At 41.1% G+C, this 144,179-nt stretch overlaps 1 protein-coding gene and 1 pseudogene across 1 annotated transcript; one reads left to right on the top strand and one right to left on the bottom strand.

Annotated features, from left to right (window-relative positions):
- Nucleotides 1–18,914: 18,914 nt before the first annotated feature.
- Nucleotides 18,915–113,084, bottom strand: JAG2 (jagged canonical Notch ligand 2). Its single transcript, XM_077820565.1, has 26 exons — nt 113,004–113,084; nt 111,942–112,262; nt 70,679–70,733; nt 63,975–64,229; nt 62,581–62,641; nt 48,417–48,547; nt 47,863–47,982; nt 44,950–45,063; nt 43,456–43,569; nt 42,730–42,843; nt 42,064–42,110; nt 41,559–41,732; nt 38,167–38,317; nt 37,447–37,611; nt 36,652–36,765; nt 34,382–34,495; nt 33,795–33,908; nt 32,682–32,798; nt 31,519–31,546; nt 30,145–30,230; nt 27,462–27,575; nt 27,157–27,272; nt 24,464–24,712; nt 23,847–23,978; nt 22,603–22,759; nt 18,915–19,390 (listed from the first exon to the last, which is right to left on the bottom strand). The coding sequence occupies exons 1-26, from the start codon at nt 113,082–113,084 to the stop codon at nt 18,915–18,917; spliced, it is 3,720 nt and encodes a 1,239-aa protein (XP_077676691.1).
- On the top strand, nt 96,517–96,947 carry LOC144266972 (small ribosomal subunit protein uS8 pseudogene; annotated as a pseudogene).
- Nucleotides 113,085–144,179: the final 31,095 nt, after the last annotated feature.

Consider the following 144,179-nt stretch of genomic DNA (forward strand, 5'->3'; position numbering starts at 1 on the left):
TAAGGTTCTCATTCACAGGGCCGGATTTTCAGTCAGCGTAAACCAGCCTAACATCACTGAGCTCAACAGAGCTACACTGATTTATCAGATCTGGGCCCTCATATCTGGAATTCCAGTAGGTTAATTCATTTTCCCAGAGAGCAAGGTTTGTCTCGTCACCTCGGGGTAGCTTGGAGTTTCACGCCTTTAATTTGGTAATCTGATGGAGAAAGGATCCGGTGGAATCTGAAAATTTATCGCAAGAATCTCAGGTATATATGTGAAGAAGAAAATGAATTACAACTACTGCAACATCTAGGAGGAGATTTCTACCATGAGTCCCACTAAAAATCTAAGCAATGTTGTTTTTTACAGCTATATTTACTCCTAATTTTGATCTTCTGAAATATATACATTTAAACATCAAGTAAATAATAAACCTACAATTAACCTAGCAAAATAGAACTGGGTTTAGGTCACATTTGAAAATCAATTTTGTAAAAACATCCAAACTTGTAAAAAAATTCAAATCAAACTTTAAATCAATTGTTTCTTTCTAACAGAGCTACAATGACTATGAAAGACTGCCTAGGAAAAGGCAGGGCAATGACCTTCTTTAGAGATGTTATCCAAGGACTTTGAAGAAGTTAAAGGAATAATCCAAACTAGAACTCACAGGGCACATACTGTGCATGCATTCACTGGGAAAGCAGTGAAGGGAGAGAACTGTAGGATTTGATTCTCATCTCCACACTAAGGCACTATGTTGATTTGCTCTCCCTCCCCCCCCTTTAAGGTCCCTTTATATGGCCAGAGCAGTAAAGAGACTCAGATCTATAGAAGTTTATGGTGGACAGTACAACCTGAAATAGAGTTGAATTCCCCTTCTCTAGACATCTGCATACATATGCTGGGGACAGCCATACATTTACACTGTATTAGTTACAATTGCTACTAGCAGTGGATAATGCCTTTAGGTTACTATCTGCAGCAGGGCTTACCTAATCTGGTTTCCCTTGCCTCAGATGTCCTTTTCCCCCAGTAAATCAAACTCCATATTGCAGACGTTTTTACTATACCTCTCCCCTGGTGAGAATCTGGCTTGTTAACAGAAGAACATTTAAGTAACAGCATATTTCCTACTGGATCCCAGTCCTTGGTGCAAGGTTTTTAGTCCTCCCCCAGCTGAGGGCCTGGTGCCTAATCACATGGTTTCCTCCCAACAAGCCTGGATCCTAGTCACAGGATTCCTTCCATCACCTGACCTCTAGTCTGAGAGGTAAACTAGTTACAGGTGAGGCTGAATGCATGACTCCCTTAAAAGCTAGCTGACCTATGACACTGGCTGTTACAGGCCAGTAAGCCTAACTTTAGTACCAGGCAAACTGGCTGAAACTAACGTAAAGAACAGAATTATCAGAAACAGATGAACACGATTTGTTGGGGAAGATTCAACATGACTTTAGTAAAAGGAAATCATGCCTCACCAATCTATTAGACTTCTTTGAACAGGTCAGCAAGCATGTGAACAAGGGTGATCCAGTGGCTATAGTGTACTTAGACTTTCAGAAAGCCTGTGGCAGGGTCCCTCACCAAAGCAAAGGAAGCAGCTCTTAAGCAAAGGAAGCAGTCGTGGGATAAGAGGGAAGGTCCTCTGATTGATCAATAACTGGTTAGAAGTTAGGAAACAAAGGGTAGGAAAAAATGGTCAGTTTACACAGTAGAGTGATGTAAATAGCAAAGTCCCCCAGTTATCTGTACTGGAACCTGGGCTGTTCATAAATCATCTTGAAAAAGGGTAAACAGTGAGGTGGCAAAGTTTGCTGACGATACAGAATTATTCAAGATAGTTAAGTTCAAAAAAGGCTGCAAAAAGAGTTACAAAGGGATCTCACAAAACTGGGTGACTGGGCAACAAAATGGCAGATAAAATTCAATGTTGATAAATGCAAAGTAGTACACACTGGAAAACATAATCCCAACTGTACACACACAATGATGGGGCCTAAATTAGCTGTTAGATCTCAAGAAAGATCTTGGTATCCTCATGGATAGTTCTCTGAAAACATACGCTCAGTGTGCAGCAGCAGTCAAGAAAGCGAACAATGTTAGGAACCATTAGGAAAGGGATAGATAAAACAGAAAATTTCATAATACCACTATGTAAATCCATGGTATGCCCACAACTTGAATAATGCATGCCGTTCTGGTCGTCCCATCTCAAAAGACACATTAGAATTGGAAAAAGTTCAGAGAAGGGTACATAGGTGCCGACTTCCCCGGGGGAGCGGGGTGCTTTACCCACCCCCCACAAGGTCCCTCCCCCACTCCACATCTTCCCCCTAGCCCTCACCCCTTCCCTGCCCCCACTCCACCCCTTCTCCCAAGCCCCCACCTCTTTCCCTGAGTGCGCCATGTCCCCACTCCTCCCAGAGCTGACCTGAATGCTATGAAACAGCTCTTCACGGTGGGCAGGAGGCGCTGCGGGGAGAGGGAGGAGTGATCAGCAGGGCTGCCAGTGTGGGAGGGGCTTTGGGGGGCAGAGGGGAGAGTAGGTAGCTTGGCTGCCGGTGGGTGCTAAGCACCTGCTAATTTTTCTCCCTGGGCGCTCCAGCCCTGGAGCGCCCAGAGAGTCGGCACCTATGGTAGGGCAACAAAAATGACTTGGGGTATGGAACAGCTTCCATCTGAGGAGAGATTAAAAGGATTGGCACTGCTCAGCTTAGAAAAGAGGTGATGAAGGAAGGATATGACAGAGCTCTATAAAGTCATAAGGCATGTGGAAAAAAATGAATAAGGAAGTATTATTTACCTCTTTACATAACACAAAAACCAGGGGTCACCTGATGAAATTAATAGGCAGCAGGTTTAAAACCAACAAAGAAGTACTTCTTCACAAAACAGAGTCAACCTGTGGAACTCATTGTGAAGGCCAAAAGCATAACTGGATTAAAAAAGAATTACATAAATTTATGGAGGATAGGTCCATCAATGGTCAGATGGTCAGGGACACAACCTGTTAGCTGAGCTTAACATGCAGTTGAAGAACAAGTATTCAGAATGGAGAACAAATTGAATCTTAATCCCTTTCATGCATTTTAAAACACAGAAGAACAGGAGAGCCAAAGCTTCAATCCATACAGTTTACAGTCCAGAATATAAAAAGAATTAAGAACAGCCAAACCAGATCAGAGCTGTGATTCAGCTAATCCAGTACTCTGTCCAAATCAGACTCATGCACCATCTAGGCCAGATGTTTCTTAGAGAAATGCAAGAAATTCTACAGAAACAGTACGAAATAGCTAGTCCAAGGGGAAACTTACTTCCTAACCTATTTTCGATATAGGTTGGCTTATACCCTGAAGTATGAGAGAGTTTTGTAACCCTTCCAAAACTCATGTGTAAACATGGTGTGTTAGAATTCTTGCTATTATAGCTCTGGCTGTTCATATAAGCTCCTTTTTTGAATCCCATTCTTGGTAAAGATTCTACTTAATATCAAATGTCTATCAAGCACATGAACTAAAACATCTGAGGAGCAGACAGTCTAGGCAATTCAGTAAGTATCAGCCAGGAGATAGCAAAAACAAAAACAAGAAGCTGGAAAAAAGTCAAAGTCTGGTCAGAAAATACAGGACTATTTCAACCAAACTTTGCAGCCTTGATGCTATATTGTCTCTAAAGAGAAATCCACGATGCAAGAGCAGTAAAACTAGAGCACACCAGGAAACCTCTAAGTGGTGTCAATGTAATCAGGCTGCAAACACAGTATACCACGAAACGGAAATAACCTTGAATGTCTGCTGGTATTTTTCGCTGGAAAGCAACAACAGGATATGATAAAGGGACAGAAGTATGGAGTTGGCTGCCAGCACTTACCTAGCTCCATAAATTACGTACTGCTACACCACATACTGAAAGGAGCAGGAAGAGAGGAGAATAGTCTTTTTATGGCATTCTCCTGCATGTGGTGCTTTTAAAGGCACTATTCTAGGAGTGATGTCAGTTTTGGCCAATCAGCATCGGCTTATATTGTGAGGTCATAAGCAACGGGATATTTACTCCAGGAATAGCTACATTGGTGGACCAGATCTTTGCTTCTTTAGGCACTCAGAATGCCCATAAGGTGTTTTGCAGGTGGAAGGAACGGGCCACTAAATGGCCTCACTCGTTGGAGAGATTTGGCTAAATGCTTGACGTCAGACTCCACAAAATCCTGAACTTAAGCTAAACAAATGTTGCCAGCTGAATTCTGTTTATTTTTAGCAGGGTTATTAATTCTTGTTTGTAATGAGCAATTAAAAATGGCTGGAGATGAGCCTGAACCAGACCTCTGGAAAATCAAAACTCTCCATGTTTTGGAAGAGTTTGCACAGGGATCCTAGTTTAGCAACATATGCCCAATAGTAAGAGTAGCGCAAAAGCCAACATAATGTATATTTTCAAAACCAAATACCTACATTTAGGCAGCTACTTCGAAGCCACCTGACATTTAGAAGGGTGGACACCCCTGTATTTCATTGAAGTCAATGGGCGCATAAGGTGCTCAGCTCCTTTGGCAAACAGGCTTCTTATTTAAGTGCCTACATATAGATGTAGGTACCTAAATTTAGTCACCCAAACTTGAAAATGTTGGCCATATATTACGTCTGCTTCATTGACTGGTGTTTGTATCTGGCTGCGCCTCTTCATGCTCAGATGCCCTTAGAAGGCATTGGATCTTGGAACACACTAACTGTGTGCTGTCACTCATCAAAAGGTTTTTATCCATGGTGACATGGTGCAAAGTAGATTCTCCTCCTCACTTTTTTAAAGGATATCGCTGCACTTGAGATAACCTCCCGGGCTTATCTGTACTGAAAGTAATGTCATCAGGCTGTCAGAACACCTCCCTCAAATCAGCTGAGTTGGTGTCATCTTATGTATTGGGTGTGTAAGGAATGCCTAAATGTGTGAGGTTTGTCATTTTACAGCTGTTCAATGGGGCCCTTTCAAGGGAGAGTTTGGCTTCATATCTGCCTTCAGGAGCAATCAGCAATCCAAGCAAAACTAAAGAGGCAGACACACTGCACTTCAAAGTGTGTGGACAAGGCAGGATCTATGGCCACCAAGCCTATTCTGTCATTTGTCTCCGAGTATTTGCCCGTTCTCTAAGCGAGAAGGGATCATCCATCTCCTCTCAGCTTTTCATTTGCTCCCAATTACTTAAATGTTCAAATGCAGCACTGAAAACACCTCCATAGTATTTAGACTATAAAAAAATAAAAATTAAAAATATTAACCTGCAGAGAGCAGATCCTGTGAGGTTTCCACTTCTGTCTCCTTTCCAGAATCCGTGGCTTGAATCCTCCACGGTAATTCTAGCCTTGGTAATAAATGCGCCTGATGGACAAACAGCTCTGTGGCCGAGGCGTGCACCATTCAAACACAAACACATGCCTGCTGGACCATCTATTAGCCATCTGATCAGAGTTGAGTGCTCACAACATCCATCACCCAGTAATAGAGCAAGACCCTTCCTATAGTGGTGCCTACAGCTGGTCAAACTGTTCACAGAGTGCAATATATTCATGCATTGAAGCTTAATTTTTCCATCTGCAAATTGCCTGACTGAATTTTACAGACCATTCCCTTTCTGCAGTTGTTTGAAGAACTGTTTCTGCCTACAACTTGTTCAGAAAGTGGCCACTGGTTCAGCCTTTGCTCTTTTTATTTTTTAAGGCAAATTATATGATTGGTCAGTTATATGACATGTACTGTTTCCAATACCTGATAGGGTGAACATAATGTTAGGTTTCTGGTGTTTTTGTGCAAACTTATATGTGAAAAGTCCAACGGACAAATATCCCCACAGAAACAAGGGAGGCTATGAGAGTATGTCAGTGAGGAAACCCTCAGTGCTGTCTTGAATTGTTGGAGAACGCATAGATAGCACAGTTACAGGGGCCTCCAGAAAACCGCAGACAGATGGATGCTCAGATAGATTTCTGCAGCATTCACCCATCTCCAGGGGTCATTCGCATTGAAATCACCTCTATTTATCCATGTCAGGCCATCTTACACTCTAAAATGCTTTCCAGCTAAACTCAGGTTTAAAAGACCAAAAAGCTGCAGCGCTCACTCATTACGCTTTTAAAAGCCGTAAGAGAAGCTAGATTACATGGCATTGAGAGCCATAAACTTTTTGGCATCAATTATTTATTACTGATGACTAAGGAGCAGGAATGTTATTTGTTGACTTCAATCAGATCAGAACAGGAGAGCAACGCACGTCACTTGACTGGTAGGAGACGCGCCCAAATATTTTTCAGACAGATGTATGGGTTTTGCTATTCCTTGAGCTTATTGTTTTAAATTCACTTACAAGTAAAAACACAAACTCTTGTCAGAGTGCTCACAGTCAAAAATGTGTGACTTATGCTAAGAGTCATATTGGGCAAATATACTACTACCAACATTGTAATGAACACATTTATATTCGAAAACACTGTAGCATGACGTCTTGTTTTAAAGTTGATCTACTAGGGAAGTGTCAAATATAAAGGGAAGGGTAACCACCTTTCTGTATACAGTGCTATAAAATCCCTCCTGACCAGAGGCAAAGTCCTTTTACCTGTAAAGGGTTAAGAAGCTCAGGTAATCTGGCTGGCACCTGACCCAAAATGACCAACGAGGGGACAAGATACTTTCAAATCTTGAGGGGAAGGGGAAAGACTTTTGTCTGTCTGTGTGATACCTTTGCTGGGAACAGATCAAGGATGCAAGCCCTCCAACTCCTGTAAAGTTAGTGAGTAATCTAGCTAGAAAATGTGTTAGATTTTCTTTGTTTTGGCTTGTGAAATTTGCTGAGCTGGAGGAAATGTTATTCCTGTTTTTGTGTCTTTTTGTAACTTAAGGTTTTGCCTAGAGGGATTCTCTATGTTTTGAATCTGACTGCCTGTAAGATTATCTTCCATTCTGATCTTACAGAGTTGTTCTCTTACCTTTTTTATTTTTTTTTTGTTCTTCTAATAAAGTTCTGGTTTTTAAGAATCTGATTGGGTTTTTTGGGTCTTAAAAATCTAAGGCTGGTTCGTGCTCACCTTGTTTATTCTCACGCCTCCCCAGAAAAGGGGGTGTAAGGGCTTGGGGGGATATTTTGGGGAAAATAGGAACTCCAAGTGGTCCTTTCCATGTTCTTCGTCTAAATCACTTGGTGGTGGCAGCATACTGTTCAAAGACAAGGCGAAATTTGTGCCTTGGGAAAGTTTTAACCTAAGCTCTTAAAAATAAGCTTGGGGGGTTTTCATGCGGGTCCCCACATCTGTACCCTAGAGTTCAGAGTGGGGAGGGAACCCTGACAGGAGGAAAGAGTCAGACTGATTAGGAATGCTTTAAGCAGTAACTTAAAGTAATATGAAACTGAATTAGAAAGCAGCATATCAACTGTAATATTGAAGAAAACGGTTGAAAAAAATCAGTAGGCTGTAGAAATGGGAGGTTCAGCAATTTCTATACATCTCTTCGGTGTTCATGCGGCCGCCTCCCCATCTGATCATCATTTCTACTCACAAAGCATCTGCTAAGTGGGACAGTGCTATTATCCTCAGCGTACAGCGCTACCAATCAGCTTGCCCAGGGTCACAAAGGAAGTCCATGGTAGAGCCAGGAATTAAACCCAGGTCTCTCCAGTCTCAGACTATGACCCTAACTACTGGACAGCCTTTCTTCCAAAGTCAAAACCCATGGGGCACTTTACACGCTAGTCAATTAAACAAGAGAGGACAGTTTAAACCGGACCATTATCCTTGGATCATGAGGGGCGGATAGGCTGAAGTCTAGCAGTGTTCTGAATAAAACGAGTCTCTGATCAGAGAGTTAATCTGACCCTCAGACCACACCATCATCTCTTGACTCACACCTACATTCCTGAGGCTGGTCAAGTAACAAAACCATTGTCAAAATTAGCACGTCAAAAGAAAAGGTTGTCCCAAAAATGCAGGTGAGCGGACAGCATATATTTATGTGAGATGGTGAATGGTTCCCTCAAATTATCTAGCTCTGGACTGCAGTGAACTAGAAGAATTTAAACACTGATCCTAGACAACCTTTTGGCCAAAGGTTCTTTTGGAGTATCACCCATTTCTGCACATGGGAAGGGTTCCAAGGGCAGTTCCAATTTGGTCACTTTTCTCTCTCAAACAGGACTTAATCTGACTGTAGTGGGATGCTGAGCACTGCAGTTTTTTGGCTCCCCCTCTCCCAGGTCCTAAAGAGGTTTCAAAACACTCCTGTGTGGTATCAAAAGTGGTTGTTTTTTCCAGGCTGGCAAACAGCATGTGGTATGCAAGTTATGGAGAGCAATAAATCTGGCATGAACATGTGTCAGAGCCTGGAAATACCCTCAGCCATTCCCACGATCCAGAGAACTCCAAGGGAGGGAAGTTGGAATTATTTTCCTTTCTCCCCTGAGCCTGGAGAAGCCAGACAAGAAGCCTATACACCATCATCCCTGCATTTACCCTCCTCTGTGCCCAGCCAGTGCTTCCCCTACCACTCCCCCACCTCTAGCTGGCAGTAACCTGGTGGCTCCTTTCACTATGCCCCCAACCCTAGTCTGTACTTCTCCTAGTCTCTTACCTGCTTCTCAATACTCACTGCACCAGGACCTTTATTTGGAAAAAAGTCCAAAATGGAGGACAGGCCATGGATAGGACGATTGACCTCTACGCTCACAAAAGGCTTTGTTAACTCCCAGTTGGAGCTAGGACTTGAGGAGAAGCTTCCCCAAGGCAAAACAGTGACACACACAGCCTCCAGACAGATGATCAGGCCTCCAATAGATCTTGGGTCCCGGTGTGCTGAATTCCACTCCTGGGAGGTAGAGGAAGAAAGGGGGAAAACCCTGGCCCATGTCATCCCCCCTCCCTGCTCATTCTGTTGTAATAAATGGCCAATCATAATAGATATACCTACCCAATAAATGCAACCCTGAAGAGATCCCTGCAACCTTGCAGAGTCTTATGCAACCACGGATGGGAATGTTCAGCACCAGATGGAATGGTGGCAATGTCTCACTAAAAGACAGAGCCAGCCTAGCTCGGTTTCAAAACACTACAAAGAGCACACTCACAGGAATTCCTCGCAAGAGCTATAGCCAAACTCTCATTGTGACACTGTGGCTCAGGAATGGTTTTCAGATCCCCATAGGGCAGACTCAAGACCCGCTCAGTATTTGCATGTTTCTCACACAGCACCATCTCCACTTGAAGGACACTGCAGAGACTTGAATTTCAGATGGGCTTGAGTGCCCATGGCTCCCATTCACTTTACGGGAAGAGAGGAAATTATATTGGGCCAGTAGGGCTCAAGTATGACCAGCAGTACCTGGGAGAGCATCACCTTATGCCAGTATTTTCTTCTTCAAAAAGTCTCAAAAAAAATATCAACCAGCTGAAAAAAGCAGGATATCACAGATCCCAGTAATAAGCAATAAGGTGGGTGTTTTATACACCAAGACCTTTACCCCTTACTGAGATCTGAACATTACCATACTTCCCATCTGAATCTGAAAGTCCTGAACTTATGAACCACTATTTACAATGCAGTAGCACCTACATCAAAAATTTCAACCCCCTCCCCCTCCAAAGTGGCTCCTGAGTATATTCAAAAACCTGTCTCATCCAGCTCCAGATACCAAAAATCTGACAAGCCACAGTAGAGGGCCCTTTGAAGGCTTGGAAGGAACCATCTAACCGAAAACCTTTTGACCTCACTCCTGTGTGATATTTTAAAATTGTTTGGAGTAATTGCTGCTATAGCACCTTACAGCAGCTATCACACCATTTTGTATCAATGAGCAGGCTGGCTTTCATCCGGGTCAGTCATACCGGACAGCTTCTGAACTTGACACAACTTATCAGAGACGGATGCGAAAGGGGATTGATTATGGGAGCTGGGTTTGTTGATCTCTCAACTGCCTAACGATAGTCAACCATTGTGGACTCCCTGCCAAGATATTAATGTTAATGAAGAACCACCACTTCACAAAGCTAATACAGGCCATACTGGAGAACAAAAGATTCTTCGTGAACTTTTGTGGAAAATGGAGCAGAAGACGATGACGGAAGAATTGCATCCCATGAGGAAGTGTCTTAGCACCTACATTAAATTTAATATTTATACAAATGAGCAGCCAAGCTACCCCAGCACAAGGACCTTTATCTGCACAGATGACCTGTGGGTCACCAGCCGGTGCAAGGAGTTTGGTATACTATAGAGTACTCTGGTGAATGCACTTAACAGCCTAGACAAGTACTATTCAGCCAACTAACTGCATACTCACCCAGCAAAGATGCAAGTCAGTGCATTCCATCTCAAAAAACAAGAAGCCAAATGCTAACTCAACATCAGCTGGCTTGGGATGAAGTTTACTCACTCCATAAATCTCATGTACCTTGATGTTAGTCTCTGCCAGACACTCTTTTTGAGCTCACATAGAAAAAACTAAAGCCAAGGTTAGCATGCAAAGCATTCTCAGCAAGCTGGTTACATCAAAGTGGATAGCAGACCCATTCACTCCGATCAACAGGACTGGAACGTTGCTACTCCTCTGCTGAATATGTTTGTGCAGTGTGGGCATAATCCCCTCACACAAAGAATCTGGACCCTGTACTTTACATTGTCTGCTGCTATATTACAGGATACCTTAAGCCTAGCCATGTCAACAGCCTCTATATCCTTGCAGGCATTACTCCTCCTGATATGCGCCTGGAAGCTGAGCGCATAAGACAATGTGCAGATCCAAGACTTCTTACTCTATGTGAGTTGACAGAAGACACAACAAAGTTTTCTGGCCACTGCTAGTCCCCTCATGTTGAACCCTTGTCTGTTTGGGTGACAGTTACAGCAAACAAGAGCAGGGAATGATCCTATAGCTGTGTGATCCAGCTCCCGCCAGCCCAGCTCATACCACCCAGTGCAGATCAGCGCTGCACTATATGGTATTGCCTTAAAATCGATGCCACACTGGAGCTGGCCAGTCTACAGATGCAATGATCAAGTGGAATGGAATCACTGGCCCCACTACCTTTTTCTGTAACAAAGATCCTCAAAATAGGAAACATCTCCCACTACGACGGTTGCTTGAGCACGAATGCACTTCTAGTGGGCTGGCGGCATGCAATGATCAGGCAATCACAAGTGCACAAATGTGGCAGGAAGCAGTATGAGCACATGACAAGCAGCAGCACCTAGTGAGAGCTTGACCAAGTCGGGACTCCATTGTGCTAAGCACTCTACAAAGCTGGAGTGAGCAATGGTCCCTGTCCCAACCCGCATATGAGAATGATGGTAAGACAGAGCAGGTGGATAATGTAAACGAGCAGGCAGGGGATTGGAGGGAAGTAGGAGAGGGTAACAGAAATAACAGAGCATTTTATCATAGACCTGATGTGTGCTGTATTTGGAGTCATTCAGTAATCACAACGGTCACTTCAACTGGATTCACAAATTCTGGATTAACAAAAGTTGAGCTACAGACCCAAACATTTGGGGTCGGGCTCAACTCTCTCATATATAAACACATATCAGAGATTACATCTGTGGAGGTTATGTTCATACGATAAACTAATTTAACATGCATCTTTGAATGCTTCACCTGTTCTGTCCCCTACTGCCTTACCCCAGGATTCATTCCAGCATTCCAACTACCAAGCAGCTTCAAACAGCTGCCTATTTTAAAGCCACACACACACACACAGTACATACATACAATTTGCTCCACATTACAGCTGTCTGAGGCCTGTAAGAGGCAAAATTGAGTCCTAGCTCAGGAATGGCTTTATGTATTGCACCTGTGCTAACTCACAGCCCTGCATAGGCTGTGAAGTGGAGATTATCAACTCCTACATATATGGTATATAAAGAACACCTGATGGTGTGGTGTGATATGAAAGTAAATTTTACTGGCACTTGTAGGAGGGGATCTGCATAACTCCGTTTTGGCTTTAGAATATATGAATAATGTAACCATCCAAAATTCATGCTGACAAAAAGTACTGCATATCTAAAGCTGTGTGTCCATACTCTCAATTATATCTATTTCCAGACAAAAATTACTTTAAAATGGAGTTAAGATTGAGAGTGCATATCAATAATTTAGGATAATACACAGAACAGGAATGTTGTAATTATCCCAAAATCAACACAACATGCCTAAATTTCTTTCAGGTATGGAAATTCATAGTTCAGACACTCAAACAATCTTAATTATTTCCTATGGTGACACCAAACAACAACTATAAGATCATGATTTAGGTAGTATAGTATTGCACTTATGGTCCCATATTAGAATAAGTGGATTTTTAAAAAAAATCAAATGTTTTTTCTTCTCTCTGTAGGGCTTTCAGTTATGAAGAGTCATAGGAAAATAACTGCCGCTAATCCAAAACACAAAAGCCTTTCCAAACATAGCCTATGCAGAAACTTTCAGTGAGTTTTAACTGTAAGGGATGTTTGAAGAGGCTTTGTTATTCTGTTGCTAAGATCATTTGGGAGAAAAACTGTCCAATACCGAGTGGTAAATTTCTTAAAATGACCCAATCAACTTTTACCTCAAGCTAACTAAATTGCCGGAAAATTCTGTAAAAAAACCAAAAACAACCCAACCAACCAAAAAGTGTTCTTTATTCTAAGTACTCAAATTTTGTGGAGGATACACTATATTCTTCCTACATAAAGTACTTGAATCCCTGCTTTAGGTGTAAAACTCAACCTTAACTATGGAATGTATTATACGGTTATGGCAGGACTCTTCAGATGTCACTATTAAATAACTTGCAAAATTGTGTAAGTGTGAAAAAACTGCTGCAGTTTGTTTTGTGGGGAGGGGAGAGTTCTCTGTTTTAATCTGCCTAACTAGAGTCAACTTTTAGAGCAGAGTTGATCCTTTAGAGCCAGGCATTGGTGATTGCTTGCATGTCATTTGTGACTAGCTCTGTTCCAGGACTGGTCTATATATTGTTTTATATACAAAGCTACACAAGAAAAGATCCTGAGTCTGTAACACAGATGTCTTTTCCAACAGGAAGCTGAGGTGTAAGGCCTTGACGTTTGTTACCATTTAGGAAGACAATACACACCCAACAATTTTCATATGGTCATACATACCCCATTGTACTAAATGCCTGTTAGAGTACCCAGGGAAAGACAAAAGCAGAAGAGCAGATTTAAAAAGAAAATTGACAATGACTTATTACATTGAAAGATTTTTTTTTTTAAATTTTTTGTAGAGTTAGGCACTGTATGTGTGGGTGGGTAAGTGAGGTAGTTGTAAAAGGTTATGTCAAATTTGTTATAGCCCTTCATACTATGTCCTGGTTTACCCCCTCTTAACTATCTTACTATCTGCTTCTTTATTCTGAGCCCTACAACAGTAAATAAAAATAAAGTTTAACAAGAACTTATGGATGTTTAGAAAGGTCTCTTGTATTTATTCTTAATGCTATTAAGTGATATCCAAAAATGATAATTCAAATTACACCTCACTTCTGCCAGTTCGCCTTTGAGAAGGGAGGGAAAGTAGAGTACAAGACTCCCTTCCTCCCAAAAAAACTCGGAACAAAACCCCACAAAATAAAAAGGTACATTAGATCACAACCAGCATCTATTTTACTATGAGTTTTGACTGTCTGGGTAGTTTGAAGCAGCTTTGTTACTCTACAGCAGCCACAGGAAAGAGACACTTTCTCTCTGTGGTCACCCACTATTTATTAGGATCATTCTATGGACCCTTACTTTGGGCAATTAGCAGTCAAGGGTGTAAAGGAGAAAGCTCCCGCTGTTTGTAGAGATTCTATGCTGCCCCTCCAAGAGGTACATAAATATATAAATAATAAGTCTGCCTCGGGGCCCAATGCCATGAGCTATGCAGTCTAGTTACTCTCCCCAGGTACTGGGAAATACCCTTCCATAAATTCCAAGCAGTTCATTAATGTAATAAAGGCAACATCAAGTTATTTTTCTACAATCAACTTTTCACTCAGGCACAATTTGAACTCAAAGGGGTTAATTAACTGGCCCGTTGAAGAACAAAAACAAACAGCGGACGGCAAAGGGCCAGAAGAACCACAAGCAACACAAAACTTGGTAAGGTGTTCCAGGTCAGTAGCGCACTGGAGCATAAAAGTGAAATTACTTTCAGAAAACCCCAAAAGGGGAGGTGTACAAGGTTTCTTTGTGAATATACTTGAAAGGCTATATATTAAAAGTCATGCAGTACAAAATTCCTTCTTGCACAGATAGGTCACTGACCAGACTAAAACATGATCACTGAGCGGTTTTATCGAAAATAATGTAATGTTGGCATAATGTTCAAAAAATATCTATAGTAGCAAGCACACTGGTGGCACATTGCAGAAATTTATGGGAAAGATTAAAATGCAAGGAAACAGTACAGATGACAGACAGGGGTTTAGAAGGAGAGGGGGGAAAAGAGATGCAATTAAAAAACAAGCAAACCTTAAAAGTGACTGAGCCTTTATATTTGACATTTGTTTTAGGGTTAATAAAGATTAAAAGCTATCCCACTCTCCTCTTTAAAGGCAATTCTCAAAAATACCTCCTTTTCCTTCCTTTCTGTCCAGGTGCCTCATTCCAAGTAATTTGTCTTGTCACCACATGCAAGTATCATGGAACAATGCCATTTATGCAGTAGGGAATCCATCCAGTATAGCATGGAAACCAAGATCACGCAATCTTGTTTTGCTGCATGATTTCAGAAGTATACCCAAGTGGGAGTGCTCCTTGAACGAGATGGATAGCAACACCAATAGTCTACATTGAACATTTTACTGTGACACCCTAGATATATTGGGGTGGATGTGTATTGGCCCTTTGAAGAAAATACACAGAGTGAAGCTTTTCTAAGTATAGGAAAGGTCAGATATTTCAATTGATATTAAATTGCTATCACCCTTTACAGTCTCATTTATAAACATAACCTACAAGACACTAGGTTAATACTTGTTTTGTGGAATATGGGAAGCGATCTTGTAATTCTTTATAATCATTTGCTTATGCACATAAAATGCACTAGTTTTTTGGCACAGATATGTTTTCACTTTGGAATGTGTAAGGGTAACCCCTTCCCTTATGAAGCGATTCAAAAACACTAGCAACTTTTACCTCTGGTGAGCACAATAGCTGTTTGAAGATTTGTATTTCAAATGCAGTGTTTTATATTGCTTAGTGATCTCAAACATTGTTTAAATTACTTGGTATGTGACATCAATTATTTAAATAAGCAAAATTAGCTTTACAAATACCATTTGTTAAGACCCAACTCCAAGCTCTTTGGTGGATAGCAAAAGCCATATAAAAATACAACCTGTAATTTCTCATTCTGCTGCAGCTGTAAAAGTCTTTGCAATTGTTTGTGTTTGGACATCAGTCATCCAAAACAGCCAGTAGGAACATCCCATCAATATCAGCACTAACTTCTAATACCAAAGTCTTTCCCCTGCCCTCTGCAGCAGGTAGCCACAAACATCGGTAGGAGTTCCCAAAGGCAATAGGCTGAGTTTCTGCATCTTGATAAGATATTTTCTTCTCTGACAGTCATAAGCAGCTAGTGCTGATCCCCTACTGATGTGGAGTGGGGATATCTTCTAGCAAATAAGAAATCCTGGAGAAACCAAGATTGGCTTTAGGAAGTCATAAGGGGAGTGATGTCTCTTCACTATAGCTTTGGATGTTTTTTGTGGAACCAAATTTATTGTATGTTCATGTACTCCCCTGCAGGAATCAGGCTTATCAGCCTAAAGTAAAAGCAGATAATTCCCGAAGTATTTCAGAAACAGCTCTAGTTTAAGTCAAGCAATATTAGTTCTTCAGTGAAAATGTATGTATTAACTGGATGAAGAGTGAAAGATGAACTTTCAGGCTATATAGTGTCCAGTGCCCCGGTTCTCCCAGAAATATTAGTCTGTCAGTAGAGGAACTATTTACAGTAGAACCTCAGTTACAAATACTTCAGGAATGGAGGTTGTTTGTAACTCTGAAATGTTCATAACTGAACAAAACGTTATGGCTGTTTTCAAAAGTTTACAACTGAACATTGATTTAATACAGCTTTGAAGCTTTACTGTGCAGAAGAAGAATGCGGCTTTCCATTTATTTTTTAGTAGTTTACATTTAACAGTACTATACTTTTTTTTTTTTTTATTATTATGTCTTTGCTGCTGCCAGATAGTGTACTTCCAGGTCCAAATGAGGTGTGCAGTTGACTGGTCAGTTCATAACTCTGAGGTTCTACTGTAGTATGTTAGAGGCATCATAGGTTTGCATTAATCAAGTAAGTCCCACTATATTTAAGCCATGTAAGTTACTACAATTGGCAAGGATACAGTTGTACCTAAAGCAGACCATATACTAAAATGGTGTCGAGTACAAGGACTGGACAGCTGCAGAGAGGTGGAGGTCTGTTTAGGAGAGTAGCTTTTTTTCTTCCTTTAAAAAAGTTTTACACTCACTGCAAGTACTTAAATCACGCTGTAGAATGTTTTAGAGTCTCCCATCTTCAACTGATGAAGCAGGGGAATATAGCAGTAGAAAGGCTACTGTTTACATTAGCCAACAGTTGAGGCTGGAGCCCCACATATGGTGCTCAGTTCTAATAGGTAACATATCAGCTAAAAGCACTCTTAGTGCTCCTGAAATAGAGATGGTGAAGGAAAAAGTCTGGAATTTGATCTGGAAGCTAAAGGTGGATACAATAGTGCCACCAGGTTCAATTTCTAGAGCTAGTTGTCATGTTGAACAGTAAAGTATTCCATTTTGATGGAGCATCAAGGCAGCCAATCAGATAGCACAAGATACTGCTACCATTTTCCCTTAAGTGTGCGGATGTTCAGAGGAAGCCAGTTACACAGGGCTATAGGAACAACCTACAGCTAAAGCAGCACTTTGGTTCCTCGTTAATCTCACCTCCCAATGGACTCAAATTTGAAAGTGCTTCTGCAGAAGCAAAGTAAAATGGATTTCTTGAAATAGCAACTGAACCCACTACTCTGCCCTTCAAAGTAGGATGATGTTGTTCAGCAGAATCATAGGCGTATAGAATGCATTTTGAAAGCAAACACAGTTTAAAATGTATTACACACAATGAGGGAATCATTTTATTAGATTATGGAAGACAGCAGCATTTACAGTACAAAAAGTTACAAGGGTAGCAGAAAGTATTTTTGGTTTAAATACTTAGGATTATACTGGGGAACATGTGAAGGATAGTACCCTTTCTAAAGCTACCTCCTAAACCAGGATATCAAAATAAGTTTTGAATATTTAGCACAAAGTAAAAAAAGTTACAACAAACATTGTTATAAAATGCTTTAATAAATAGTTTTCTTCTGAAAGTTATTTAAGAACATGTCAAACAAAGTGTACTAAACAGAAGATCCTGCAAAACAATTCCTGCGTTCATGTATAAAATAATTGGTTTCAAAACATTCATGTTTACATTGTTCATTGGCCAGGGTTTATACTTTTAGATAAACATCCGCTCTTCTCACTGGTAGGATAACTAAGTGTATGCAGGGTTATGTTTTTCCAGTAATTAAAATAAACGTATAGTTTGCCCAGTTATAGCAATAATAAAGCTTTTAAAAAGTCAAAAACAAAATGCACAAGCCTTCCATTACGAACAACCATTTCTTGAGGTACTCCATCTTCTGACTTTGCCAACCGTTTTCTTAGAGCAATAGATGAATAAGCACAACAGAAACAAGAATGAGGAAAATATTGTTCCCTTCATTAGGCCTGTATTTAAATGCAAAAAATATGCAATACCACATGTAATTAACATTCACAAAAGAAAAATGCCTTGCTATGTTGTACTGTACAGTATATGCACCCTCTACTGTTCTTGAGATGGGAAGAACTAGGGTAAAACAAACGTTTCTGGACCTATTTACACGTAAAATGGTTGTGTTCCAATGTAAATACAAATGACCAACAGATTCCTAACATTGATTGTATTAACTAACATCATCTTCTTATCTGGACATAATACAAAAAAGTTTTATAAACTGCCATAAAACCTCCCTTTTGGCAACATAAATTAAAAGGAATGACGTAAAAAAAAAGACCAAAATATTTTAAGTTATTAAATCAAATATACAGAGTGATTCATTTAATATATACATATTTACAAAAAAAGCATTTTCACAATTACAAAATAAACCATGTCAGTTCTCGCAATTTAACTATATCGGTATGGCAGTCTTTGACAGTTGCTATAGAAAAAGTTTAATCTCAAGGCACTTGTCACATGCTTCAATACTGCAATTCTAAAGTAATTAAAACAAAAATAAAAAGGCCACTTTTAAACCACAGTTGAAAGATCTCTATAATTTTTGTTCCTGTTACAAAGTGTGTAAGGCAAATTTGAAAAAACTTACAGAAGCTACTAACGTAACAAGTGCAGTGAGCTGCCATTAATAGAGATTTGAAGTCAAGAAACAGTTTAAGTTCACACAATTTCCTCAACCAGGAGGTTTTAAAGCCACCATTAAATTAGAGCAAGTAATAAAAAGAAATACATTCTGTAAACAGTGTACAGTCTCTTGTAATAAACTTTACACATATATTGAAAATACAACCTCTCTCCTCTGCCATACAGCGAGTGTATTACAAGTAAACTTTACAAAAATAGCAACTATCAAAGATTACTTTTTTTTTCATCTGACAGTCATTGAATAATTTATACAAGGCTAAAGAAACAAAATAAACTTTTTTTTTAATTTTATTGTTTTTTATTTAATTTTTTTTTTTTTACGCAAAATAAAGAAACTATGAACATCTGACTCCAATATTTTAGTCCTTGATGCAAAGTGGAGATGTCAATTTCCCCCTCCCCATTAAGTGTAGGCACAGTACGCCTATGTTCTGAATACAGGTTAGCCTCTACCGCCTTCAAAGTTTGATGCATTCACATTTTTTACAGATCTGTTGTCCATTTTGTTTATATGATGGGATTTCTTTACCGGACTGCTCTCTGATGTGTCAGATGCCTTTGCTGACAAAGGCATTGAGAGTTTGTTTGTGAGGAATTTGTCCATTTCTAAGACTTCTCTTTCCTCCTCCTCCTCCTCCTCCTCCTCATATTCTACATATTCCTCCACTGCATCACAAGTTCTTTTTTGAGGAGATATAAAATTTTTGCATTCGTAACGAATGTCTTTGTTACTGTAAGGTTTGTCTATAGGATTTCTTATGGGATTTAAAGGTGCCCATTGGTTGTTGGTACTCTCCTCTCTATGTGGGCGATTTCTCTCTCGCTCTTTTCTTCTCTTTCGAGTCCACCACACACAGATGATTATACAAGTCAGCCACACAATACTAAAAACTACACAAAGTATTGGAACCAGATAATCTAGGGGACAAACCAAAACAGAAAGCCTGGTTACTGAAACTAGTTAGACAATGCTGAGCATCTGCAATAAGAAATATCCATACATATGCTGCAGGTATATCCTCTCAGAATCCTTTTGGAAAGGATGGAATTGCCACAAAATATTAAGTTAATTTTCTGCTTGAAACTCTAGTCCTTTTGACTTGAAAAAACGGTTCCTGAGAAATATGATGGCAGAAAATCAGAGGAGATTTCTATTCTACTGGACATTGCTACATGAGTATATACCAGTGGTATGAAACACCATTAGAACTACATTGATTAGTTGATATCTGGATTGACTTTCTTCCAGTTACCTTTCAGGAAGTAAAGTTACATAGGAACTATGTATTCATGGCTTCTCTCTCTTTATTGCATGTCTTTATGTGATCTTATGTACTACTGATGATACAGCTATTTTCTACTAAGTGTAGCTATCCAAATACTTCTGCATATAGATAAAGCACTCTCTGTATACCTTCACTTGAGTTAATGGAAACTATATTCCTTTCAAATGTATCATATGGTTTTTTTTAAACTTACTTCATTTAATACCCTGAACACTGATCATGTAAATTTAAAAATATTACATCTAGCACTCTTAGAAGTAAAACTAACAAGCAGAAAAAAGTACAAGTTAATTATTGACATTTGCTGTGACTGCATTCCATCAGTGCAAACGTATTACCCTTTCTGCATATCACACTACAAGGTAACAGTCAATCGAAGTAGCAGTTTTTCTTCATTCCCTTTCTCCTCTCCCTTCCCAGCAAGCCCCATTGAGTGCTTCCACAGCTACATGAATACAGAAATATGTCAGAGACAGGCTATTTTCCCTGCAAATTATGTTCTTTTAAAATCAACCTCTGGGAGATCATTTGCTTTGGAAATGTATTTTTGCTAGCTACTTTTACGTCCAGTGGAGGATAATTTTCTGTTTACTTCTCCAAAGTCAGGAAGGGAAGCAGTATTAGAAGCAAATATAGAAGAGGAAGTTTCAAGAGAATTCAAAAGATGGAATACTTTGTGCTTTTCTTTGAGACCTGGGGTATTGCTAGGGAATGATCATGAAAGATTCTAGTCATATCCTATGCCAGCCAACACTATGCAGTCAGACTGTGTAGCAGGAATACCATGCAGTTGCCTTAGATAAAACCTTAAGATCAGGAAGAATTAAGTCAACGGCCTACGGGTGAGCATACTCCAGGATAACTGTTCTATGGCCATGGTACCTAGCTACACCAAGATCTGGAGCACACCTCCTTCTCAAACAAATGCCAAAGAGATGGATTTGCATATTTGTCCTGACTTTTCCAAGAAAGAAAAAAATTGTTCAGAAGTTTTTTTGGACAAGCTATTTTCTTATATAGAAGTCTCAGTTTATTGTGAATGAGGCAGACAATGAGGAGGGTTTGCGAATCTGCTCTGCATATCAGAACATCAAATGCAGCTTAGCCATTAAGACTGGAGGGCTGAGTCAACTTGGAATGCAGAGGGCCCAAATTATATTTCATCCATTTGGAGAATGACAGACTTCTACAGAGTTTTACTTCTTTTCCCTCTGTGACAGAGGAACTCAGTCACCACTGCTGTGCTGTCAAATTCAGTTAGATGGTGGCTGAAGGCAGAATACTTTATGGAGAGGAGGGCCATTCCCACCAACTTCACTGCCAAGAGGATATTAAGCTTGCGTTCTCATGGTAACCAGACTTTCTCCCTCCGCCAGACCAATGTGGAGTCATCACTTAAGTAGGTTTGTGCCAATGGTCACCTGAAAACAAGAGGTCTTGGAAGGAGTCCCCATTCAGGTAGGTGACTCTGTCCCATCACCAACCATGGGATGGTCTGTCTGCTTAGATCTCAAAGTGTATGAGAGGTAGATGAAGTGTTTAGCTCAGAATCTCCTACCTCAAAAAGATGTTCCTTATCATCCCGTATACACCTTATGATTCAGATAGCCATGGACAGAGATATTGGCCTTCAGAGGCAGTTGAGAGTGAAGAATGGGATACTGTTGCCAAGTTAACTTTAAAGTAGGCCAGCCAAAGACCATGAACAGCAATATTTAATCTGTAGATTCCATGTGTGTTCTTAGGAAGAGATGGAGCAATCAGGAGCCAAGCACACTGCACCAACCATTTTAAGGATGGGAGAGAGTATTTGATGAGCCTCCTATAGTTAGACTGGCTTCATCCTCTGGAGAAGTGGGAGACTAAGTAATCCCATTCCCCAAGAATGACTCTCCTAGTGGCAGGAGATATGACAGCCTGGGCTCAGAGTCTGGAACCAATTCTACCTCCTCTAGAGAATTCCTGTCCAAGAAAGAGATGAAGATTTTTTTTTGCCTCAGAGGACTTGGGGAATATGTGAGGAAAAATGTGTCAAATTTCTTGAAGGATGAAACATTTCTCTACCCCAACAGTGAAAGCAAGGAGGCCATACATGTGACTGACCAAGACTGTTGGTAGGAGGACTCCTTGGATGAGATCTTGGAGAAGTTAGGAAGAGACTGGGTAAATCTCCTGTCACTGTAAGGCTCCCATTCTGGGATTCCTTGTTAGAGAAAAAAAGAGTCCACTAGGGATTTCCCACAACTGCTTCCTGTATGTCTCTTGTGCTGGGAGGGACTGCTGGTGTGTGACACCTAGCGTACAGATGTTCTGCACCTGCTCTGGCCTCACATACGCTTAGGGATGTATTGTCAAGTGAAGGATCCATTCAGCTGTGCCATATCCCTAGAGGCAGAGAACCACAATACGAACTGAATGGATATGGAGAGCAATGACTGATTATATCAGGCCAGATGTTAAGAAGTGATGAGTATCTTTAACTCCTATGGAAGTGACTAGGCATTGAGGATGCTCAGCACCCTGCAAGGTTGCTCATACCATGATCTTTTCTGATCCTGGGATAAGAGACATGGAAAGTTATACTATATGTTCCACTGGTGTCCTTTTCCCTGTTTTGTTATCTAGAACAAGCTGGGGGGTGGGTGGGAAAACGAGAGGCAATTCAGTATGCCATTAAATGACACATTTGTTATGAAGCAGGAAACTGGGACCCTACTACAAAAAAGCAGAGAGAGGGTGACAAAACAGCTTCATGATTGACTGCTACTGCCCTCCTGGCAGGACAGAGGAAGATAGCATCAGAGCACTGAGTATACTTAAAACACTAATGTATCTTCAACTTACCGGATGAAGAATGCCCAACAACTATGGTCTCTACTTTGACTTCAGTAACTGCCAGCATAACAGTGCTGTTTTGCCGTTTGGTGATTGCATTTACTATTGTATTAGCAGCGTTCTGTATTAGACTGTTATCTTGCTCATCTTGGTGTGGGATAAAAGACTAAGAGGGAAAAATGGCAAAAATAATTTTTATAATTCCAGATCTGTACTTCTCTATATCAATGATTAATCTTAATTTAAATTAGCCGTACAGATTGATAGTTACACTGAAAGCAGTTTAGAACATCCTAATTTACTATTTCCACAGGGTGGCTGGTTCATTTTGAAGTAGTATGCAAATATTAGGACAATACTATTCTCTAAATCTGTCACATGGCAGAAAGACACTGTCCCCTGCTATATATCAAGTAGAGGCAGCAGACCTCTACATTGCTTACACCACGGAGCCAAACTTAGTCGTAGTGTAAAGGGTTTCAAGATTATCTCGATATGAGCTTGCACTAGTGACTTAATCCATTATATTTAAACTGTGCAGGTCCCCCTACTTGCATCATAGCTCAGCATGCTCTTCACTGGAGCTGGTAAGCAAAGATAGCCTAGCTCAGACTATCTGTCCGATATCACACCCTCCGGCTGGATGTACTGTCCTACTACCTAAAAGCAACTTACAAAGAAGATCCTGCCCAAACTCCCTTACAAGGAGCCAAATAGTTCAGCAGGATTTGAGTCAACCATCACTTAGCTGACTCATATCCCTGACAGATCTCCCCCATCTCCCTTCACTAATGTTTTCACTGTTTCCTCTGAGCATCCTGAAGGCTGAAGTTCTCTTTGCCCATAGTAAATATACAGCAGTCATGAAAGCTTCTTTACTCGGCAGATGTGCCCACCAATAACTTTTTTCCCCTCAAGGGCTGCTCAGTGACTCTGCTGAGATTGTCAATAACTGTGCCAGATTGTTTTTGTGATTTGGGCCACTGTAGACTAGTAATTGTATTGAACTTATTTCAAATAGACAACTTCACATAAACAATAATATGATGGCAATTTTCTGCCACTGTGAGAACAAAATTTTTCAATACAGATCCATGAGGTAATAAACAATTCTACTCAAAAATATAGTCAAACTTAATACGGATACTGGTATCTGTGTTGGATGTAAGTGTGTTTCATTTATTCTTCCCAGGTTCAATCTAACTAGACAAACAATTTTCATGTTTAGTTCAGGAGAACAGTCTAGTACTTACAATAGCAACTTCCACGGCATTCTCTGTGGAGTATGATAGATCACACAATACTATCAAAGTCCTGTCCCTAGATACAGTCCGAGTGGCTGGTAAATATCGAATTTCAGAGCAAATGTTTTCAATGGTAGTGCCCTATTAGAAGTAAGATAAATCATATCTTTCAGTGCAAGTTAAAAATTGTATTTAAAAGACTACTGGTGCATACAGCTTTATCAACAATTTTACATAGTTATATGAATTCTGGCAAAAACAAGCGTGGGACAGATTCTCTGGTTGGCTCTAGCAATATTTGGACCAAACCAGAGCAGTTTGAACAGCATATACTGGTAAATACTTACCCAGTTTTGTATATATGTTAAAGGAGAAATATTAAAATAAGCCTTATGTAGCTCTCTAAATTACAGTGGGTTTCTTTATTTTTGCACTGTGGCTGAATGACAACATATTGGAGCAAAGTTCTCATAGTACAGCTACAGACATATGATAAAAAGAAGTTTTGTAAACAGAGGGCAGTAACAGACATTGATAAAAAGCACGTTTTATATGCACCTACACAGGGTATACACGAGAATCCAGTGTTTCTATGCTATTGGGCAAGTGTAAAATTTTGTTCTCACCTGGGGTACCTTGTCTCTGTTAAAAATTAAAGTAATTCTGGCACAATTATTGTCTAAATATCCAGAACTAGGCGGACACTTGATATTAACAGGTAGAGGTTCCAATGTGCTGCATTCTCCCCAGTTGGTGCAAGGAGGTTGAAAACATTTGATATACATTATTTCTTGGCATTCTTGACCAATGGGACACCAATTGTTTGCATGATCCTGATGTTTTTGTAATAAACATGGTTTACTCCCACACCACACCTAGAAATTAAAAGGAGATGAAAAAATCAGTTAATTATCATTGATTCGCTACAATTTACAGTAATTACCAGTAATCCACAGAAAATGGTAATGATCAAACTCGACTTTTATTCTTACTGAAAACAGACAGTTATTTCTACAGGTCATATGCTGTAGTTTTAACTACTGTAGCTCTCTTTAATAGTGTGCTTCAGATTTAGGTACTCATGATAAAAGCTTGGCCACGTTTTCCCTAGTGTGACAATGATGATCAGCCCATCACCACCACAGTCTTACAAGACTTTTCATACAAAGCACTTAAAGTATCATTATCCACATTTTATGGAAAATTAGGCAGGAAGGCCCAAGGTCATCCAGCACACTAGTGGCAGAGCTGCGATTATTATTTGTATTACTATAGCTCCTAGGACAAGAACCCCATTGTGCTCAGCACGTTACAAACACAGAACAAGGGAGAGAGAGTCCAGACAGTTTACAAACTAACAGACGGAAACAGAACAGAGAGGGAAGTGGAAGGAAACAGTGAGACACTTTTGGTCAGTGTGCTGAGCCTACTGCCCAGCACACCAGCAATCTTTGTGGTGTCACATCTTTTCTGTGATGGCTACAAAGAGCTCAAATGAGGAATTTGAAGGATGATAATAGTTAGTCCTGCAGATATTTTGCAGGTCTCCTCCTAAGCTTAGAATCACAGGATTATAGAATATTAGGGTTGGAAGAGACCTCAGGTGGTCATCTAGTCCAACCCCCTGCTTGAGTTTGAGGAGCGTTCTATCCACTAGGCCAGGGGTTCTCAACCTTTGTCCTTCTAAGCCTCCCCTCCTGCAACATGCTATAAAAATTCCATGGCCCACCCATGCCACAACAACTGTTTTCCAGTAGATTAAAAGCCAGGGCTGGCATTAGGGGGTTAACAAGCAAAGCAATTGCCCAGAGCCCTGCGAAGCAAAGTTGCTCAGGCTCCAGCTTCAGCCTGGGAGGAAGGGTTCAGGCTTCAGGTTTGGCCTCAAACAGCGGGGCTCAGGATTCGGCTTTCTGCCCGGGGGGGCCCCAGAGTGTCTAATGTTGGCCCTGCTCTCTGATTTATTTTGGAAGACACCCTGAAACCTGCCCACGGCCCCCCCCAGACCTCTCATTGAGAACCACAGCATTGGGGCATGTTACCTCTTCCTGATAACATCTCAGTTAGTCTTAACTTTGGGGTGGGAAGAGACACTCAGGTGAATAAGTACCATGGTACCTCACTAACACACTTTATTCCTCCTTCCTAGGAATGAGTACTATAGGCACACTCTGTTACTGGGTGGTATAGATCACCTCTAAGTACAGCTACATTTTAACCGTATACACCTGTCAATGGTGAAGCCTAATGTTATACAGATTCTTCTCCTAGGAGCACATATGGTGCCCTTGGAAGTCTAGACTGGATAGTAAGGATGTAGACAGTGTTGTAGCCATGTCAGTCCCAGGACGTTAGAGGTAATATCTTTCACTGGACCAACTTCTACTAAGAGAGACACGCTTTTGAGCTTACACAGAGCTCTTCTTCGGGTAAAAGATATTACCTCACCCACCTTGTGTCTCTAGATATTAATGGAATAAAATATATGCTTCCTTATGTATGAAAGCCACAAAAACAAGCTGTTTATTTACGGTGATAAATTCCATTTATAGTGCACCTTTGATCACCTCACTTGCACTACACCCACTAGTCTTCACTAGGACTATCAAAATGAGCCACCAAGAAGCTAGTAATCATCATGTTTTAAAAACAAATCAGATCTCAAATTTACATTGTAACTATCTGAAAATGATCTAGAAAATCGTAGAAAATTCTTTGCCCTTGAGGCATGTGTAGCTGGACAAAGAATATAAAGGCAGCTAGCTTTACTGCTGGACCAATCTGCAAAGTCGTTAGAAATCTTTTTAAAAAAAACAAAACAAAACAAAAAAACTTGGTATTTTTTCCTACAGATTTTGTAGGAGTCTATACTGTGGTGTAATATTACAGATATTATTGGCACTCATCTGAAATTATCTGTGTAACTCACAAGCAGCGAGCAACATTGGTGCTATTTTTCATAAGCTCTCCAGCTGAAAAGCCAGTGTGTGTTAGCACCATGAGTCTAACTGTGCAGTCCTGAACACAAGCACTGTATTCTAGTGATGGTTTGAAAGCAGCTCAGAAGTTTGGAATGTTCGATATAGCAAAGTAGAGACTAATTAGTGGGCAGATGCACTCAAATTGAATCATGCATCTTTACTACTATTACCTTACCCAATAGGATACATATATTATAGTATATAGTAGGGGTGATGTACATGGGGAAAGAATGCAGAAGAAAGGGGACTGAAGACTAATAACTTGCACATGAAGAAATCCAGGTAGAGACATACAGCTAAAAAGAGTATTTCAGAAGAATATTTATAGGTCTAATCATTACCTTGGTGCAGTCAATATGTCCATCCAAACAGTGGCAGTTGTTGCATTCTTCATCCCATCTGCTGCCATGAGGAAATGACATTCCTTTAAGCCGGCAAGATTTTCCAAAACCAATCACTTAAAAAAAAGTTAAAGTACAGTTAGTCTTTTAAAGTACTGAATTGAAAACTAATTCAGGCCTAAATTAATTTGATCTATCTACAAGAGCGAATAGCATACACAATAAAAACTATTAGTTATGAAATACTCAGTTGGTTCTTGAGTTAATTTTTTGATAGTTTTAAATTATAAAAAAAGGAAAGTTACCCTCTTGGCATCTAGGGCCAACTCTCCCAGGAGGACAGGTGCACCTGTATCCATTTATTTCATCTATGCAAGTGGCACCATATGCACAAGGCGAGGACTGGCATTCATCAATGTCTAAACAAAATCAACAAGTAAAATAGTCAGTGGCAAAGATTCAGCATGTTTCATTATATGTCTAATTACAAGCAATCAAAAAGGACAAGATCTGCTATCCTCACTTGTAAGGACTGTTTTGCTATGGGTCTGTGCAAGAGATAATTTGACTTTTGTGCTACATGCAACAGCTGCTTAGTCTCAGCAGTTTGAACCTTCTTAAAATGCATGCCCATTAATGTAGGCATCTGAATTCAAACACTAAGTAGTAAATTGGCTTGGCTGTGTTTAAAACAAATGGACTTTGTTAGTATAATCTGGCCCATCAAATGATGAAAAGTAACGTTTATGAGTCTAGTCTCTTCCCCATACACCCATGTAACTTCTGTTAATGTCAACAGGCGGGGAAAACAGATCGAGTTAATAGTTTAACACAAAATGAAGCTAATTATCTTACTTTAAAAAGATTTTAAGAATCTCTCTTGCAATCAGGGCAAGAATTTTTGAAAAGAAACTCATACGCTTGGCCATAAAAATCCACCCCTTTAAAAAAAAGAGCAAGGAATCAAATACATAGGTAGATGCACAGGGAAGTGCATTTTTTGTAACACTAAGGAAATTAACAGCTGTCATTTACACAACACATTCTTTAACAGCAGAGTATACACGGATACTTAAAGTTGCAAAACCAGGAATACTGAGGACAAGTCTACACTATCGGTTAAGTCAATCTAATTTACATCAGTCAGGGGTGTGAACCCCCCTCCCTCCCCAAGCGATGGAAGTTGTGTGCTGTCCACACCGGCGCTGTGTCGGCAGGAGATGCTCTCCCGCCGACAGAGCTGATGTTTCTCACCGCAGTGGAGTAATCATGCCGATAGGAGAGTGCTCTCCCGTCAGCAGAGCGTCTCTCACACTACAACAGCGCAGCTGCATCGGTGTAGCTGTGCTGTAGCGTAGACTTGCCCTGCACGTTTTCCTTTCCAATAGCCGTCTTCTCAGCATTTCTCCCTTTCCCAGATCAAACATTTTAAACTTATAAATTAAATTTCTTCCCAAGATTCACCATCATTGTATAAGTGAGTGTGGTTTTTAAAGTTGTGGTTTGTAACTGGAAGTGAAAGTGGTATGGAACAGGAACATGACAGTTATCAGCAGAGCTAATGGAAAATGACAAGTGACAGCAGAAGTACATGTAGTTCTCCTGGTCTCTGATGCCCTCCTGGAGGGTCAAGAGAGTGGTTTACCATTCTGTGCTAGATTCTTAGCAAAATCCTAGAGTTGGCTGGGGTTTTAGGAGAATACAATAGTACCTACACCAAGCAAGTAGAGCACGTTACCACGCCTTGTTCCTTTCAAAAGGATCCTCGTTAAGTCTATCATTTCACCATATATATGTTGATCAGCATTCACTGTTATCAGTACCACCACTGTCAACCTAATGATTGATTTATGGTTCAATTCTCTAGCTTACTACAGAGTAAATAAGGAAGAGTGCAAATCAGAAAACCTGTAACAGATACAGCTGTAACCATGCTAATAGCTTTATCCCCCACCCTATAATGAGGCCACAAGAGTCTGCTTCAGCCTCTGAGCTAATGGACCTGCTCATGCATTTAGGTACACATGTCCCAGGTTCAGTATCTGCAGAAAAATCCAGTTAAGGGCATCATTATAAGTGGGGTGACATAGTTGCCAAGATAACACCGGACTCATCACTTGATACCCCCTGTTGGGTCATCTAGGAGAGATTAAACCCAGGAACTCTGGGCCTAAAGGCATGAATCTCTATTGCTTGAGCTGAAGGACCAGGTGCACAGGCACAGAGGCAGTCTATATGTGGTCTTGCCACGAAGGGGGACAAAGAGCCACACTATCAGTGTGGGTTACACAGTATTAAAGATTTCGGGGTTTTATTTAAACAAAACTACAAAGTTCATGTTTCAATGTAAGGCTCATGTTCATTCGGTCTTCCATTTCCCCACCTTACAAAACGCAGCAGTTAGTTTTTACCATTCTCATGGTCGTTATTGAAAGATAGCACTAAACAGTCCTTAAGATAAGCTTGCAAATGTGGTGCTACACGTTCCACGTGTTACTCCTTTTGTGACTATACTCTGCCCTGATCTTTTTGTTTCAGTTAGCTATGAAATTTCCAACCCATTATGTCGGCAGTAAGAATCCAGAGGGAGAAACACTAAGTTATCACTGCGAAGAAGGCATTTGTTATGGTTTAAGCATAAAAATATGCAAAGTGTTCTCTCTCACTACAAACCTAATGGCAGGAAAGAAAAGGCCAAAAAACAAAACACCTACATAAAATCCAGCAACAGATCTTTTGAGTACAATTTAAGCCAAGTATTTTAGTTGCATTTATCAAATGAATAAAGGGATTCTGTCCCAGACAAAAAGAGCCCATTATTTACAAGGTGAGGATCAGTGTCTATGAATAATTCAGTTAGCTTCTGCTTCATTATTTGGGGTACAGCTGACCTAAGCTTAATGCATGAAATGTCAAAGGGTCAAGATAACAAAGATTTTGGGTCTTGATGGCATGACCTCTCAGTCCTTCAGCCATACAGGTACTTACTAATTCTGCAGTCAGGACCAGCAAACCCGGGAGCACATTCACATCGAAACCAATTCACACCATCTACACAGATGCCTCCATTGTAACTGTAAAAATAATAAACCTATCATTACAGTGAATGCTCTCAGGGTAGATTCACAAGCCTAAAGATAAACAAAAACCCTAGTTCTTTCACATAGGAGTCTGTTCAAATGCAAATTTCTATTGTCCCTATTCATGGTATTTTCTCACTGTTCAACAATATGGAATTAAAAAATCCTTGCTAATTCATAATAAGAGTCTATTTAATAAGCCATATGCATTGTTTTGTTGGTCTCTAATTAAACCTTTGTTAATTAAGCCTTCTGCTTCTGTTTAAAGGGATGATCTGTTCCCACTAAGAGAAAGGATATCTGGGATATTGTTAGATGAGTTATTAAGCAATATAATTTATCTGATAAAACAATATTATAGGAACTGTGGGAAAAAGTATAGTTAGGAACATTTATAAAGATATGAACACAGCTCAGGAAAAAAATGCAATGGCTGTGCACAAGATGTAAAACAGAAATTGAAGGTTTTCCCCCCACATTGCTTGGAAGTGTACAAAATGCAGAGGATGGATCAGAAAATGAAAACTTGCAAGATTTACTGGATGTTTGCTTAACCCAGAAGTCTGCATTTTAAAAACTTAGATTTTACATAAAAAACAGAAAATTATGGGAGTAGCATTGTTAGTAGCAAAATGTGTTAAGACAATGGACAAAGGAATCTGGATGTGCAGTTTCAGAAGAGAGTATGTGTATGAATATCCCGCTACTTATCAAATTTCACTAAGACATTTTAGAAGATTCAGAGCCAATATTTGATCTTAAATGGGATATAATTTCTTGTATTTATTATAGTAAGAGCTAAGCAAATAATGGTCAATGAATAGTATGGGTGAACTAAAATTTGTGATGGCTACATTCTTCTTTCAGGGAGTATCTTCACATTTTTCATTCAAACTGGATAGCAAATATTTTAATTTTGATCTTAGTTGTGATTCACTACATAAAATGCTATTTCTTTTTTGACTGGATAAACTTTCAAAAGTACTTCTGGCATGAATACTAACACAAGATTTAGAAATTAATTCTTATAAATATTTTCACCAGTGAACTCTAAATTGCTCCATTGTTGCAGAAAGCAAAAACAAGAGGGAGCACAAATAAAGCATATTTTGTGAAAAGTTTGAGCAAGAATGTTTAGAATGTTCTCTTTAGAAGCCCAGGTCTAATTATGTTTAGAGTACAATTTTGATTCAGTGAAGGATGAATATTTTTAAGAGTAACATAACAATATGTTCAAGTGCTATGAAAATAAAAGAATGAACAGAAGGTTTGTAGTACTTACCATGGATGGGGGTTGCAGTCATTGGTATCTATAATGGAAGAGTAAATGAACTGTATGAATTTTAGAATATGTAGCATGCCAATTATAATCTGTAAAACTAAATCTATACTAAAAAACTAAAAACCTAAAGGAACAAGAGTATAGTAAACCAAAAGAAATTTTTAAATTTTCATCTGCAATCAAGAAATTGTAATATGGTATAAATACACTAACTACAAAAAGGGTTGTTTTCAGGTGAAACTCCATAAAGGTAACAATAAAATGGTTTAAAATGAGCTTTTACATACAATATAAGTGACAAATGCTAAAGACTGTATCTGGCCATTTAATTCAGTGACCTTTGAACTCGTCTCAGTTGGATAGATCACAACTTCAGAGATTAAAGTGCTGTGGGATAGCAGCTAAACTCAGGAACAGACAGCAAGACTATATTCACAATTACAATGGTATTGGCTATTGCTAATTAAACCAGCCTCTACAGTTTCTTAAAGGAGCACTACTCCTTTGACCTTTCATATGCATGTATGCAATTTACCCAGTTATTTTTTAAACTTTATTGTATTTTACAAAACCTTGCAATTATAAACAAATTCAGAGTTTTTAGGGTTAACATCACCAATATAGTCAACTTTGAACAATCTAATAAAGGCATCATTTCAGAGTTGATTTAAGGTGAAAATGTAGTTCAGAGGCAATGGTTTCTTCATGTTATGTCTTGAGGCAGCAGAAACGCAAGCTTTGCCCCACCTAAACAAATCATCCTGTTGGTACGTCACTAAAAAAGTGAAATGTTATACTACAGGAAAATAAAAGCCAACCATTTTAGCATTCTTAACAGGATATATAGTTCAGTCTGCTTTTCCACCTGCTACTAGTTTTAGAGACAAATACTCAGAGAAAAAAAAAATCTTTGTAAAATTTTGGGAATAAACTTTCAAAGATCATTTCTCCATAGGAAATTAAACATTTATGTTGGCAAAAATTAGGTGCAAAACAAACAAGCTCTCACAGTTCATTAGACAAGCTTTGTCCCCTCTAGCTACCTCCCACCCTGAATGATTCATACATGTTGGCACCTGAACATTAAAAAGCTGCTTTGGTTTAATTAACAGCTTTGTACCAGATACTCCTAGTATCTTAGTGGAAAAAAAATGAAGTCTTACTCTGTGTGCATGTACGTCCTTCCCATCCTTCTTTACAGATGCAAGAAAAAGAATCGCCACTGCCAACACATGTTCCCCCATTCATGCAAGGGTTAGGAATACAGCTGCTGTTTTTAGCTTTGATTTAAACAAACAAAACAATTATGTAAAACAGTATCAAAATCTAGATTTCAAACTTATACCCTCATTTCGGTTGGTTCATAGTAATTGCCATACTGGATCAGACTCAAGGTCCGTCTGGCCAGTACCAGACAATACAGGGGAAGGTTTGGAAACCTAGAAATAGGTAGATATAGATTACTATATCTCCTGTGTTAGTTCTGATCCTGATCCCTATTAGTTAGAGATTGCCTTAAGCATGAGGTTTAATATACCTTTCAAATTTTTGTTATGACTATAACTCTGGGTATTCCTGTTATCCACACAAGTGTCCAATCCAAAAGTCTTGCTAGTTTCTTGGCCTCATACTCTTCCTGTGTCAACATCTCAGGACACAGTGTGGTAAATATGAATGCCAAGCTATGATTTAAAATTCTATAACCTAGTTAAACATGAGTATGATATATATAAGAAATAGAACCAGAGCCAAGTGGAATGACTAAAACTGTGCTGTCTTCATCTAAATTTTTCATCTCACATTTCTAGTGGAAGTTTAGTACTCATGAAAACAGTTCTTTAGAAATGGAGATGGATGTCTTCCATTTGTTCACATAACAGGTACCAAAAACAAACCAACAAGACAGACAAAAACCCAGGCCCAGCCCCAGCCAACACAGCAATGCAAGCTTCCCCATATTGCTCCCAATGAACTTCTACCATGCTTCTCCATGCCCACTCCATCTTTTCTTGGAAGTCTTATTAGGTAGGAGTCATGGTGCGAATTGTAATGCATATTTTTTATTATATGAACATTCTACTGGATAGACGTGACAAAATTCCTGTTCAGGGTCTACATGAAATGAAAGGTATTAAAAACTTATGGTCACTGGCCACTGGGTTGGACTTGAACTAGCCTCTCCCAATTACCAAATATTTGAGAGCTATCTAGAATCCTCTCTGCCTCAACCCATTTTGGACTCTACCACACATCGATGAGTAAAGTTAAAAGCTTACCAATGTTGCAAGTGCTCCCTTTCCATTCTGGAGGACATGAACATCTAAAAGTGTTTCCATCATCATAACATGTTCCTCCATTGCTACAAGTATTGGCATCACACTGATATTCACCTAGGAGCCACAACAAAACAAGAACTAAGCAGCACATCAAGAGTGAATGGAAGTTAAAACAAGATATTAACATTTTCTGTGACAGACATTGCAGAGTATGTTTGGATGTAGTTTGATTTCTAATTTTTAGAACAAACTTAATATTTCAATGTAATACCATTAAGAAAGTGCACTGTTCCATTTGCTCTGGTATTATAATGAAATCAAGCAAATGGCAGTTATTGTCTTTCCTCCACTGTTAATTCAACAGCCTAACATGTTGACAAGAGTTTTTGTTTGTTTGAACCTTTTAAAAACCACCACCACCACCGTTTTGGACTGGGAAGGAGATTATGAATATAGACTTTGATTCCTCCACAGGTGCGGTCTCAAATCCATTTGAGAAAACTGGTAGTTTCCCCTCCACCCTCTATGGGAGAAAGAATAGAAGTATGTGCACAAAAGATGAATATGAACAAAGTAAATACACTTACGTGAATGGCAAGTTTTGCCTTTCCAACCATTTTTACATTCACAATAGAAGTCATTCACCAAATCAATACATCGGCCTCCATTGTGACACGGATTAGGGGAACAGTCGTTAAAATCTATTAAAAAAATTCAAAGTGCTCAACAAAATGCGGTAGACTAGGATAGAGGAGTTTCTTTTAAAAAAAAATTAGGTATATTGTCTTTTGTGAAGAAATAAAATGTCTCCAGACAGAGACAAGAACTGGTCAGAAGTGCAAAGAAAGCTTCAGACCTTGGCATGAAAACAGTGGCAAAAAGATGACATGAGAATCCAGAGTTTACTACTGAAAACCATGAATTAAAAGATGCCTTAGATGTTTACATTTTCTTTTAAGAATTTTTCAGATTCAAAACTATTTTTGGGAAAGGTACTATACTGACCGATCTGGAGACCGAGCTTTTGCTACCCAAAGAACAGGTACTGCTCTGGCACCGTTAGAGCAAGCTTCCTCACACAAGGCTTGATCCAAAGCCCACTGGAATCATTGGGAAGATTCCAACAGACTTCATGGGGCTCTGGATCAGGCCCATACTGCCCCACCAATGGGCCTCAACCCAGACCTAGAGGGACCATCTCTAAGAGGTGTTCAGCATTTGTTAATTTAAATACTTGGCCCCTCTGATAAATTTTTTGCATGAGATATAAAATCATCTGACACCATCAATATTACCTCGGAGTTTTAGAACAGGAAGAGCAGAATGCTTTTTTCCTGTTGAACTGGGGAAAATTTTTGTAGGCAGAACAATTATCTAAGATGGAATTTAGCCAAGACACCATGTTAACATCTCTTGAAAAAGGACCAAAGGGTTAAAGGCCCTTGTTTCACATCTGATCTGAAAAATGGCAACTGAAATAGCCATGTAAACCCCTAAAACCAAGATTTAGAAATGCTTTTCTAATTCAGAGGGAAGAGAGATCTTCTTTGCAGTAATCCATCCAAGTACTGATCAAATATTACCCTCTTTGCATTCATCAGTCCAAGGTGATAGGAACATAGGCCCTACTCATTCAAGAGGGGAAGTTTTTCCCTCATGGAAGACGATCCAGATAGGATATAACTTAGTAACAATTGATAGTAAATTCTAAAGTCTAGGTTATATTTAAGTTAGTTCTTTCATTCCAAACTCAATTACATCAATTGTTATGGTTATGCTTTTTTAAAATATGAGAGTTCAACATTTGCTATATATTTAATCTACAGTATTAGATGACTCTCAATAGTGGGGCGGATGGCATACCTCTGAAGCAGAAGTCCTTGGGAAGAAAAACTGCTCTGGGTCAGTTACCAGGATACTCCAGTATATCAATTACACATAACTAGCCTAGACAGCCTCTGGCCGGCATATTTTTGTTTTTACTCTAATAGTACTTCTGGAGATATCAGTAGGAATATTTATAATCCTATCTTAGAGTTTAATTGAAGAAAACACGAACATCTCTGCGATGCAGACTGTTTGAGCTATTCATTCTTCCAACCTCTAGCACTTAAGATTTAGTTGTGGTCCAAGTCTGGGCATTAATCTAGATTTCCATCAACACCACCATAAAAGACTGATTCATATCACAGGTTTGTTTGGTTTTTAGTACACCTGGACTATCAGATTGCTTTTGGTATAGTGACAACTGTGTTGCAAGAACGTTCTAAGGACCAGCATATGCTTTCCTCTAACTATTCTGAAAACGTATCAGAGGGGTAGCCACGTTTGCCACTTTTAAAGGTCCAGACTAAGAGTCCTGTGGCACCTTATAGACTAACAGACATATTGGAGCATCAGCTTTCGTGGGTGAATACCCATTTCGTCAGATGCATGTAGTGGAAATTTCCAGAGGCAGAAATTTCAATTACATGCATCCGACAAAGTGGGTATTTAGCTACGAAAGCTTACGCTCCAATACGTCTGTTAGTCTGTAAGGTGCCACAGGACTCTCTGCTGTCTTATTTTGAAAATGTTAATTAGCAGGATGAAAAATGATAATTACTGAAAGCTTTTATCAAAAAGCACGCTGCAAAAATCAAAAAAGCGCTGTAAAATCAGGTTACATTCACATTTAAAGAACTGCTCCCCTTAGAAGCTGCATTCTTAAAGCCTCTTAAACAGTCATTTGGCAAGTGGAATAGGAAATGCCACAGTTCTATAGAATGGTCAGAGAAACTCAATTCCAACATTCTTAACTGCAGACTAAATGCCTCAAAAAATGTTATCAAAGCTAGAAATTTTTAGTTGTACCCACTTGTGTCACACAATTCTCCTTCCCAGCCACTTAAGCAGAAACACCTAAATGAATCTACTTCATCAATGCAAGTCCCGCCATTCTTGCAAGGTTTTCCAAGACAGTCATTGATATCTAAAGAGAAAGTCAACACAGGGTTATAATTGGGACTATTTTAATCAGTGAATTAAATGCAGAAGACAGCTTCAGATTCGTGTTAAACATTTTAAAGAGCTAGGTCCCGCAGAGGGTGTGCCAGATGGACAGCTCTGGAACTTATGCGCTCCATTTGTCCATGTAAAATGGGTGCACACACACACACACACACTTGTTTTCAAAAATGATTAATGGTTCTAATCATATTCTCACTGTTGATACTGGGAATTTCCTTCCATCTGGCAAATACTCTAAGTCACTGTACCAAAAATGCTAACAGTGCACGGCAGGCTCTCTTACACTGCCTCACCAATATGCCTCAAAACCTGCTCCAAGAAAGTTCAAACTCTACGTCTAATGAATTCATAGCTTCCTGTGGAGGGATTGCCCATGAGGGTGCCAGTTGTAATGAAGACACCCATTCCCTAAAATCTGTATTAAAACACAACTTGTTTTACAGAGAAAACTGAAATAGTATCATAATGACTAAAAGTCATTACCAAGATGACCCGGCTTTGAACAAGCAACCTAGAAGCGAAGCATTAACATTAATTGTCCATTTTTTAAAGAAAATTTCAAAGCAACGTTCCTTTAATGATTGAAAAAAAAAAATCTCTAAGCCTTCAAGCTCTTTAAAAAGATAGACAGACTTCCACTTACTTTCATGGCAGTACGTTCCAGTAAAACCCCTCTCACAGGCACAAGTAAAATTCCCTCCTGGCTGACTAATGCACCGTCCATGAGGCCCGCAAACATTAGATGAAATGAAACGGATACCTTCCTGTGTAGCATTTGTGAATACTTCTATTGTACAGCTGTCTATTACTAAGAATAAAAAGGTAAATCAGTTACTCTTAACACCATTAGCTATATATAGAAAAGATTGTGCCAACCAAGAACTGTGGCTTTTTTAATCTTAGAGTAGTAAACACATTGTTCATATCTTATTGGAAGACATTTTATGCACATTCTAAGACTATAACATTAAGTGAAAGTTATCTTGCATTACCCTGCAAGTAATACACAAGATTACAAGCATATTTCCCATTCCCCCAGCCATCATGTACTTGACATGGTCTAACTTCCGCTGGTGACAGACAAACTTTTGAGCCACACACAACTCTTCTGCAGCTCTGTGTGGCTTGAAAGCTTGTCTCTCTCACCAACAGAAGCTGGCCCAATAAAAGATTTTATCTCACCAACCTTGTTCTCTCTAATAACCTGGGACTGACACTGCTACAGCTACACTGCATACATAGTTTAACTACAGCACTTTGATAAGAGACACTACTCCCTGCCACCCTATAATCCTCTGCATTTTTCTCCCATTGTGTTCTACATGACTGCCCAAGTAATGAATTCCTGGGGGACAGCACATACCTTTGCAAGAACTGTTCTTGCAGTGGTCCTTGAGGTGAGAACAATTCTTTCCATCATAGTCATCAGAGCAGGCACAGTAATAATCTCCTCCTAGATCATAGCATTTAGCCCCATTCTGGCAAGGGTTAGGTTCACAGAAATCAACATCCATCTGTAATAAAGAGTATCAGCCATCAGGAACTATTTCCCAGCATGGTAAGCAGCATTATCAATGTTGCTATAGACACTGGTGAAGTTACTTTATCAGGAAATTAATATTAAACACAATGTTTATAAATTGTCTATATTGTATGCCATTCTACAGCTTGGATACAGGCTGCAAGTTACTTTAGTCAAGTCCATTGCAAAATAGTTCTGTTACTACTATAAAGGATCACTCTGAAGATTCAACAAGGACTTTGTGATCGTTCAGTTTTGTCAGCAAGCTGAGTGTGAAAAAAAAGGGTAAGAAATGATGCATAAATAAAATACAAAATTTAAACTCAAAAATGTCATATTGTAATCTCTACCCTTTACTATTTCTGTGTCTGCCCTCTAATACTGTAACTGAATTGGACACTGGTGCATCTGTATAGTTTTCATACAATCCACTCATGCTTGCAACTATTTGGCACAATACTTCCAGAGCATTAAAAATTCCCATACAGCTGCTTAATTCTCCTGCCACCTCCATTGATAGCAAACAGGCTTTTCATTACTAACTTCATGAATGTGCATATTTAAGAAAGATGGTTTAAAAGATCTCTTAAATCCTGTCTGTTACTACTATTAGGATGAAAATGCCAAACTTAGACAAAAAACCTCACAGCATGTAAACCTTTACACAGACACATCCTTTTAAGGAAGTGACTCATCTTAATATACAGTCTTCTTGTGTCTGCTACATTTGCTTAAAACAGTCCTTACATGCCAGTGAATGAAAAAAGTACCTCATATCACGGTACCTTTCCTACCAACTACTATTCTCAAGAGCCTGTTTTACTTTAGGAAAAGCTTTAAGTACTATCCTGTTTTAGTGTCCCCCTGAGAAAAAAGGGAGGAGATTTTATTAACTTCACTGCAGAGTTTTCATTATTTGCCTGTAATTCTGACAACTTTATAGACAGTCTGAAAAAATTGTCTGTAGCAAAAAAAAAAAAAAAAAAGTAAACCAAAGGCTCAAAAATCACAGATGTGTTTCAATTCAATGCAGCATGTGCAACTGAAATATTAGAGAGTTTTCAGCAAAATATTTTGCTCTGTTCTTTTAGAGTGTGTTCCATGCAGACTACAAAAAGCATTTAGATTCTGAGAATAAGATCTGAGAATATCTTTCTATCAGAAGTTTCCATTCGTTTCCTTCCATTAAAGTAAATTTCCCTTTCTCAATTCACGTTTAGTAGCTGCTACTTTAGCATCTGGAATCAGCAGTAGAGATTTCCTGCGACACTCATGGCAGTCAGCCAACTCCCTCTCTTATTCATCAGGTTTGATAAACTTATACATTGTACTAGAAACCACCCAAAAGGAAGAGCATTCAAATGATCAGACCCATGTAGAAATAGCATCTAAGCTGTGAGTTAATGGATCAGTTTAAGAACTGGTTCATGGCTATTACTGGCAACTCATTTTTTAAATTTTAAATAAAAAACAGGGTACTGGTACTGTGAAGTAGTTGTATTTCAAGCAGAGGAATTACTTTTGCAATATTTTATTAAACTGAAGAACAGAGATCCTCAGCAAAAAAACCTGGCACAACCCCATCCCTAAATTCTATTCTACCCTCACTGGTGGATGTTGCTGTGCTACGGTTCTATCACTGCTTGTGTGACTGCTCAGATATTCACATGACTGAAAATAAAAACTAGACACTAGATGTTAAGGGGAAAAAATTCTAGATTTTGTTTAGAAAGGGTTGAGTGCCCTCCCCACAAAAACAAATCTTCAGCCTCATGAGTGGTTTTAATTCTTACTCATGCTTTTGTATGCAAGTTCTAAACCCTGCAGCAAGCAACATCTCCACACACTTCTGGTGCGATATCAGGTGTAAGATCCAGATTCTGCACTCTACTCAGGACTGGTGAGACCTCAGCTGGAGTAGCGTGCCAGCTGGGTGCCACACCTTAGGAAAGATGTGGACAAATCAGAGTCCAGAGGAGAGCAACGAAAATGATAAAAGGCTTAGAAAACCTGACCTATTAGGAAAGATTTTTTAAAAATTTTTTTTAAGTGGGCATGTTTAGCCTTGAAAAAAGACGACTGAGGTGGGGACCTGATAACAGTCTTCAAATACGTTAAGGGCTGTTATAAAAAAGAGGATGGTGAGCAATTATTCTCCATATCCACTGAATGTAAGACAAGAAGTAAGGAACTTAATCTAAATCCCCCCTAATGCAGATTAGGTAGTAGAAAAACTTTCTAACTAGAAGTATAGTTAAACTCTGGAATAGGACTCCAAGGAATGTTGTGGAAGCCCCAGGATTGGTGCTTTTTAAAAAACATGCTGGACAAACACCAGTCAGGGACGATCAAGGTTTACTTCGTCCTGCCTCAGCGCAGGGAGCTGGACTTGACCCCCAGCTCTACATTTCTAGAATTCTATGAAACATTTTTATTTATGCTCAAATAAATTTGTTAGTCTCTAAGATACCACAAGTACTCCTGTTCTTTTTGCGACTACAGACTAACAGGGCTGCTACTCTGAAACCTATGAGAAACACACTTACCCACATGCTTATCTTTAAGCACATAAATAGCCACAGTGAAGTCAAAGGGACTACTCACAAGTAAGTTTAAGAACAGGCGTAAGTGTTTGCAGGATCAGGCCTAAATACATGTTTGAGTATATCAAAAGAGCAGAGGTCTTCAAAAAGATTCAGAGCAAAATCATTAGACTTGTTTAAGAAATTCTGAATCTTAAAACACTAAGGGTACGTCTTCATTACCCATCGGTTGGCAGGTAGCGATTGACTGATCCCCGAATTGATGCCTGTACTCCACCTTGGCAGGAGGAGTAAGTGGAGCTGACGGGGGAGCCGCCATGGTTGACTCACCGGCGTGAGGACGGCCAGGTAAGTCGAACTAAGGTACTTTGACTTCAGCTTTGCTATTAGCGTAGCTGAAGTTGTGTATCTTAGTTCGAACCCCCCAGCCCGAGCCCAGGCCTTAGAGAGATTCACCAATATATGTGCTTACAATGCTTTACAGTTACACGCATTAGGCTGTAGCTTTAAATGTTACAGCCACTATACCACTCACTGTACAACAAATTTGCTTATTCATAGAGTATCAAGTAACACTGCATTAATTTGTAATGCTCTGGCCTTGGGCTGCTCTAATTTAAACTGGAAATACGTTTCTTTCCAGAACTCAATCCATCAAAGCTATTACAGCAATTTCAACATCGCTCTCACCTCACAGAAAGCTCCTGCAAAGCCCTGCTGACATAGACAACGGAATCCATTGACCAGGTCCTCACAGTGTCCTCCATTTTGACATGGATTGCTTGCACATTCATTTATTTCTATCTCACAGTTTTTTCCTAGATAACCATGAGGGCATAAGCAATGGTAACCATTCACTTCATCCTACATAGAGGGGGAGGAAAGGGCAAGACTGGAAATAAATGTTTATTGTAAAGTACGGTGTACCTCACATTTTCAAGATTGATCTTGAATACTGTATTTACAAACAGCATCAGACAGATTTTGGCTCTATTAAAAGAAATAAATCAAACTCATGAATTAAGCAATATACAAGCAGTTTGTGTCTCCTCCCACTTCATCTTCTTATTGAACTAATCTGTAGATACACATATTGCATACAAGCACTGAATTAATATGAATTTTGATTTAAGATTTTAAAGCACTTTCCCTTACAAAAAGTTAATGTGATTAATATATTTTACAAAAAGATTACCTTACAAGTCCCTCCATGTTCACATTGTCCATGACAGTCATTAATATCTATTGAAAAAAATATACAAAGACATCAAAAATTTACAGCAGAAGTTGAACCCCTTGAAGTCTAAGGGTCCAGAATTTAAAAAAAAAAAAAAAAAAAAAAAGAAGAAGTCAGTACTAATTATTTTGAAGGAAGGATTTTGACAGGATGCTTAGGGGTAAATAGGTTTGATATCTGACTGCCTTAAAACTCACTCATGTTTAAAATCAGAATACAAGCTAAAGTATCATATCAATTACATTCATTATTTGAGACAATATTTTTCTAAGGTAGAATGGAAAGACTGTATTTTAAACTATATCATTCAGTATATCGTGTGTTTGTATGTTTACAGTTTTAGTCCAATTCCACAGTGGAAATCAAATGCTTTATATCCAATAAATAAAGCATTTCTACAGACTTCAATATGCACTCCCAGTTTACTTTGCCAAAAGTTAGAAAAGCTACAGAGGCATTTTGAAACAGCATAAAAGTTCTTTTCCCTTCAGTCATTTAGAACTATGCTACCATAATCTGTAATAGTTCTTTTTTTAAAAGAGAAAGTTACCCTGGGTCGATATATATATATAAACACACACACACACACACACACACACACACTCTAAAAGAAGAAATACTAACTGATATGACAATTTACTCCTTTCCATCCTGGAATGCAGTCACAGTAATATCCACCAATGAGATTTTTGCAAGAGTAAGCATTAAGACAGGGTTTCCCCTCACACTCATTAGCATCTGTGAAACAAGATAAAAGAAGAGAATAAAGAACAAACCCAGAAACAGACCCCCTTTGCACCAAGCAAAGCCTCCATGCAATCCAAGCATCAGTTACAAGAAACAGTAGAATTTTACTTATGTATGCCACGAAAACAGTCTCTATATTGTAGCTTTTCAATGCAAATTCATTTACATTCTTTTACATGCAAGTAAGAACATCTTCCCCTTAGACAAATCTCACAGATAGTGTTAGTTATGAAAGTGAGAGAAGGCTTTTCCCCGAGTAAATTACTGTCACACTAATTATAAATCAGCCATTGCCACCATTAAGAAGGAGCTACCATCACCACTATTGTATTTTGAAACAGAAAAGTAAACAGGCATCCTCTAAGATCAGTTACAATTGTATGTAGGTGTCAGCTTAGATGCTTATAGGTACTCGTGTTTGCTTCCAAAACTATTAAGCAGGAACCAAGATATCAAGAATAAGTGACACATATCTTACAAGTTCACTGAAATATCTATCCTGATATAATAGAGCTGAATACACACAAAAAAATTAAAAAACCCCCAATGAGTAAATGCAAAGTGTGGAACTGTCTTCAAGAGCCATAAAAAGCAATTACTTACCAAGCTGGCAGGTTGCTCCAATCCACTGCTGTGGACATATACACTCAAAGCCATTAACACGATCAACACAGGTCCCTCCACGAGCACAAGGGTTAGACTCACATTCGTCAATATCTGTAAAATGAAAAGACAGACATATAGAACATTTCTGGAAAGTATGAATTGAGATTTTTTTTTCAAAAGGGAGCAAGGGATTTAGTCACACATCTTAAGTGAACAGTGTGGATAAATCCTCTGCACTGCCTAGAAAGTCTCAACCTTTGTTCTTATTTAACTTCAACATGAAAAAAGTTTCAGGACTTTCTGTGTGTGATCTATGACACCTCAACATTGGTGACATACAGTGTTTTTTTTTTTTTTTGGTTTTGATAGTATACTGTTCTGTATTTTCCCACTATATTCCAATGAAACTAAAATCTCTTTGGGGACTGAAAGCTGCCACTTAAACACAGTTTTCACACTGTACAGTGCTGTGTACACCATTGTTTATAAATGTATGATTCCCAAAATTTTCTGGAAGATCTCTGTCCTCGTAAAGTAAGAAGATTCACTGAATCTATTAGCACAGATTAAGAGGTTTAGGTACTCCTTCACAGGTGCCTTCAGTTAAAGCAAACCAAACCAAACATTCCCTAAGGCATATGAACTAGTGTACACTACCCACAATGAACTGGTTAATAAATTCCACATATTCAAACTAAAAAGGCTTTCAGATCGCTAATATGAAGTCAGCAACATGACCGACTCTGCTCTTAAGCTAGTTTAAGCGGTGCTCCGGTGTGGTAATGGAGTTAAAACATCACTAATTTGCAATCCATATAGAATGGAGTACAAAATATTTACACATAAAATTATAAATTAAGCAGTTTGAAGAGAAACATTTTCATAACATATATTACTATGCAGGAAGATTGATTTATTTAGGTGCAAGGAAACTTGGGGCATAACATACATACACTGTGTTACATAAAGCGAGTAGTTAGACTTAGGGCTTGTCTACACACACACTACAGCAGCGCCATTGTAGCAGTTTTGTGGAGACGCTACTATGCTGCTGGGAGAGCTTCTCCTGTCGGCATAGTTAAGCCACCTCTGCAAGAGGTCACAGCCATGTTGATGGGAGAAGCTCTCCTGTTGAATAGCCCTGTCTACACTGGGGAGTTAGGCTGGTATAACTCTTTCACACCCACGAAGTGTGTATGCAAGTCTGATGCATGTTTGTAATGCAAACGGGTCCTTAGTTACACTTTTGTTAACTTTTAGTCCTATACTGCAAAACTAGCTGCTTCTTTCAATGCCTTCCTGTTTTTCTAAGTAACACAAGAACAAAACCATAGAAATACCTGATAAAACACCGTTTGAAATTCACAACTACTGAACAAAAATCAACTGGCACAGCATGTTACCTACTTTGCCACGTAGCAGATCTTATTCAGCAAAGTGTATAAAAATCCTTCAAGCCCAATATGCTAAAATCAGCTGAATTGTACCTACCAACAGCACACGTTGGTCCGCTCCACCCTGATGGACAATGGCATTTGAAGCCTGATGAAATTTCATGGCAGCTCCCACCATTAGCACAAGGATTTGATACACAAGCATGCTCAGCTAAAGAGAAAAGAAAGGTTTTCCTAAGTAGAATGATTACACAGTAACACCACAACCAGGGTCTAAGATTATTTTTATTGGACACCTTCTAGCCAGAACTCACTCACTAGCCAGAGGCAACATAAAAAAGGGAGGATGCCTGAACAGATGGGAAGCTCAGGCTCTCCCATCCTTACCTGCTATGATAGGAATGGTGCTAGATTACTATCAGGGGACTGAACCTGGACCCTGCTCAGGGGCATCATCTTTCATATGAGCCTCTCACCTCCTGTAACTGCTAGGAAACAAATGAGAGACCACCTAAATGTCTCAGAACCACCTGATACTTGGAGGTATGTCCACTAACCTATTTCTCCCTGCCACTCCCTCCACAGCCTCTGCTTTTTGACCTTTCACTTCTGAACTGCTCCAGTGCCTTTCTCTACTGATACTCCTACTACAGCTTTCCCAAGATAAACAGCAACAGTTCAAGTGAGAAAGGTTTCATTTATAGAGTAATTCACTCTGTGGCTGTTCCCTGGGAATTATTTTGGGGACTATATTATTAGTCCGATGGCCGGTAATATACAGGAGGTCAGACTAAATGATCACAGTGCTCTCTTCTGGCCTTGGAACCTATAAAGTAGAGCTGCCTGCAAACTCAGAACAGCAATGCACTGGATTATTTTTGGAAGGTTTTACACAACTAGAGAAATAGTTATTTTAAAATCAAGTTAGACTCTGGATGATTCAGGTGCTTATCATTTATCAGGGAATGTTTCCCTTTTTGACCTTAACACACAAGGAGGTTACCCAGTTCACATTTAATACAATTTGTTCTGGGCAGCAGTTAGTCGTGGGGGCAATAGAAGTGATTTAACACTACAACAGCTCAATAAACCAATCTACTTTATCAACAAGCAGTCTAGCCTTAATCTGTAGTAATTATAGCTAAAAAGCCATGGCATTAGGAGCCACACATGCATTTTGAGCCCGTCTCCCTTTTTGCCAAGAGAACTAGAAACTTCCGCCATCACACTTTAACAAAGTGAAGAATATATTCTATTATTGTCCATGTTATCCACATTGGTGCAACAAGATCGGCTAGCTACAGCTATAGTCAAGATTTACTACTTCCATAGCACCACTAGACCACATAGCTCCATATAAGAATAAATTAAGCCAGGGGTATGTTTTGATAAATTTACAGTCTATGTCTGGAGATAACACAATGAATCAAGATCAATAGGTAAGTGGGAGAGAGAGAAGGAAGGAGGAAAAGTGCTCAGAGGAAACAGAGTAGGGACACTGTTCCCCTTGCCAACAGTGATTCATGAACAGCAGATTTTGATAATTTGGAAGAGTCACATTAAGTAGTTACCATCATATTGAGATTAGATGCTGGAGTGGCAATGGGGAGCTCCAGTGGTAAACACTGGAGGTTAGCAGTGGAACAATAGCTGAAGTGAGTGAGATTTTTGAAGAGGTTTGATGGAATGAGGACGTTTGGCAACAAAGAGAGAAGAAGTAGTCTACAGAGTGGTCTGAAGAGTTCAGTGAGCAGTCATAGCCCATCAATTAAACTGAGCAGGGATAAGAGTGCAGGGAGCAATGGTGAGAACAAGAAAGGAGATGTATGCAGAAGATTCAGGGATAATCTGACCATAGTTACAATACAGTCAAACATGAACAGCCAAAAAAAAAAAAAACCAGGGAAAAGAGAATAAAAGAAATATAGCATAGCTATGAAACAGAGAGGAAGTAATTATCAGAGTGGAATCGGATAGGCTCAGAGCTGCTACACTGACATCAGAGAAGCTAGAGGGGAGGAGGCTACAACAGAATTATGCTCCAAAACTCTTCTTCTGTGCTCCCCTGGACATAGTTTTGTAACTAACATTTTAATCTCAACTGTTCTTGAGAATACTCCATAGCAGGCCTTGAGCAGAGTTTTTAATCATAGTTTAATCCTGCTGAATGGGGTCCAAACTGTGATATCCCTTTGTAGGAAATGTAGTTTCTTTTCTTCAAAGTGAGCGGAATAACTGGCTCATTGACTTTCTAAAAGTAATTTTTTTAAAAAAAAAATTAAAATATTTATGTGCCCTCCTCTCTCTTCTTTGATCACAGTTAGAATACCTGCCCAGGTAGACTTCTACTTTACTACAGGAGTCAGGGCTAGAAGCGACTTTCACAAAAGCCTGTAGCATCCTTAAGATGATCCAGGTGTATATGCACATGTGCGCACAGGAAGAAGGGAGGGAGAGAGTACAGCAGAAAAAAGGTATGCCTGCACCCTTTTCCCAAAATAATATGGTACAGTTTAATACTGGGGGGAGGAAAGGGAAGCAGCATAAGAACAAAAACAAACAAAACAAAAAAAAAAAAGGAAGAAAGGAGACACACTGGGCCTGATTCAATCTCCAGTGCAGCCAGCGGAAGACTTTCCATTGTCTTCAGTAGTTTTTTGATCAGGTCTTTAAGAAGGAAGATAGCAGGACGCTAGGTAGCAACACAATCTGTACCCCTCCCTCCAAGGACCTGAATTTGCAGGTTGGTGGAAAAATCATCTTCCTGCTTCCCAGAAAGGAAAAAAAATTTGGATTTTGGAAGGGACCTCTTTTGATGACTAGCTTTGAAAGGGAGGGCAGCTTTAAGTATAAGAAACAATTCCTCCCTCTCTCCATATGTGGCTTAGCTGCGGGATGTATCACTGCAGGGAAACCAGCAGGCTGCTTAGAGCACACAGCTTCCTTTCCCCTCTTCAACTGCTTAACATAGCTTCAAATTAAAGTAGATGCATGCAATGGTCATCAGTACCGATTTCACAATTCTTTCCAGAGTAACCATCTGGGCAAGCACAGTGATATTCATCTGGTTCCGTGTTCATACAGGTTCCGCCATTCAAGCATGGGTGGTGATTTCCACAGTAGTTTAAATCTGGACACAGAAAAGAAAAGAAAATGGCAGCTGACAGGTGTAACATAAATCCCAAAGTTACTGTTTTAGTCCACAGTCAAGAGACTACAGGCAGACATACAACGCCTTCCTGGCTTGAATAACATTATATCCTCCTCCCACTTAATCCATTTTGACTTCAAGTCATCAATCCCTAGCAAGCCTGTCGTCCATCCTTTCTTATTCCACAGAGAGCAATGAGATAAGAGAGAGAACTGTATCAGTAAGAGGGGAAAACGTATCATTCCGAGCCCTTTGCCTTAAAATGTTTTTATTTTATGATGGTTGAGCAGTCATCTGCCACAAAAAGGATTAGTCACAGATGTGCTCAGATAATTGCACACTGCAAAAACAGTTAATAAGTTCAGTTAATCAAGCAATTTTATTAATTTTTCCTGTAAATTAACATTAAGTACCTTTGTTACATAGCAGACCACCCCAGTTGGTTTCACAATTACACTGCCATGGTTCTTTACAGCTCCCATGAGCACAGCCTGGGTAGCGGACACACTCATCACAGAACTGTCCTTGCCAACCATAATGACACCTAAGAAGTAAGTGCACATGTTAAACGTGCTTAGTTATCTGCAGTACAGGTATTTAGAGTGTTATATGTTGAACAATCCACTTGTTTTAAATAATGAATGATAAATGTAACAGAATATTGAAGTGTTATTTTCTCTTTTAGAACTTGTTCTGCAACTTGCCTAGTTCAAGAGTGGTATGAATCTTTACTATAATTCACTAGGAACAAAGAAAGCAGACCCCCAAAATATCACAATAGCTTATTCTAAAACAGTACACACACGTACAAACCTGTTCTTTCACAAGAGATCCAGCCCGACACCAGTTAGAAACTGTCATGCCTCACGGTTGTGTAAAAAGATGGACTGCATAACCTATTAATTATTTGAAATGAAGACTGCAAATTCTTTTAGTGGACCAAGAGGCATACATTGTATTTTTGTTCTGTGAAGATGGCTGGTGAGAGATTAGCTAATTTGTTCTAGAGTACTACACTTATTTCAAGACCTGGGGGTGATCAAAGATGCAGCTGTCTTGTCAATTTTCTCCGAGTTATTTTAAGAACTCTTTCTGCAGATTTAATCTGTTATGTTCCCACTGTTCTTTAGCAGCTTATTCTAGTGTCCTCCTTACTTGGAGCAGACAAAATAAAGTAATGAACACTTGAGAAATACACAAAAATTAAAGCAAGTAAAAACCACTTGGTAACAAAACTTTAAACTAGGTTTCTTCAAAAAAACCTTTCCCTTCAGATTGGATTTGTTTGTAACAATGCAGACATATACTACAAGGCCAGAATTCTGTTAGCAAAAATACCTGTGTGCTCTATAGGGAAGTTTTGTCTTGCACTTTAAAAAAAACTTAAGTCTCCAACAAGAAGTTATGGCTTTTTTAAGTCAGAAGGAAACTCACTGAATAATTATAGCATTAAAGAGACTGCCCCAAGAGAGCAGGTGTACTATGTTAAATTACCACCAACAAAAACAGCAAGAATTCCTTCCTTACCTCAGATGGTCTTTTTTAAAAAGTATCTAAATTTTCCACTACAATCCTATTTGACAGTTAATTTGAACTGGTTGTCTGTTGAACTGGCTATTAAATATGCTTCACTATATCCAGAAAGTCTCTTTAGAAAAATCGATTAGACTACATTGTATGGATATAATCCCCATATGCTCTGAGAGGGAGGAGTGTCAGCAACAAAACTACATTTTTCATATCCATGTCAGTGTCTCAATATCAGTACCCCTTTGGAATGCAGTAAAAGAACAGAACTAACATTTGTAGCCACCTTGTGAGTGGAAGAGAGGAATCAAATAGGGAATCCCAATTCACTAGGGACTAATACATTAGACTGTTTAATAAGGAGTTGTGGTTCCTGAGACCATACGCTGATGATAATGATAATTGGTCCTCTGTGTTAATACCAACACAAACTACTCCTTGCTTAAAGCTATGAATTTCTGCTCTTCTATGTTTAGTTACAAAGGTAGCTTTTTTCATGTACAAACATATGTTTAGTGTCTCACTGGTAAACTTCTGGAACTATACCGTGGAAGTGACAGTGCTAGAGATTCCTACTCACATTGTAATCCCCACAATTTGTAGGTAACTAAACACAGTTATCTACATATTTCAGGAGACAAAGTTTATTCAGATAATTAAAAGATTCAGATAAACGGGGGTTGCCAGGAATCTGCTGAATATATAAGCTCTACAGGACAGCAGTTCTCTCCTCTTGTGTTAATATGTTGCATGGTGAAATGAGATAAATAATATTAGAAAGCTAGTTCATACTAAAAATTCATCCTCTAGGCAGTACCAATTACATACCCACAGAGTACAGCTGTTTCCATGCTAGGATACCTACTTATGGTAAAGCATGCATGATTTCTTTAATGTTTTAAATTTTGGCAATACAATTCTGATATTTAAGTGCATTCTCAACACACACACACACACACTTACTTCAGCTACTGTAACTTGGTTCATTATTGCCAACACAAAGTCTGTTTTAATCCAAAGAATAAATACCTACTGACAAATGTTGCATGTCAACGTGACTATGACAGGAAAGTGTGTTTCAATAACTCCTATTTAAATGGGCTATGAGAAACTGAAAAGCTTATGCATTAGCAAAGCAGAATAACTGGTTAAATTTCTCTTTTAAAATTGTGATGTGCTCTAGGAGCACAGAGAGGGCAATGTAAATTATCTTCTGAAAAATGGAATTACAAAGCGGTTTTAGCCCCTGCTAGAACACACAAAAATGTTTATTTGGTAGGAAAGGGTTACTGCTTGTTCATGACATTAACTGTAAACTTTGTTTCCGGTATAAGTTGAGTTACCATAATAGCCCTAGGGAAATCATTTCTACAAGCTACCAGGAGTCCAACCAAAGGAACACTATGTTTACGAGTCAAAAGGTTACTATGTGGTAAACTGATCAGTCTTCAGTTTACAAGGAAGAGCAAATTAGGATTTCCTCTCAAACAGGAAGTCTGGTCGCATCCTACATTAGCAGGTGCTAGAACAGCTTTAATTCCACTTCCTTCTTGAAAGATAACTTTTACATGGATCTCTGCTTACTCCTAGAGCAAAATGTGATAAAAAGAAAAAGACTGGTTCAACGGTTTGTGTATTGAAACCTGTGAGAAAATCATGTCAAAGCATTAAGGAAAAGAACTTCAGTTCACCATGATAAAAACAAAGGTTTAGAGGGGAGTGGAGTTACATTTAGAAAAAAGAGAATTCATCTATTTCGCCCCAGTAAACAAAGTCTAAAGAGAAGCAGTTTATGCAGCCAACAGTGGACTAGATTAAATTTCTGCCATTATGAATGGAAAAGCATACTTGAAGTTTCTATAATCCTAGGATTAATTTTGAACCCGATTATGAATATTGTAAACCATTTTTCCTATTTAAAGTGGAATTCACCCTGTACAAACACCTAGGCTCAGAAAATCCAAGATTCTTGATTGGGATTAATTTCTTGTCCCTTTCTCCCTTCCCTTTTCTGCCAGTTTTACTAGCACTAACTTTACGACCATGGCAATGCAAAAGCAAATCAGAGCTAGTTTAATCTAAATTTCTGGGTCACTATCAGTACAAAGGAAGTTACCATAAATAGATTGTTATAGTTTAACCTTCCCTCAGGAAATCACTAAAGCATACACATCAAGTCTTAGATCAGACAGGTCCTCTACGTCAGGTTTAAGATCAACAAAGGGAGTGCAACAGGCACATGATCTTCAGTAATTTTAATTAAAAACCCTTAAAAATAATGACCAGTTCTACAAACTTAGCTTAGCTGCTTTCAAAAGCAAAATGAAAAGGGCTGCATTTTCTTTAGACTATAGAGGGATTGGTAACAATGGAAACCTACAGTTTAGATTAAGGCTGAAGTAGGCTATTTTAAAGAACAGTATTAGCAAAACACGTAGGGACATCAAATTTCAAACTAAATAAAGGTAACCAAAAAGGAAATAATTGTGCAGCAGCTTACTACATATGCAGTTATTTTAAGCTATATTAGCATGAACTGTATCAATATATTTAGGTTTGTATAAAATATTTGTTCACATTACTAGTGAAGCATGGCATGAAGTAGGTAAATGAGGATTGACAGCCAATACATTTGTAGAAATGCTAAGTCTGAGTGCATTAAGGCAGTGTGAAACAGCTGACACAAGGTCAAGATATCCCACAAGAGTTTAAAATAAATAAAAGTATCTGGTATACACTGCAGCCTCAAATTGTATTCAGAAACAGCAGCAAAAAGCATTGAAAGGCAAGAATGAGTGACAATGTGGCTGCAATATGTTTCTTTAACTGGAGTTTTTATATTCTACTACAAATAGATTAGATTTAGAAGTGTGAAGACTATACAAAGTTAAGACCCAATCTGTCGAACCATTTTGTGGAAGAGGAGTATTCACCAAAACAAGAAACAGACATTAGTAACCATCATGCAGTTGAAGCGTCTGATCTGGCAAAGTACTGAGATGTGCTCAGAGTCTACTGACCTTAGTAGGGGTTAAGGATTCTTGGCATCTCTCTGGTGGTGCTTGCATCTTGTATGATTGGGCCCTTAGTTTTCAAAAACAGATTCTTGGGGCTTGTCTACATTACCCGCAGGATCGACAGGCAGCAATCGATCCAGTGGGGGTCGATTTATTGCATCTAATCTAGATGCGATAAATCGACCGCTGAGTGCTCTCCTGTCGACTCCCATACTCCACTGGAGTGAGAGGCGCAGGTGGAGTCGACGGGGGAGTGCCAGCTGTCAATTCACCACAGTGAAGACACCGTGGTGACTAGATCCAAGTACGTCAACTTCAGCTACATTATTCACGTAGCTGAAGTTGAGTAACTTAGACCTTGATCCCCCTTCCCCCAGTGTAGACCAGATCTAGGTTAAACACATGAAATTATAAAGCTGCCAATGCATGATCCTGTTCACTTTGCTGTTTCATGGAAGTCTTTGCCATTTACTGCATGTAATTTACTTTATTTTCATTTTTCAACTTGTTCTACTTTAAGCTTTTGAGAGGAAAAATGGATCTAGTTTAACACTCAGAAATAATACCACAAGTGTTTGCAAAGTAGACTCACTGGAGACATTTGGATCTTATTCCTCTCTTATTCACCTACCAAGACAATCAGGCTATCCCTGTTTAAAATAGGCCAATGACTTAGAGGCTATAGAACAGCACATTGTACACTGGAATTCGTTAAATCACCACTCTCTCTCTCCTAGCCACATAGATCTGTGGAAATCAGGATTTAGCTGCACACTTCTTTCCTATGAGAGAAGTAGCTGAGCTGAAGTTTCACTAGACAAAACTCGTAACATACGTTACTGTTGAACAAAACTAACATTAGCGACCAGACAGAAAAGGTGTGTGAGGTAATTATATATATTTATTGGACCAACTTCTGTTGGCAAGAGACACAAGCCTTCAAAGTTACTCAGAGCTCTTCTTCAGGTCTGGGTGACCAGAGCAGCGAAATTGACTTACAAAGAGGGACATCTTAATTTTGAAAGCTCCTCCCTTGCAGAAGCCAGGGGAGCATTTCATATGTCAGACTGTCACATGAGTCAGACTCCATGCATAGGGTCCAGGGATAGCACCCTGACAGGAATCTCAACAACTGAAAGCAGCTGGGCTTGGAATTGCATATGGACTTCCCTTGGGGAGTCCAATTAATCTTTTGCATCTACTTTCAGCTAGTAGGCTTCATGGTCTGGCTAAATATTTCCAGCCCTGGTGGTAACAAATCTATATTATCAATGTTCAAAACAAAGGTGAGGAAAAACTTATTTACACTCAGAGCTAAAGCCCACCTTAAAGGCTAATTATCTCTAAAAGAAATTAACTGCAAGTGGGCTGAATCTAGTGATCTTGAGTCCCATCACTTTGTTTTTACTGGTCTCTCTTTAAGAGTAACATGAATTGAATGGCTCACACACACACACACACACCCACCCACCCACCCACCCCCCATCAAAAAAATCCTTTTTGGGGGGCACAGATTTATGCCAATTTGCAGACCACACTTCTATAGACTGATAAAACTCCTCAATACAATATGCAGGATTCTTTCATTATATCTGCATTAACAGATACTTCACCACTACAGTTGCACTTCAAAAAAACCAAAAACAAACAGGAGTACTTGTGGCACCTTAGAGGCTAACAAATTTATTAGAGCATAAGCTTTTGTGGGCTACAGCTCACTTCATGGGATGCATAGAATGGAACATATAGTAAGAAGATTTTATAAACACACACACACACACACGGTGGAAGTTGCCATACAAATTGTAAGAGGCTAATTAATTAAGATGAGCTTCAGTATCCCTCTACCATGTATCCTGGCAGGCTGCGGAACATTAGGCTCCTACCACTCTTTTGGTTAAAGCAGTTCAAGGAAGCGGAAGGAACCCATTACACTTCCAAAGGCTGAGCTGAAACACTTCAGCCTAAAATAAAAATCCTACATCCTGCAAGGCAGAAGCAAACATCACAACCGTGTCCTGTTACTCACATGTGTATTTTTTTCCCTACAGAACCTTCCTGACAATAATAAAACTCCTCCTGCACTTAGACTTCAATTAGAAATTTTAGCCAAAACATTTATGACAGGAAAACAAAGCAGATCCAGTGATGCTAATGACAGAAGCAAAATGCATCATTCAGTGGGTGGAAAAAAATCCACTAAATCTTCTGATGACATACACAGGATGGTGTTGCACAAGCCAGAACAATAGCCATGTCTAGTTATTTACTTAAAATAGGTATAGTCTGCTTAAATTTAAGAGTTAAATTGTTATATATTAGGAGACAATGCTGTCTAGTTACTAGAAGAGGACACTGAATTGGGGATCCAAGTTTTAAGACCTGTTCTTGTACAAGCTCAATGAGGAGTGCTTAGCGATGTCTGCTCAGGTCTGTTAGAGGCTTTTTCCCTCCAGATCTGAGAAAAGCTTAAATTGGGCCTCCCTCGTCTTCTCAAGAAAGAATGCCAAACTGAACACCTATCAGGAATATGCCCTCTACACCAAAACAGAAAAGGCACCTTGAGTCCCAAGTATTCAGCAGGGTAACCACATTAAAAGAAGCCTGGAGACTTCGCTTCAGTCATAGGTTCTAAACCCCTGTGTGAGAAAAGGCCCCAATGCTTTTTTGTTTTGTTTTGTTTTTGTTTTTGTTTTTTGGGGGGGGGCGGGGGTTACTGTTGTATTTGAACAGTCTTTAAACAACTAATCCTAAAACTACACTAACTACAACTGTACTATTTACAGTAGTACTAATTATACAGACACATATACACACACGAAGAGAGGACTTAAATTGCATAGTGTGCAAAAAGCAATGGACACTGCCAAGGGTTCCCTCTTGTAAGCACAAGCAGTAAGAAAGAAATGAGGAAAGATTGGGCCCAACTGCTCTTTATCTCTCGGAGAGGGGGAGCAAGCGTACCTGGGGGCACTGATACCACCCCAATGAACAATGCTGGCCAAAATCTCATTTCCAGTCCATTTGACTTCGTCTAAACATCCTCTATAGGACACGTTTCTCTTTATATTTTAGAAATGAATTTTTTTTGAAGAACAGATGCATGATATACACCTACCATAGTTCTATGCTGATTAAGTTTTAATTTAATAACATATTGAATACTGAGATTTGGGCCTTTTAAATTGTTTTTGAAGCAAGATTATTTTTAAGCTTTTACAGAGAAACTAAAGGAAAGTATACAGACTTTATACACAGCACTACCATCCTGGCAAGGTGGGAACAATGTAGCTCGGATACTAGACATACCTGGAACTTCTCCAAACACATGCCAAAGTGGATCATGAGGAAATGAGAGATTAAATTATTAAGTCAATGACAACTTGTTGAGAATGGTACCAAAAGATTCAGATAACCTATCTAAGAACTAGCCTTTAGGTTCCCCCATATCTATTGGCCATCCGGGATCACTGTGGTGTGCAGGGCCCAGTTACTCTGAATAAGGTTACCTCAACAAATAACTGTTGGACCAAAGTTAACCCATTGTTGTATAGAAAAAACAATATAATCTAGTATTTAAGATCTGCTGTTGTCCAAACTGTAAAAAAAATCCACACACCAAACACACACACACAAAAACAAATCACCCTCACCACCTGAACTTTTAAACAATAGTCTGTGATGTGAATCAGCTCAAGGTACTGTGATCAACAAGAGCACTTAGCCTGCAACTTAAGAAAAACCCAGTTTTTAAGGCAGATTGGTGGTCCCAAATCTAGCTATTTTATCAGACCGTTTTTAACAGTTGATTCCGATCTACACAAGAAGCAATTGGTTTGATATCAATGTCATTTTGCCTGTCATCTGAGCAAGCTTTTCATGGTTGTTTCTTCTGAATGGACTCTGCAGTAAAATCACCACCACATGAGGAAAGCCATTTCTGAAGCACAGCCTATTCCTTACCAAGTAGAATTCCTACTTATAATGCTATGCCCTGTAAAATACTTTAAAATTACTCAACTCCATGTGAAAGAGGACTTGTGGCACCTTAGAGACTAACAAATTTATCTGAGCATAAGCTTTCGTGAGCTACAGCTCACTTCATTGGCTCCTACTCTGAAACCTGTCAACTCCATGTCAACTTATTCTAGAATGAGGTACCAGCATAACCACCACTTTCTCAAGAGAAGAAAATAAAACAGAATGAAAAAAATCCTATTCCTCGCCCCCCAACCACAGGACACATCAGACCATTAGTTCTCAAGATAACTTTTTACAGGGGCTTGCTATAGGGGTTCCCAAAACAAGTTAAAATGAAGACCTTTATTTTTGTTTTCCTTCCTACAGTGCTAACCAGACAAAAAGATTAATTGATAAATAGCTCAAGCAACACTAACAAAAGGACTTAAAAATCAGAGGCAAGAAAGCTTTCCAGCAGATAAGGATGACAGTCCTGCTCCTGCCAAAGGCATAACTGAGAATTTAGTTATTTACCAGTGGAATGGCTGCATCAGACTGCTACGGTTCTAAGGTCTGCCTCTGCAGAAGCACTTAGTCCAAGGAATCACTCTGAATTACTTGATATCAAGAGTAAGAAAGCAAAAAGCTACTTCAATAAAAAGCTATAATTAGGATCCTCACACTAAATCAGAGATTAAAAACAGATTTTGAAATTTTTTTCTGTATACAAAAACAATTGTGAAGTTTCAGAATAGGGCAAATCAGTTTATGAGCCAGACAACTGGCACCAGCAGACTTCCACTCCTCTCACACCCATTCGCCTTCCTCCCATTTTTCATTTTCCTTTAGGAGTTAGAAAGCAGTCATTGTTTTTACCTGTTAAATGAGGGTGGCAATAGTCCAAAAATCCAAAGAAGGAATTTAGATTATAATTCAATAGCTCCAAATGCAATTATCCCAAGTATATCTAAACAGTCTTCCTTGCAAGGCTGTAAACAAAAGGTCATGCCTGCAAGTCTTGTTTATACTTCACTCCACGTTTTTATAGAAAATTTCTACCATCTAGTCAAAGTGTTATTTTCTAAAGTACACCAATCTCTACCATGGCATGCAAGAACGAGGTACATTAAGTACCAACTGTGAGGCTGGCTTGTCCAATCAGTAACAAATCATTTACGGAAATATATTTTAAGACTTGTTGCATTAATGGGAGCTTTAGTGTCATTGTATTAACTTCTATAGATCAGTCCAATATCTCTTTGAAGGACATGAAGATCAAGGCCTTTTTTTTTTTTTTTTTTTTAAACAGGGTATAAAACTGTAGTATCGACCTACTAGTAAATCTTTGATACCTTAGTTAATTCTAACAGTCTCTCCACTTGCTAACCAATTTCCATGGATTCGTGACATCATTTGTCGGTATGAGGCAAGTCTCCAAAAAGGGCCATATTTTTGGAGTTTAATGAACCCTCCCTACACCTCTCCACCCCCCATATACATAAAGTAAGCTTTCCAATGGTATGTTCAAAAGAAGAGCTGTCAAGTGGTGCTGGAAGACTGTAGGCAAGGTGAAACAATGGTATCCAAAAGGAGAAAGTGTCATTTTTTGCAGTTCTAGAAATACTCCAACATGACTATGACTACAGTTTTTGCTGTTTCAGTTAATTTCAAACACCTTAAGGTGGTGCTTATTGGCCAAAACTATGACATTACAAGATTTTTTTTTTTTTTTTTTTGGTTTTGCACAGGCAAGTTTTTCCCCCCCAGAAGAGATGAAGCTGTTTAACATGCAGGAAAAATGGCAAATATCTACATTTTGCAATATACTAACATGAAATGTTTTCACACGGCATATTCTTAATTGTTAAAGTATTTTACAAGGGAAAACATTTCCTATATTTCCAATTGACATTTGCTGACCAGATCAAGCTCACACTGAAGATTGTGCACCAGTAGCAGTAGATTTCATGCCCACAGTTTGTATTGCACAGTGGAAGATAAATGTATTTGAATTCCTAATGTAATGCTTCTCCATTTGTAAGCTTTTGTACATACAATGCAACATCTAGTCTGCCTGGAAGAAGGTTTTAGTTTGCAGCTAGCTCTGCATGCAGTACTAGCCTTTGAAATATTCTAGAAACTAGCTTTTTAATTCAGATATGCTTAAATACAGGTCAGCTACAGTGTTAGAGATGAAAATACACAGCTTTATATTATGAATATGCAAAACCTATGAACGAAATGGCAAAACAAGTAGCAGCAAACATACATCTACAAAAAAAGTCCTTGACTCTGCATTGAAGAGGGATGAAAAGAATGTTCTCTCTCTTCCCAGCCATGTCATCCACAATATGACAAACCCATTTGACACTGAGTCACAGCCAAAAGGTACTTATCAACATATTTAATGGACTGCATGTGACAGACATACAAGAGACTCTACTAAAATAACAGATGTTGGTGAAGAACAAATGGAGAGATCTGAGAGATGAACATTTGATTTAATGGGACAGGTAGCTTCTTCGGACAGTTAAGAAACCTGGCATCACTACATTTGCTGACATGGCCAAAACCACCAAACAGAAGTCAGGCGAGAGGGACAATCACAGCAGCTATCAGTCCAAAAATGATCTTCCCTTCCACAGAACGCTGTCCTTAGCAAGGACCTGTCATCCCTATTTGGTATTGGTGGGGAAAAAAACAAAACAAAGAGCCCACTGCTTCAGAGATCTTGCCAAACTGGGAGAGGGTGATGGATAAGCTGCAATTTCTGCAGCAAGGAAGTTGGTAGATTACTAGAGCTGGAAAGGAGATCCACAGAAAGCTGGATTGTTTGCACCTCAATCTAGCCATCAACAAGTCACTGGCTAAACATTCACCATGTGAAGACAGTTTTGAAGAGCATATCAAAAAAGCATCTTGGAAAAGACTGGGATATCTTCATATATAGATAAACCATTGCAACATAGATGGAAAAGTGTGGGTGATGAACTACTTCATGTATTCTTCAAGGGCCCAACAGCATCCGAGTTTCTACAAGATCTTATTTGTGCCTGTACCAGTAGGGATCACTGCACAATCAACTGTGTCTGTAGTCAGAAAAATATTCCCTGCACAGAAATATGTACGTGCCAAGGCAATGAAGACTTGGTAATCCATGCATGCTCGGCAGAGATCATAACGATGAACAAAATCACAATAATGATGGTGACTAGAAATGTCACCAGCATTATTATATTTCCAGGATACCTGTTCAAGTTAATTAGATTTTGTTTTACTCTTTAGTTTGTTGTGATGCTTTGAGGTCACAAAGAAATCCAATTTTGTGTCTTGAAATAATAGACCGTCATTAAGCTAACAAACCAATTAAAGTGACCACTGAAATACCTGCATGTCTTGATGGTGTCATTGTTTACCTTCATTTCTATGAAAATGGCACCACTTGATAGCTCCACATCATACCGCATCTTATAGTAGACATAAGCAGCTTTCAAATGAGGTGCATGTGGGTAGAAGGTACATTAAGACAACCAAATTGGTAGTGTTTGCCACTTTCTGTTGAGACCTTAGGTGTATTTTCACATCTGTCAAGAATCTGGCAGGTGGAATACAATCCATCTGGAGTATTTTTACACCTAGACTTTCCTCTGCTATCTTCTCTTCCAGCAAAAGAGAGGCTGCTGTTTAAACTTCCTGAATATATTGGAGTGAATCCAACTAGACGGAACAGAATAATGGGAAAAGCCTCTAGTCAGAGCCCTTAAAAGAAACTGGGACTCTACTTTTCTGAAATTTAACTCAACTGGGATACCTTAGAAGGGTCCTATGGATATCAAATAAAGAAACAGCTCTTCATGTCCTTTAAAACTAAAGGGAATCCTGTTACAATATCCCCTTGGTTTCTAAAGCTACCCCTTTAAAAAGTCCCCTTCAAATGCATCTGGTCTCTTGGGAGCCTCAACCTAATCTTTAGGGTCCTACGTGTTTTCCCTTTTGAACCTTTCAAAGGTATTTTCTTGCACTCTCTTCTGCTAGAACGCATTCCTATTTACCCTCATCTTGCTGAAACAAATAAAAGCTCTTACACTACCTCTCCTACATGGTTATCTCTCTAGCTTCCCCCCCGCCCTTGTAAAAAAGGTACTACCTTGCTTTGCCTAAGGCTATGTCCACGCTAGCACTTTTTTTCGGTAAAGCTTTTGCCGGTGAGGATGTGAAAAAAAAAAAAATACACCCCTGACTGACATAAGTTTCACTGACAAAAGCGCCAGTGTGAACAATGCTCTGCCAACCCAGCTACTGCTGCTTGTTGGGGGAGGTAGTTATGCCAACTGGAGAGCTCTCTCCCATCGGCATAGAGCGGTTACATGTGAGACCTAGCCTAAGTTTGTGTTGTCTTTTCATCTCAGTCAGTATTTCCTTAGATGCCTTCTCACATCCCACTACGCTGGGCCAAAGAGATCGTGTGGTACTACCTGGACATCAATAAAGCTTCAAAGATGCCCCGCCTGCCTGAACCATAATTCAGGAAAGTAGATGCTCAGTTTTTTCCCCCCCTCAAGCGTTTTCCCATTGGGGAACATTCCCAATTTAAGCGGATGGTCATTTGCCCAAGTCAGAGTCACGGTCTGAACTGGTGGCAGTGAAATCAAATGCCTTTTATAACATTGTAGGCAATGTTGTTGTAGCTGTGTTGATCCCAGGATATTAGGGATACAAGGTAGGTGAGGTAATATCTTTTATTGGACCAACTTCTGATGGCGACAGACAGACACTTTCGAATTTATACAGAGCTCTTCTTCAGGTCTGGGAAAAGAACTCCAAGCATCACAGCTAAATACAAAGTGGAACAGATTCTTTAGCATAGGTAGTTAAAATATATTTCAAGGGACCCTTCAAGGTAAGCAGCCTGTTAACACCTCTCCAGTCATAGCGGAGAAAAGGAAAAGAAAATTTTTTTTGAAAAGGAAGGGTGAGTTTAGTAGGCTATGTAACTACCCCCCCCCAGCTTTTTTCTTGTATTCCACAAAACAGGAACTAACCTCAGTCAGCCAAGACTTTCATGTTGAGAGCTGCAAGATATTTTCTTTGCAAATAAAGAATGAGTCTAATTAACAGAGAACTCAGTGTTTTGATAAGTTGGCAAGTAGTACACAATTACAGGAGAATAGACTGATGCTTACGCTTTGGCCACAAACATTTTTGAATATTTGTGCAAGCGGCAAGTTTTGAAGAGTTGGGACAAGTATATTTACAAAGCCAGCTGCAATAAGGTAGCACTGGTTCTCTCTTGACTGACACTGTTAGCTGATGTTAGAACTCCTGCATCGAAGTGATGACCAATTCATGTTCACTGTGGCAGACACTACATGCTCACCTCCCCTTTATTTTCAGAGTGGAGTTAAGTGGTTCAACCCAGAGGGAACCAGAGTCTGGGACATATCTAGTATCAGCAAGGAAACCCGAAGAACAGGCCTGGCTTGAGGTAGAATTCATATGCAGTGTTTTATTTAGTGTTATCTCAGTTGAAAAATATCACCTCAAGAAAAGGGTTGAGTATGGCACTGATCCAGAATTTACCTTCTGTGCTGCAGTTGGGAAAGGACCATCTACCCATATAACCCATTCTTTAAAAATAAATAAATAAAAACAAAATTGAAATGAAAGACTGTCTGTTTTTTCGAAAGCCCTTGATGAGACCTATGGGAGACCTAGAAATATTCAAAGTTAGTGTAGGTTAATAAAATTTTCTGCTATCGCAGGTGATCTTTAAATAAAGTGCTGGTTCTTGTTTGAAGCGCCTCATCTAATCCCAATTGTGTTTTTTGCAAATCCCTTCAGTCACAAACACAGAACTTGTTACTTTCAGAGGTTGTCTGCTTCTGTGAAACTCAAAGTCTGAAATAAATGTAACTTAATATGGCATGGTCTGAATAGAATCCATACCTATACCCAGCCAGACAATTTTTATTTTATGTACATGGCCTGATTGCTAAAAATCACTGCTAAAAGCAAAGTACTGGAAAGCCAGTGTTCTTCCTTCACACTAAAATAGCTAAGTACATATACTTACTTGCATTCCCCAGGTACACTGCAACCCCCATGGAGTAAATTACATCCTTGTTTACATACAGCTGTGAACAGAAAAAAGGTTTAGACTTCAGTTAGTATGGGCAGTAAGACTTCAGTTAATACAGAAACACTGGCTCCTAGCCCAGTAATTAGAATAATTTCATAATGGAGTAGCTTATTTGTTGCTCATTCCTAAAACAGTTTTCCTTTCAATTAATTCTTACACAGACAACAACCAATCACAACTATTTAAAAAACAAACAAACAAAAAAACAAAAACAAAAAAACCCCATCTAGCTCTTCAAGCTAGCTATTTCATTAAATCAGCTCACTTTTTATAAAACCAACTGAGGCAGCCTCTTGTCTAGCATGGATCTACAAACATGGATTACATTTTTAATGCTATACCAATTAATCTGATTTGTTACATGGGTTCAGACACTTAAGTTATTCAACCTTTTAAAATAAGATAAATATAGAACTGAAGACCAGTATACCTTCAAAAGTTATACAATATTGGCTACAATAGTTCTAAACTGGTGTTCGATTATCACTTGAAGTTTGTCATAAAAAAAACAAAACAATTTTAGTGCTAATTACCAACTGAAAGATAGGAGGAAAATTGCTGTGGGACTAAATTGAACATTCCAGGTATATTTAAGAAGGACTGCACTTGAACATTAACAGACATCAAAAAGCTTTCAGCTTTGTATACATTAAACTTTAAAACAGCTTTATGCTCATTTTCAAGAGTTACAAGGACATTTTTCCAGGCCTGGAAAAAACTTACACAGTATTACTGAATCTGGTACTGTAAAATGTTATTAAAACCTATCTTCATTTTAGAAACCTGTTAAAAAGCTATAATGCATCTTTTTTTCTTAAAAAGGTAGCTCCTTGAACAAAGTTAACCAGTACCTTCAGTTTAAGTTTAAAGGGCATTTAATTCACTGGTTTGAAGACCTCCTGGTTTGATAGGCAGTCAGACAAGTCCTCGCTACAGCAACTGGATCCCTTTATCATATTCTGCCAAGAGTCTCACTTCACGCTTACTAGAGCAAGTCAGGCTTTTTTTGTTTTTGCTTTTAAAAAAAAGCAAAAGAAGCACCCAGCAACAAAATAGTGTTTGCATTCATAGTGATAGTGAATAGGCATTGGGCCAAGAAGAGAGAGAATGATCAAGTTCATTTAGAGTTGAGCCATAATTTATTTTTTTGGAATTGCCAGCAAACCGAAAAATCCATTATTTGCCCAGCTTTAGCAACAAAGTAAATCTATTTGTATTGTGCTATTGCACATGACAGTATAGTTGGTGCAGCATGCTAAAAAAGATTTCACCTCAATATGACCTTTAGTTTCAATAATAATTATGTAAAATAGTAAACAAAATATTACCTTGTTTACATTCTTCTCCCATCCAACCTTCCATGCAGGCTTTGTTTCCATATTGGTCACACGTGTAGTGACCAACAAAGTCATTACGAGGTCCGCAAAATTTATTGCACCGCGTGCTATAGTAATTCTCATCACATTTCACTCTTATCTGCACTTCAAAATGAGCTACATGCCCCTTAAATGGTAGGGTCTTCCACCGATCCTCAGGGTTGATCATACCAGCGTACGACATTCTCTCTATTAACAGCTCTTCATCTTTTATAAAGAGAAAACAAAAACCCTAATATATTGCAAGCCTGGTACAGAAAAAAGTAATTTTGCATTTTTGTGTATTAATTGGTTAAAAAGACCTTCAGTACAAAACAAACAAACAAAAAACCTAAAACTTAAGCTGCTAAAGGGCTACTAACCCCAAATTTATTTTTCTCTGCCTTGCAAAGTTATTTATAGGACTTTAAGAAATGGAACATAATCAATAGGAAATGGCTTTAAGAAATGGAACATAATCAATAGGAAATGCATCCAAATACACCATACCCACACAATGTCAATCAACAAGTTTCTTTATATGAGGCTCTGATCTTTTTTATTCTTAAATTGCAAAATCTGCATAAATCCAGTAAATAAACTGTTGGAATAGGGGATCTCTGATGTGAGTAATTTAAAAAAAACAAAACAACCCCATCACAGTATGTTCAGCTAGGTTGCTCTAAATAGACACATATGCAAATGTATCCCTCAATAAATCCTATTTTATGTATGTAAAAAAGCTCATCCACTTCACGGAACCTCCCGCCAAAATTTGAAATCCATGACTTTAAAAATGCCAAAGTGAGATGGCATGTGTTATTTGGAAGTAAGACATCTAGAATTAGAGAGAGTAAACTCATGGTAATATAGGGAATATTCGTGATAACTATCACTTGTTCATTTTTTTCCAGTACAATTAAATGAATAGCATTTCACCATTGTTTAACTTTCATATTATTCTCTAGGAAACACCAATCTAAAAAGAAATAAATCATGGCAGGTGGTAATCACAGTAAATTAAAGTAGTCTCACCTGACAAGAGGGTCATAGAACACAAATTTAAAGAACTGCTACCATTAAACATATTTCACAGAAGACTTAATGATTGCCAGCATTAAAAAGTTTTCATGAGCAATACAAAAAAATTAAGGATTTGTTCACCAGAAGAGAGCTTTAGCTAGCATTCAGTGTTTAGAAACAATAAGTATTACTTCCCCTACTCCAGATGTTATGTACATGAAATCCTAAAATGAAAGGTTAATCACATGGTATGACTTGTCTAGATTAACTTCAGTATGTAATCTAAGATTGCACATACTTTTTACTCCTGTGAAGAGGTTACAACAACCCCTGAAGTAGTCATGTATGTACCGACTTCATGCATTATAACAAAATGTGCTCAATAAAGACACTTTAGCATTTGTTTTCTTTGAACACAAAAAAAGTGTTTCAAATAAATAAAAATAAAGCATAAAAGGAAAGCTTAGATGCGTAGACAGTTTCCACCGGGAAAGATCAAGTCCCATATCTCCAGGTCTATGGTTCACATCTAGTCCAGCCCAGGCTTGTAGTGAATGACACTGTTACCACTGCATGGTTTCAGCACCCTATGCAAAGTAAGTTTGTGTTGTCTATCCAATTACTAATAGACAATCATATAATTAGTGTAACAGTCTTGCTGGCAGTTTTAGAAGATGAACATGAGACCTGTGACCCTGCTTGCTCCTATCATGGCTAGGCACACTATGACAGTATGGGGCCTCTTGTATGTCAGTTGCCATAGTTATATCTCTTCGGTAAAGGACTTCAGTGGGACTAGAGGTCAAGTGAACATTTTTCAAATAAAAGTAATTTAAACATGAAAAGAAAAAAGACTATAGAAGTAGAAGTCCTGCCCCCTCCCAAAAACAATTTACTAGCATTTCCTCTTAAGTTCTGTCATTAGTGTATGCTTTCTATATCTTCCCTTCAAAAATTAAAGAATTATGTAAGTTTAGTTGATATATATATATCCATCCACCAATTTTTTTTTTTAAACTTCAGGAACAGAACCAAGGATGTAGATGGATGTAGAATCCACTCTAATCTGACTAAAGGCTCAAAAGGAGGGTCTTGATGAGATGAAGGAGTTGCCTTTTAAAGTTTATTTTATGTCCTTGTCTAACGATTCTCCAGGCAGCCTACGAAACTTCACTTCTGTGAATTGGGCAAAAGGGACTTTCCCTAGTTTTTAGCTAAGGTTACTTGGCAGGGTATTTAAGAAACCTATCTTGCTGCAAGTCTTATCGATTAAAGGAAGTGTGTGCTACAGAGACAGACAAGAGACACCTTACTCAGTAGCAATTTGACTTTTTTCCATAATCAGAAATAAGTTTTCCCACATGCCTATTTCTTTGGAAATAAAGGTGGCAGAGAGGCTTGCATAACAGCTGATGCTCTTAGAGTTTCTTCTGAGTTAACAGACCTCGCAGTCCACCTGGTCTTTGGGAAAGGAATCCCTGCAAAAAAATGGCTTAGACAGAGATGCCATAGCTGTATCTGCAATTGGTAGCTGTGCCATAGATTCTACCTACTCAAGAAACAAAACAAAAAACAGAAGAATGATTTCCCAGTTTACCACCAGAACTGCCTTTGACACGGGTTGGGTTTTACATTAACAAAAAGGTAGTTACTGGCTGGTGCATAGGCACCACCTACCAGTCATCTGCAAGCAAACAGATACCCAGAAACCTCCTGTTAATTTCAATACTGTTCTGCCATATCAGAAAGTAGGTTCTGAAGAAATTAGCCTCTGCTGAACCACCACTTCCACAAGCTCTAGCTGAGACCTTGCAGCCCTTCAAAGGAGGATTTGGAAAACAACCACCAGTGTTTTGCCTCTGTGACCTTCTTATATTTTATGTCTGATCTTATTCTAAAGTGGGATAAAGCATATAAGAGAGGAAAGTGCATGTGAGTCTATCCCCTCTTCACAGAGACTTGCAGTAAAGAAGGAGATGTGCCAGGACCCACAAGTAGCAGGCTGGCAGCTAGTTACATTGCAAGCTACTTTACCAAGCAGACACTAGCCTGCTTTCCTAAGGGTCTACGCTGGATTATGCTGGGCCAAGACAATCTTCCTTCCCACTCCTAGTAGAAAAGAAAAGGATTCTATCTAAAGGCTTGTCTACTTGAGGCCACTCACGAAATTTAATCCAAATTAACTAATGGTGTGAATTAGAAATAGATTAGTTAAACTGCATTAAATTCCTGTGTGGGACTTGTATGATAACTGGTTTACTGAATTAAGGCCACTTTAATTCTGAATGAGAGGGTGCACACAATTAATGCAGTTTAATCCCTCTGTAGACAAGACTAAATCAAATGACAGCTGGAGAGTGGACAGCAGGGCCTGTTATGTTTGAGAGGAGAGAAGCTAGACCTTTGCATCAGCTTTACATCCATGCAATTTGTCCCTTCCGTCCACCCCAAACAAACAAAAAAACCCAACACATTCATTTTCTCCCAATCACAAGTAAAGTAATGCTGCTTAAAGCATCTCTTTGAAGCATAAATCTTTTTAAGAAGATACTGGGCTAGGAAAATTTGAGAGGAAGCAGAAGAGAAAGCACTGAAAGGGAAGGGGGATGGATCAGAAAAAGACAGGAAGTACAAGTAGAAGATCTGGCAGTTTTGGCCTGCTCATAAAATAGGGTCTCTAAGCCTTAGCATTCTTTATCGGATCTTTAAAATCTCCAATGTTAAAAAGTCTTTCCTAGAACCCTAAAATAGCAAACTTAAATCTCAACATGTCAGAAAAAAAATTACATTAAGGGAATGATAAATAGCTTAACTTCACAAATCAGGTATTTTGTTTAATTGGTGCCTGGTCAGGTTATGGGCTTGATAAAGGCTTCCCAAATTCAGATTTAAGGTTTTGTTTTTGGGTTTCGGATGCCAGTCCAACTAACAACATTAGCATGCACCCAAGAATGAAGGAAACTTACTCCACTCAACTGCACTTGTATGCCTACACATTAGCACTTTCTTTAAAGCTGCAAACTGTAATCTGACAATTCTGTGGTCTTCTACAGGTTATGCAAATCCATCCCTGACAGAGTCCATAAGCATTTTTTGGTCTATCGCTTAGTCCACAAGTGTTTTTCTAGACTCAGTGAAGTTATTATAGTAAGTCTTCCCGTATATGCTGTTTACAAGATTGTAACACATTACCCATTCCCTCAGGCCCAAAATACCAACACTGATTACCCTTCCACTAAGCTTCCTTTAAAATTCAAAGCCATTTTAAGCTCTGAATGTGCAAGACATTGAAACCTTATAATATGCTTCTCCGACTGCCAAATATTTGTAAGAAGTTAGAAAAGTTTCATCAGCTCATGTCTTTTGACATGTCAAATGTATACTAGATGGGACCACCACATCTCCCCCTCTGAAAGCAGAGGCCTCCATGCATGCTCAACAGATAGTTCTTTACTTCTCCACCTCTAAGGGGATTTTCCAGATAGCACTATGTAATTTGAGTATGCTAGTGTGAAGCTTTACTTCATGGCTGCTACTTCAGTTCCTTCTGGAAATTTAAATGCATCTTTTGACGTTTTAAGGATTAGATGCTGGATTTATATGGCACTTGAATTCCCCCCTTCACACAGAGCTATGGTCCAGAGACAGAGGTGAGCTAAACCCATTCAGGCTGCACCCCCATCTCCAGTGGTCATCCCTGGAACCTGGAGGGGACAGGGAGCTTTGACAGACCATAGGGTTAGCACAGACTAGTAGCAGAACCTGGCCGAGTGCTAGCAGCACAAAATATAAAGTTTTTAAATCAGCTTGATTTTATTTTTCAATTCTATAAGCAACATAGTTCTGCCAGAATTTAACCAAAATATTTCTTGCAGATGTGTTCTCAAAGCACCTTACAAATATGAACTTATTACAGATGCTAAGGAAGTTGAACATCAAATTATGCTCCTAAATGTGTTGGTGTGGACTGCTATTAGTGCCACTACCAGCTGGATTCTTAGCGGTTTCAAGTTCACAAGAGCTAATCCAAGAGAACAGAGTAGATTACTTCAGTTTACCACAAAACAATTTAGCATCCAATCACTCAAAATATATCCAATTTTGAGGACATTCTGGAATGATACCAGTGCAAGACAAAATTCAGTGTTTGATAGCTGAAACAGACAATTGTTTCTCTTTGGTCAGGTGCACATTGGCAAGCCAGCTACCCTATTACAGGTCTCCCAAATATAAAGCTATCAAACCATTGTTTTGATTTGTAACTAGATTCTTTAGTGCAGCTGAAGTGCTTTTTTGTTTTGTTGTATAATACAGCATAGAGTTCTTAAAATCTGTTACCAGAGCAAAAAGGTTTGTATCAAGCCTTAGAGTGTTTACTCTAAAATCTTAACTTCATCATATTACCCAAGCTTAATTAGAACCTATGCTTGAGGTCTCATTTAGGAAAGCATCCATCTATAATACAGTGTCAAGTCTTGACAGTTACACATTTTTCACTTGAATAATCATGTTTGTCCTGTTAAATGGGCTGATAAAGTGAGGGTGGGAAGCTAGAGCTAGTCTGAAAAAGTTTGAGACTTCCAACCTCTTTTACCTTCCTCTAAATGTAAATCAACTTTAACAGTAGCCATCATAGAAGTCATGAAGCTCTAACTAGTCTAAACATTCAAAACCCAGCACCACTAATCAAGACAAAAAGGTAATGGGGTATCACATTTATATGTTCTCCTAAGCAGTGTGTTCAAATTAGATTCTTTTAGGCTATTGGGAAAAGAAATGGTGACCAGTTTACTCAGTCCATTTTAAATTTTACAGTACTGATACAGCAGGATTTATTTTTCAAGAAACAGCAAGCAGACATCCCTGCCCAGGTTGTCTGCACCAGCCGGAGTTAGTAAATACATTGCCACTTTAGGGTTTTTTTTTTTTTTTTAAACCAAAAAAAAAGTACTCATGAAATTATAGGGCAAAAAAAAAAAAAAAAATATGGTGAACAGTAGTTACAGAGGTCAATCCTATTTAAGTATGTTTTCTTTTGATGGATGAGGAAGAGAGAAACAGGGGTTAGTTTAATGCCCATGAAAACTGGGAACTAACCACACTTGTTAAGTATGAGTTGCAGAGACCAAAGAACAGTGTGTGTGTGGGGGGGGGGTGTTCAATAGTGTGGGCATAATTCCCCTAGCAACAAGAGCATTCAAGACTTGCTTTTCTTTGAAACACAATTGAAAACTACAGGTCATCAGGAACCAATGACTAGAATATATTCACTTGCCATCATCCAGTCCCTCAAATAGCTTGACAAAAAATATATGAGTCATATTTTTCTTCCATCGGACTTCTAACGAGTTTTCCACTTATCACAGAGAACTGCTATTCCATAAGCGCACACTATGGAGTCTTCCCCTGATTATGCTGCTTTCAGAGGTTTCATTTACCTCTAACAATGAGCCACATTTGAAATTTTAGTGACTATTAACCCATATTTTTCCCTGTTAAACTTCCAAGTTTCAGAGCAATATCCCAGGTCACATGCATTCAGAAAAGGCTTCCCAAATCCAAGATTCCAGTTTCAAACATACACAATTTTGCTGTACACTGTGTAAATACACTTTTGGATGAGCGAAATATGGAAGTTCTTCATAAATACTCACCATTTTTTGTTTCGTTATCCCAGTCCCAAGCTTCTATTATTAATGTGAATGATCTCTGAAAAGAAACAAACACCAGTTTGATACGGGTTCAACAAAACCAGCCAACCCACTCACCCACATTTACAAAGCCAGCCACGAACAGTGATTTGGAAACAGCATTTGTTACTGCCAAGATAGATCCAAGGTTCAAAGCAAAGCAATCTCAAAAAAAATCTCACTTTTTTTTGCAGTAATATGAAATTCTTCAAAGGTACTACTTAAAATCTTGCATTAGCAGCATTAGTTTGTGAAGCAGAACTGGTTTAAGCAATATAAACAGCACTAACAAAAAACACAACACATATGGAGACCCTCTGTTGTTAACGTAAGTTTTAGTTCCAATTAGGCAGAACACCACAACTGTATAAGTTACTGTCCTATTTTAACCAATCTTCACTTCACATGTATTGAAGCTACTAGCTACAAGAAATAGCTAATAAGTGTTTAGGCTAAAAAGTAAATTAAAAAGAGGAAAGCCACCATGTGAAGATGTCCAAAAATCCAATAATGTAAACTGATTCCTACTGAAAATTTAGACTGATCTTCTCATAAAAGGGGATATATGAAGAATGCACCTGGAAAAGGCTGAGCTCTTCAGCAGAATTAAACAGAGCAAAATATTGGGGGAGGGGGGCAGGAGGAGGAGAAATGTACTTTGATGGACATGTTCCCTTTCAAGGAAAAAAAAGTGAAAGCAATACTTCCCAGGTTTTGTGATCTAGAATGAAGTAGCTATAGTTTGGAAGCAGCAGCGGGGAAGAAGAAAGCTTTAAAAAGTTAAAAGCTTTCAACAGTCTTGAATATTGTTTTCACCACAGTATCCAATTAGTCAGATCATAATGGTCTAGCACATTTAAGTGCTGCACTTATTCAGAGGGGAAGCTACAGTCCTATTTGTAGGTCTAAATATTTACTAGATCTCAGTTTCAACTGAGAATAGCCGTTTATCTTACAGGTCTTGTTTACAACAAACTGAAGTGCTCATATACATTTAACTAAAACAAAACCAGTGTGCAACAGTACCCCACAACTCTTATGGGAAACATACAATATTTATACTAATTTATGCTTAAATTTGACGCATAAAAAAGTCTCAAGTTCTCATTTACCACACTTAAGTTGTACAAAATTTAGTATGTGCAACGTTCCTTAAGTACAGCAAGTTACAGAGTTGAAGTGACCTGGACAAGTTCAGTTTTCAAATAGAAGGCCCCTTGTTAGGAAAAGGAATCTGGGTCAATTTACATAGGTTATTTTTGGAAGGAGGCACCAAGGAAGGCTATCTAGGGATACCCTACCTTAACATTAGCAGATGTATACCAGTGTTTTACCATAGGTCTTTAGCACTTAGCCCCTCTCAAAAGAGCTTGTTAAGACTCCAGAGTTTACATGCTTTAAAAGCGTAACTTGTGCAGCACCCCTAGAAGATAAATATAGAGTATTTTTTTAAAATACCAATTGTTTTGGTTCCTGTAGGTATACTACAAAAAGTCAGCAGGACCTATTTAGACATGCATCTTCTAGACCTCGTTTTTTAAAATACAGAAATGCTGAGAGTTGTGAATATTGGGGACAATTGTTACAATGTCTGAATAAATGTGCCTCATGCACTTTCAGCTAAAAATGCAGTTTGTTATGGTTTGAAGGTTCTCTCTAGAATTCTGCAGACTCCTGCACTTTGCAGCTCTTCAACTGATAATTTTAGTATAAATTACTTTTCATTTACCAAAGTACCAGGAAAGATTTAGCCCAATTTCTGACTGGAGGAGGTAACAAGGGGACAGCAAAAGTGTTGGGCAGGGAAGTGGATCTTCTCTTTAGTAACAGGTTTCAGAATAGCAGCTGTGTTAGTCTGTATCTGCAAAAAGAAAAGGAGTACTTGTAGCACCTTAGAGACTAACAAATTTATTAGAACATGCAAAACAGATACCATTAACTTGGGTTTGAATAGAGACTGGGAGTGGCTGGGTCATTACACATACTGAAACTACTTCCCCATGTTAAGTATCCTCACACCTTCTTGTGAACTGTCTAAATGGGCCATCTTGATTATCACTACAAAAGTTTTTTTCTCCTGCTGATAATAGCTCATCTTAATTGATTAGACTCTTACAGTTTGCATGGCAACTTCCACCTTCTCTGTATGTTCCATTCTATGCATCCGACGAAGTGGGCTGTAGCCCATGAAAGCTTATGCTCTAAGGTGCCACAAGTACTCCTGTTCTTTTTTCTCTTTACTGAGAGATTGCTTTGGAAAAGGACAGCTGGCAAGAGCATAGCTAGGGAAAAAAAAACAGTTCTTTACTTGTAAAAAGCCTAACAGCACAACAACCTTCACATTTCCAAGAGGCCCCCCCTTTATTATAATAATATTATTATTAATAATTATTATTATTAAAGTGGAGGTAAAAGGGATTATTTCAACTGTTCCTCAAAGTTTTAAGAGCTGCCTAAATACACATTTCTTACACAGCTACTATTCATTTAGTGTATAAAGAAACTACATACAACACAGATATACAAATATTCCATGAAAGTTGTATTCTAGTGGTTAAGAGATTCTCAGCATACACTCTGGCAGCCCTCTGACTGAACATTGTTCTAGTAAGGATATTGTAATCTTGGATGTATTACACAGTTTCTCTACTGCTCTCTTGCTTTTGAATGCGAGCTCAAATACCGGCCCTAGACCAAATTGTGCCACAGGTGAGAAGCATCTTCAGAGCCCTCCCTCCATTTGTCAAACTTTTGAATACCTTATTTTTATTACATTTGTGGCCCATTTCACGACTTAAATGCATAATTTGCACGTATGATTTCTCTCTCTCAGGCAAGATAAATTTGCGCACTAGGATCTGTAAATAAGTCTGTATTTATTCATGCCATATATAAGCAAATAAAAATGGTTTCCTCTAAGATTATAGAAAAAAATTAATTTTAAGAATAACTGAAATGTACTAACATCAAGAAATTTAACTGGGCACCAAGATCGGGTGGACCAGTATTAAATAATGTTACACTAGGTGACAGCCTTAGAACGTTAACCCTAATCCTTTAGTTCAAAACGTTGCTTTTCTCATCTTTGCCCTTGTGAACTGAGGCATAGCCTCAGAGAGATCCAAAGACTGGCCAATGGCATTTTAAAGGAATAAAATAGCAGGCTGTCAATCTCTCAGCCATCAAAGATATGTTTTAATGAGCCGGAGCTTTGAAAAGCTGCGTTCACCACTAGTGACTGTCAAACATTACTTCTTTTGCCATGCTTAACAAGTAACAGTATTGCTTTTATACTGTTGCATAGACGGGAGTTTGACAGGTATCTCTGATGCCCAATTGAAGAGTGTAAGCAACTAATAAAGAACATATTTAAGTTTTAAAAACACAAGTACACTTTCACAATTACACAATAAAACAAGGTTCACAATATTGCAGCTGGGCTCTCACTTTGTTTTTATAGCTCACTAATTCGCACCACCCCACCCCCATACATTCCACAAGGGCATGGCTGACAACATTCTAGGACAGAGGGGGGAAAAACTATGGCCCGCAGGCCACATCTTGCCCACCGGACCGTCCTGCCTGGCCCTTGAGCTCCCGGCTGCTCCTGTTGGGGGCATGGCTGGCTCTGGCATGGTAAGGGGCAGGGAGTCCCGGGGTGGGGGGGGAGGCGGGCGTGGGCAGTCGTGGACAGGGAGCGGTTGGATGCGGTGGAGGTTCGGGGGAGGGGGGTGAGAAGTGGTTAGGGGACGGGGAACGGAGGGGTCAAGGAGCAGGGGGGGTTGGATGGGTCAGGGGGTTTGAGGGGGAAGGGGGTCCTGAGAGCGGGCAATCAGGGATTCAAGGAGCGGGGGGTTGAGGGGGTTTGGGGGTTCTGAGGGTCCTGGGAGCAGGCAGTCAGGGATTCAAGGAGCAGGGGGGTTGGGAAGGTTTGAATGGGTCGGGGGTTCTGAGGGAGGCAGAAAGTGGGAGGGGATGGACAGGGGCCAGGCTGTTTGGGGAGGCACAGCCTTCCCTACCTGGCCCTCCATACTGTTGTACAACCCCGATGTGGCTCTCAGGCCAAAAAGTTTGCCCACCCTAGTTCTAGGAGGTTCAACAAAAGCATAGTTCTCAGTCTGGAAGGTTCCACAAGACTCTACATAGGTCCAGAACATTCTAGAAGGCTAGTGAAAAATGAATCCATGTACGGAATACCTGAAGGAAACATTCTATTTTCCCTTTTGTCACTAACAAAAACACCCCAAGCTCAGCACCCTCAGTGGTCACCTCAATTGCCTGCCCCTAAATCCAGCCCTGCTTGGTAACATCTATTCCTTCCCCCAAACCCCAACTCAGAATTTTGCTTACGTTCCTGCTTTTATTAATTTATATTACGTTTTTATGTAAAGGATCAGAGTTCTTTCTAGTCTGTAATTTTACCTCTTAAAAGTCTTCCTACCATTAGTGTGCCATTGCATCCTGTTTTAATTGCATTAAAACAATGGGCTACATGCTTTAGGGCCTGATTTTTAGACCATCAAGACTAAGGGTTTCAGGTTGTCTCACTTTTTGCACGTGCAGTAACGCAGAGGTGCCTTCTGCATATACAATGATCTCTGTTTACACCAAAACCAAAAGGGTTCTGCAAAGTCCATACCCATCTTGAATGCTGCTCAAAAATATTCTGCTGTCCAAAAAAGTTCTTTAAACTGCAATCTACTCGGATGGCTATAGTTTAGTCTAGATTCTAGGAAAGTTTGAGGTAAAGTTCAGTTTAGTTATTCTACAACTTCTCTGAATCTTTAATTCAAACATGTGTTCAGCATGACCCAGCCCAGGAATCACTGTCCTTACATTAAGTTCACTAATTACTAACCTGCATACACTAACATCCCCAGTTTCACATCTCAAACTAACAATATGCGATTTTTCTACATTTCTTAAAATGAGAGTATGCAATACTTTCTCGTCCATCCTCCCCATGGAAGGAAAAGGCCTGGGTAGGGACCGTCGAATCGTGGAAGTCAATGAATGGCTACGCAGGTGGTGTCGGAGAGAAGGCTTTGGATTCTTTGACCATGGGGTGGTGTTCCATGAAGGAAGAGTGCTAGGCAGAGACGGGCTCCACCTTACGAAGAGAGGGAAGAGCATCTTTGCGAGCAGGCTGGCTAACCTAGCGAGGAGGGCTTTAAACTAGGTTCACCGGGGGAAGGAGACCAAAGCCCTGAGGTAAGTGGGAAAGTGGGATACCGGGAGGAAGCACAGGCAGGAATGTCTGTGAGGGGAGGGCTCCTGCCTCATACTGAGAATGAGGGGCGATCAACAGGTTATCTCAAGTGCTTATATACGAATGCACAAAGCCTTGGAAACAAGCAGGGAGAACTGGAGAGCCTGGTGATGTCAAGGAATTATGACGTGATTGGAATCACAGAGACTTGGTGGGATAACTCACGTGACTGGAGTACTGTCATGGATGGTTATAAACTGTTCAGGAAGGACAGGCAGGGCAGAAAAGGTGGGGGAGTAGCACTGTATGTAAGGGAGCAGTATGACTGCTCAGAGCTCCGGTACGAAACTGCAGAAAAACCCTGAGTGTCTCTGGATTAAGTTTAGAAGTGTGAGCAACAAGAGTGATGTAGTGGTGGGAGTCTGCTATAGACCACCAGACCAAGGGGACGAGGCTTTCTTCCAGCAGTTCGCGGAAGCTACTAGATTGCACGCCCTGATTCTCATGGGTGACTTTAATTTTCCTGATATCTGCTGGGAGAGCAATACAGCGGTGCATAGACAATCCAGGAAGTTTTTGGAAAGCGTAGGGGACAATTTCCTGGTGCAAGTGCTAGAGGAGCCAACTGGGGGGGCGGGGGGGGAGCTTTTCTTGACCTGCTGTTCACAAACCGGGTAGAATTAGTGGGGGAAGCAAAAGTGGATGGGAATCTGGGAGGCAGTGACCATGAGTTGGTTGAGTTCAGGATCCTGACACAGGGAAGAAAGGTAAGCAGCAGGAAACGAACCCTGGACTTCAGGAAAGCAGACTTCGACTCCCTCAGGGAACGGATGGGTAGGATCCCCTGGGGGGCTAACATGAAGGGGAAAGGAGTCCAGGAGAGCTGGCTGTATTTCAAGGAATCCCTGTTGAGGTTACAGGGACAAACCATCCCGATGTGTCGAAAGAATAGTAAATATGGCAGGCGACCAGCCTGGCTTAACGGTGAAATCCTAGCAGATCTTAAACATAAAAAAGAAGCTTACAAGAAGTGAAAGGTTGGACATACGACCAGGGAAGAGTACAAAAATATTGCTCGGGCATGTAGGAATGAAATCAGGAGGGCCAAATCGCACCTGGAGCTGCAGCTAGCAAGAGATGTCAAGAGTAACAAGAAGGGTTTCTTCAGGTATGTTGGCAACAAGAAGAAAGCCAAGGAAAGTGTGGGCCCCTTAATGAATGAGGGAGGCAACCTAGTGACAACCTAGTGGAAAAAGCTAATGTACTCAATGCTTTTTTTGCCTCTGTCTTCACTAACAAGGTCAGCTCCCAGACTGCTGCGCTGGGCATCACAACATGGGGAATAGATGGCCAGCCCTCTGTGGAGAAAGAGGTGGTTAGGGACTATTTAGAAAAGCTGGACGTGCACAAATCCATGGGGCCGGACAAGTTGCATCCGAGAGTGCTAAAGAAACTGGCGGCTGTGATTGCAGAGCCATTGGCCATTACCTTTGAAAACTCGTGGCGAACGGGGGAAGTCCCGGATGACTGGAAAAAGGCTAATGTAGTGCCAATCTTTAAAAAAGGGAAGGAGGATGATCCTGGGAACTACAGGCCAGTCAGCCTCACCTCAGTCCCTGGAAAAATCATGGAGCAGATCCTCAAAGAATCAATCCTGAAGCACTTGCATGAGAGGAAAGTGATCAGGAACAGTCAGCATAGATTCACCAAGGGAAGGTCATGCCTGACTAATCTAATCGCCTTTTATGATGAGATTACTGGTTCTGTGGATGAAGGGAAAGCAGTGGATGTATTGTTTCTTGACTTTAGCAAAGCTTTTGACACGGTCTCCCACAGTATTCTTGTCAGCAAGTTAAGGAAGTATGGGCTGGATGAATGCACTATAAGGTGGTTAGAAAGCTGGCTAGATTGTCGGGCTCAACGGGTAGTGATCAATGGCTCCATGTCTAGTTGGCAGCCGGTGTCAAGTGGAGTGCCCCAGGGGTCGGTCCTGGGGCCGGTTTTGTTCAATATCTTCATAAATGATCTGGAGGATGGTGTGGATTGCACCCTCAGCAAATTTGCTGATGATACTAAACTGGGAGGAGTGGTAGATACGCTGGAGGGTAGGGATAGGATACAGAGGGACCTAGACAAATTGGAGGATTGGGCCAAAAGAAATCTGATGAGGTTCAATAAGGATAAGTGCAGGGTGCTGCACTTAGGATGGAAGAACCCAATGCACAGCTACAGACTAGGGACCGAATGGCTAGGCAGCAGTTCTGCGGAAAAGGACCTAGGGGTGACAGTGGACGAGAAGCTGGATATGAGTCAACAGTGTGCCCTTGTTGCCAAGAAGGCCAATGGCATTTTGGGATGTATAAGTAGGGGCATAGCCAGCAGATCGAGGGACGTGATCGTCCCCCTCTATTCGACATTGGTGAGGCCTCATCTGGAGTACTGTGTCCAGTTTTGGGCCCCACACTACAAGAAGGATGTGGAGAAATTGGAGAGAGTCCAGCGAAGGGCAACAAAAATGATTAGGGGTCTGGAACACATGACTTATGAGGAGAGGCTGAGGGAACTGGGATTGTTTAGTCTAAGGAAGAGAAGAATGAGGGGGGATTTGATAGCTACTTTCAACTACCTGAGAGGTGGTTCCAGAGAGGATGGTTCTAGACTATTCTCAGTGGTAGAAGAGGACAGGACAAGGAGTAATGGTCTCAAGTTGCAGTGGGGGAGGTTTAGGTTGGATATTAGGAAAAACTTTTTCACTAGGAGGGTGGTGAAACACTGGAATGCGTTGCCTAGGGAGGTGGTGGAATCTCCTTCCTTAGAGGTTTTTAAGGTCAGGCTTGACAAAGACCTGGCTGGGATGATTTAATTGGGGATTGGTCCTGCTTCGAGCAGGGGGTTGGACTATATGACCTCCTGAGGTCCCTTCCAACCCTGATATTCTATGATTCTAATAGCTTTGTCGAGTCCATTGGAACCCCCACGTCTCATGATTATTAGTAGTCCAACTCATGCAAGGCAGATACTTAGTGGTAACAATTCTGCCACAAATTAGGTTTGTATTTCAGATGCAATATAGTATCTGTTAGCTGTTAGAGTGCAGACACTTCCCTGTCTCTTCAGATGGTTAAAATTCCTCTGAAATAACAGAGGAAGGGGATTCAAAGTGAGTCCAATCCTCTATGCAATTCACCAATAAATGTAAACAGTAGGTCCCCTAATCCAATCTCTATGCTTGTGTTGCAGCTTTAAAAAAAATAAAATAAAAAAAATTAAGCATGAGTGGTCCCATTGATTTCACTGAAACTACTCACTTGCTTCAGACACCCACATAACTGTCTGCAAGATGGGACCAAGGCTTATACTGTGATACTGGTGATCAAAACCAGAATACTTCTGGAAGAGCAGTGACCACACTTGTTAATTAAGGCTGTATAATCCATTTCTACCCTCCGTTTCAGTTCAATTATGTTTTTCAGTTTGAAACTCTCTCCAAAAAGAGAACGTTTTTCATAAAGGCATAAAAGCAGTTCAGCTTTTAAGGAGGATCATACACATTTTTAGCGCCCCGCCTCCTTTTTTTTTTTAATTAAATAAAGGCAAGAGACATATCCAACTTTTTTTTTTAAAGTTTTTTTTTTTACAGCAGTGGCTGAAGGTTCAAAACTAAAATTTAGCATGGTATTAACCTTCACTGAAAACAAGAGTCCTTAAGCAAATCTTCGTTTTGATTTACCATGTTATGATACTTGGAAAGAGGGTGTTTCTGTCGGAAGTGAGTGTCATTAGACAGTCTGTCCAGTTTATTTTGCCAAGCATATCAAGTGTACAGCTGAAGAGAACTTTATGAGAATGTGTCCATGGCTAATTTAGTTACATACTGTAGTGTAACAGAGGTGCATATATGTGCTGAGAGAAGGACTTCATAGGAGTCCAAAAGTGTGAACAGGGTTATGAGGTGTACTTTAAATTGTGTGTAATAGGGAATCCCACAGCTGAAGGTGCAGTGCCTCCTGTCTATACTTACACAGTAGTATACTAATTACTAAAGTAATACAAAACATGGATTTTTCAACAACCTTGTATCAACTTGCAGCTTCTTGTACTGTATATATGACACTGTATTTACAGTATTTGGAGCAACAGAAATTTCCTGGCATACACAGGTCACCAAACTCAGCTTAGGCAATCTGCCTCATTCCCTGAATTGCACCAAGGAAAGGCTGCATGTTGGCTAAAGAGAAAATTTACAACACAGAGGTGCCCAAAATCCTAAAATAAGATATGCCACACCAATATGGAAGAGGAAATTAAAAGTATACAAGAATGAAATTACAAGATGTTACGCATATAAGGTGCAGAAAAATTGTATGGTTTGATTTGACAGTCACAAATTGCATGATCACACATGTGCAGCTTAAGTTTTGGACTCAAATTTAACATTCTTATATATTTGTTTTAATTAATAATTTAGAGACTACTAAAAGGTGCAAGACAGTCTTGTAAAACTGAGGAACTACATTAAAAGTACTTTCTCCCTGCCCCAACACCTCAAAATCTCAAAATGTGAGACATAAATGGGCCAGAAAAGTGACGAAGAAAGAACTCATACCATTAAATTCTGAAACTTGCTGGTATCCCACACTCTCACCTGGTCTTTCATATTTTGTATTAGGCAGAATGAATTATGAATGTAGTTTTTTTAACTACCACTGTACCTATGTGAGTATATGAAATTAAAGGCATTGCCAAGAAGTTTCATATTAAAAATGCTATCAACCCTACACTTGTCCATCAGTAGTTTTCTTTCAATAGTTCTTTCATTATACTAAAGGGATGTTCTCAGTTAGGGAAGTTCTCTATTATGAAATTTCCCGATTTCTACTTGGCTGTGGAAAAGAGCATGAGTGCTTTTGCGTAATCATTATTTTATTCAGCAGTTGAGTTATGAGTATGGTATAAGAGCCTCTACCAAATTGAGGTATGCTCCAATTCAGAGTTTACTCTTCTACCTCTCTAGAAAAATATACCAATACGCATGGCCATCTCAGCTTCTAACTCTATCCTCAACTCCAAATATGCGATATGTTTAAAGAAAGGAATTAATTTTTGTGGTGGGAAGAGGTCTCATCTTGGATATAGTTAACACTAAAACAAGAGACAACTCCATAACTTAGTCCTCCATTTAGTGCACGTACAACTATTACAGTTTCAACATCTGCAAAACAAAAAAAACACCCACTCTTTTCAAGCTGATAATGGGTCTGTTCTATGAAATAAAAGACTGTATTAGCCTTTTTGCAGCCCCAGTTAAGGTAATAGCAGATATCCATCTGACATACATAGCGCTACTAGACCCTCCAATTACCTCTTTGAAGGATATAAGATGCATCTTGAGGCACCTAAGATTATAGCCCAACTATCAAAAGTTATTCAGTAGTCATGTGACTGCATTAATGACGTTATATATATCAATATTGTGTATACTGACCTTATCAATAATTTAACATTCATTGCCTGCTCACAATAGGGACAGATATGTACCAATACTAGATAGTTTTATTAAAAAGTCTTACAGAGTACAATTTTGATTATAATAGTACTGAAAGATCACATTTTATAAATGTAAGATTGGTCAAATGTAGCAAAGCTCATGCTCGTCTGTTAGAAATAATAGTTACCTAGAAGGCCTTATCTTCTGCCACATGCAAGAAAAGATTATTCTCCAAAACAAGGAGTTTTATATCAAACAGTGTTCTGTATTCCTAAAGGCAACAATTTGGGGAAGATTTATGGAAGCCAGTAAGAACACTGAATTTTTTTTTTTTTTTAAATATGGTGCTTTAAGAGTTAGCCAGAAGCTTAGCTCCAAAAAGTCAGAACTAAATCAAGAGATTTAGTGTTAGTTTTAAGTATATTTAAATTAGAATATAGGCTACTAGTCTAGACAAGATTTCCCTATTAATGCAACCCATCATCGTTCTTGCATAGAGACTTAGTCACCTATGGTTTTCTAAAATATTTTACTAAATAAGCAACTATAAAAAACTCTCAAAAGCAATATGTCCAGTGAAACTACTTTGAAAAAAGTCAAAACTACTGCACATGAAGTACGCAAGTTAAAAACTGATAAAATATCAACTTGTACGTTATATGAAGCAATGAATGGAAGCTGTTTGATATCAGATAGCATTTACTGTTCATCATCGTGGTAGCAAATGTTACACTAGAGGACAATTCCCCACCCCCACCCCCAAACCCTTAAACACCTACTGTGAGTTACTGACATATGAAGACTGTATGAACAGCTAATAGCACTGTAAGTCAAGTCTCATTTTTATTGACTTTGATGTGCAAGTTTCTTTCAAGAAGAAAGTGATTAAACCCAATCAAGTGTTCACGTGAATGAAGCAACTAAGTATGTGTCAAAGGCTACCGGTTATGCAAACGTTCAGTTTCTATTTTCCTCCAAGAAATACTACTCTCTGTGAACTAGACTACTTGTTCAGCTTTCTGAAGAGATGCATTTAAAGACTTATTAAATAAAACTGAATCAGTATCTTTGGGATGATTTTAAGGCTTCATGTTGACCAAAGCCACTTGCTGAATGATTTTCATTAAACAGACCCAAAAATAAAGTTAGTTTTGTTTGGCAAGGTCTTTTCATGGGTTAAACCTTTAACACTTAGATATATATTCTCAAAAAGCAAACACCACACAATGAATCAAATCCTAATTTCAAGGACATTAACATATCAAGAAAGATTCATCTCAATCACACTTAGCCTGCTGAAGTACACACCACAGATTAGACTGTAACCTCAAATTGTTGTTAGCTAATTTGTACCCTCTCCCCTCACGTTCAAAATAAATTTTTTTTGTACAACTGCAAATTTTAAGTCTGTTAGCTGGAAGTGACGCTAGATGCATTGTTTCCCCGTTTCAGATTCCATAACAAGCCACTGTATATTAAAAAGGGACTTACCCTTAATTAAGGGTATTTCAACTACATTTGGGGATTCTGTCACTAAAACAGTTTAATCAATATTTTAATAGGGACAGAAGGTTGGAAGAAGCAAGGAATGCATTATAAAATGGAAAAGATTGGCCAGTGAACCTCTCTACATCCAACTGTTACCAAGTGTATATTTTCTGTTCCATGGTTAAATCAGCACTTTTCTGTATGCATTGTCTACTCTAGTTTCACAGTCTGCTGTCTTCAGTGAAGCACGATCCCACCAGTATCGAGTAACATCACTTATCCCTGGCATGCCTCAGAGTGGGGAAAGGGTGGGAAAAAAAAAAGGAAGATGCTTTTATGTTGTAGAAAGAAAAGGCGTACTTGTGGCACCTTAGAGACTAACTCAATTCTGTCATTTTGGTGGTCTCACTTCAGACCTCTTGCACTTCACAGAGCAGTATTATTCTGACTCGATAGTTACCAAGGGTCAGTGAACTAATAGAAAGAACCTCTCACCATTGCTTCCTGTCCAGCTGGACCTATTAATCCAGTGCAGTATGGCTGAATCTCCCAGCTCTTAAGAATGGCATGGGAGGGGAAAGACATCTTAAGAGAACCCTTTAGGTTAGTGAGACAGAACACAATCCAGGCTCCTACTCATTGTCTGATAGCAAGGGGATTGGGTACAGATGCTGCTCTCCACAATAATCCAGTTAGTTCACTCAACTGCATGGTAGGCAAAGAACAGCTAGTTCAAAATCTTGATAAGATGTGCCCAAGGAGAAACAAAGTGCGAGAATCAGATCTCCCCCCCCTCCCCCCAAACAAAAAGGGTGTCAGAATTGAGGCTAGAGAATCCTGCAGTGATCTCTTCAGAGAAACTGAAGTTAAATAACATTTTCCTTCACTTATACGGACAAACAAATATTTTTTGTATTCTCGCTCCTGGAGAGCAAGAAACTTTACAGATGTTCTAGATGCGAAGTTAAAATTGTAACAAACCCTATGTGCAAGAATTGGCCAGCTGAAGAAAAGGAACATCCTAATCACCATCATCCCCCTTACCTTGGGAAAAAGTTCCAGGCCTGGGGAGTCCCAAATAGAGATTCCTTTTTGGAAGCCAAAGCCAAGCAATTAAACTGTGTATTGAGAGGGGAACAAATAGCTATTTTACAGACATCTGTAACAGATAATGGTAGCAGCCTTGCCTCAATTTTAAACCAGCTTTGTTAAGACCTATTTTCAAACTAGGTCGGAACTACAAAGACAGTTACGTGCCTCTTTCAGATACAAAAACAAACACAAAACCCAGCCAAAAGGATCTGGCCATGGACCTAAGTTCCAGAGCAAGTTTTTCAGACTCTGGATTCATCCATCTAAGAAAAGTGTTGCAAAATTAAATAAATAAAATCTTCCTCCCCAAATAAGCCTTTCGACCCTAAGAAGAATGACACAGACATACCCATCTACCCAAATAAAATCTTGAAACAAGCAAACAAAAAAACCCAAGCAGAATTTTTACTCCAAAAGAGGCGATCCAGAGGCTCCATGAAATCCACCACAGACTTCACTGCTGGTATTAATTGTACGTGGAAGGTGCTCAGATGCCAAAATGATGGGCTAGCATATGTAACTTTAAGACAGAGGTAACAATGTGAAATGCTATCTGACATCTACACAGACATAGCATTTTGTTGGACAATGCTGTTAAATGGGTATTTTAAAAAATAAAACACATACACAAACAAGGAACTGAGGTGCTTTAGTCCATTCCAAGTAGCACCCCAAAAGGACCTTTTAACATCAAGTGCACAGCAATGGGCACACATTTGTTGGAAGAACACAGTCAGACAAATAGACTCATTAAAGATGGAGAACAGTATTCTAGATTTCCCTCCAATGTGCCAAATCCATAGCACTGCATTATTGGAAGTCTGATATTTAATGGCAATGGTTCAGCAACTAGAGCCTGAGACTCACTATACAAGTCAATCAGTGATCAGGAAGACATACTGTTCTAGTGAGTTTCAAGGAGCAGGGGTAAAGAAAAGGCATTTTTAGCCACCTTGTTAGGATCTCAATCTCTTATGGGACAGGGATTTTTTTTTTTTAATTTTATTTTATTTTAAGCCAGAGACACTAATCTAAACTACTTTTAGTAAGTTCATGATAGGCCAAAATATCTGGAGAGAGCGGTCCTTTAAAGTTCGGCTCAACAATTAAAGTACTCAATCGCTCAGTTTTTGCACAGGGTGAACAGAGGACTCCACGTTGGTCTGCAAGCTTTTTCTACTAGCAATTGTTCCCCCTCTGGCACCCACCAGAAGGGCATTACTCACCTGCTCCGAAATACAATTTCCTCCATCTATACACTCTTTTACAAGCCAAGCTATCAACGAAGATTCTGGGGCGGGGATGAAGTAAGGTGCCTCAGTTTTGAGGGATCCAAGGCCCAAATCACAGCCTGATGGACACTTTGTGAACTCTGTTGCAAACAGCAATGCAACCACACTTGTCTGCACCAGTACAAAGATATTAGGATCAAATTTTGTCTCTACTGAGTTTTGCCAGTACCTTTGCTGCCAGAGCGATTGGTGCAAAAGCATATAGCAGCCTCCTTCTCCAGTGACTGAAGAACATGTTCCCTTGCTAATGCAGTTCTTTATCTGAGCCATGAGAAGACAGACATTAGCTTCTTGTTTTGTCCAATGGCAAAGAGATCCCTTCCCAACACCTCCCTAGAGAAAGGTCTGATCTGTCACTCCCTAATCCAGAGACCACTCAAGGATCTACCAAGGAGACTCATTACATCATTAAGTATTCTCCTTTCCTGCCAAGTACGTGGCAATGAAAAAGTTCACATGGGACAGAGTGCACTCCTGAGGGAGGGGTGGGAAGATAGAGAGAAGAATACTAGGTCTCTAGGCCATAATCTCCAGCATATTTACATACAACTACTGTTCTTGAACAGACCAAGTTCCAAGTATGTGGACTCTTGATTCTAGGCGGTCACAACTCTAGCCACTACAATTTAGACATCAGTGTTTGGAAGTCCATCTTTAATTGTATCCTCTCCCTAGACTTTGACTAAGCTAGACAATCCCAGATGTTCTCAGTTATCCAGATATGACGATCTCTGTGATACTTTCTTCCACAGAGGCTGTCTGATATAGAGATATGGTATAGGACTGACACAAACATTCATAGTACAGTCCAAGCTGTCACCTTCTGACTCTCTTCCTTTCTGTTAGACTGGTGATGTCTATTATGACACTAGCTGGAAAAGTCTTCCTGTGTACTCAGAGTCCCAATCTGTTCAACAAAGGCAATTCTTTAGATTATCATGAACTCTATAGACTAGCCTCATAGTGGCAACATGGAATGATCTTAGAGCCTTCAGTCATGTACTTGACCAATCATTTAAGTAGACAAACACTTGTGTAAAGTAGCTCATAAATAAAAAGTTTAACAGTATTCTGATTATATGGGCCAGAGAATGAAGAGGTTACAGTCTATTTAAAACTGTTCTAGACTGACTTACACAAAGTTAATCCTTCCCATGACTTTTCTACAGCAATTCTGACAGCTGCGTGTGCAATCGTACTCCCACTTTAACAGTCAATTTTACATTTGTCATTCAATATAAGATAGTTTCAATTTAGCCACAATCATACAAAACTCAAGTTTATATGTTTAATTACATTTCTAGGTTGGGTGAGAATACCTCACGTAATCCTGTATTACTTTAGGTATGTGTCCACTTCTAAATTCTGTAAGTACTTTCCTCCTCTTCAGATTAAGAGTATTTGCCTGTCAAAACAAATGCTTGCCTCAAAGTTTGAGCATCTAGTTCCATGAACAAACTACATATTACATTCCGCTAACGCCAGCATTGTGGTAAAGCAAATAGTGTTTACAAACTAACTACAAATTCCATGGTTGATCAGGTGGTGTCAGAGATTTGCTTTCCTCCTTACCTAACCAAAGAGACAGAACGTCTTCAGCAACCATAACAGACAAACAAAAGCCCTCAGGAAACTATGCCTTCTCTCCTAGCTAGCGGTAAAACGTTTGGCAGGTGAAACAAAGTTGGGTGATCAGAAGAATGCAAAGCAAGGTTTCTTTCATCTTTTTTGTTGTTTGTTTTATAGTACAATATCTAGATCACATTTGCAGTATACTAGTAGTTTATTCCACACTAAACTAGTCAAATCCTTAAATAACTACAGTTTTGAAAATTCTGAGTTGTAGAATTGTATTTATGGCTTTCAAGGAAGGGAACTTTCAGTCTGAGATACTAAAAGATTCTCCACCTCACCCCCACCCTCAACAAATTCTCAAAGATAGTGGTAATTATGACACAGAACAAAGTCACAAAACAGTTTGATACTTCAGTGATTTCTGTAAGGTTATATACACGTGTTCTCACCATTAAAGTTAGTAAAAGCCACTGCACTGCATATGTACAGGAGTCCACTAAATGGTAGTTACCTGTAAAAATGACTCTGCAAAAGATGGTGCTGGCTTTGCTACTTAAAGTACATCACAATAGAAGTTGAAAAAACAGACTTTGTAAATACTAAAAAAAAAAAAAAAAAAAAATATTGTGGGACTGATATGGTACAAAGAAAAGGAGTACTTGTGGCACCTTAGAGACTAACACATTTATTTGAGCATAAGCTTTCGTGGGCTACAGCTCACTTCATCAGATGTAAGCTGTAGCTCACGAAAGCTTATGCTCAAATAAATTGGTTAGTCTCTAAGGTGCCACAAGTACTCCTTTTCTTTTTGCAGATATAGACTAACACGGCTGCTACTCTGAAACCTGATATGGTACAGTTACTAAGTACACACACTCTAAATAAGGCCCAGAGTGTTTAGACTATTAATTTGAGGCTCCTTTACTATATGTAGAGGCAAGTAAAGAGGAAATGGAAGTTTCATATGCAGATGATTAACCATGATTTGTTGGGGAGGAGTTAACATGGCTTTTGTAAAGGGAAATCATGCCTCCCCAATCTACTAGAATTCTTTGAGGGGGGGTCAACAAGCATGTGGACAAAGGAGATCCAGTGGATGTAGTGTACTTAGATTTTCAGAAAGCCTTTGACATGGTCCCTCACCAAAAGGCTCCTATGCAAAGTAAGCTGTCATGGGATAAGAGGGAAGATCGCTCATGGATCAGTAACTGGTTAAAAGATAGGAAACGAAGGGCAGGAATAAATTATCAGTTTTCACAATAGAGAGAGGTAAACAGTGGTGTCTGCCAGGTCTGTACAGGGAGCAGTACTGTTCATAAATGATCTGGAAAAAGGGGTAATCAGTGAGGTGGCAAAATTTGCACACTGGAAAACAATCTAAATTACACATAAAATGATGGGGGTCTAAATTAGCTGTTACCACTCAAAGATCTTCGAGTCATTGCGGTTACTTCTCTGAAACCATCCACTCAATGTGCAGTGACAACCCCCCGCCAAAAAAACCTAACAATGTTGGGAATCATTAAGACAGGGATAGATAAGACAGAAAATATATTGCCTCTATATAAACCAATATTCAAGATGTGGGCATACCATGGAATGCAGATGGGGTTGCACCATCTCAAAAAAAGATATATTGGAAATGGAAAAGGTTCAGAAAAGGGCAACAAAAATTATTAGGGGTATGAAATGGCTTCCATATGAGGAGAGAATAATAAAAGACGGACTTTTCAGCTTGGAAAAGAGATGACTCAGGGGGATATGATAGAGGTCTATGAAATCATGACTGATGTGGAGAAAGTAAATAAAGAAGTGTTATTTACTCCCTCTCATTACACAAGAGCTAGGGGTCACCAAATGAAATTAATAGGCAGCAGGTTAAAAAAACAAACAAAAAGAAGTATTTCTTCACACAACACAGTCAGCCTGTGGAACTTTTTGCCAGAAGATGTTGTGAAGGCCAAGGAACAGGGTTCAAAAGACCTAGATATATTCATAGTGGAAAGGTCCATCAATGGCTATTAGCCAGGATGGGCAGGATCATGTCCCCAACCTGTGTTTGCCAGAAGCTGGGAATTGGCAACCGGGGATGGATCACTTGATGATTACCTGTTCTGTTCATACCCTTTGAAGAGCCTGGCATTGGCTACTGTCAGAGGACAGGATATTGGGGATAGATGGACCTATTGTCTGACCCACTATGGCTGTTCTTATGTAGAACAATTTAGTATGGCTGGCAAGGAACTCATCACCTGAAGTCATGAGGCACTGTGACAATCTGGAAATTCCAGCAACAGACAGACTTGATAGTACCTTGAAGCTAAATTAGAAACGGCATGTAGGCATCCCAGAGGTTGATGGCAGAGAATTCCCCTAATGAACCACTTCAGTCACAGACTGAAGTGTTGTCATCCATAAATATGAAGTCTCCAGACACTTTAACAAGTGCCTAGAATCAGACCAAGATACTTCAACCAGGGAATATTTTTCTATCCAGTCTCTTCCAGAACAAAAAGGACTGATTACCTGAATTCCTGGAAGGGGCCATTAGATAGCCTGAATTGCTACCTGTTAGACTAAAGAGCCTGCTATCTCATTTCTGTTCCCACATGTAGGCACCTACATAGTGATCAAGCCACTGCTTAACCTTGTCTTTGTTAGAGTGATCTCCTTAAGGCTACTTAACTTATCACTATAAGGACATGTTTTCCCATGCTCCAAATCATTCAAATCACACTTCAATAAAAATGATTAAAGATCTAGAACACATGACCCTATGAAGGAAGACTGAAAAAAATTGGATTGGTTTAGTCTGACGAAGAGACAATTGAAGGGGGACATAATCTTTTATGTACTTGAAAACTGTTATGAGGAGGGAGAAAAATTGTTCTCCTTAACTTGACGATAGGACAAGAAGTAATGGGCTTAAATTGCAGCAAGGTTTAGGTTGGACATTAGGAAAAATTTCCTGTCAGGGTGGTTAAGCACTGGAATAAATTGCCTTGGGAGGTTGTGGAATCTCAGTCATTGGAGATTTTAAAGAGCAGGTTAGACAAACACCTGTTGGGGATGGTCTAGATAATATTTAGTCCTGCCTTGAATACAGGGAACTGGACTATAAAGACCTCTCCTGGTCCCTTCCAGTCCTACGATTCTATGATCTCATGGCTCTTCTATGTTCTGTATCAGTGACCTGTCCTCTTCATTATTTACCACTTCCCAGTTTCTTGGGTCAACTGCAAACTCTTTCAATAATAAACCATAAAATCATTTTCCAGGTCACTGAGAAAGAAATCAAAAACAACTGAACCCTGTGAGACCCTGTTCGAAACACCAGTTACTGACTATTTACAGTTACATTTTGAGATCAGTTAGCCAGTTTTTATTTCATTCAGTACATGCCACATTGATTTTATATTGTTGTAGGTTTTTCTTTTTTTAAAAGATCAAAATATCATGCAAATATAGAATAGCCCCAGGAGGGTGCACCTGGCATCAGCTGTCAAACAGGGCCGGGTCGGAGTACAGCTTCAGAATTTGGAGACAGAGAGGGAATAATTATGAGTCAAGACCTAAGTCAAACCCCATTAGATTGGGGGGGTGAGGGGTGGGGGAGGAGAATAGAGGCTTTCTGGATCCAAGACTGCACGGAGGCCTAACTGCAGGTTTTATAGTTAAAACGACTGAATTAACATTTCTGTACTAAATTCCAAGGTGTCATTATTCAGTAAAGCCATAAGCACTACTATGCTGGGAGAGGTTTTGATTAATACACAGGTACTATGAGGAACAGTCTTCTCAGGAGTCCTTTTTAGAAGCTGGAGAAATTTCCAGGAACTCAATATTCATATCTAGTAATGCCATCACTTCTTCCACTGAGGAGAGCAGGATCCCATCAGATTTTGCATGTCCTCAGCCTTATGGGCAATGTTTGACTGACTCTGTCTGAGACATGAGCATGCCTCCAGAGGTCTGCTATGCAGGACCAGCGCTCCCTAGTAGGCTGCATGCATCAGGAGTAACAGCGCCTCTTATAAAAGAGGAGCAAGAGCCTCTCCTGCAGTGCCATTTCTTCCAGATGTCAGAGAAATTGGACACACTGTTCACACACAGATTTTTCCACAAGTGCTGTGATGTCAGGAAGGCGAGGCTACTCAAGCAAAGTAAGATACAAACTGAAATGTAGCCTTATTTCCCAGGCCTAACACTTATCAGCTTCCAAAACAAAGCAAGGAGACAGCATGAGAATTACTTCCACTTGCTGGAGCCAGAACAGGAAACAGAGCTAAAGCAGCAAGCAAATATCTGTTTGGGAAAGCAACGCTAGAGCCCCCCCCCCCACCTTCCTTCAGTTAGCTAATGAAGCAAACCCACTTGTACTGGTATGAGAGAATAGTGAAGTAGTCATGTTTCTGTATAATATCCTTAACTATAATCTTTGATAACAGTTTTGAATCCGTAATGTTTTGGCAACACAGTAAATAACTGACTTAAGTCATCTGGGAGTCTCAAACTACAGCTTTTTTATTATAAACAAAAACAAGCGTATAAGTCAATTCAACTAAGATTTCTTTTTACACCCCAGACTGCTGACTAATATCAGAAATGTCACTAAGTTGCTGAAAACAAAACTGACGGTCCCATGAATTGCAAACATTATTTTAGTAGCTGTTGTATGTAGGACTACTACCAGGCAACATCCCCATTCCCTCAAACTTAACTTATATTTCCAAATAAAAATTTGTACTTTGAGCTGGGATTCAAGGTCATCAACAGACTTAAGTCACATGAATCCAATTTTTTCTATTTTACCAGATTCCCAAGTGAGTGAATCTCATAAATCCTCCCTCAATGTCACTCTTCATAATGTGACGAAGTTCCTCCTCTACCTTGGTGGGTCTTGCGCTTATTGGCGGATTTGCTCGCCTCAGAGATTCACGGTTTGGCCATTTTCATGAACCTATAGTCCTCCTGCATTTAGCTCAGACTGATGATTGAGAGTGAGACAATACTCACTTTACATTGCAACAGATGGATAAACATCTCTGCTCTGACAGGAAACCAGTTTTTCACCTCTGCTGGGGATTAACACCTTGATACAAACTATAAGTAAATTTTTTTATAAATATATAGTGACAAAGTTCCTCCTCTACCTTGGTGGGTCTTGCACTTACTGGAGGATTTGCTCGCCTCGGAGATTCACGGCAGCCCTCAGTTTGGCCGTTTTCATGAACCCACAGTCCAGGTCAACTCCTCCTGTGTCTGATCAGGAGTTGGGAGGTTTGGTGGGAACCCGGGCCCGTCCTCTACTCCGGGTTCCAGTCCAGGGCCCTGTGGAATGCAGCTGTCTACAGTGCCTTCTGAACAGCCGTGCAACAGCTACAACTCACCGGGCTACTAGATGACCTTCAGTGGTCCCTTCCAACCCTGATATTCTATGATTCTGATATTCTATGATTCCCCATGGCCTCCTCCCAACACCTTCTTTATCCTCACCATAGGACCTTCCTCTTGGTGCCTGGTAATGCTTGTACTCCTCAGTCCTCTAACAGTAAGCCTTCTCACCCTCAGCTCCTAGCACTTCTTGCTCCCAGCTCCTTACACACGCACCACAAACTGAAGTGAGCTCCTTTTTAAACCCAGGGGCCTGGATTAGCTTGCCTTAATTGATTCTAGCAGCTTCTTGATTAGAACACCTGCAACCAATCAGCCTGTCTGTCTTAATTGTCTCCAGAAGATTCCTGATTGTTCTGGAACCTTCCCTGTTACCTTACCCAGGGAAAAGGGACCTACTTAACCTGGGGCTAATATATCTGCCTTCTATTACTCTCCTGTAGCCATCTGGCCTGACAGTGTCACAATAAATATTTCTGAAGTGGTGAGAGGAGAGCACATGCGCGTGCACACAGAAATTTCTCATTTTTTTTAAGTTGTCACAGAAAGTTCATCTGTATGTCCCCCCTTACTATTCAAAGTAGAAGCAATCTTTTTATATATAGTTAATCATTGTAAAGTTAATTTAAGAAATCAAAGTCACTACTTCAACAGAAAGTGCTTTTAAAATTGTTATGTGAATAGCTTTTTAACCGCTTTGAACTTTGGTTTCAGACACAGCCCAAAGATTTCTCCTTCCACTAGTTTTCTGAGGAGGATATTGTCTTCAGAGGAGAGACATGATGGATGAAGACAATAGACATGCTCTTTGCGTGGTCACAACAGCCTAGAGCAATTTCCTTCTTTATTTCCATCCCAGATGCTTTCATGACTACACAATTATTTAAGATTTAGTGCTCTCCATGCCAGCTGATTGTAGTGACCTTCAAGCCATTTCCAGGAATTCACATGGAGTGCTCCAATAGCAGAAATATACAATGAAGCATCTATGAAGTTAGAAAACTTGGAATACAAAATAAGTGTGAACGGTCTGCAACGCAGTCTTGTGTGAAGTGCGGTCAACACCATTCATACTCAAATATTTGAATATTCAAAAAACTTCCAGCCTTACTATCATCCTTTTGAGCTGTTTTGGACATGCAGGGTCATCTATTCATTTCTCAAAAGATACTAAGTTTTGATTTGTATGTTCTCCATGACCATAGCTGTTACAGGGAAACATACCTCCTGCATTCTCTTCTAATGCTGGTGAAAATGAAGCTAAATTGTCTCTTTCAAAAGTGTATGTAATGACCATGAAGAGCCATTAATGGTTTACATTTTATACCGATATTTAGAATTCAAAGCTGAACTAGTAATTAATACTGTTCTTTCCCTCCCCCCATGCTCCATGTGGCATGGATATTATCAGGTCCTCTGCATGTTTCAAGCTCTGCATCATTATAATTTCAACTTCAAGTCAAGAGGGAATTAAACTAGCCATGTAATAATGTACTTCAATTACTGGTCTAAACAGAGAACACCTGCATGCATTGTATTTTGTATTGCAACTGTGTATACTAAAAGGTAAACTTATATTTTGATTATGCATGTCTTATAGTTTCTCCAATGCATGGCAAACATTTTTGCAAGAGTTGAGTTATTTTTAACTCTTAAAAAGAAAAGGAGTACTTGTGGCACCTTAGAGACTAACCAATTTATTTGAGCAACTCACTTCATTGGATGCATCCGATGAAGTGAGCTGTAGCTCACGAAAGCTTATGCTCAAATACATTGGTTAGTCTCTAAGGTGCCACAAGTACTCCTTTTCTTTTTGCGAATACAGACTAATGGCTGTTACTCTGAAACCTTTTAACTCTTAGCAATTTTAATATTCTAAAATAAAATGTTGTAGCACTGTAGTCTAAAAGCTTGAGTAATTAACAAATATTAAACAAAAAGTTAGATGTATGCTTTTTAACAAAGCCACATACACATCCCGCAAGACAAGAGATCTGTTTTTAAGTAATTAGAACCTCCTGCTAAAAGATGAAACATTTATCCATTCAGACGTACAATCATGACATGTCCCTATGTAGGCAGCTTAAAAATAAAAACAAAACTCTGTACTATCAATATCACCCCTATTTTGAATGGTCAAGTAGTTGAGCAAGTTCTCCACCCCCAATCCTTGGCTTCTAGCTAGTTCCTCAAAGGGTACCAATTGCTACTGCTTCTGTGATATGGCCAAGTGACCATGAAGAACTGGAATGAAGCAACTTATCATAAAGATGTTAACAGCTCTTCATCACTTTTTAAATCTAGTCCCATAACTTAAACTATTCCCAAGCACTCCTAGCACAGCATTGTTCAATTAGTAACAGCAAAACATGCAACCACTAAACAAAAAGTTAGTTTTTAAGCTGAAAAAGTGTCCAGTTTGTCATGGCTTCCTTATTTACGGTTGCTCAATCCACTTTCTTGGCAAGCTAATAAATAGGGATACTTGATTTTGCAGAATAGCAAGCTTTTGAAGATCTTATTTGTGACCATTACAATCCATGATACTTTGGCTGGTAGTTCTCATGAGGGGCAGCAGGATCTAGTGGTTAAAGCACAGGAATTTGAGTTCAGAGAGCCAGTTTCTCTTCCAAAAAACTTTGCCACCAATTTATGTAGCCTTGGGCAAGTCATTTAGCACCCCATTTTCCTCTCTGTAATAAAAGAATAATATGGCCTTACTTCATAGCACATCTGTGCAGTGTGAAGTATAAAGTTTTGAAACCCTCAAACAAAAGGCACTATATAAACATGGTGATAGCTCTCGGGATATTCAGGACTGTGATTCACCTTGTTACCCCCCTGCCTCCAGTGAGACTAGCCTGTGCTTAACTGGATGCCAGCTCCCTGACACCTCCAGCCTGCTAGTCACCCAAATAATCCCCTCTGGGTGATACCAGCCCTTACTTTGCCTCACAGACTAACAATAGGTGCACCTCAGACCCCAGAACCCTTTGCAGCATTCTCTTGAATTAGACAGCCCCTTATTCACTGAACACTTACGAGGTCTGCTGCCCCCAATGGGACCAGCCTACATGCCTTCTTGATTAATTCAATTTAGGATCAGCTCCTTGTACAAACACCACAGCATTGAGATATTTATCGTGAAAACAAAGTTTATCATCAAAGATCAGGATTCAAAAGAATGAGTGAAGATAATGGAAATACATGCTTTCTAGAGACTAAACTTAACCTCCTATCTAGAGCAGTCTTATCTCACCAATAGCCTTGGTTGGAAACACTGCAGAAGGCGGATTGTGATCCCATTTTGTACATAAATATGCAGTCCGTTTACTTCTTAGGTACAGGATAACAGGGTGCTTTACATGTCCCCCAGTTATAGTCCAATAAACCTTTGATGTGCACCCTCAGATAAGGCTTTCTTCCCCCTGCCGTTCTTTTCTTCCTTTTAAGTCTCAATCATTCATCTGCATTTAGCTCAGACTGATGATTGAGAGTGAGACAATACTCACTTTACATTGCAACAGATGGATAAACATCTCTGCTCTGACAGGAAAACAGTTTTTCACCTCTGCTGGGGATTAACACCTTGATACAAACTATAAGTAAATTTTTTTATAAATATATAGTGACAAAGTTCCTCCTCTACCTTGGTGGGTCTTGCACTTATTGGAGGATTTGCTCGCCTCGGAGATTCATGGCAGCCCTCAGTTTGGCCGTTTTCATGAACCCACAGTCCAGGTCAACTCCTCCTGTGTCTGGTCAGGAGTTGGGAGGTTTGGGGGGGAACCCGGGCCCGCCCTCTACTCCGGGTTTCAGCCCAGGGCCCTGTGGAATGCAGCTGTCTACAGTGCCTGCTGGAGCAGCAGTATGACAGCTACAACTCCCTGGGCTACTTCCCCATGGCCTCCTCCCAACACCTTCTTTATCCTCACCATAGGAGCTTCCTCCTGGTGTCTGATAATGCTTGTACACCTCAGTCCTCCAACACTCCACGTTCTCACTCTCAGCTCCTAGTGCCTCTTGCTCCCAGCTCCTCACACGTGCACCACAAACTGAAGTGAGCTCCTTTTTAAGCCCAGATGCCCTGATTTGCCTGCCTTAATTGATTCTAACAGCTTCTTGATTGGCTGCAGGTGTTCTAATCAGCCTGTCTTAATTGTCTCCAGAAGGTTCCTGATTGTTCTGGAACCTTCCCTGTTACCTTACCAGGGGAAAAGGGACCTACTTAACCAGGGGCTAATATATCTGCCTTCTATCACTCTTGTGCATGAATGTTCTGGCTGATGCCCTTAACAGCATCAATGATGCAGAGAAACATGGAAAACATCAAGTTCTCATTATACTGTGCTCTAAAATAATCATCTGGTTTTTAACCGTGATGATGAAGCATGGTTACATTGATGAATTTGAGATCATTGACGATCACAGAGCTGGGAAAATTCTTGTTAATCTCACAGGCAGACTGAACAAGTGTGGTGTGATCAGTCCCAGATTTGATGTTCAGTTGAAGGACCTGGACAAGTGGCAGAACAACCTTTTGCCTTCACGTCAGTTTGGGTACATAGTGCTGACAATTTCTGCTGGCATCATGGACCATGAGGAAGCAAGGCGAAAACACACAGGAGGCAAAATCCTAGGATTCTTTTTCTAAAACTTGTAAAAACAGGTATACTAATAAATTGTTCAAATGGAAAAAAAAAAACACTCCTGTAGCCATCTGGCCCGACCCTGTCACAATATATATTATAAAATGTACTTATAGTCTGTGTACACACACACACCCCTCCTTACATAGTAGCAGTACATAATATTTATGACAATATTCCTAACCAGTGACTCACCTGTTTTCCTTTCAGAGTGGTAGCCATGTTAGTCTATCAGCAAAAACAATGAGGAGTCCTTGTGATACCTTAGAGACTAAACACATTTATTTGGGCACAAGCCTTCGTGGGCTAAAACCCACTTCATCAGATGCATGGAGTGGAACATATAGTAGGGAGGTATAGATACACAGCATATGAAAAGAGGAGTCTGAACCAGGATGTAACATACCAGTCTCAGGAAATGCTTGTAAACTCTATGCACTCCCTCTAAGGTTGCAAATTTTGACTGGACATATTCCTGGTTTTCATCACATGACAATCTTTAATTAAATATTAATATATTTAATTCCTGGAGTCTCCAGGATAATTCTGGAGGGTTGGCAACCCTAACCCACTCTGTGCCCTTTTTCCAGCTGGCATTAAGAGGTTCTTGGATCACAAGTGTAAATTATTCTCCACCCCCGTGGACTTTACAGCCGCACAAGGCTAAAAGATCTCACCTGCCTATTCCGCCCCACCATGACATTTTTCTTAAATGATGGTTTGTAATACAAGCTATTAGAAGACTTTAGAAATAATGTTACTGTACCAAAATTCATTATGTAGTCAGTGTGAATTTCATATTGGAAAAGCTGTTCATTGCTTGTTTGAGAAGGAATACACACGTATAGCTTTCTAACTGAAACTGTACTTTTGATCTTTAATATTTGCATCTTCCTTTCAAGTTAAAAGGTAATGCTGTGGAAGCACTATGGGCTGTCAGAAGGACCTTAGTTAGTTAGTTTCTGGAGATTTGAATAACCAAATCAGTAAAACCTCAATGTTACAAACACCTCAGGAATAGAGGTTGTGTGTAACTCTGAAATGTTCGTAACTGAACAAAACATTATGGCTGTTCTTTGACTTAATACAGCTTTGAAACTTTACTATGTGGAAGAAAGTGCTGCTTGTAACCATCTTAATTTAAATAAAACAAGCACAGAAAGTTTCCCTACCTTGTCAAATTTTTAAACTTTTGTTTTTAGTAGTTTATGTTTAATACTGTACTATACTGTATTTGCTTCCCCCCCTCTGCCCTTCTGCCTGATTGCACACTTCCAGTTCCAAATGAGGTGTGTGGTTGATCAGTCAGTGCATACATCCAATGCAGATCCATAAAACCTCACTTACATGATTCCTTTACATATGTAGTGTTCATATACAAAAGTTAAAAATCCAAAAGGACTAAGACTATATGAGCAAAAACATTATAGATTGAAATCCCAGCAAGACAAAGCTCACCATTCAAACTGCAATTAATTCTTAACACTTGCACTGTACAAAATTATTTCCAGAATGTGGGGCAGATTTTAATCAGATATTATTTAAGATAGACTGGTTTGCTCTGCATGAGTAATAGAAGAAGATAACCTTGCCCAGAAAAAGGCACTAGTAGTCCAATGAAGTACACAAGCAATAGTTACCCAGGAAGATTAGTGAAGAGATGAGTCAAAACAAGCAGACACTGAAGGGCAAGAAATAGAAGTTTCACATTTATCTAGCTTTAATCTAAGGTAGGACTCTGGAACAATTTCCAGTCTCTTAACGCAAAAAGTATGTTAGAAACTATAGCAGCAGAGATGACTATTCAGGAGGGATAAAAGGTAAGAGGAAGATCCCCTTTGTAAAAAAAAAAAAAAAGTGTACATGAATGCTAAATACAGTATAGTCTAAAGAATACAGGGAATAAAAAAAAAAAAAGACAAAAACACACCAGAAAAGATGTGCAACAAAGGAAATTTTTAAAAAATATATGCACTTTAAAACTTAAGAAGCAGTTTACTTAATACTCCTGTCTTCCCGCAGGTTTAAAAAAAAAAAAAAAGTTACTTCAGAGAGCAAGGACCTGTGCATCTGTCCAAGGGACATATAATTGGTTATTCAAGAACTATTAGTCTGTTTCTTAGCAACCTCTGTAAGCTCTAATCAAGTAAGGCCAAGATTGTCATTTATCCTTGAAATGCCATCCCCTTTCATCTAATAGAGGATTCTAACTGCTATTAGGCAACAAATAATAGTTTTAGCCATGGATAATATCCATGCTCATTACACATTTCAGCTGAGAATTCTTTCTAATACCAGAGATCAGGAAAGCTCTTCACTATATGCCTTTTGCTTTATTTCATTTAGCTAACAACTAAAATGCTGACTGCTGAAATAATCCATTTTCTTCCCCTCAATTTGTTTAGATGAGCTGCCAAGCTAAAACCAATGAAACTAGGGGATAAGTGTTTGTAGTTGGATTCTTTGGGAAGAAAGGCACTATATAATCAGAATAATTAGTCATTGGAACAATTTACCAGTGTCATGGCGGATTCTCCATCACTGACAATTTTTAAATCAAGACTGGATGTTGTTTCTATAAAATATGCTCTACGAATTATTTTGGGGGAAGTTCTATGGTCTATACTATAGAGGAGGTCAGACTAGATGATCACATTGGTCCATTCCAGTCAAACTCTATAGAGAGGTAAAAGAGCCTGGTTCACAAAACAAGATTTTTGTAACAGTGAATGTCTTCAGTATGACTTCATAGAAGAAAAAGCATCTTATATCCGTACTGCTGCTTGTGGTATAGTTTCCAAGCAAACTATAGGACTTGGAGATGAAATTTCATGAGCCCCCAAGAGTATTTAAGCCCCCAAAACTTGTGAGATGGGTAAGAGGATTATTTTTTCTACCATAAAATGCAGCCTTTTCAATGTGGAACACAGCTGGCAGAGCAACGCTATGGCAAGAGTTGAGACCAAACAGTATATTGTATCCAATTAAAAAGCGCACAGTTAACTTAGATAGAAAGAATGAAATTATCGAAGTAGGAATTTGGATATATGCCACTGAGGACTGAACTGACTCATGAACACGGTCTCACTGGATTTCTGATGGCCTCTATTCTAAAATTCACCCAAGAATGTTCCATATGACATTGTTATGAGTTGATCCCTACTAAATTAAAAGCAACAATCGAAAGGATTTAGATACCTCCTAGCCAGAAGTGAATGGTGGTACCAGCAGCAAGGTCCAGGGCAACTCACTGGTAAGAGGTGTAGCACCTTGACACACCTCCACTGAAAGGGGCAGGATGGTAGGATTCCTGAATAGGTGCTCTCTCTATCCCCTATTCAGCAGCTCCATCTTTTGGATGATCCTCTGCTAAGTTTTGATACATTTGAAGCACCACCCTTGCCCTTCCTCCCCCCATCCCTTTCCTGGAAAAAATGTTTCCTCTTTCAACCTGCCCCTAGGAGCTCCTTGGCTGCTGTAAGTAAACCAACAGGGTGGGGAAAGAAGAAACAGCAGAAAGTACATTTTCCTTCAACTACTGTACCACATCTCCAACCACAATTTTTTATAACCCTTCCCCCACCATGGAGTAGCACCATTGCTTGCTTCTGCCAAGGACTTTTCAATCAGCGTCTACACAAAGTTGACAAAAGAGCATTAGTTTTATTCCACTGATTGGGGAGGTGGGCAGAGGAGACATGCTTGTGGCAGGGCAGGGGAAAGAGAAATTCATGAGCACAAGAGCATCTACAACTGTCTGCAGACCAAAGGATAGTGCTGCATCTATTCACAATTACTTTTTTAAAATAAAGTTAGTTGAGGTAAAACTACAACGTGCCCTGTCTACACTTAATTTTTATAACCTTTTAGTGATCTCCTTGTAAAAATACTTTTCTTGCTGTAGACATAGACAGAGTGGCTTCACACTTCATAATAGGGTCAAACTGCTCAAGACAGTATTATAAGTGGAAAGGATACAGAGCTTCTACTATAAATTGTGACGGACAAGAACGTCCTTCCCCACCCTTTACCCTAGGTTTATTTTGTTTAATATATACGTGATTCTTTGATTGAAGATAGACTAGATATTAGAATAATGGATTATTGCATATGTCCTGTGTACTGCAACAAGAGTGTAATGATCTCATTGATGCACAGCCTGGAGTGCCTTGTGAAAGAAATTCTGATTGCCAGGTATCAGTCCATTTCCGATCTACAACACTAAAGCCTGCAGTCTGAATTAAGCTTCAGTATCCTTAAAGAAGAGAACTTTAGTAAAATACTGGTGTGCCAAAGAAGTTTTAAAATGTTAGAATTAAATAAGCTTTCAGAGGCACAGATGTAGAATCACAGAAATGCAAGACTGGAAGGGACCATCTAGTCCAGCCCCCTCCACTAAGGCAGGGCTAAGTTTAAACTGTCCTTATATTACTACTATCTGAAGAGTTATCCATATGCCTTTAAGAGTACTTTGAAGGAAGAAAGGTTAAGAAAGTATAACACAACAGGTGGCAGGCCACTAATCTCTCTGCAATGCAAGATATTTTTACAAGAAATTCTAGGTTCAGTTACAACGTCTGAAATATGCAGAGGACATTAAGGGTTCTCTTTTCACTGAAATTTGGAAGACAGGACTTTTCTATAGTTACATGAAAAGTATCTCTTCATAGTTTCTGCTCTGGGCAAGCTGCAATATTAGTTGTTGGAACACACAGCATGCCCAGAGTGCTTTTTGTGTGTGTGTGTGGGGGGGGGGGGGGTAAGTGGCACCTGCAACTACCATTGACATCAAGTGGAGAAGTCCATACTCAGCACACCTGAAAAATCAGAGCCTAGATCACAGTTTCTCAAATACAGCCACCATATTTCCCCTACAGCCACAGCAGTTTCCTGGGCAATGGGGGGAGTGGGAATAGCATCAGCCCCTCTCCTTCCTCCTGCATGCGGCTCCTGCATGTGCTGCCTCTCTGGAGGCAGAGGTGGGACACACAACGCTTAAGGAGCAAGGTGAGGAGGGGGTGAGGAGGTGAGCAGCGAGGTGAGCAGCTGGCGGGGGTGGGGTGAGGAGAGGAGGTTAGTGGTTGTGGGGGAGAGGAGGCAAGGCAAGTGGCAGGCGTGGAGAGGAGCCCAGCGGGGGAGTGAGCAGCAAGCCAGCAGCAGGGTGAGGAGGCAGCGAGGGGCGAGCGCATGTGCGCCAGGTGGAGCCCCTGACTCCACCCCTTCACCCCCGTGCACCCCTCCCCTCCCCCCCCGGCAGCCAGAGTCCCAAGACCCACTGTCCTCCCTGCAGCTGAAGCCCCTGCCTGGAAAAGCCCCAAGTGTCCCCCCTCAACCAGAGGAGCCCTGGGCTGGCTGAAGCCCCAAGACACCCTCCCCTCCCCCCCCCCCCCCACAAATCTGGCCCAAGTCCAGAGCACCCCACCCCCCCTCGGCCAGAGGAATTCTGGACAGACCAAAGCCCCAAACCACACCCACCCCAGAGGAGCTCTGGGCCAGCCACAGCCATGCCTCCCCTCCCCAGACCCAAGCCACCAAGATCTTTTTAATTATTATTTGCACTTCTATTATGTCAAAGCATTTTTAAATTTACTTCAGAGTTGTTGTACAGACAACCACTTTCACCAAAAAAGCAAAAGAAATTAAAAAAAAAAAAAAAAGAAAGTGCTTTCCACGTTCTTATTTGTGTTTCTATTCTGTTAGATCCAGTAAAGAATAGAGAACTGCACATTATTTTTTATTATTGCAAAAACAAAAAAACAAAAACCCACCCAAAATCTTACATAAATAAATTACAATGATTTGGATTTATATATGTGCATATTACTTTAACAACTTTTGGAAAAAATAAATAATTTTAGGAAAAGTATCAGTGTGTTGGTGGCTGCACTATGAGGCCAACACAAATTTGTTGTGAGAACCCCCTGGCCTACACCATTACTATATTATCGACAGTGAACATGTAAGATTTAACTCAAAAGCTCTCTGATCTAATATTGAAGGGATACTGTTTACATACTGAAATAGTCCCTCACTCTTTCACATACAAAATCCCAACAAGAGTTAGATCTGTGAAGACAAGTACTAAGCAGCTGGAAATTTATCCAAACTCACTTACCCACTAAGCCATAGGGAACAGAGAGCAAGATTTTCTTGTACACCCCAGTCTTCTATGTATTCATAAATGCACAGCAGAGAATCTGCAGGGGATGATTTCTGGTGCACATCCATACGTTATGATTATCTGGAAGTGTCATTTTGGGCTATTAGCATTGAGCATGTCCTTTTAGAGTCATAAGAGAAAACTGACTGTGATAGTTATTACAACACTGCTAGAACGTTCTCAAATTGCCTACCCAAAGTGCCACAAAAAGGTACTAATTAAGGAGTAAATATTTCGTTTGAAAGATGATTAAACTAGGGGCTTACCTACATAAGCACCTATTTTGTGGCAAATTGGGGTGCAAATCTACTCCACATTAAGTGTCCATGTGAATGTTGCTGCTGCACACTAAAAATTCCTTACTGCACTTGGATCTATCCTGCTTTGAAACAGTAGATTGATGCGCACTAGGGAACTTTTAGTGAGGGGCAGTAGTGTCCACATAGACACTACATGCATGGCAGGCTAGCACAGAGTAGATTTGCATCTCAACTTGCCACAAACTGAGTGTTCATATTGGTAAGTCCCAAGAGTTTATAGCAGGGGTGGCTAAGCCAGGGTGGATAAAAATCAATCGCTTTTTTTGATAAAAAGGTTTTTCCCCTCAAAAAGCAATCTAAAGATAGTTTTAATTAAGATACATTATATCTCAAAGATATCTCATCATGGAATAGGGATTATACATTCTAATTCTATAGTATGAGACAATATATTCATGTAATACTTAAGAAAAGTTTTGTAAATGAGTTCCAACAGTTCATGGATTAGAGACGCAATCTTATGGGGTTCCAGGGGCTTCTGTATAAATTATTTAGGTTAATCTTTCTATCTACTCAATGGGACTCAGTGCTCAGTCAGAAGATACCATCAGAAATGCTTAGTTTTGCAGTTCTCAAACTGTGGATTTGTCTCCAGAAGTAACATGCTTGTTGACAGCAAAAATGTTTTTAAATAAACAAACAAAAAAAACCAAACAAATATACAGCAGTGAGAAATAACAGACCTCAACCCTATTGTCCCTCTGCAAATTTGTGTACACAGAGTCAATCCCTTGCCTCCCTCTAAAAGTGCAAAGTTTCAAAAAGTTCAATGAATAGAAGATTGTTGGGGCAGAATAGATCTGGACAAGGAGATGAAGTCTGGAGATAAATGTGAGAAGGGAAGGACAGGCAGTAAAAACAAAAGTGAAACTGTTTGAGCAGCATATTCCAGAAGTCTTCAGGTCTTTCGGAGCGTAGCCTTCATTGATTTGAGATCTACCATACCATTCTCTCACTAGAAGGGAAACCTACAATGGCAGCAGGCAGTAAAAGAGACCCAGTTTGGGAATATTTTAATGAAGTTCCTCTACCTGTGGGTAAAACAGGCATACGTGCAAAATGCAAACAGTGCAACAAAAAAAAAAAGCAAGGCCTAGTTGTCTGAATGAAACAACATCATGAGAAGTGTTCCTTCTCAGGAGGAACCTCCTTTGAAGATGATGAAAGGAACATGTCTGAACATGCAGGATCTTCAGGTTGGTAACAACAAGAATGCACTTTTATGTAGAAATCCATGATTAAATAGAGTTTTCCTGACTAGTAATTTAAATCAAATCCACCCTGGGCCAAACCATGGCTTGCAAGCTGCATGTAGCTCTTTTACAGTTAAAGTGAAGCTTGCAGAGCCCCTCATGCTCCCCCACCCTCCATGTACCAGACTGGGCAGGAGAGTTGGGAACCTCTACCTTGCAATGGGGTGGTGGTGTAGGGGCTTCTGCCTAGCAGGGAGCGGAGTCTCAGGGCTTTAGCAGGAGTGGGGCTGAAGCCCCAATCCTAGCAGGCACTTCCTGCTAGACTGAAGCCCCGAGCCTCGGCAGACGTGCCCTGGCTCTCGAACTTCTGAGGACTGTCATATGTGGCTTGGAGGGTCAGTAATTTTGGCCATCCCTGGTTTATAGGGAAACTTCGTATTATCAGCACAGACTTCCAATTAAAAAAAATGCAGTCAAGTTGCATAAATATTTTATGTTCTTAACTAATATGTAGCTACCATCTACTTCATTTTTCATATTAATTTCCCATTATACTGGCCTAATTCATATAATGTGCTTATACTGCACCCATCCCCAAGTTTGTTAGATCTTATGTTCACTTTCTCACCTTCCCCTCACCCACTCTATTCTATACCAAGTTTTGTTGTTTTAAAACTATAGGGTCAATGGAGTTGAGGGACAGCTTGTCAAAAGTAGGAAGTTTTACATTTCATTCTAAGGCATTTAGTTTGCATCATCAACTTGGGCTGGTCCCAAGGAAGACTGAAAATGACAGGACCTTGAATTTGATCCAGTAATCAATGGGAATCCAGGGAAGAAAGCATTGCTGATCAGAGATCCCAAGTGCATTGCATTATGGTAATCGATGCCTGAGTGACAAAAGAATGGCCCACTGCAGCCAGACCCAGAGCTGAGAAGATGGGGAGGCATTTTCCAACCAAAGCTATTTGGGTGTCCAAAGGCAGCGAGGAGTCAAGACCACAGGCCTTCCAATATCTAATTCTGCCCTTGCTACAACCATGCAGCTCTCAGATTTTGAGTTAGGGGAGTCTACATGAGCTAGCTGTGTGTGCAGGATTATGCTGAAGTAAACAACATCTAAAGAACAAGTTTAAATTATATATTAAAGGCATAGTGTCAAGTGGATCTTAGATCTACTTGTGCAGCCAAGTTATTATTTCCACAGCTTCGCTTAGGATATATTCTACACTCTAGCTTATGCTTTAGATCAAGTTTGAACAATTCCAGACATCTGGATGAGACCGATCACCCTAGTATCTGTGTACAGCATACAAGACTTACAATTTAAAAACCACTTTCATACATAAGATCCAATACCTGAAAAGTTCCCCTTAAAGTTCCTACAAAACTTCAACTGAGAAGGATACTTACAGGCTAGATAAGAAGAGCTAAAACATTTATGGAAATCCTGGACACATTCCAAAAGTGTAGGGAACACTAATCTTCTGGCAAGTTCCTGGCAGTAACAAGTTACTAGAAAAAAGCCTAACCACTCAGGACTCATTCTTGGTTAGTTACCCTGAGTTTCCAGATAAACAGGTTCTGTGACACAAGGAGAAGGAAGGTGGTAGCAAAATCTTTTAGGATTTTGGAGACAGAATCACTTTAAATTTTACCTAGAGAATTTGACAGCCTGTGTGTGGAACACTGGTGTAACATGCTCTTACCTGACCATCACATTCAAGGGTCTGAAAAAAATGGGGGTGCAACTACTGTTCTTCCATTCTCTCTGCTCAAAACTTTCAACTTCAAGACCTCTCAGTACAATATACCTGCATGTTTAACTCAACTGTATGGCCAGATAAGAGTACCAATATTTTTGGTGCCTGGTGCAGAAAAGTGAAACATTTTTGCCGTGGAATTCACCATTTCGTGGCATGATGGAGAGGTGCCAGATTGCATGGCTACAGAAGACCAGAAGCAACGGAGCCTTGAATGTAACAGTTCACACCTTTTAGGGCTATTGTTTCAGCGAGGAATCACTTTCAAGGTTCTCTGCTACCAAATGGGCTAAAGTACTATTTCATGAACTGAGGACAGAGGAATGGTGGTAGCAATCCCAAAACCATTTTGTTGCAAACCACAGGTGGAGAAGCCCTGGTCAACATTCTTGGATATCACTCAGGGCTCTGATAAGTCAAGATGTGATTCAGTATGTTAAGGTATAGCACTTTTTTTTGAGCAATAGCCAACAAGATATTTGCAAAACATTGGCATACATGCTCATCTTCTTGGCAAAGACCTTACAGATACAGCTTGACTCCCAGAGGAGCTGACCTCTTACAGAGCAGACAGGCCCCTAACAGGTGGAGGGGGGCAGAGAGAAGACAGACCCTCTTTTTCAATTGGCAAAGCAAGAACCTAGCCTTGGATAATTAGATACACATAATCATTATCAAAATACCTAGTATCTTCCAACTAAGATTCTTAGGAGCTCCTTACAAAAACTAAAGCCTTACAGATGCAACGGAGAGTCAGTACAGTATTAAGTGACCGAATCCTAATCTTTTGCTCTAACAATTAGTCAACACTCCACCATTTAAACAGGCTGTGCTGGGATAGCCCCATTTATATAATATGCACTTTTCAATGTTTCTCTCCTGATCAAGGTACAGAACCAATTTTTAAAGTTAATGGAAGCCTAAGCATTTTGTGGAAATGCAGGACTGATTATTATAGTCCTGCATCTCCACAAGATGTTTGATAGCCCAAGCTAAAGAGATACTATTGCAGAAAGTCTGAAAACTACATTATCACTTATTTCTTACATGTCACTTACTAGTTGCCATGGCAAACTTATTCCAGAATCAATCCATCAATTCAGGAAGAGCCTGTTCTGAAGCAAGAGATTAGACTCTACTATAAATGTAAAGTGTCTCATGATCTCTTGATGCAGACAGTTCCCAGTAATGCAAGTTAATGCAATATTGGGCAAAGAACCCACCACTTTAAAAGTTTGTGGAATGTGAGCTTTTAATATAAAAATCTGGTAGAGCTGAAAGTCTGCATACAGAAGCATCCCAATTGCATTCAAGATACAACAGTTTAGATGCTCAACAAGCCTTGCAATGAAGTCAGTTTTCAGTAGTATTTTAGTCAGACGTTGAAACTTCTATACTTAGAACACAGAGTAAGATGAAAATGGTTTAGAAGAAGCAATTATTGCCATCTATGCAGTTTATATTTATGAATCTTTCATATTTCAGTTATAACATTTTATGTAGTTCTCAACTTGAGAAGTACTTTTATTTTAACTAAGTTAAATTTGTTTATTGATAATCATTAAGCTTCTCAAATTTTAGAGCAGAAGGGAGGGGAGAGTTGAGGTGGGTGGGTGAAGACAGCCGTATTGTTCTAGCTGTTCCTCATCTTCTCCCACTGCCAAAATTTCTGCGGAAGACATATCCCAAGGTAGCAATTTTAAGACCTTCTCTTGAAAATAGTTGTTTTTTTTAATTAAACCTTTCTAGTCTGATCTAACAGGAAACAGGGAATGAGCAACAACTGACACTTCTATCTCCTTGTAGGCATCATTGAACTCAGCTGTTTCAGCTTTATAGAACAGAGTTGTCATACCTCAGACTACAAGACTGTCTTTTTAAAAGAGACTTGAAATATGCAAGTCTAATTGACTTGCAAGTCTAACTGAAGTCTAAATATGCAAGTCTAATTGAAAAATAGTATGTTTTATTGTAATAAAGCATCTTAACAGCTGAAAAGGGTGTTTCTACTAACAGTTATAAACAGCTTATTTACAGCCATTGTTAATTTGTGATATTAAGAGATTACACAGAGGGAAGAATACTGGAGACAAGTTTTCCTCTGTATTCAATTGGTTCTAGTCAATACTAGAAAGTTAAAAACAGTCTCCTTAAGTAGGCAATCAAGCCTTCAATTAGCGGCAAGTAAGAAGTCCACATATACCAATTTTTGTTTTCATTAAGTGATATTTTATCCACAAAGATGTTTATATTTTTTTCCTGGTTCATACAAGAAGTTTTAGACTTCAAGTCCCTTGGTGACCATAGATGCCAAACCAAATGCATTTTATGCAAGTTAAGGATTTTTTTCTTGCCCCCTTTAGTGGCATCTCCTGCAACTTGATCAGTAAGTGACATTACTCATTACTGGTGCGCTTATGTGCACACTGATGTGCACAAAACTAGCTCCATGACAAGAGTACAGCAAGTGAGTGGTATGCCAATATGGAGAGTTTACACAAAGTGATCTGTTTTGAAAATGGTAGTTTTAAGGATTTGATATTTGAGTCATTCAAGAAGTTGACTTTAGGACTATTCATCAATGAACATAATTCAGCTCCAAAAACATTTGTTAAGCTACCTTTTTCTAGTATTTATGTTACAATAAAAAGTCTTACATGAACTGGGAAGTCTTTCAATTTACTCTTGTTCATCATAGGTCTTATTGTATAATTTATCATGGAAGTCTGGAATTCCCAAGATCTTCCCCTTAAAGCTTGACCCTCATGATGAGGCTACAACATACCAGTTTAAATGCAGCATATAAAGCAGCTTGGGTAGTTTTTAAAGCTGTAGTGCAGCTAGTCTACAGTTATTTTTAGAGTTACGGGTAGGCAGGGAGAGGACTTTATTGCTTCTAAACTCAAACTGCAAGCCACCCACCAAACTGCATTTTGTAACTGGTTGCACTGTTTAAATAAATTACAGGTTGCTTTGTAACAGCTGCAAAGCCACACTGGAAATGAAACACCAAGTGTTTCAGCTTCAATGCTTCCATAAAGTGGTGTGGGTAGTGGTGTAAAGGATTTGAGGGTTGACAGATATTACTTGGGTGCTGGAAGTACTGTAAGTTTGCCTGAAGTAGAAAGGCCTGTTAAACTTTACAACTTATTCAGTATACAGGAACATAGTAGATGGCAGCTGCAAGATAGGAATGTTTATTCTGACAGAAAACATTAGAGGGTCGATTGAGCTCAGAAACCTGTATTATGAGGACTACCCAATTCTCTGCCAATTTCAAGAAGCAGTACTAGAAACTGGCACAATAAAATAATGACCTAACTTACCTCTACTTCCTCATGCACATCAAGTATAAAATGTTTTCAGATGCTAATGTTGCTCACTTAGCTTACTCAGAGTCTATAATTTCACCTCACCTGTATTTAACAGATGACTTTAAGAGAGAAAAATCTTTATTTAATGGTTGATCACATTTCAGCTAGCTGTTCAGTTGTCCCACGTATCACATTTATATAGTATTCACCATATTCCATCAGCAGGGAGCCTTATAATTCTATAGAAGACTAGGAAAGAGTTAAATGTTGCCTTGGACATTAGAAGCTAAGCCACTTTGTACACAGAGATCAACATGTAAGAGCTTGTATCCATTCCAAAGTTCTTCATATGGATTTAAACAGCAAAAAGTTAAAGTATCTTTCTAATCTGAAGCATCCCCTCTCCCTCCTGTACTACAAAAAGCCTCTTTTAAAACTGACCAGCTCCCCCATTAGTGGGAAATATTCGGAGGAATAGAGTCTTCAGTAGTACTGAGGATTTAAATGTTGTGGGATTTATTTCTTTAGCATGGCCAGTCTTTAACCTGAGCTTCACCATTTAACATTTCCAAGGACTGCTGATTTCCAGAAGTAAGAGGAAGATCTTTGCACAGCCCAAGGCAAGCGGGATCCAGTCATTTGTTGTTCACAACGTGAACGTGCTCGGCCCAAGAGCTGCCATAGTCGGGGTTCATCCTCCATTGTCAGGCTCCCGTCCTAACTCGGACACTCTGCCATGACGAGTCCCCATTGCCCTGGGCTACAGCCACTAGCCAACCCCACCCCGACGGCCCCGGGCAGCTGCAGAGCGGTGCCTGCAGGATCACACCTGCCCGGCGCGGGGCGGGGAGGCGGGAGTTGGCTCCCGGCTCGCAGCCTCTCCCGAGCTCACCCCGCTACGTGACACCGACCCCTCGCTCCCCTCCCCCACACCAGGGAGGCCGCTCCCCGGCTGCCAGTCACACGGGCCTCCTTGGATTTCGCGCCCCCCCTCAGCGCCAGTCAGCGTCACGCTTGGCTGCTGCGGCCCCACACCCCTGGGCAGGGCGCCACCAGGAGCCCTGAGACCGAGGGCAGCCCCCAGGCCGGGGGCGAGGGGGGGGGCGGCGTGACCGGCCCCAATTCACCGCCCTGCCTCAGGCCAGGGCGACGGGGGCCCCCGCCCCTAGGGGACGGTTCCCAGCCTCCCCTGGGTGGGGCAGGGCTCCTGGCGTCTAGGCGCTGCGTACCCCACACGCCTACCAAGCCAGCGGCTTCGCCTCCCAGCCTCGGCCCCTCCCACCTCCTGCAACGGCCGCCCGCCAGCCACTTCCTCCCGCCCCCGGGGCCGGTCTAGTTCCAGAAGCCGAGCAGCTCGCGCCCTTCGCGAGCCGCCGCACGCGCTCTCCACTCACTCCCCACAGCCTGGGGCCAGTGCAGCGGCCGCCGCCTCGCCGCCCCAGGCTCACCGAGCTGCCGGCGCCCCCTGCCGGGAGGCTCCTTTCAATGCATGCCCCATTTAACTGCAAGCAGGCAGCACCTTGCGCCACAAACAGGGGAGGCTCCAAGTCTGTGCAAAGCTGCAGGACCTGGAGCCAAAAAACAACGTATCTCCTTCCATGCAGAGGCAAATGCGTTTTGCACAGGCTTAGTGCCCACACCTGGTAAAGCAGGAACTGTCACGCAACCGATTTCCCAGTTGCTTCTGCAGGACTGAAACGCCCTTATGTAGTTACTTCTGGGATTAGTCTTCGTTGTATGTTTAATTTATTATTACACTGCAGCCAGTGCGGAGCTTTATATCTATTACTGCCACAAATATTCCCAGTCACTAGGCTGCAGCCTGTTGCAAGCGTTTCTTGAATGCCTCTCTGTCACACAAGGGAGTTAATACAGCTCCCCTAGCCCTAGAGATCCCGATCTGCAAGACAAATGAAATCGTTGCTGGTGAAAAGGGGAAACCCCAGCTTTGCAAATGTACATTCAAACAGCAAGCGTTAATATTAACCTGGTAACCATCACCTTCCATACCGTCTCTAACCTCCACAGGCAAAGAGCACACACTACCTTCAGTAGTCTGCTAGAAGGATTGCAGCGCGGGATGGAAGGAAAAAGGCAACTCAAATTAGAAAGTGGAGCAACGAGCAAAGGGAGGTCATAACTATTCAGCCATCCATTTGCAACCATCAGGGGGAGAAAAAAAACCTTATTTCTTAGGTTATTCCTTCCAGCCTATTCAATGCACAAAGAAAAAGGATTTTGCTTTGAGGAAATTAAAAGGTTATAGAAAAAGGGATGAGAGTCAACCTACCGGCCATGCAAACTGAAAAGGTATAACAATCCTGCCCACGTCATGATTTTTGCCCTGATAATATTTGTTGCTGTTCAAATAAAAAGTATTTCCACCGAGAACTGGGGTAGATCCGGATCCGTAGTTGCAGGGTCCAATGGGAGTGATCTTGGCCTGATATTCCTTTAAACAAACTTTCACATAAGTATCACATTCATCCCGGGTACAGTTCAGGTTCTGGGGACTTTTCATGCCATCACAACATTCCCCATTCAACAATTCTCCGTTTACATTCTTCACCGAGTTAAGCTGCAGCTCGAAATAGCCAGTGGATTGGGACACCTAAAAATAAAAATCAAAAGGGAGTCAACCTCATTACTATAGCGTCTTGGGAAAGTGCATGGAAGTTTGCAACCAGCCAATACAAGGTTTCCTCCCAAGCCTTCCAGTAAAGCGTTTTACTATTAAAATTATATTTACTATAAAATAATACAACTAGAACTGTAGAGATGTTAGCACAGCAATAAAAAAGCTGCACTAGGTAACTGCACTGCAAAAGTACTGTACATAAATATGCCACTGCAAGGCTGAATAAATTATCGAGAGAGGTATGAAGAGACATAGTATACAGAAGTGAGCACCCAACTCCTGAAATACAACAGTAATTATGATCTCTGCAAATGCAACCTTGTTTTCACACAGAACCGCTTAAACTAAATGGGCGTGAAGAAAATGTAGCTGCAAATTCTATGTTCTTCTAACACGGCATATTGATTTCCTCCCCCCTCCTTTAAACCCACGGATCCAATGCCATGAACAGGAGACTGATTGAAAGGCTACAGAGACAGAAAGAAGCCATGGCAACCCCCACAATGAGATCAGGGCTTTAGGTCTAGGAGCCATGCCCCAAAAGGGGCAATGCTAAAAAGACAGTTACCCCTGGCTACGAAATTAAATGCATTCCCCCCTCCTCCACCGCACCCCGTTTGGTGGGAGAGGTGTATCCCTTTCAGGGAGGAAAGCCTTCTGCTCCAGCCCCCCCAGGGCATTTCCCCAGCACCCTGCAACCGCCAATCTTCTTACCTGCACCCACAGAGTTAGGAGCAGCACCAGGCTCAGCGCTGCTGTGCGGGGAGCCCAGTGCCGCCTGCTAGAACCCAGCATGCCTGCTGCTCCGAGCCGAGTGGTGCTTGATCAGAGACGGGCGAGGAAACCAGCCATGGACCGGCCTCTGCACAGAGCATCGACGGCGAAGCTCTTTACATGCACGCGGCGGAGGCTCCTCTGCTGCCCGGGAAGCTTTTCCCCAACGCCCCGAAAGGTGCAGGGCATGGGCTGTCAGCGCGGACCGCCGAGAGCTCCCGCAGTAGCAGCGCTGGTTCGCAGGCAGCTCGCCTCGCTCTCTGCGCGCCCGCACCGCACGAACACCCAACAAGTAGGTGCCAGAGTGACAGCTTCATTACCCATTAGTCACCGGCGCCTCAGCCTTCATATTAATGAGGGGGACGGGCCCAACCCAGGAGCGGGCGGGTGTGGCCACGCGGCGCTGCTCCTGCTCTTAAAGGGCTGGGGACGGGGAGACGGAGGGGCGCGCCGGAGAGGGGCACGGCCCCGGGGGCGTGCGCGCTAAGCATAGCCCAGGGGTGCACGCCGACTGGCCGCAGGGATCGGGAGTGCGCGCCCCAGTTCTCCTCGTGCGTGCACAGGCAGCCACCTGCGCGCGGGGGGTGCCCCGTCCACTGCGGCGTGGTCAGAGCTGCGTGCCCCGTGGATTGGGAGAGGCGCGCCATCCCTCGCTCAGCGGGTGTCTCTGGGGGTGGAAAACTTTACCAGACCTTGGCAAGCCCAGAGCAAACTGGGACGGGGGTGATAAGACAGCAGCGAGGGCGAATGCACCGGTTAGAAGCCCAGTCCTCTTCCCTTCCCTGGCCCCACCTGCTGCTGGGAAGGGGAAGGAAGTTGGGGGAGGGGGTGTCCCTTTTTTTTCAGTCCACCTTTGTGTAATGAGACATGTGACGTTGCCCTCTGGCTGATGAGAAGGAAAATGGATTTTTCCCTGTCTTACCACCCAAGGGCCCCTGGCCGGGGAGAAGATGTCGATACTCCACTTCTGCCAGGTTTCCTGCTAGCTGAGAGAAGGCCGGCTGCTCTGCGCCCCATCTACCAGCCTCCTGGCTGCTGAAAGGGGCGACTCCAATTTCTGCTCCTCCACAGCCTCCATTTTTGTGGTCGTCTCCTTTCTGAATGGCTAGAGTCCCGACTTCTGCTGTTGCCCACAGCTTTCCCAAGCAGCCGCCTCCGCAGAGCGAAATTGACAGGAATCTTGCCATTTTACTGCCCTCTACATGGTTCTGAACAGTACCGACCAAACTGAGCAGAGTTTTGTTAATTTCACTCTGCTTGAGAAATCTCAGAACAGCAGAGGCTGTAGAGTTCCCTGTGCAACCTTAATTTGCCCCCCTTTTGCCCAAACATTATGACACAGTCCTTAATTGCAGGATCACTTTTTCTTCAGGACCCCTGCTTTATTCTGCACATGCTACAGACCTATTCTGGGAATGAATCAGAGTATTGGAGAAGAGACTGTTGTCTGTAAGATCCCTACTTCATTTGTTGCAGAAGTTGGAAGGTGTTTAGTGAATGAGTCAGAGGTTTGTAGGAAGAGAAAAGAGGGTCTCATTGTTAAAGCACTTGAATGCTGCCTTGGAGAACTGGATTCTGTTCCTGCCTGCACCACAGATTTCCTGTGCAATGCTAGGCAAGTCGCTTCAACCATATTTCTCACAGGTAGTCACTAATTGTGTGTTCCTCATTTCCTGGGTGCCTGACTTGAAATGCTGGGGCCTGATTTGCAGAAGTGCTGAATACTCACAGGTGCACTGAAGTCAATAGGAGTTGTGCTTTAAACATATGAAATGTTATCAAATGCTATGTACTCTGAAAAATCAGGGCATAGGCATCTCAAATTGGGCACCCAAAATGAGTGGCAACTTTTGATCTTTATATCTGTGCCTCAACTCCCAATCTGTAAAATAGTTTCTGTCCCAGTCCTGTCTCTTCCCTACTGCTAGCTCCTTATCCTAGTCCTATTCTCCCTGCCTACCCAATCATACCCTCCACGAATCAGGAGTCTCATCCCAGTTCCAGTTCCTTTACACCAGCCAGTCCCAGTTCCCCCACTCTCATCCCAATTCCTTGTCACCAGTCTCCTTGCCCACCCAGTCCTAGTTCTCCCCCTGCTGGGCTCCCCATCCAATCTCAACCTCCCTGGCTCCTTGTCCCAGTCTCTTTGTCCAGCCAGGCCCAATATGCCCCTCCCACAGCTCCTCCTCTGATTTCAGTGTTGTGCCCCTCTCAAGCCAACTGGCTTCCATGTCTTCCAGTTTCCCTCACTGACTCCCAGTCTCCCCACCCCCACTAGGTCCCACCCCCAGCCTCTCATTTCAATCTCCTTGCCCACCAGTCCCAATCTCCCTCCCCTTCAGCTCCTTGTCACAGTTTCTCTCCCTCCAGTCCCTGACTCCTTTTCCCAATCTGCTGCTTCCCCTCCATGCCCCCCCCAGTCTGGCTTTTGTCCCCTCTGTATCTAATCAGAAGGCTTCCTTCTCCACAACACCTGGTTGTCAGCAGGGGTGTCATTGAGAGCACTGGCTCCCTGCTCAAAGTTCTAGTGTCTGGCCCCACCCCACCCCACCTCAGCTCAGAGCAGCAATTATAGAAAAATCTGGCTTCACCACTGTAGCCATAGGCAACATGCTCAGTTGCTCTGTTGGAATGGTGCAGGCACAGTCTGGTCACACTAGCAGTTATGAGGGGATGGAGCAAGGAACCTTCAGAAATTTAACTGCTAGTAGGAAAGACGTCTCTACTGAGTATTAGTGAACTGCGATTACTCATTGTTTTATAACCTGGCCAAATTTGGTCAGATTTTCATGAGGATGGCAAGAAGCACATCCCTGACACAGAGGCCACCCTCTCTAACACAAATGGTGCTTGATCAGAAAGCCCGGGAGCACTGTTCAAAGCCATTCAAAGAAAATGTCTCAAATTTTTTAAGATAGGCAAAACAATGTATTTTTCCCTAGCCTCATTCTTAGGGCAGGTCAGTGTGGACAGCACTTAGGTCACTGTAACTTGCGTCACTCAGAGATGTGTCTTTTTCACACCCTTGAGTGACTAAGTTAGATTGACTTAAGTGGGAGTGTAGACCTGCCCTTAAAAACAGCTGAACCACTTTGGCTGAAATTTTCCAGAACAATTCAGCCAGAAGCAGATACCCAGCATAGAAAACGTCATCCAAAATGGTTAAAGTTTCACAAAGTTACAACCAACTGAAAACAGGGTCTTATAATGGGAAGGGCTGGGCAACCTTAATAAAAGGGGGATGCTACTAGCCCACCTTATAATATACAGAACGGATGACTAGGTGGTGTGATCCTGTCCTCCCCTAGAGCCTGGCTCAAGGAAGTGTAAGAGCCTGCTATAAGAATAGCACAGTAGAGGATTTCTCCTTTAGCTCCAGGGCAGAGGTTTTGGTGCTAAAAATAGCAGGTTTGATTTCTGCTGACCGCAGAGCTCCAGTGTGGTACCGATACATTATAGAAGACTGGCTCAACCTTTAGGCCCTAACATTTTCTGCCACTCCTCCTCACATTAACCTTCTATTACTGATGATCCAGTAAAGTGGACCATTGGGAACAAACAGCTCAGAAATCAAAGGGCTGTAGCACTCCCACTGTGCTGAAAACCTCACAGAGCCAGCCCTCCTTTCTTTGCAGAGACCCAGCCTGACTCTTCATTCCCTCCAGCAGCCAGCCAGTGTACCACTTCTCCACTATTCATGGCCAGCACGCAGCTGCAGCTACTCCCCTAGGCTGACACAACAGCAGCTGCGATATGTGTGCCAGCTGGCCAGCCACTCACCAAAGTCCTCCTGCCCTCCCCATCTTCCTTTGCTGCTGTGCTTTGCTGCTTACCCACCGATAGGCCTGCTTCTCCTCCGCCACCCCTTTTCCCACTCACCACAGTCTGCTACAGGTACCCATTGCCCTGCTGTCCTGGACCCACCCAGCCACCCCCACAGCTATCATTACTCACCTGACTTGACTTCAGAAAGCATCCTTCAATCCCCCAGTTACTCCTGATTTTCTACTTTCCCCTCTAAATTAAAATAGTTCAGGCTTGAAGAGATGAATATTCATTTTCATTTATTCTCTCTGATACCGCCCCCCAGTAGATGTCCCCAATCATAGCTGCATCCATATGTCTATTAGTTAAGATAGGGTTGGCACTTTCATCTATGGTGTGTGCACAAATCTTCCTCCTCAAGACATATCACCAACTTTAGAAAGAGGCATAGGGTAATTTTCAGCAAAGGGGAGGTGGAGGAGGAACTGGCATGATATTTTAAGGTTACTACATCTCATTGCCATGCAAAAATCTTCACTAACTCCCATCCTCCCACCTCTTTCCCTTCCAAGTTCCAAAAGGAAGGGGAAAGTGCTATTTAGCTTTAACCTCTTCTCTCTGGCTGCTGGGGAGAGGTACTAAGTACTGTTCTCTGGCTAGTGATGAGAGCATGGTAGCTGAATATTGATTATATTGAAGTGGCGAGCAGCAAAAAAAAATTTTTTAGAATTTAGCTAGCAGGCCAGGCACAAAATGCTAAGGCCATTCTATTTGTATATATCATCATTACAAGTATCACAGGTCTACTTCAGCATTCTAAAGCCAGCATGCGTGTGGAAAAAGAATACAAGAAAATATAGCACAAAGTGGAAAGATGGTGCAGTAGTTACAGCACTATCCTGGGACTCTGGAGATCCAGCCTCACTTCCTTGCTCTGTCACCCACTGCCTTGGGTAATTTGCTTCATCTTTCCACTTTGTGTGCCTCCATTCCCCATGGGTAACTATTATCAGTGATCAGATAGTCTGGTAAAAGGGCACATAACTATCTATGACACATCTAGGGGAGAAGATGTGCAATGATATGACCCCATTTAAAAATTTCTTTCTCAACTAGAGATGAGCTTCCATTCGTCTTCTTTTCTGGTTATGCGTTTCTCCACAGTTTTAACTATTCCCTATTGCATCGCAGCCTGAATCACGTGTTCCTGATGGGTATTTTACTGTAGCTATTGAGCATGAACTTGCTTCAAACTTTATTTCCTCAGAGCGCCATAGGTTTTTACTTTCTTTTTCTACATGGAGGTATTTGTGTGTATAATGCTAGTTATTTGAGAAGGTGAAGGTAATGTTAGCATGCCACAGAGGTGCTGATGAAAATGTTTTTCATTTGTGAATTTAGTTCCTTAGAAATGTTCTATGTTACCACCCCTGGGCTCTGATGGTCGCTATTCACAGAACAAGTACAGCACAAGCAGCATCAGAGGAAGCTTCCTTCATGGCTCAAACAGTGTGCGTTAGACCTGGCCCACCTACCTCTAAAGGTAGTGACGGTTTCTGTGATGCGGACTAGTGTCCCCTGAGAACTGTACTGAGATCACAAAATCCATGTAACAAAGGGTATCAGACAGCCCTGCGTAACAGCAGGATCTACCCTCAAATGGGGACCAGAGCCCTGATCCTGCAGACTGCTTGAGCAGGCACATGGAGCAGTGTTTACAGTCCCAGACTAGATTTGAACCCAGAACCCAAAGGTGAAAGGGTGCACAGCTCTGCTGAGTGTAACACACCCCACATTATACATACCCCTGCAACCCAGCCTCACTATCACCCAATCCCACCTCCTATCCTGACTGTCATGCATCTGGCTAGGCTGCAGAGAAGCAGCAGCAGGTGTTTTGCTCACAGTTGCTCCACGTGGTCAGGGACGGCTGTCCTGCCTGCTGAGCTGGCGGCCCCTTCTGTCTCCCAGCTTGCTACTCCCCCTGCTGGATCCCAGTGGGGAAACAACAGGGGCTTCCTTTGGGGGCCTAGGTTACCCCCATCATCAACTTCTGCTCCTCCAACTACTTACCCCAGCGTGAGTAATTCTCTGACTATCCTCCACACACTATTTACCCCTGCAGCTACCCCTCATAGCTCCCTCACCACTCACACAACTGGCCTTGGCACCAACACCTAGATTCATTAGACTGCCCCCCTCCAGTTCCTCCCTCACCTTAATGGGCCATGCTCCTGGCTGGTAGGCAGTACGCTGTCTGCTCTGTGCCTGAAGCACGGTGATCTGTGCCAAGAGACACTTATGCTCTGCCTGGAGGAGGGGGCTCTGGGACTCCCCTTCCCTCCCGCACCCTCTTCTGCTTCTCCCTCCTGGGAAAGGCAGGCTCCCAGATGCCCCTTCCTTGCCCTCTCTTTGTGGAATCAGTGGCTGCTGAGCTGAAGTTTAACTTCTAAATGCACAGTCTCTTCCCCTCCCTCAGCCCCGTTCCACTGGCTCATTCCTATTCCACCTACAATCCATACTGGTAAGTGTGAGCCATGGACAGTATAAGGAAGCAGCACAATCCCTGTGGAAATGGGACTGGGAGAGACTGTGCTTTCTTTAAACATGTTTTAAACTTAAATTTGGCATCTATGCATTGTACACGCCAAAGGAAACCAGAGAATATTGGTCCCTGTGGCAGAGGAGGGGCTCAGCTACCAATTCCTTCAAGACAGGGTGGGGTTCCACTCCTACTTGCTCCTAATGCTCCGGGGCAGGATTTGTGCCTCTCACACTTTTTAAAAATGATTATATGCAAGTAACTTGCAAATGTGCACATTGGCTCATTAAATCATTTGTATAAGCTGTGACATGGAGCTGCAGAAAACTTGGCAGCTATGAAGACACAGCAGACTGTATTCACCATATTCACTTGCCTTGTAGTCTTCAGCAATACATAGAAATGGACATTCAGTATGTGTGTAAAATGGGAACCCTTATAGGATTAACCTCGGCACAAAAAGTGGGAGTGTGCTAATAAAGTTTGTGGATGATACAAAGCTGGGAGGTATTGCCAATTTAGAGAAGGACCGGGATATCATACAGGAGGATCTGGATGACCTTGTAAACTGGAGTAATAGTAATAGGATGAAATTTAATAGTGAGAAGTGTAAGGTTATGCATTTAGGGATTAATAACAAGAATTTTAGTTATAAGCTGGGGACACATCAATTAGAAGTAACGGAGGAGAAGGACCTTGGAGTATTGGTTGATCATAGGATGACTATAAGCTGCCAGTGTGATATGGCCATGAAAAAAGCTAATGCGGTCTTGGAATGCATCAGGTGAGGTATTTCCAGTAGAGATAAGGAGGTTTTAGTACCGTTATTCAAGGCACTGGTGAGACCTCACCTGGAATACTGCGTGCAGTTCTGGTCTCCCATGTTTAAGAAGGATGAATTCAAACTGGAACAGGTACAGAGAAGGGCTACAAGGATGATCCGAGGAATGGAAAACTTGTCTTATGAAAGGAGACTCAAGGAGCTTGGCTTGTTTAGCCTAACTAAAAGAAGGTTGAGGGGAGATATGATTGTTCTCTATAAATATATCAGAGGGATAAATACCGGAGAGGGAGAGGAATTATTTAAGCTCAGTACCAATGTGGACACAAGAACAAATGTTTTAAACTGGCCACCAGGAAGTTTAGACTTGAAATTAGATGAAGGTTTCTAACCATCAGAGGAGTGAAGTTTTGGAATAGCCTTCCAAGGGAAGCAGTGGGGGCAAAAGACCTATCTGGCTTTAAGATTAAACTCGATAAGTTTATGGAGGAGATGGTATAATGGGATAACATGATTTTGGTAATTAATTGATCTTTAAATATTCATGGTAAATAGGCCTAATGGCCTGTGATGGGATGTTAGATGGGGTGGGATCTGAGTTACTACAGAAAATTCTTTCCTGGGTATCTGGCTGGTGAATCTTGCCCATATGCTCAGGGTTTAGCTGATCGCCATATTTGGGGTCAGGAAGGAATTTTCCTCCAGGGCAGATTGGAAGAGGCCCTGAAGGTTTTTCGCCTTCATCTATAGCATGGGGCACGGGTCACTTGCTGGAGGATTCTCTGCTCCTTGAAGTCTTTAAATCACGATTTGAGGACTTCAATAGCTCAGGCATAGGTGAGAGGTTTTTCGCAGGAGTGGGTGGGTGACATTCTGTGGCCTGCATTGTGCAGGAGGTTGGACTAGATGATCATAATGGTCCCTTCTGACCTTAGTATCTATGAATCTATAACCCAAGCCAGAATTTATCCACTGGGAAGGTTAAGGGAGGGAGGAGTATGTTGGAAGTTGTGGTGATATATATAGATTCCATTAAAAGCTTAGCAGGGAAGGGGTTAACCGTCTCCTTCAGGGTACAAGGAGGACCACAGTTTGTTGTCCTAAGTGCAGCAAATTGCAGGACAGAACCGGCTTGAAAAATTCCTTCCTTCATCATCCAGCACACTCCCAGAGGAAAAAGTGTGGTGGGCTGAGTCTCCTAATAAGAGTGGGGAAGGCTCTTCAAGAAGAGAGTTGGCATTAAAAGGTAATTGGAGGAGAGGGATTTCTTTTCCTGTCAGGAACTTGGCTGAATTGAGACATTTTTGAGCTTTGCTGTGGACATGACTGAATCTAACTATGTCTTATCCCTGGACTTTGTCTGGCCCATTTAGTGTTTTTACAAGCATCTTTCTGCATGGAAACAAAGCAGCCTGAACGTGAAGGCTATTGTTTGATTGGAGTTACTAACACAAGACAAGGGACCAGATTCACACAAGTGGGACGAGGGAGGTATAAATTGCTAATCCCATGGACCTCAAAGAGGACAACTGGTGCTACTAGCAATAAGATGGACAAGAGAAGCTCATGGATGAAGAACAGCTGAACCCTAGCAAGATGGAGGTTATGTTGGTGAACACAGCAAAGCACTCTGAGGCACTCACAGCTACAGTGCCACCTTCTTAGGTTGAAGGCAAACACCCACAACTGGTCAATTCAGTCCAAAGTTTAGAAATGCTCCTGGATTCCTTATTGACACGAATAGCAGATGGCAGCAACCTCAAGTAATACTCGTCTTGGCTAGGAGACTCTATCCTAGTCTGGCAGATGATGACATGGCTGTGGTTACACACATCTTTGTCACTGTCTGTCTGGACTATAGCTATGCAATATACATGAAGCCATCCACGCGTAGGAAATTTCAACTAGTACAGAATACTGCAGTGCATCTCCTCAACCACACAGGGTACAAGTCCCACCTCAAACCTGTCCCCCACTCCCTACATTGGTTTCCCACAGAAAATCAAATCAAGTTCAAGGTCTTGGTCCTTATCATCAAGATGCTCAATGGCCCAAGTTTAGGATATCTAAAAATTTTCCACAGTTGACAGCTCTGCTCCTCAGGCACAATAGAACTTTCTCCCATAAGAGTAACGCTTGTCTGTGCAGAAGACAGAACTGTCCTGCTGGCTTATCCCAGACTGTGGAACAAACTCACATCACAAACTTCACCATCTTCTTCTGCAAGTGCTTCAACCTGCCTTTGTGTACAGTTAAAATTTTTTAAATATAGCCTCCCAAAACAAAACACTATTCTGCACCCATGATTCTCCCCTGGGGAGAGAATGAGAGAAGAGAATAAGTCACACGTGACAGAAGTTAGTGATGTCACATAATGCACTACTGGAAGGGCTCTCAGATGCTATTAAGGGTGTATAATAGAACACCCCACCCCACCCCCTCACACACGTAATGCCAGACATTTTTTTAGGTTGTGTCCCATCGTACCAACATATATTTATTTGAAGCTGGTGTCCAGCATGTCATTTTATTTAATGTGCACCTTTATGTGACCTTTCTGCTCTCCCTTCTGCACATCCTTCCCTTTTATTTTGATTATAAAACTGGTATCATGGTCTTCCATGTTTATTGTGTCTAAGTGATTTCTATGTAAAATATGCTCAATTTACAGTTAAAACGTCTTTCTATCTAAACTGCCAGCCCTGCAAAGTCCACATGGGATCTGCAAGTCAAGTTGGGTTCCCTCTTCTCATAGATCATCACCAGCAATAAAGGTGCTGCAGGCCAAATTATCAATGGTCAGTTGAGGTTCTCAGTTACATTTATGCCATCCTGTTACTATCAAAGGGCTTGAAACTGGCTAGAATTTAGTAAGCAACTCTGTTCCTAAAGCACAAGAAAGAACAGAAACTAGTTGGTTCAGATCTGTGGGGAGAACATGAGTAAAAACTTATTTGTCACCAAAGTCAGCAGAACAGACTCTGAATACACCCAAAATCAGATCTGGGCTTCAATCCTACAATGATTTTTTCAGTAGCACAGGGGAGCTCACTGCAGAATCGGGGCCCTGACGGATAAGACAGTATCATTTTTACACAGTCACTTTTATGGGAAAGTGATACTTAAAATCACACACAGTAATGGCAGCAGATAGATTAAAGTACCTCTGGGTTTATTTGGGGCCATTGTGTGCCTAAGAGAAGTGACTATCCACCCAAGAATTCTTGGATTAAATTACCTCCATGAGCATTTATTTTCATCAGGATTAGATTCAGCCTTTGCCCTTTCTTTCGGTCAGTGGCTGACACTGCTTTTCATAAGAAGTTTTGTGGGGTGGAAGGAAGGAGCAAATGCAAATATGGGCTCCCTCTTCCAGATGAGGTCTCTTGCCCCAAAATAGAATTCCATTCTCTTCCTCGAGCCAGGTGAACTAAGCCCTAGGGGTGTCAGATGATTTAGCCATCGGCATCTGCCTGTCACAAACCATAACTAAAACAAGATTACCCCAGAGAAGAGTGCTATTAAAGGAGGAAACTACTGCTGTAATTTTGTTAAGGGACAGGATATTATTTAAAAGCCTTTTAAAAGCCTTCTTTATACTACTCGCTTTCCTATAAAGCTTGAAGTTGATTTGTCTTAGCCAGCTTAGATAGTGATGTCAAGACATATCATAGGTTTCATTACATTAGTCCCAACAAATATTTGCCACCTTGGCTTATCAGAGGCTGCTAGCATACAGTGAAAACTGTATCCATTGCCATGGTGGATTCATACTGCACACGATTGTAGTTTAGGATTTTTTCCCATCATCATTTTTCTGGCAATAACCACTCCCTGCCCTGCATTTCTATGCTATAACAATTTGACATTGTTCAAAATGCTGTACAACTATTAAAGCCTCAATCTTGCAAATACTTAAGCACATTCATAACTTTACCTATGTGAGTAGAAACATCAGGACCTCACTGCTTAATGCACACAGCACCACTGTGAAGCAGGTAGTTGGATATTATCAGCAGTGATTTGACAGGAGATCCAATGTATGCTCATTTAGTCATCCATATAGACTCTCCATGGATGTATTCACTATCCCCAAGAATGCTGAAAAAAAGTTAAATAAATTGCATGGCAAATATTTGCTTCGCTGACACTGTGGCTATGAGGGATTGTGAAAAACCAGCCTGTATGCAATGCTGTAGAGATCCGTGGGTGCAGAATCACAGATGGTTACATGTTGGCACATCCACAGAACAACAGAAAATTTTGGTAAAATCTGTCACAAAATTATCTCGCACTTGCTGCAGAAATAAGCCCTGGAATGCTGTAGAATTCCATCTACCCCAACGATAACAGAGTCCCTGCTGAGCTGAGCTGGCCCAGCTGTTCCTTTAGATCAGTGGCAGATCATTCACTCGGAAAGTCAGAGATCCTATTCTCCTTCTCAGAGTGACTTCTTCACATACCATCTGTACACACTGTATGTATATTGAGACAGATAAAGAAGATTTGTGGTGGTCTCCAGACAGATTACTGGCCTAGAGTAACATATAGCACTTTCCAGTGTGATTTTTGGTGAAAACAGGAAAATAGCATAGCAGAAGCCCAGGGTTAGTATGTAGGATAAAACTAAGGGTATAAAGCGATCCATTAAATCAGATGCTTTAATCAAAAGAAAAACATTTTTGTACCATGTCAACCCGCAGGTGGAACTATCAGTTATCAGATTCACAGATTTTAAGGCCACAAGAAGCTATAAGGCTGATCAATCTAACCTCAGCTTTTTCCAGACTTTCCTTTGCTTCATTATTTAAAAAGAAGACTAGACTAAGTATCAGGTGCTGATTATGTGAATAGATTTCCCCATGACAAAGAATATTTTAGAATTAAGTGAAGATATTTTTGTCAATGTAACATTAAAGTTGTGCTTTATTATTCATAATAAGTAGGGTGACCAGATGTCCTGTTTTTTTCTTAGATAGGCACCTATTACCCCCCACCCCCATCCCGTTTTTTCATAGTTGCTATCTGGTAACCCTAATAATAAGTAATTGATTTCCTATTTTAAATGCAAACCTCCAAAGCACCATAAAACACAGGCTTTGAAATGACACTGAGTTAATATTGGTGTGGGACCTTTGGCCCTTTCTGACTTTTTTTTATTTTAACTGCACAACTTTAACACAAGGATCCTGAAATCCATTCAGAAAAGAGTCCCCCTGAAGTCAAAAATACCAAATAAAAAGCCTGAATAAAATTTGAATATGAAGTTCAAGATCTGGTCCATGATTTTCTTTGCATTTAATTTCCTTTTTATAGTTAAGAATACAGGAGAAAAAGTTGTGTCTGTGCTTAACAACAAGATGGTCAAATTCAGGAAAAATTCCCATTTTTTCCCCTCCAGGTTTCCACTAATCCCACTTGATCAATGTTGCAATAGGAAAGATGTGAGTTAACATTTTTGAAAGCTAAATCTAATATTGAGCATCTTCACTGTCTTTATATTACAAACATTCAAAGTAAAGCATAATAGGGGTGCCACACAAAAAGCCTTCATGTTTGCATGCAAATGTGTAGTTAGACCCATATGCACATGCTGCAATTTCAGGATTTTGTGGGCGTAACACATACAAGTGCAGTTACACCTGGCTTTGAAAGACAAACCTTTCCAATTAAAAAAGAATGATAACAGACCAAGGACTAGCCATTCCTTCCATTCCCTAAGTTTGGAAGGGATATTGCAAATCTGTTCTGAATGGAATCGGACTAAAAATGCTAAATGTGTTGATGCAAGTACTGAGTTAGCTGTCTGTTAAATTAGAATGAATGTTGCTCATTTCCCATCTGGTCCTCTTTGACATTACTTCCAGAATGCATTCACAGCTCTTATTGTACAGTACAAGTGGCTGGCTATAATAACAAGTTTACCTTTTAAAGGCTGCTAAAATACCTCTGTGCCAAATCACAAAATAATGCTCTATTTCTACCAATGAAAGGTAAACATCCGCAGCCATTATAAACTCCAGCCACCTTTACTTATTAACCTCCTACTTTCTTTATATTTAACATAATATATTAAGTGCATTTCCTGCCTTTAAAAATTGGTGACTTGACAGTCCTGGAGACTGGACTCTTCCTTGCAGAGAAAAGACAGCACATCCAGAGGCAGATCAAGCAACCCGACATCACCCCCACACAACTCTGCTCTGCACAGACTACCACTGGGGCTGAAAGAGCAGTTAATTCTCCATCTCTGTTCATGCCTTGCCCTCTCTGCTGGGACGGCCAAGGAGAATGCCAGCTAGTGACAGTTGTGCTAGTGAATCTTTGACGTGAAGCCCTATCTACTTGGCACTGTGCTGGAAATGCCAGCTAATTTCACAAACTGCCATGAGACAGTAACAACTTCATTATTACTGGATTTGAACAGCTGATACCTCAATTTCATATTCTCTTACCTAAATCACTGAATCACTCCTATGGTCACTTTCACAAGTATTTGGTTTTGATTGTTTCACTGCTAGATTTTTTGAGTATTTTGATTATTTTAGCTTATCTCCTATGATGCATTTCAAATATAGTTCTGTGAATATTGTGTTATAAATCTGAAATTCTGTCATGGGGCGCTGCCCCCCAAAATGCCCCCCTTTTATGGCCCCTCATGGCCCTGTCAGTGCCCCCTTGGGTTCTTTAAATCAAAGTACCCCCTTTGTTGGGTCTGATTAAGTCTTCCTGCAAAGTGTAAGTCACTTTATTAGTCACCCTAGTTCACACCCACTCTGGGTGCTGGCTTCTTGCTCCTGTCCAGGAGGTTTCCTAGCCCTCAGGTTGCCAATTTTGGTTAAATGTATTCCTGGAGGTTTCATCACATGACAATCTTTAATTCCTGGAGACTCCAGGACAATTCTGGAGAGTTGGCAACCCTACCCAGCCCCCTTTCCTGGAGTTGAGTTTCTACTTTATTCTCTGCCCCTCCTTAAGCCAGGAGTCCCCAGCTGTCCTTCTTGGAGCTGGGATGTAATTTAGGTCAGCTGTAGGAACTCAGGAAGATTCTGCTCCACCTGGCCCTTTTCCTAAAATTAGTCCTTCACTCCCATAGTAGAAGGGTTCAGCAGGCAGACCATCTCCTGGTGGTGTGGTGTGGTGTGGTGTGGTGTGGTGTGGTGTCCGGTCCGGTCCGGTCTGCCCTGCCCTGTCCTACTATAAGGGAGGAGGCAGCATATATGCCAGTCCCCTTCTCCAGCTCATTTCCAATTGGTCAGGTGAAGGTAACCTTGCCCCGCCCATTCTGCAAGGCTCCTGGTCCCTTAAAGAAACAGTAACTAACTTTTTCCCGAATATTACTTATGCTTAAGACTGCTTTCTTTCTACCAATACCTCTTATTTCCTAGGACTATGCATACATCAAAACTTCCCCAAATTTTAAAGGGCCATGCCACATGATGGGGTGAGGGGGTTGACCCCTAGGCACCACTGTGTTTAAATGGGCAGATTATTTTGTCACAAACGCCTACGTTTTTGTCTGTTTATAGTGACCAAATAGTACAGCACAGCACAGAATTCTCTCCATAGCAACTACCGGTATTGACAGAATTTCACTGCTTATTAAATAGGCTGTCTGTTTACATGTTAGGCATGAAAGAATAGATTGAAATGGCAGTGAAATTTTGTAAACTGAACAATGCCATCCTGCCTCTAATATCTCCACATATAAAACATACAATTATAGCATTTGGCAAATGAAGTATGGTTAGAAAGTCTATGTGGGATATGAATGTTGGTGGTGGATTGTGACACACTGTCATTACCATCAAACCAACAAGGGAGTGCTTCTGAAGCTGAGGGTATAGTGGATGTTCTTGACATCTATCCAGCAGAGTGAGAGGAGTTATACTGGTCACATCTCCTGGAAGGAGGATAACAATTTAAGTGAAGGTGTTTACCAGCTAGCAGACAAAGTGTCAGCAGGTGGTTAGAAAAAACCCAACCATGAATGGTACAGCACCAGAGAGGTAGCAGGCGGTCACTTCCTTGTAAACGCCACAATGTAAATGGCTTTTCAAATGTTTGTCAAAGATCCAAAACAAGGAACAACAAACACAGGACAAACCCTGTAATGGTACTAGATTAATTTCCAGGACACACAAGGTTTTCTAAAATTTGCAGCTCTCAAACTGTGGTCCATAAAGCTCCTCCATTAATCTATGGAATTGCTTCTGTCACAGTGATAAGGCACATCAGTTTCATAGCTCATGGTACCAAAGGAGTGATGTGGCCAGCATCATCATGTTGGACTGCCTTTGGTTACCCTAACCCCATGGACCAGCTACCCATTTTGCCGCTGGGTGAACTGTAGGGGTATGTGGTAAGGTGGTGTGGCTCCCCGCCACCCCGGAGAGGGATGAGCTCATACAGGTGCCGGAGTGGGCAGAGCTAGGGAGCTCTGAGCCCACCCTTCAGATGGTCAGATGGCGACCCGGAAGTATAAAAGCTCACCCTCAGAGCTCACTGGGGGCCCAGCCACCGGGGAGGCCAGACACCTCCAGTCTGTCCTGCGACTGGGAAGCCCCTGCGGCCCAAGGTGCATGCCAGGACTGGCCCGACTTGCCCTGCGCCCGCTACCCAGAGGAGTTGACGGACTTGCCGCTTGCCCACTACCCTGAAGAACCCATGGTGCTGGACACCCCAGAGGACACCGCCTGGACCCAAGTACCCCAAGAGGGGGAATCAGGAAGTAGCCCGGAGGCAGCCTACCGTAGTCTGGCTGAGGCACTACCAGAGCCTATGACAGTGTGTTGCAGCCAGGAGCCCCACTGACCCAGCAGCAGGTCTTCTGCCACTGCTAGGGCCCCGGGCTGGGACGCAGTGGAGTGGGAGGGCCTGCGTCCCCACTGCCACCCAACTCGTGGGTGGCCGTCTCCCCCTCTTCCAGGTCCTTTAGAGGCCTGGGCCTGCTAACATTGAACTGTTTGCTACTGACTTGGTTGCCCCGCCCTGACCTAGGGCCCGGGCTTACGGTACTTGTTTCAGTTGCTGCAAGGGCTGCCGAGGGAGACTCCCGCGGCCGGACTAATTTCTCCAAACATTATCTGTGTGTTGTGAACCGGAGTGGGTCCCTGCCGCCCCGGAGAGGGTCGAGCCCTGGCTAGCCGCTTTACAGGGTAACTCACTTACCTTAAACGCATCAGCCTGATGAGCAATTGGCTTGAGGAAACTGACAATGATCAGGTATCTCAGTCTTTAAGTAATGATGCTTCCAGTAAGTTAGCTCAATCCAGGACTCTCTTGGGCTTCCCATAAGGCTTCCCAAAGGCTTTTTGTCTTGCTGCTATGGCACAGGAGGAGGAATCAGGAAATCTGGGTTCTACCCTTGACTCACTTCAGTCCAAATTTTCAAAAATGGGGTGAAATCCTGGCCCTGTTGAAGTCAATGGCAAACCCCCCACTGACTTTTAAGGTGGCCATGAGATCACCCATATCCTTTACTTTTGGGTGCCGGAATTTAGATGCCAAGGGCTTGATTTTCAGAGGTGCTGAACACCCACAGTTCTTACTGAAATCAAGAGAAGGCACTATGGAAGTGCAAATGTATAGCACTCACTCGTATTGGTTAGAGACGTTTTCGAAATGTACGAAATGGAGAGAAAGAGGAGTCACGTCATCTTCTTGCTACTGCTGATGTAGTCTTTACAAGGGTAAAACTCCTTTTGAAGTAAGGACTGTACGATCAGCCCTGGGGAGAACTTTTTGAGCTGATGCATAGCTCCAGAACACAGGAAGACAAAGTTGAGCCAACAAGGGTCTGGGAACAGAGGAAATGTAGGAGAAATATCTTGACTCAACCAGTAATCCATCTGTGGAATCAACTACGTAGAACAAAGAAGCAATTAGAGGGAATTAAAAATATGTCAAAATTAGCGAGGTAGGAGGGGTGAGGTGTTTGTTTGATGCCAAAACTTCCTTCTGTCCCTTTGCTTCAATGACAGCAGTCTCATAGCAGTACTCTCGACCCATTTACGTGTGGCTCTTTCTGAGCTATCTTTCAAAGCATTAAGAAAAGTAGTTATAGAAAGTGAGTAGGATTGTTGGTACAAACCAGCCAATAAACCCCATTATTTTCCGTTCTTTCACTGGTCACCTTTCATTACATCTTTCACATTGAACAAGTCCAACTAACAGTTAGCAAAATCACTTCTGTGAAAGAACTAGCCTGCTGTAAGATACACCCATCTGTATCCATTTTCATTAGCATCCCTGTCAATAGAAATTAAATTACACGAATACAGCACCATCACTGCCAACATCACTGTGGGAAATCATTAATTAATCCTCATTTACATTACTCAGTGCTACCATCAAATAGACTCTTCTGTTGCTACAAAGACATTTTCACAAATGATTGTTGCTACATGATAAACTGATTTACAGCACCTCACTAACTCTCTTATTGGTTGCTTGCCACCAAATGTACCAGAGGGTTCTTTTCATGGCCCAGATTGATCACTGGGCCTCTTAACTATATTCAAACCTGACACAAACATTGAATGGGCTTTTTGTTATAAAGAAAATAACTCAGCTCTCCAGTCTAATTTATTACAATCAGATCTAATTTACTTTTACGGTATTTTTAATGTGCCTATCACCATTGTGTCTAGACACCACAAGGCCTAAGCTTAATGACCTTTCATAAGGTACTATAACAACAACAGGACTGATCTGGCCCTTGGCTTGCACATGGAGGAAATGTTAAGAACTAAACTCTTTCCAGACCAAATGACATGAGATGTTCCCTAAACAAAGCTAATGCCGCAGAACTTTGAGATTTTTCAGTCTGGACCTAAATCTGGTTTTGAAAACAGCTCCTATCTTTATAATGGGCCAACCCCCCAGGTCCAAACACTCCTGACCTTTAAGGTATTTAAAATCCCAGTGCAAATTCTGCAGCGTGATTAATTCACATCAGGGCCTGATTCTGCATTGTTTTGTGCCTTGTGTAATCATTCACAGCTGTGCAAAGTGGATCAGAAATGCTACCAAATCAGGGCAGGAATGTTTTGCACTCAGTTTTCACAGATGCAAAGGACTACACAAGATGCCAAGGAGTGGAAGAGCAACCCCAGGAGTCCATTCAAAGTTAAATGTCATGGAACATTTCAGGATAGTTTATTCTTAGTTATCATCAGCTTTTCGTTTAGAGCAGGGGTGGGCAAACTTTTTGGCCTGAGGGCCGCATCTGGGTATGGAAATTGTATGGCGGTCCATGAATGCCCGGGGGGGAGGGGGATTCTAGGGGATTTAGCATGGGGGTGCTCTATAAGGGATGTTACTGAGGTGGGGGGACTCAGGAGGTGCGGCACGGGGGAAGAAGGGGCTCTACAGGGGCTGTACCGGGGACTCCTAGGGGCCCTGCCAGCAGTGACACCAAGGCAGCTGTACCAGGCACTGCCACGGACGGAGGCACCCTAGCTGGGATGGGTGCAGCCCTTAGGCAGTTTTGAGGCTCTCGAGGGTGGGGCTGTAGGAGACTGGGAGGGGATTGGGTATGCTTCTGCATGGGGGGTTGGGGGGGGTTCCGATCCCAGAAACAGCATGGTGAAGTCACACCTCCTCAGTGTGGCTCTGCGTGCCAGAAGATGGTGCTCATCAAGGGAATTAAGAGTCGGGGGCTGAGGAGAACTGGGTGGGCAGAGCAGGGCAAGCCCCTGACCCTGCTCCCTGGCGGTAGCTCTAGGGCTGGATAAAAATGTCTGATGGGCCAGAAGCAGCCCGTTGGCCGTAGTTTGCCCACCCCTGTTTTAGAGGGACTGTCCCCAAAACAAACCTGAAGTTAAGGGCTATACACAGCACAATACCCATTTCTGTTTCCTGGTGCAGATCCTGGATGAGAATTTACACTAGGGGAAGATCTGCCTCCCTATGTTTAGATCACAGGAAGGGAACACACTTCATTATTCATTTTCTAAAAACAAGCATCCAGTGGTGTCAGTTCAATTGCTGTTTGGGCACCTTGTCCAAAAGAACATGGACTCCATCATAAATTTGCACGGACTCCAAAGTTTCAGCACCACAGAGGCAAGATCTCTGCAAGCTGAGGGGATTTCATACCTGTACACTTCCTGCAGCTCATGGTGTTCCACTGCTTTTACTAAATCTGTTGATAGTCTGCTTTGCCCAGGCTTAGGGATGGGGCTTCATTTCCAGTCAAGCACAGACAGCCTTGCTTGGAATTGGCGGCATCTGCGCATGAGCACTGCATGGGTGCCAGGCTCTGGGGGGAGGAGGAGCTGAGGAGGTGCCAGTTGTTAGGATATAGATATTCAGGCCTGTCTGTAAAGGCCTATACGCTAAGAATTTAGGTGTATTCTTATCACTTGGCTAGTTCTAGAGGTATAAAAGAAAGAATCAAAATCACTGTCTGCCGGTGTAAGGTCCTTCTCTTATAACAGTCTGAGGCCCTGTGCTTAGGCTGAGGCCTTTGGCTAAGCAGCAGAGGCAGCCATAAGCTGGGAAGAGAACGGTCACATCCTCACATTCCAAACTAGTCACACTGAAATAAGGTGCTATTGGGCTGTTAGGAATACAATCCTGTCCTGATAATACCTATCGCCTCCAGAGAAAGGGAAGTGCCTAGAAAATGTAAAAGGAAACTTAGTTTGATAGCATCCTGTCTGGCAAGAACTCACTTATCAATAGCTGGGATGTGAAATCCTCACTTCTGTATTGTTTTGTCATTATAGTTCCCACTTTGCTATTGTTTGTCTGCATAATCGCTGTCTGGTTCTGTGAGTGTTCCTGTCTGCTGTATAATTAATTTTGCTGGGTGTAAAATAATTAAGGTGGTGGGATAGAATTGGTTACATAATCATGTTACAATATGTTAGGATTGGTTAGTTAAATTTCAGGAAAATGATTGGTTACGGTATAGCTAAGCAGAACTCAAGTTTTACTATATAGTCTGCAGTCAATCAGGAAGTGGGTGGGAAATGGGAACAGGGAATGGGGGTGGGGAAATTGGAATCATGTTTAGCTAAAGGGGGAAATGGGAACAGGGACACAGGTAAGCCTCTCTGGTGTCAGAGCTGGGAAGGGAGACGCTAAGGAAGGAAACTGGAATCATGCTTCCTGGAAGTTCACCCCAATAAACATCGAATTGTTTGCACCTTTGGACTTCAGGTATTATTGCTCTCTGTTCATGCGAGAAGGACCAGGGAAGTAAGTGGGTGAAGGAATAAGCCCCCTAACACCAGTCACTTCTCGCGTGGCTGTCGGCAGCAGCACATGGCAGCCATGGCTGAGTTGGTTGCTGTTGACGCTCGAGAAGCAGCAGCATCGAAGACAGAGCCTCTGTCTGCAGATAGTCTCATTGGGCTTGGCAGGTAAGAGTCAGGGGAAGCCGAGCACTCTGGGGGGAGCCCCCCACCCCTGACCTTAGCCTGGAAGGGAGAAGTTCCCTGCTGGTTCATGTCTCTACAGTGGGACATGGTGGAGGGGAGGAGAGATCCCGATCTCTCTGGCGAGAGAGGAGGGGGAGAGGGAGGTTGCTGCAATGTGAAGGGGGAAAATCCCATTCACACACACGCACCCCTGCTTCTCGCCCCCGCCTTCCCCCCCCCCCCAGGAAAATTCTAGTTTTGTCCCTGTGGCTGAGTACCTGCTCCTGACCAGGGGATGCACAGGGGAGGCACCCCTGCCTCCCCACCTCCTGCCCCCACCCCTGCTTTCCTCAGACACCAACACCCTGCCTCCTACATAATCCCTCCTGCCTCCCCTAGACACCCAGCATCCACCATCCCCCCAAGCCCTTGCATCCATCTAGATGCCCAGCACTGAGCCCCCTGCATCCCTTACCTCTTTCAGGCATCCACAGCCCAGTTCTTTGCATCCTCCTAGACACTGAGCACCCACCAGCTCCGTGCATCCCCCTAGACACACAGCTCACAGCCCCCGGCATCCCTCACCTCTCTCAGGTACCTACCACTCAGTGCCCTTCACCCCCACACTGCCAGCACCCATCTCGCCTTAGTACTCTGCATCCCCCAGACACCCAGCACCTTCCCTCAGGCACTGGTCACCCTCACCACTTTACAGAGTCCCTGACACCACCCCCTGAGACCCATCATCCTGTGTCTTAGACAGAGCCTTTTGCCCAGCTCTCAGCCATCCAGCACCCATAATGCTTCCACAGAGCTCTCTCCACCCCCAAGCACTTAACCCAGACCAGTTACGTCCTGTCACAGTATATTTAAAAGGGGAAGTATTTGCAGCAGAATCATCAAATTTGTCCTTTTCAGTAAAAGAACTAATCTCTTGCATCCATGCAGAAAGAAAGTAATTGGTAGTCCTGAAGCCGGTATTCACTTTATTTAAAATTCACTGTTACTGATTTTAAAACTCCCATTACCTGTTTCTGTAGCTGTCCCGCCGTTTGAAAGAAGCAACTTTTCTGTTTAGCGTTTATATTTTTGGATTTTTATTGCAAATTGCATGCTACAGTAACATTCAAAAGTGTGACACTTAAACCTGATTCCACCACCATTCGGGTAAAACCCATATAGAATAGTTCAAGGTTATACTGATGTAGTTCATATGTTAACCATGTTTTTCAAAAAATAAGAAACAGAAACAGAGGGAGGGAATTGTTCATTAAAATGTACCCCTGCAAACAATTCTATAAAAGCATTACAACGCATTCCATAAAGCGTTACCAAATATCAAAACACTGCAATCATATGCACTCTGGTTTTGTTGTTGGTTACAACACTCCTACTGTTTAGGCTGCTCCAAGTCAGTTACTTTAATAGCAGTAGAATAAGGCATAAAATCTAGAAAGTAATGTGGAGTTCGGACATCTTTGTACCATGCAATGACAGAAACCAATAGAAAGCAATCAGGCAGTTGGCCAGACTCGAACACAGGCTCTCTGGAGTTTACAGATATTTTGCACTGTCTAGAGACTTTTCAAGGTCCATCTGGTTCATTAAGTGGCAGTAGGTAACACTGACAGTGCTCTCCGCATATGTACAGACACACGGAAAGCTCGGCTGAAATCCATGTCTCCTCCTCATTGCTTCTCTCCTTTGGACTTAAAAAACAAAACAATAAAATGCTGCTTATACTGTATGTCTTGTCTGATCTTAGGGCTTTGTACTGTCACCCATCACCATAGGATCTTATATTTTATCTTTCACATAAAATCAATTAAACAGTATATGTATTCCAGTATCTGTTGAAGTATTGGCTAAGGGTGTAGGAAGAGGCCCTTCAAAGTTGGCCTGTGGGTCAGAATTCTCCAGTGTGCCAGTACCTGAGTTACGGTTCTGCTAAAAGGAAGTTTGAGATGAAAACAGCAATCTCAGCTCAAAGAAAATTAAATGACAAGGAGGTGAATAAAAACCAAGAATGTTTCTAAACTGTAAAGCCAACTTCCTAAGAGCTCTCTTCACAACCCATCTGCAGAGCTGCACTTTGCAAATTATGTTGTGTCGCTGGCTTCTCAGAGCCATATATACAACTGTGAATATCAGACAGATAAATGTTTTGTCTCGTATTTTCTCTGCAGGAGCCATATCAGTCTCTTTATACTGATGGGAGTTAAGAATGGGTAGAAGGGGAAATCATGATCACCAATGGCTTTTGCAGATAGTCTATTAGCAGTTCTCCACAGACTGTTCTTGTGTCACATTCACTACCTTTCCTCCACCACACAGGGGTTTGTTTTGGCTGGAACTGGATGAGCATTGTACCATACTGCTAACTACTTTGACTTACACAGTACAAGTTCTTATAGCTACTAGAGATCCTGATTGGTCTGCTGGAGGATATAGTACACTGGGTCTTGGTTTTTTTCAGGAATCAGCATTGACACCAGGCAGTGCGTTAAGAAGTGTTTTGAACCACGGTTTGCCAGTAACACTGGGTAAAGCAGCAGCAGAAATATCAGCCTTGGATTTCTGCTTTTTCAATATGTTTTGAAGATCAGCTGAGCTTTGTCTAAGGCTACTAGGATATGGAAATGTATTGGAGAGCTGAGACTGTATTGAGGTATGACATTTTGAAAAAGAAGGTTACATTGGGAGCGGATGTAACACAACAACATCACTTTCCCTCTCTCTGCTGTTTTGGCTATAGAAATTCATATACAGAGTTGCCAAAGAGCTATGTGTGGGTGACATTAAACAATGAGCAGCAATTTTCCAGCTTAATTTAGCTAGAGTTAAAGCTGTAAATATGTATCAGTAAATGAAAGGGTAAAGGCCAGAACATCAGATAGTTCAGAAATGCAAAAAGTTAAAAAATTACACATTACAAAATTTCTAGCGAGGAAATGCACATTTAAATAACCTTAATTACCCACCCTTATCCTGCTCCAGCATGAACCCCCCTGGTAATATAGATACTGGGGGGACGATTTGGGCCCCTGATAAGTCAGACTTAAAGCTGCCCTTGAAAGATCCCCCCCAAGTGTAGCCAGCTCCTAACCTCCCCTTCCTGGCTCTGCCCTGGTATAGAGGCATGGCATGGCTGGAGCATAATGGTCCATGGAAGAGCCATTCAAGCAGGAAAAATTTACATCAGCCTTGAGGCTACTTTATCTTGTGCCCCAGGATCAGAGGGTGGAAGGGTCTCCCAGTAATTAGTGTCATCAAGGTTCTTCTGTATGTTCCCACGTTTCTAGGAATGAATGTATATAGATAATTTCAATACATATTCTGCTGCAGCTAATGCCATGGAAAGCTCTCTCTAGGACAGCAGTTCTCCAACTTTAGCAACCTGAGGACCTCCATTTTGATTTTAAAATTTTCAGGGATCCCCAAGCCCCTCCGCTCAGCCCTTGCCCTGCCCCCTTTCCTGAGACCATGCCCCTTCCCCACCCCTTCTCTTAGGCCCCACCCCCTCTCACTCCATCCCCCCTCCCACGGTCGCTCACTCTCCCCAACCTTCACTCATTTTCACCAGGCTGGGGCAAGAGGTTGGGGTGTGGGAGGGGGTGAGAGGTGGGGGCTCTGGGAGGGAGTTTGGGTGCGGGCTCCGGGCTGGGACAAGGGGTTGGGGTGCAGGAGGGGATGAGGGGTGCAGGCTCTGGCCAGGCGGTGGGCAGCTTGGGCAGCTCCTGAAAGTGACCAGCAAATCCCTCTGGCAGCTGCTCCTAGGCACAGGGGTGGGGGGTCTCCGCACGCTGCTCCTGCCCGCAGGCACTGTCCCGCAGCTCCCATTGGCCACAGATCCCAGCCAATGGGAGATGCGGAGTCAGTGCTCAGGGTGGGGACAGCGCACGGAGACTCCCGCCTCCCTCCAGGGGCCACAGACAGGTGCTGGCCACTTCTGGGAGCAGCGTGGGGCCAGGGCAGGTAGGAAGCCTGCCTTAGCCCTGCTGCGCTGTTGGACTTTTAACGTGCAGGAGGTGCTGGGAGGGAGGGGGAGGAGTTGATCAGCGGGGCCCCAAGGACCCCAGTTTGAGAAATGCTGCTCTAGGAGACAATGCTGTACAACTCTCAGTGAAAATGTAAGCGAATTCTTGATTCATAGTAAATCATTTGAAATGCATGACTCAGTACTCTGCCATATTGTACTATATGCCAACATTAAATTAATGAGCCACAGATTATTCAATTAATAACTACAGTGTGTCTGAAAAAACATGGCCTCCTACAAATTCTAAATTTGCCTATGTTTCATAGACCTGTTTGTGACCTCACACCACTTTGAAACCATAGTAAATTCTCTGAATTCAGTGGAGTTACTCCCGATTTGTAAATGCAACCATAATCAGGCCCCAAATGTTAAATCAAGGTGAATTACTTGTGACTGGAAGCTTGAGCTTTATGAGATAAAAAGGCAGATATTTGAGTTTTTCAATCATTTGCAATTAGCTTCCTCTGCAGGAACTATATTAGCCTTCCTATAAAATAACACCAGTCACTTTGTTAGATTACGAAGCCTTTGTTCTCCAAAGCAAAGTAGGAATGTATGTGTGCTCTTATTTGGTGGAATACTGACAAGATTGTGTCAAGTAACATTAAATAGCAATCAGACAAAAATAATGTGGCATTATTAAATAGTAACAGTACTGCCAGTGCAACAAAAATGGATGACGTTATTGTTCTATTCTTGTTACATCAGGCTTTTTGCAAAAATAAATTCAGTAAACAGGTTTTCAAATACACACAATCCAAGCACTCTAGAAAGGAAATCACTGGGCATTTTCCTAACATGATCACTTAAACTGAAAACAATCTCCTTCACTAAACCCATTAATTAATTTCAATAATGCCATCTGGCTGAGGTTTTAGTCAGGGTGCAGCTGGGATATCCCCTCTGGAGCAGGATATGTCATTGTACCGTCCTGACCATTTTACCTTCTTTCCTCCCTTGGACTGGCCTGGTTTCTAGAATGCCTTCAATGATGAGCAGAGATGGCTGGAAACAAAGGCCATGACAGCTTGCTAGCCTGGTCACTGCCCTAAAGAACTTACTGTCTTAGGCTTTGATCCTGCAAAGATTTATGAATGCGCACAACTTTACTCATCTGAGCAGTCAGTGGGACTACTGATGCATATAATCAAGAATGTGCATAAGTCTTTGCCCACTTGAAGCCTAACTTGAATACCATCAGGACAGGGAAAGGGATTCACTCCTCCCCCACTCCCTATACATCTCTCTGGCCTCCAGGGCCTGGGGGAGAATTTCCCTGGCTCAAGAGCAGTACAGCATTGGTATAATTGACTGTATAAACAAAGCAAGCCCTGGGAGTGTGCTGGAGGCATGCTGGGGCAGGAGGAGCCATCTCCATAGTGCATGGTCCATTGGAGATTCTGGGCTGTGGCAGTTGGAGCTGCTCTGATTTATGCTGTGTGCTGCACTGAACCCCAGAATCCAAGCAACACAAAGGTGGCTTAAAGCAATAATTTCAATGGGAGGAAAAAGGAAAGAGAGGAGTTGAGTATGACACCAACACTGCAGATACCAGGAGCAAGAGGATAGTGGAGTTATCTAGCATGAGGACTTGAGCGGAAAATGCACAGTTTTGCTTTTATCAAAGATTTTGGGCTGAGATGCCAAGAGAGATGGCTGCAGATGAAAATGGAAAATATGGGGAGAGGTCGGGGTGACAAGATAGCTTTGGGAATCATCAGAATAAAAGTCATTGAAGCCATGAGAGAATATGAAGTCACCTAGAAACATGGTATAGAAGGGCAAAAGGATGGTGGCCAAAGATGCAGCCCTGTGGATGCCAACAGGGAGCAGGAAGTGTGTGCAGCCACCAAGGGAGATGTTGAAGAAGAGGCTGGAGAGGGAGGAGAAGAACTGGTCGAGCATGGAGTCATTACTGTCTAGGGAAAAGAGAGAACTAAGGAGGATGGAGTGGTCAGCAGTGTCAAAAACAGGAGGTACGTCAAGGATGATGAGGATGGAGAAAAGTACCTTGCGTTTGACTGGGAAGATGACATGTAAATTCAATGACACAGGCAATATTATAGGTTGTGTCACTTATTATTAAGGTTGACTGAAGCTTTCCATTCTAAGATCCTGTTTTCAGTGCTTATATCTTATCTTGAATGGTTTATGCTTGCAAGAAGTTTTCTATGCCAGGTGTCTGTCTGAGGCTAAATTTTTTTGTGGAAAGGTCCAGCTGCTTCTCAGAATGAGTTTAAGGGAAAATACATTGTTTTACTCATGTTAAAAAAAATCTTAACCATTTATTTGAGAAACTCTAGCATCTGCTCTGTGCTTTGGAGCAGGGTCTTGAAATTTAGCAAGGGGCTGGGGATCACCCTAATGTCAGGACTGTGCCTTTTGCCATTCATGTGAAAATGTGCCCAAACTTGCCCAAGTTATAAGCCTCTGAAAAATCTCAGTTTGCACATGCTCAGTAGAGGTTTGTTAGTTTGGCAGCTACATTTTTAGAAGATTCTGTCAGCACTGAGCATGTTCCAGATTCTCACAGCTCCTGTATGCCAACCGGACAGCACATGCGCCATTCCCAATTGCTCCGTTCTTCAGCACTTCTGCCTCATTTCGCACACACAACACACTGTGCACTGAGAATGAATCATGATTGTGTGGTAAAGGAGGTTGTTGTCTGTAGGATCCCAGCCTCCTTTGTTGCAGAAGCTGGGAGGTGTTTAGTGAATGAAGTACCTGTACTGGAAAGAGGAAAGGTTGTCTCATGGGTAAGGCAGTTTGAATACTGCCCCGGAGATTTGGATTTCATCCCTGCTTCTGACACAGAGTTCTTCTGTGATGCTAGGCAAGCCATTTAGACCAAAATTTTCACAGTTGAACACTATTTGTGTGTTCCTCATTTTCTGGATGCCCAGCATGAAACATTTATCTTCTGTCTATCTATATAACTTGTGCTTTTATACTGCTGGCCATCAATATAGCATCTGAGTGCTTTTCATGTAAAATCCATAGCAGTAGCAAAGTAGCTAATTGACTTCATGAAGTCTCTGGCACTTCTTTCGGTTCAGGATAAAAACTCTGCTTAGGGTAGGGGTTTTTTTTCTTTTGGTTGTTTATTTGGGTTTTTGAAAGATTTTAATAATTTCTTTTGCTTTGGTTGGTGAGGGTTTAGGTGTGGAAGACAGTTTCAGTGTTACACTTGGTTTCAGATTTGCAGAAGTGCTGAGTACTGACAACTGCAGCTAAAGTCAGTGGAGGCTGTGCTTTGGACATATAAAGTGTTATCAAATGCTAAGAACGCTGAAAAATCAGTCCCCAAGTGTCCCAAATTGGACATCCAAAATTAGTGGACATATTTGGCTTTAATCTCACTGTGCCGCCGTTCCCCAGCTGGATAATAATACCCCCAATCTCACAGGATATTGTAAAGACAAATTTATTACTGTTTATGAAGCTCTCAAATACCTTGATGAGAGTACCATAGAAATACTCATCACAAAATTAAGAATTTTGTATTCAGCGTAGGGTTTGGATGTTGTGTGGTAAGTAAGAGCTCTAGCCACACATTGAATGAGAAAGATAAAAATAAATACTGAATAACTACCCATTCTCTAAACGAGTCCTGTGGAAAAAATAGTATGCAAGCATATAATTTAAGACTATATCATAATACATACAGTCAAGGGGACTGAATTAAGGTTACACAGGTAACCTTAATTCTGGCATTTCCTAACTTTTGAGTGCTTGACTTTGCAATCTTAATGTTTTTTTAACATAAAGGGGAGGGGCTGTTTTTGTTTGTTTGTATGTTTTGAGGGATTTTTTGACATAATTATTTATGTAGTGCCAAATTTATGACTGGTGCTTTAACACCTGTACAAAAGACAGATCCCCGTCTCATAACTGATCCTAAGACTTGTTTATCATGCACAACCTCCACTGTCTTTAAATATCTTTAGATAACTCATTCACTTTAATGGCAATTGCAGTTGGTCAAACCCAAATCAGATATAACAGCATGGCAAATTGTTAATGAACAAAGGGTGGTGGTGGGCTTAGGAGGAAGAATAATCATAACAGTAAGATATCAAGATAAGCTTTATTATGCAACTTATTAATTCATTAATTATTATTATTATTATTGCTATTTGTACTACCTAGGAGCCATAGTCATGGGCCAGGACCCCACTGTGTCAGGTTCTTTTTTGTTCTTTTTCTCTTGTTTTATTTTAAATGTATTTTAAGTGAATGGGTTATTAGTTGAGGAAATAAAGTTGGAAAGAGACCAGAAGTACAGGTTCATGCTCGAAGGCTCTCCAGAAGAAATAAGCCTTACATATTTTGTAAGAATACATAAAACATACATCAATAGGACAAGATTTAATCATAATTGACAATGGTGGACCTTAAGAACTGGCCAATTGCCTCAGATGACTAAGAAATATCTGCAGCTAGATGATGTCAGTATTAGCAACATTCAGGACGTTTCCTCTAGCAGCAAGTGTAGGACACTAGAGTTGAGCTATTTACTTAGGTAAAACTGTGACAGACTGGCAATTTCCTGTTACATCCTGAACAAATCTTACTGAAGTAAGTTAAACCGTACTGAATTAGGGCTAATACCTTTGGGATCCATTGTATTAAACATGCAGTTGTGTGATTGTGAAATTGTATGTATTTTCATGGGAAGGACAAATAGGAGAACAACAGAGGATGAGCAGACAAATTAATTCAGGATGTCACCTCTCCAGAGAAGCCACCCCTGTGGAAAGGTGCACATACACTAGTTCATAGAATAACAGAGTTGGAAGGGACCTCTGGAGGCCATCTAGTCCAACTCCCTGCCCAGAGCAGGACCAATCCCAACTAAATCATCCCAGCCAGGGCTTTGTCAAGCCTGACCTTAAAAACTTCTAAGGAAGGGGATTCCATCACCTCCCTAGGTAACGCATTCCAGTGCTTCACCACTCTCCTAGTGAAAAAGTTTTTCCTAATATCCAACCTAAATCTCCCCCACTGCAACTTGAGACCATTACTCCTTGTCCTGTCATCTGCTATCACTGAGAATAGTCTAGATCCATCCTCTTTGGATCCACCTTTCAGGTAGTTAAAAGCAGCTATCAAATCCCCCCTCATTCTTCTCTTTCGTAGACTAAACAATCCCAGTTCCCTCAGCCTCTCCTCATAAGTCATGTGTTCCAGACCCCTAATCATTTCTGTTGCCCTTTGCTGGACTCTCTCCAATTTCTCCACATCCTTCTTGTAGTGTGGGGCCCAAAACTAGACACAATACTCCAGATGAGGCCTCACCAGTGTTGAATAGAGGGGAACGATCATGTCCCTCGATCTGCTGACAATGCCCCTACTTATACACCCCAAAATGCCATTGGCCTTCTTGGCAACAAGGGTACACTGTTGACTCATATCCAGCTTCTCGTCCACTGTAACCCCTAGGTCCTTCTCTGCAGAACTGCTGCCGAGCCATTCGGTCCCTAGTCTGTAGCGGTGCATTGGATTCTTCCGTCCTAAGTGCAGGACTCTGCACTTGTCCTTGTTGAACCTCATCAGATTTCTTTTGGCCCAATCCTCCAATTTGTCTAGGTCCCTCTGTATCCTATCCCTACCCTCCAGCATATCTACCACTCCTCCCAGTTTAGTGTCATCCGCAAACTTGCTGAGGGTGCAATCCACACCATCCTCCAGATCATTAATGAAGATAGTTCAGATTGGATTCTCCTGGGACCAACAGACAAAGAAAGGGTTTTTGGATAAATAGCCTGGTTTTAAACTGGCTCAGGGCCTTCTTCTGGATCTAGCTAATGGATGGGATCTCTGGTCTATGGAGAGTCCCAATCCATAGGGTGGATTGGAAAGACTGGGCCAATTGGGTGCTTGTTCTGAGCTGGAGCTGCGATGAACTTGTGACTACAAAACAATTCCCTTGGGTGTGGTGTTGAAGGCCTGCTCCCACCAGAGCTCACGAGAATGGTGGGGTTAACTCTGGTGAGCTTATTAGCACATGTAGGTTCTTTTATTCTTTTTAATATGTTTTTTCTTTATAATGCTTTATACCTAAAAAGCAGGTATGGATAGGAAGCACTGAGTGGTACCTTATAACTGCAGCAATTACTCCTGTAAACCAGCTCTGAGGAGAAAGCAAGCAGGGGGGACGGATAGCTCAGTGGTTTGAGCATTGGCTGCTAAACCCAGGGTTGTGAGTTCAATCCCTGAGGGGGCCATTTAGGGATCTGGGGCAAACATTGGGGACTGGCCCTGGTTTGAGCAGGGGGTTGGGCTAGATGACCTTCTGAGGTCCCTTCCAACTCTGATATTCTATGGGGGGTCCTGGGCTACCTGGCTGTGCTGGGAAATACACATTGCTGACAGGGAACTGTCCAGCCTGGCAATACCCCATTTGGAAGGGAGAAAGGCATGAGTCTCCACCCAGAAAAGCAATGGCTGGAGAGCGAGAAGCCTGAGGGTGGGTGCCCTTACTGGCTCCCTGAGGGGAAATACAGGTGCAGTTGCCCTGAACTGTGACAAAAAACTATTTAGGTAGGTACAGGGTAACTCATGTACAAACAGGCACCATGTATGGAATAACGAGTTCCTGCATTCTCCTATTTCA

Source organism: Eretmochelys imbricata, chromosome 6 (genome assembly GCF_965152235.1).
Source record: "Eretmochelys imbricata isolate rEreImb1 chromosome 6, rEreImb1.hap1, whole genome shotgun sequence".
Lineage (NCBI taxonomy): Eukaryota > Metazoa > Chordata > Testudines > Cheloniidae > Eretmochelys > Eretmochelys imbricata.

Coding starts and splice junctions, on each gene's coding strand:
- JAG2 (XM_077820565.1), bottom strand. CDS start 113,084: ATGCTGGGTTCTAGCAGGCGGCACTGGGCTCCCCGCACAGCAGCGCTG. Junction 112,263..113,003: donor TCCTAACTCTGTGGGTGCAG/GTAAGAAGATTG, acceptor TTTTATTTTTAG/GTGTCCCAATCCACTGGCTA. Junction 43,570..44,949: donor CGGACCAACGTGTGCTGTTG/GTAGGTACAATT, acceptor TTCATTTTACAG/ATATTGACGAATGTGAGTCT.